Source organism: Zosterops lateralis (genome assembly GCF_965231275.1).
Source record: "Zosterops lateralis genome assembly, chromosome: 10".
Classification (NCBI taxonomy): domain Eukaryota; kingdom Metazoa; phylum Chordata; class Aves; order Passeriformes; family Zosteropidae; genus Zosterops; species Zosterops lateralis.
Genome location: NC_139770.1, coordinates 17,495,922 through 17,622,167, shown reverse-complemented (window position 1 = coordinate 17,622,167; position 126,246 = coordinate 17,495,922). Strand labels below are relative to the sequence as shown.

At 41.3% G+C, this 126,246-nt stretch overlaps 2 protein-coding genes across 3 annotated transcripts; both read left to right on the top strand.

Moving 5' to 3' along the window:
- The first annotated feature begins 11,899 nt into the window (after positions 1–11,899).
- ACSL3 (acyl-CoA synthetase long chain family member 3) lies at positions 11,900–63,822 on the top strand. Of its 2 annotated transcripts, none has more exons than XM_083868322.1 (16): positions 11,900–11,929; positions 27,553–27,656; positions 32,070–32,491; positions 38,926–39,103; positions 44,281–44,390; positions 45,611–45,749; positions 47,556–47,706; positions 48,261–48,384; positions 48,545–48,616; positions 49,120–49,259; positions 49,975–50,147; positions 50,990–51,064; positions 51,701–51,892; positions 52,679–52,793; positions 57,357–57,514; positions 59,728–63,822. In XM_083868322.1, exons 3-16 carry the CDS (start codon positions 32,141–32,143, stop codon positions 59,889–59,891), a joined length of 2,142 nt encoding a protein of 713 aa, XP_083724448.1. In that variant the 5' UTR covers positions 11,900–11,929; positions 27,553–27,656; positions 32,070–32,140; the 3' UTR covers positions 59,892–63,822. The 2 variants fall into 2 exon arrangements, with proteins under 2 accessions (XP_083724448.1, XP_083724447.1); XM_083868321.1 differs by lacking the exon at positions 11,900–11,929 and adding an exon at positions 11,956–12,001.
- A 20,206-nt stretch (positions 63,823–84,028) lies between these two features.
- On the top strand, positions 84,029–87,114 carry KCNE4 (potassium voltage-gated channel subfamily E regulatory subunit 4). Its single transcript, XM_083869080.1, has 2 exons — positions 84,029–84,187; positions 84,617–87,114. The coding sequence occupies exon 2, from the start codon at positions 84,643–84,645 to the stop codon at positions 85,132–85,134; it is 492 nt and encodes a 163-aa protein (XP_083725206.1). The 5' UTR covers positions 84,029–84,187; positions 84,617–84,642; the 3' UTR covers positions 85,135–87,114.
- The last annotated feature ends 39,132 nt before the right edge of the window (positions 87,115–126,246 follow it).

The window sequence follows — 126,246 nt, the reverse complement described above, 5'->3', positions numbered from 1 at the left end:
GCTCTACAGCCCAGAAATAGGTTTCCTAGGTCTGGAAAGTTATAAAGGTGCTGGGATTTGGTTGTTAATAAATATACTATGTATTTTTGTTTTGGTATGTAAATCTTTTTATTTACTGGGCAGTAATATTGCATAGGGACCTAGCAATGAATTAAAAAAAAACAACCTCATAAAACAGTTTCACAGAAAAAAACCCCATAGATGTCTTTAAGAGCATTTTTGTTTTGTTTTCCTTATTGCAAGCCTCTTTGTGTTTCTAAGACCTTGTCTGCAATGGACTTTTAGTCTCTGCTTGCATTCTAGCAGTGATGCAGACTGCTGGTGCAGATGTGCTGCCACCAGGTACACACACACAATGGCTGGAGCAGCAAACACCCACTGCAAATGCAGAGTATGGAGGGAAGAGGTGAAAAGAGCATGCATGGGTTAGGCTGTGAAATGTAGAGTCCAGTGGTAGTTTCTGGTGCTGTGTTGGTTTAATTTTGCTCAGGAGATGAGTAAGAGAGAGAAGGCAAACAACCACCACCAGAAAGCACAGGGGTGCCAGGCAGGTGGGACAAGAAATGGTGCAGTCACCTGCCCTCCCACAGGCAGGGATGTCAGGTACTGGCATGCAGGGAAGCGTCTGAAATGAGGCTGCTGTGCCTCTGCTGAAGCAAACAAGCACACAGGGCATGTCAGCCTCCCAGGTATTTACCCACATACCTCTCTGGCCAGCCTGTGAATTCTTCAGCAACAGCCAACACCCACTGAAGCCAAGAGCAGTCTGGCTCAAGTGAGAGGGATGTGATTTTGCCTTTCAGTTACCAAGTATTGCATCTAATTGAACCTGCAGGGGAGAAAGGCTGATCTTAAGCTGATAATTCCTTGTTTAGATGTGACTTAAAATAACTGGCTTTGGGGAGCAGCAGTGCCTCCACTGATCCCAATGAGAATTGTCATCCTGCCAACACTGGCAGCAGGTCCCAGAATTACCACGGCAAACGACATCAAAGGCACGCTGTCCTGTGTTCCTCATCACCCACTGAAGGACTGACTGAAAATCAAGAGCAAGAGCTGCTCAGGGCCACCAAGGCCTGAAGAAGCTGGCTCAGTTTTAACTCCCCTTCTTTTCTAATTTGAGCAGAAGCTGAAAGACACCTCCTGGCTACTCTAAGGAGCCTGGAATGCAGCTGGTGACAGGTGATCACCACTACACTGTTGTGTAATGAGGCAGTTACCACAAGTAGTGCTGACAGAACAGGATACACATGCACGAACTTCCCATTTTATATATATATATCTGGCTTTCTGTGAATAACTTGTCAGTTCAGGACATCTATAACTAGCTCGTACTGGCACATTTTGAAATTTTAGCTCATGATAGAAAAATGAAAGCATGTAGAGGGAGGTGTCACTTAAACCAAGTGATGAATCCTGGCACTGTCAGCATTTTGGATGATATGAACACATTACCATGCACTCAAGAGCCACAGATCCTTGTTACTCATTATCATGTATCTAACCATAACTATGTTTTCTGTTACATGGCAGCAGAAGTATGCATGTTGTTTTTCAAATATGAAAAGGCCTTTTCCTTGTGGCTGGAGTCCCACATGCTAATTTGCCAGCTGCTAGACTTTGATCCTAGTCTAGCACAACTGCTGTGGGATCAAGGGCTGTGTTCCATTTAGCACAGCAAGAACTGGGGATGATGGGGAGCAGGGGTTACAGCAGCTGAGTTGTGTGATGTTGTGAGTTACATGCTGGCAACAGCCTGCTCCAGAAAGAGTTGTACTTGATGTCTACAGCTCTTGCAGAAAGAGAAAAATCGGAACTTTCAGGGGACTCAAACATTTCATTCAACAGGAGGACTACCTGTGTTTTGGTCTGCCCTTCCCCAGTGCCAGTTTTGTTGAGCTTTTGCTGAAATACAATATCTTCTTAAAATACCAGTGGCAGTTCTCCTGTCTGCATTTCCAGCCGGCCACAGCCGGGCTGCCCTGCAGCTGGCACCTCAAACATGACTTTTTTGGGACTTAGGTTAGCCAATCCTCTATATATAGCTATAGCATATATGTATTTCCTAAACCCAGAACTGGGTTCTGTAGGCAATAAGTGCCTTTTGAAAGCCCCATTTCAACCCTCAATCTAAAACCAAAAACACAACAAACCACTACTTGCATTACAGAAAAATTTAGAAAATGTTAATGGCAAATCTAAGATGCATCCTTCCAGATTCAAATACTGTCATGATCTCAGACTTTGTTTATAGAAACACCAATGTCTTATTTGCTGGGATTTTTTTAGGTGAAGATTAGTTTTTCTTTTTTACTTGTCTCTGCCAAGTGAAACATTGGAAAACTGTTGGTTTCCCGAAGACTTGCTGTGAGGGCTAGAAGAGCTTTGGGAGTGGTGTTTTCAGAAGGCTGGGAGATCATTTGATTCCTTATAATTGAGAGTGACTGTTAAGTATTCCTCTAGGCAAAAGACATTACTAAATATAATATTAAACTATTAAATAAGGGTGATGGGGTGTAAATCTGTTCCACACTGCATGATTGTGTTTGCAGAATAGTACCAATGAATTTCTAAGATCAAACTGCAAGCTGGATTTTTTCTCACTTAAAAAATAACTGTTCCTTTCATGGTGTAATAACTGTGATGTTGATTGTTACCTTCAGTGCTGGGTACTGAGGACAGGATGGATGGAGTAATAAAGAAGTATAAAAGGCTTCATGAATTAGCGTTGCAACCTGTTAAGTATAGAAATAAAGGTGAAACAGTTAAACATCTTTTTTCCAGTTTTGTCCTTTGAGACAGAGTAAACTTAACATTGCTATAAAATCTGACTTGCACAAAGTCAAATAAGGAAGTAGTAAGGAGAGTTGAAAGCATTTTAAAGTAAGTTTCTTAATAAATACTAGTTAATGGTTTGTACCATGTTTTGTTTGTCTCAGACAGAACAAAGCAAATAACACCTAATGGCAGTTCTTCTGGTTGATCCTATCCTGAAAGTACCCAGATTTCTCACATTGATTTGTTATTCCACAATATACTTTCAGCAGCAATATTCATTATCCACCACTACCTTTATATCACAGTAATTACAGTGTCAGCTGAGTAGTCTACTTGTCTATTGCAGACTTAATATCTTGAAAAAATTGTGCTCTAATACAGTCTAAAAATACTGGACAAAACCCCAGCCCTATAGTTTGCAGACATTTCTAACACGTCCACATACTACAAAAGTATTGCTTTATTCTTTAAACATAATAGTTGAAATAGAGTTTTAAGTGTATAATGACTCAATATTTATCAGGCCTGAGATTTTACATCCATACATCTTTGCAAGTAATTAACAAGACTTTTATCTAGGTCTCCAGAAACATCATTCTGTTCTGCTTGTTTACATAAGAAGCAATTATTGCAAAACCATCCCCTGGTGAGCAGCAATACCTTACTTCAAGCAAAAACAATGATGTTGCTGTGTTAACATCCCATTCTGGAAGAAAAGGGAGCTGACTCAGTGCATGCAGTCGAGCTCTCAGAGCTGTCTTCCAGGAGCAAAACAGGTTATATGAGATTATGACCTTGGTGAGCTGTGCTAATGGCTGTGATTTAGAATTCCAGCCTTTTGTCTCAAGTAGAGAATTAGATGAGACAAAATGCCTTTAAAACAACCCAAATTGCATTAAGCAAAGCTCAGATACAGTTTTAAAAATTTACAGTGAGTAACTGGGTAATATCCAGCTAAAGTATGCTCAGTTTTTCCCAAAGTGGTATGTGTGGGAACTTTCTGCACTAAACCCTCAGTGTGTGTTTGCAGGAGGTCCCTTGAACACCTGTGCTGTGGTGGTGCTGGCTGACAGCACAGGAGCACAGTGCTCCCAGTCCATGCCCACTACAGAGCACACTGCCCCAGTAACTTAACTGGCTGGCAAAGACCAGCCCCAAGTGTATTTTGTGAGTGATTTGTAGTGTGTGAGGATAAATTCATGTTCATTGTCTTCCTGTCAGAGGTAACAGCTATTTAGATTGGGGTTAGAACTTGGTGTGGGCTGTCTCCAGAAAGGTCCAGCATCAGTATTCAGGAGCAAATGCTGCTTGTGCTCAAGCTGGATCACAATTCAGAATAAAAGACTTCTTTTAATTATGGTGTTCTTCTGTGAATGTAGCAGGGTCTCCTATGTGAGATTTAGGAGATATCCCTTAAAAAACATTCACAGCACATACAAAGCATTTGTTATTTCCAATTTTTACACATTTGCATATATTCTACTTTCATTTCTTGGAAATGTTAATGTCTTTGAAATATCAGAGGCATGAAGAGGTACAGAATGCAGTGTCTTGAGGAACACACATATGTTCCATTAGCTGAGAAGTGAACATTTTTGCAGCGATGCAGATCATGGTCTGTGTGTTGTTAAGAAAGCGTGGTTGTTGTCTTCCTCATGCTTAAACTGTCTCCCTTAATCTTAACCCTTCTAATCCTTAGACCTTTCCTGTGTCAGGTAAGGATGAATGCTCCATGTGCTCCCAGCTGTCACTGCCCTAGTTTCCCTCAACCCAGACCACCCTACATCTGAACTCAGTGTTGTATCACTTTAATCATCAAAGAGATCACACTGTCTTCACTTAATTTATGCCTTCATAGATTTACTTCAGAATAATGCCAAGGTGGAGGAGGATTATTAAATTATACTGTCATTATTGCACCTTCAGCTGTGAAATCCTGAATGAGACCTTACTCTTAAGTCCTCCTGCCTTTATCCTTTGCATTTTCTCTTTTGATTTTCTGTGTATTTTCTGACTATACTTGTTACTGCAAATTCTCAGTTCTATATGTTTCTAATGCTTTCTAATATGTTTTTAATATGTTTTCATGGTATAGAATGGAATGATAGTGTATGTAAGTATATTGGTATTTAATTTAGATCAGTGATCTCTTTCTCTAGTATTGCAGTGGGATAGCCTTAAAATATATTGAATTTTGCAAGTATTATTATTGAATTTCTGAATTTGCCTATGACTTTATTTAACATACAATTATTTTCTTAGGCAAACAAAACCTATCTGATAGGGAAGTTCTGTTTCATAGTCTGTTGCTTCATATATCCGATTTTGAATTGCTTAGGAATTACTGTGAAGCAAAGGAGTATGTCCATCAGCCAAAACTTAATGAGCCTCATTACTGAAGAGGGATTTGAAAAGTGAGGGTCCCTTAAGCAGTAGGTTGTGTGGACTGTCTGGTGCAATCAGTAAGGAACACTGTAAATGTAAAATGAAGCAGATCTGACATTCAGCTCAGCATTTCCCAGAAGAACCCATGGACATGTAAGCCCCTGAATAATCCCTGTTTTATCACATGTACAAATGTCATAAGTGAGGCTTTAAGGAAATAATTCACTTTTTTCTCCACTCAGTCAACCACGTGTCTGCTACTCCACTGGTGTGCAGCTGCAGTGTCTCCAAAGTGCTCTGCAGAAGGGTGATGGGCAAATGGCACTACACAGATCAAGCCCCAAGGCATTGCCTTGCAGGGGCCAAGCAGGAGACAGCCTGGCACTGGTCAGCTCAGGCTGCCAAATCAGACACCCTTGCTACAGCCCTGATTTTTTTGAAGAATTCCCTTTTTAAGCTTCCTGAAACTGAGATGGCTTTGGTTTCCTTTCCATATCTCTGCCAGAAGAAAGATGTTCCCTCCTTTATAAAACACACTGAAAGCCATTCTTTTGAAGTTTGACAATTTTACATTGCTGTACTGCACTACAAAGGAAATCCAAGTGTGTTCAATGAACTTAAGTTTTGCCGACTAAATTTCACGTGACTGATTTGTTATCCCAAAGTGAAATCAAATGCAACTGTCAGGATGCAAACAACCCCAAATTCAAAATCAGTTTTATGTATGAATCATAATGCAGTTTGAATAGTCATTCCCTGAGTGTACTGACTAACAGCACCTTGGAGTCTGTGAGTCACAAAACATTAACATTTGGTTTTTACACAACAGACTTGGAATTTATTGCAGTGTCTTTCTTTTTAAAGTGTATACTCTAGTTTTGGCTTTTACACACCCCAGCTGTGAGGGGAAGTTCCACCATGAATGTAGTTTGCACAGAAGACAGGATAAATGGAGGATGTTATCCCAGAACGTGTCATGGCTACATTTGGGCACCCACCTAAGCCATGGCATTTCTCAAGCTGCCAAAGATGTGGTAGTTTACCTCTATTTTCTCAAATAACCCCAAACACCTGCACAAAGATCCAAATTTAAGCTTCTGTTTTGGAAAGCCTTGGCCGCATTTGTTTTCTGGTTGAAACCTTAGACAGCAAAGTAGTTTTCTGAAAACATTGTACAGTAGTAAACAAAGCCCATTGAATAAAAGCAAACTATTGGAAGCCTTTGTAGCCTTCACCTGGTAGACCACGAAAGATCTTGGATTGTTTTGGCCACTCACTGTCATATTACAGAGTTTATAATGTGCCACCTCTATCTGTAACAGTACTTGTTACATGTTTATTTATTCAGAATTGCAGAAAAAAGCAGATCTGTCCTGAGAAGGGGCTTTTCTCCATCCTTCTCAAATACCAGGTGCACACAGGGTAATCCAGACAAACCTGGTGTGTCTTACTGGGGTGGTCTAAAAAGCAAAAGGGCTCTGTGCCAGTGCTGCTTGAATGAAGAAACTCTTAAACCTGTGCTGCACCAAGGTGGGAGGGATGATGGTGGACTGGGCTGCAGTATGTCCAGTGCATCCACGCCCAAGGAGCAACACCTGGGCACACAGCAAGTTGTGGGGGAGCCCAGTCTGGGCAGCTGCTGGGGTACAGTATGGAAGGCTCAGACAAGGACTTAGGCCTGGGCATGGATGTTTTTATGGTCTATTTGATGATTAAATTGTATCATGAGATTCTCAGGATACCATTGTCTTTGGAGCCCGTAGGGATGAATGTTTTTCTGCAGGCTTAAGACACCATTGGATGATTTGATTCCTCTTGGCTGCCTTTGACACCTCAGCTCCACTGTAACGTTTCACTGGCCTAGAAAACAACAGGCAGCTTTTGAGCAAGCAAGTTCAGGAGCAGAAATGAATTCTATTTTTAATCCTTCCCCTGATTTTCCGTGGGTGACGCAGTTTCTCATGCCGTGGCAGTTCCAGGGTGCAGCAGTGTTGCCGAGTGTGCCTTGCAGCTTGTTTTACAGATTTAACCTGTTTACATGCTTTCCCCTAATTAGAAATTTCAGGTTTGCAGGGTTGTCCTACTATTAATACCTGAATGACACTCTGATTTATCACAGTGGGTTGGCAACAGAGCTGTAGGATGATAAAATACAAGCTAGGAATTTAAAGAAGTACTTTAAGCATTAACAAAGCTGAGCCTGTGTCAAGTGGTGATAAATTTTCCACTATACCCTTGATCACCTTATTATTAATATCATCAATCTCTCTGTGAAAAATGGCTCTGGGCATGCCCATATGACCAAATGTTCTACTAAATAATTAATCATTGGGGCATGTTGCCAGAGTTTGCTGCTTTCCAATTTAATCTTAGCAACTTACTCATTTGTTTCTTTATTTGGAAACAAAAAGCTTCACTGATAAAAATGAGTCAAATGTACTGATATGTACGTGAGGACTTTTAGCACTGAAACCTCATGTTGCTTGGTCTAGAAATTTTTTTCCATCTTTTAAAGCAACACCCCAAAATTAACAGCTGTGAGAATGAGCACTTCAGGAACACAAGAAGTTTCTGCTGCCAAAACCTGCATCCCAGCTGGCTCTCCCTGCCCCTTCAGTAGTAACTCAGTTCTCTCTGTGCTTAAAAGGGCATTCAAAATGCCACACTAACAGGATATCTTTAGATATAAATTATTACAACATCAGTTTGAGTGTTTAATTAAAAATGATTGTGGATATATGAATCCTTTTGTTAAACAGGGTATTGTTTGTAACTAAAGCAAAATAAGGTCTAAGCAACCTGTTTTAAAATGTTACCTTTAGTTACAATTAATTCAATTTAGGCTAACTGTATTAACTTATAGCATTCAATTATTTAATGAGTCATGAAGACAGTTTCATAATTTGAGTCATTCATTTTTCACAGGTTTGAAGGCATACATTGAAATATATTCTATTGATACCATGAGCTTTGTCCCACTCAAACCCTTATTTAATGCTTTCTGTTATTTCACATAAGAAATCAGTTTGATTTTAGTTTAAACATATGTACTGTTCTTCTTAATTTTGTGTTCCTCCAAGGATTTTTAGTTTAAAGCTCCCACATCTGTTATATCTGTGACACTGTTGGGTTTTCCCCCTCTAACTTCTTCCCAAGAATCAGTGGGCAGCAGCCTGTTCATGAAAGATTTACGCCAACCTTCCACACATATTTACCCATTCATAGACTCTCCTCTTTCAGTGTGGCTCGTGGTTTTGTTTTTATTAATTCCCCCTGGATATTAGATAGAATTGGCCAAATACAACATTGGCTTGATATTCTTTTTCCTGATGAGTCAGTTGATTGCACTTCCAAATCAGTATTTTCATAAGATCACTTGCAATCTTCCCTGCTATTTACTGCTTGCTATTCATTCTCTGTTGTTGAACAAAACATATGGCACTGTTTTTGCCCCTTGACTGCATGCCTGAAACTTTTTAAAAGGGAAAGTGAGAATAGTTAATGAGCTGCTCCTTCTGGAAATCAAAAAGAACCAAGCCAAACAAGAATTTGTGAATACATGAATGTGGTTAGGAACAGCCATGCATGTTTTCCCAGATACTCCTTCCCTGCCTGAATGCTTTAGGGTGACACAACTACTTCTTTCCTGCCTTTAATTGTGCTGTTGTGCCTTTTTAATGAAAATATAAATAAGCTATTTCAGCTTCCTATCATTATGCATAACTTATGTAGGAAAGGCCACTGTCCCCTGCAGTCACTATTGTAGTGCCTTGTGCAGGTTAAATTTCCAATTATCCCTCATTTTATTGGTAACTCTTATGTGTACTATCTATCCCCACATTCTTTGGTTTCCCCATGGGATACTCAGCATAGACTTGTGCAAGGAAAGTACTAAACTAACACGACATCAGCATCTTCAAAAGCCCTGCTCTGTAAAATTTACATTTAACCAAATGGTGTGGTAATATCTCTGATACCATGAAAACCTTTACTTCTGCTTTATGTAAACATCAGGAATCTATGAAGAACCTCATGAAAATACTGCATACACGTAGGAATCTTTAAATCAGCATCTTGTTGTTTGTGTATATATGTATAATCTCTTAAGCCTTAGGTGTCTAAAGCTGAAGTTGCTTTACCACTGTAGGATGCAGTTGATGTTTCTCTTCTGATGCTGAGCTGAATTAGGAGCCATCAACTCCTCGTTTACCCTGAGGACTGTTAGGGATAGAGCCAATAGCTGTGTCTGTTTGGAATAAAAACAGCCAGTTACACAGTTACTGTTTGGATTTCAAATGACTGAAAAGTTCAGGCAAACTTAAATTGATGCACCCTGTTATAAAGGTGAGGTTGAAGCACGAACTTCACAACAAATCTGTATTTGAAGTTAAAAGTTTCTTTGAAATCTTCTTCTCATAAAACTTGATAGTATCATATCTAGCAGTTTAATAAGGATAACATTTAATTTCAAGTTACAGATTCCAAGCCTTTCTCAAAGTGAGGCTTTTGCCAAGGTGTTTTATGGCTCAGTTCCTGGTGATAACCCAGAAATAAATAAGAGCAGAAGGTTCAACATGAGATCTGATGCTGAGCAGATGAATTCCAGTGCTTAATCTCTCATTTTCCTTTACATCAAATTACTTTTGTAGTTTTATCCTGAACCTTCCTTGCCTTGAAAGAAATGTGAAAGATGGTGTAACACAAATCTAGGACTTTTCCCTGTGCTAATGTTCACAACATATTTATTAACTTTATCTCTACCAACATTAGTAAATCTTTTGGCAGACAACGCCTGAATTCCCTTCTGTTGCACAAATGTCTGCGTTTTCCATCTTTGAAAACTGAGTTTCTTCTCCTTCCACGTCTGCTTAGCCTTTTTCACTTTTTTCTGATGAGTGTGCAACTGTTGTTGTATGTCTCCACACTCCTACCCGTAATTCAGGTGGCATCCCTTTTGCTCAAGCAGCTCATGACCTTTACAGCTCAGGTAACTCCTGTGGACAATGTTTTCCTGCATTTAGAACAGTCAGCAGCCACCTCCTGTGTTCCAGCTATAAACACTTGGAAGCGTGTTTTCCAGTAACTGAGGTGACTGATTGAGTTGGTCTTTGTATTAGAAGTATATATCCTGTTAATCTGCTTTTGGCAAGAGTGAACACATTCTCTGCCACCCAAGTAACTCTGGAGATGCAAACAGTGCCTCTGCCTCTGAGCCGTGGTGTGTGTGAGGGGAAGGAGGGCCGGCTGCAGGTGGGGCACAGCCATGGGCGGTGGCAGCTGCAGAGTTTATAAATAAGTAACTCACAGTAACTCACTGCTGTTGGTCTGTAGGTACATCAGTGTCCGGGCTCACGCCCTCAGCTTTGCAATCCTGCTCTGCCCTTGCCCTGTGCTGTGCCCTCAGCCCTGCCATCCTGCCCTGTGCTGTGCCCTCAGCTCTGCCCTTGCCCTGTGCTGTGCCCTCAGCCCTGCCCTTGCCCTGTGCTGTGCCCTCAGCCCTGCAATCCTGCCCTGTGCTGTGCCCTCAGCCCTGCCATCCTGCCCTGTGCTGTGCCCTCAGACCCACAATCCTGCCCTGTGCTGTGCCCTCAGCCCTGCCATCCTGCCCTGTGCTGTGCCCTCAGCTCTGCCCTTGCCCTGTGCTGTGCCCTCAGACCCACAATCCTGCCCTGTGCTGTGCCCTCAGCCCTGCCATCCTGCCCTGTGCTGTGCCCTCAGCTCTGCCCTTGCCCTGTGCTGTGCCCTCAGCTCTGCCCTGTGCTGTGCCCTCAGCTCTGCCCTTGCCCTGTGCTGTGCCTTCAGATGCCTCGGCTGCTGCGCCAGGGGCCTGAACTGCACCAACCGAGCCAAACAAACCCCCCTGTGACAATGGTGGCTGTCACCGCCGCAGCCGCCACCCCGGCACCGGCAGTAACCAAAGCTTCCCCCTGGGCTTTGAAACCTTCTTCCCATTTGTTGTTTTTATTTCACTTCTCCTTGGCAGGTGCTCATTTGTTTTGTTTCAGTATCGTATCACACCGGTTAAATGAAAACCTTTGATTCCGAAGGAACATTTGCAGGGCCCGGATGAGTCAATATTGACAAAAGATCCTCAAGAACTGTTAAAGAGGAGCTCAGTCTCGAGCAGCACAGACCAAAACCCTTCCAGGTGCGGCCAGCCCTGCTCAGGGTGGGTGTGCAGTGAGCGCTCTCCGTTAGCGCTGCCAGCAGAGCCAGGAGCCCCCGCAGCAGTGCCACGCTCCTGCAAACCCCGAGACCCGCCAAGCCCGAAGAGCGGCCTCGGGCCCCGCAGCGGCCCCGGCTGTCACAGCGACCCGCGCGGGCGGCTCCGGGCCACGTCCCTCCCGCGGCCGCGGCCACTCGCTCTGACCGGGACACTCGGCAAAAAGCACGCTTTAACGCGCACGGCCCGCGCGGTACTGGGGCCGCGGGAAGGTCCGTGTGCCGAGGCCGCCCGCGGCGGGCCCGGGGCCCTCAGGAGGCTCCGTGCAGGAGGTACCGGCACCGGCCGGGTCAGCGCCAGGCGCGGGGGCCGCTCCCCAGGCGCGGGAGGCCCGGGGCGCGGAGGGACACGCTGCCGACGCGGCCCCGCCCCTCGCCGCCGATTGGCCGCCGGCGCCGGCCCCGCCCCCCGGCGGCGGTGACCTGTAGTAACCCCGTTCCGCGGGAGCCCGGCCCCGCGCGCCACCCGGCGCGGGCCAACCAGGAGGCGCCCTGGCGCATACGGAATGAGCGCGCGCGGCGGTGGCGGGCGGCCCGGCCGCGGGTGAGCGCGGGCGCGCACTCGGGCGGTGCGCGGAGCGGGCGGTGCCGCCGCGGCGTCCCTGGGCCGGGGCAGGTGAGTGCGGGGCCGCGGGCCGGAGCGGGCCGGAGCGGGCTGCGGCGCCCCGAGCCGCCAGGAGCGTGCCCGCCCGGCCGTGCGGTGCTGCGGGGCCTCCCGCCGCCTCCGCGGGGGCGAGTTTGGCGGCCATGCGGGCCGCGGGGTGCCGAGGGTCCGGCGGGGCCGCCTCGGGCCCGGCTGCCGGCGGGGCTGGCGGCTGCGCACCGGGGCCGCCCCCGCGGGAGCGGCGCTCCGGATAATTAGCGAGATAATAGTGGGTTACAGGCGCGTTTTCTCCTTGTGCTCCGCTTTGTGTTCGGGCTCCGGTGTCCGGGCGGGGGGCGGGGGCAGTGCCCGGGGCGGGCGGGGGGACGCGCCGTGTCCGCGGGGCGGGCTCGGCGGGCTCGGTGCGCGGCTCCTGGCCGCTGTGCGCGGGTGATGCCAGAGCGGCAGGGCCGGAGGAGGAGCGGGTCGGCATTTCCAGTCCCGTTCCAGCATTGCTGGTCTGTTTTCCAGGGGTTGATGCGGGATTTAACGCTGAGGTGCGTTCCCTGCCGGGACTCGCCCGAGGGAGGGGATGGCACCGGAACACCTTTCACTCGTAGGGAGAGCAGCGAGCCTTGAAATACTTCTGCAGATAGTTCCATAAATAGCGTGAAGTTTGGTGTTTGGGACTCATACAGAATCCCTGGGAAATAAGAAAACAGTAACCTCCAGAAAAAATTAGGGCAGTAGCAGAATAAAAACATTTGTAAGGCAGTTTGTGTCCACTACGTTTTTTCTTACCGTACTGAAGAAACAGGCCCCCCCCCCATTTAATTATTATGTCCAACAGCTGGTATGTAACCTTTTTACAGTGAGTATTGCATTTTGTTTAAGAGTATCAAGTTCTGTACTTTAGCGCTCTTTTTGGCCAGTGAAATGGGTTTGGTAACACCAGATATGAAATTCTTGTATTTGAGTAGCCTCAGTTTTTAAGTGTTGTTATCAGTACAGAATTGATGAAAAAGAGTAATACTAATGATAAAAGATTTTGATTACTTTAAAAAGTCTATTAAGGGTAAGGGCAGTCGTTTCTACTCAAAATACAAAAATTTTGAGTTCACATGAAGTTTATTTGCCCTTTTTTTGTCTCATTGTTTAAAGCATCATGTAAAGAAAAAGCATAAAATGAAATCAAAAGCCTTAATGTGATTTTAGACTGGTTACGTTCTGGTCTTGATACAGTCTTTCTCCAGAGTGGATTGCCATCTCATTGTGCAAAATTTCACTGTGGCTTATGACTTTCATATTTTAGAGCTGAGTCTAAAAAGCAGAAGCATGAAATAATAGATGTGTTACTTGGTCTTAACTGTATCCTAAGAGGAAGGTGGATCTGGGTGCATTCATAAGACTTTATATTCTTCTCATACTATTTGTTCTGTGTGCTTTGAAAAGTTAAGGACAGACATTTTTAATCTTGGTAATTCCTCCTTGACTTGTAGATTTATGCCTCAGGAATGGCTGAAACTAAGCATTGTGATTTACAGACCTATTTTTGTTTGTAGTTGTTCAGCGTGTTTGTTATTGTTAGTCCCTGGAAACAGGAGGTAGGTTCACGTTTAACATTTGTGTAGTCAGTGTTGGTGGCTGGCTGACAAACTTGAGTCAGTCTGATGGAGCTGCTGATCTGTGTGGTGAAAAATTTTGAAACTCATGCTGAAGTCAGTCTGTGGTGTGGATCTGGTCTCTTTTGGCTGGTCAGGAAAGCAGGCTGCTTCCTCAGGGGTACAGGGTCCCTTGCAGGTGTGCACTTACTGACTTAATTCTAGAGCAGTCTCTTTGACCTGCACTAAACTGGCACTTGGTTCTGAATGTTTGTGCTATCTTCAAGTGCCCTATATCACTCAAGTAAGGATGAAAGTAATAAATTTCAGCCTCAGTTTTATTTCTTTGTATTTCACAGAACTGGGATGTTTTGAGAGAGCTCTGGCTTACAGCAGTGGGCAATGGGTAGACTCTCCATATCTGTGCACCTGAGTGCTGTGGGCCTTTGACAAAAGCCTTATTAGTGCCCAAAAAAGAGGTGTGAGGACTGTGGTGTGTAGAATCTGGTTCCACTTTACAGAAGTGTTTATGGGTGGTTCTCATCTTCCCTGCTCCATCTCTCCTGCTTGGAGGATCCTGAGTATGTCAAAACACCGAGTAGGGTCTGTTGGGCTGACTATGCTGGTGTGAGTAACTTCTTGTTTATGACACTTCCAAAACCAAAATGCCTGAAATAACTCCTCAAATCACAAGATGTGGCTTAACTAGAAACTGCAGAAAAATCAGAACAATATTTATTGGAAAACTGTTAATCTCTGAAGAACTAGGGGAATTGTCTTCATGTTTGACTTAAAGCATGGTGTGCTTTTGCTGAACTGGTGAGCATTTAAGCCATTGATTTCCCCAGCCTCCATTCAATGCTGATTGTAGGGCTTTTATTCTTCCTTTCTGTAGACCAGTGAATGGTTTGAGCCATTGAGTCATACTAAAGACCCAATTTTTTTCAAAGGATTGTCAAGACTTCTGGAACAAACATTGCACATGGCTCAGGACAAAATTCAAAAGAACTATGGATAAAGCATTCTTGTTAAAGGAGATCCAGCTATGGACAAAATTTCCAGAAAGTAGCAGGAAGAGCTGAGTCCTGAATTGTTTAGCAGTCTACATTTTCTTTTAAAATACTTGTTCCAGTGGAAGAGTAACTAGACCTGTCTTGACAGCCAACTGCTACTTAACTGCATGGTGGCAAATCCAAAAAATAATGCAGTCTATGCTGCAGTGTTACTGGACCTTAAAAACTAGGTTCAGGTGGCCTGAATTCCACTGAAGCTCCTTTTCTCAGTCAATGGAGAATTCTAGGTGGCTCTGAAAAGCAATTCAGAGAATTTACATAAGACACTGAGTGGGGAGCTGCCTGAAAGCCAGCTAATAAGAAATAGGAGGCAGAAGGATTTATGTGGAATTTAGGCCATCTGAATATGGCCCTAAGAGGCGACTTAGTACTACTAAGTAAGGTGTATTAACACTAAGAAGACTTGGCTCCAATTTCTATCCGTTTCATCTGCTGCCGATTACTAAGCAAATTTACCATTTAAGCAGCTCCTTAGGGAGTGGGGGCTTCCTGGCCCTCTCCCTGTCAGGAGTGACCCCCTGCACCAGAACAGCCTGTTCTGGGGGGCAGCTCAGCTAGGAGGGCTCTGGGGGTCATGGTGGCCAGTGAGCTGGCCTGTATTAACAGGAGCACAGCCAGTAGGTCAGGTGAGGCAATTATCCCATTCCATTTGGCACTCGTTAGACCGCGTCCAGAATGCAGCATCCACTTGTGCTCCCCTCCCTGGGACAAAGGAAATGTCAGTAGACTGGAGTGAGTTCAGTGGACAGCTGCCAAGATTGGCTTGAGTTGTGAGCTTCTGCTTTGTGAGGAGAAGTTGAGAGACTGGACCTGTTACTGAGCCTGGAGAAGAAAAGGCTTGGGGGACCTTCAGCAGCTGTGCAAAGGTCTTCAAGAGAGTGAAGCCAAGTTCTTCACAGTGGTGCATGGTGGGAAGACAAGAGACAGCAGGTGTGAATTGGAGTCACAGAGGTCTGTTTATAACATGTTTTCCACCCTGAGGTGTGTAAAGTGGTGGGACTTGGTAGCCCAGAGAGCTTGTGTAGGCTCCTTCTGTGGAAGTTTTCAAAATCCAACTGAATAAAGCCCTGAGAAAGCAGGTGTGATTTCACAGCTGACTCTGCTTTGAGCTTGAGGTTGAACCAGAGTCCCCCGATGTCCCTTTCCACCTGAATTATCCCATGGCTCTATCTAGTTTCTGCTGCCAGAGCAGTTGCAGTGGAAGGTTGTGAGACAGCTTATTTAGGGCTGTGTGTGGTCTGGCAGTGCAGGTTTACACATCAGACTTGGAGCAGTATAGCAAGCACTCAAGCCAGTCCTAGGCAGCTCTCAAATGCCAGGACTTTATTTGTTTAATTATGCAGTTAGAGTTGGAAGAACCTGCTCTTCATCCTGAGGGCCTGGTCTACATCAGGGCTTGCCATGTAGTAAAGCCTGAAGGGCTCTCAAAAGATTCTGTATTCAGCTGCAAGATACAGTTTGGGATCTGATGATTTTGAGTCTGTTGAAGGCAATTGTGTGGACGAGGCCGTATCCTAAACACACTTCCCAAATGGCTGTTCCAAAATACACGGTGGCCAGGGGGGAAGTGCAGCTCTGAAGGAAACTCAGATCTTATTCTGTATTACCTTCTGAATCAATAAGAGAAAAGTTGTTCACAATTCAGAATGGTTTGAATCAACTTTTTTCAAAACTTGCAAAAGTCTTTTACTGATCCTTGGGAAGGAATCCTCACCCACGTGTCCTCTCCTTCCTTAAGTGAGCCTGCAGCTCATGGGAAGTCAAGGAGCTGGCTTAAGGTGTCTGTAATCCCAGAGGAGGAGGTGGCAATTTGTAACCACCTGTGCATTGGGAAGTAGTCTTTCCCTCAGTGTTCATGAGCCCTGTTAATTACAAAAATGTGCTAGTTAATTATGATATCTGAAATGGGACAAGCTGGCTTCTCAGTGCGATGAGTTTCCGAAAAGCAGGGAAAATGAGATTATTGAAGTTACTGGCTTACGGATTTTCACTGTTGTTAGTGAAAACAGCAAGAACAAACTGCAAACCTTCTCCCATTCCACTATAAAAGTGGAAATCTGGTGCTTTGCTTTTTAGAGCCATGTAAATATCCTTACCTTGAATGCTTGTATCTATTAGATGAAACCAGTATGAGACCCGGAAGGGAAAAATAAATAATGAATATTAGAAGTGACTTACTGGAGCTGAAGCAGCAGAATGGCACTAGTACAGTACTGCCAGGTTCAGTTCCCAGTCTGTTTGCTGTGTTACATTCCTGTCTGTAGAACATTCCTTCCTGTGATAACTTCATAAGGATGCTGCAAACTGAAAACTCAGTGAAAACACTTTTTCTTCATCTTTAGAGGCAAGACTTCTGCCTTTGCCTCCCTGCTGTCCAGGACAGGGTATGGAACAGGCCTCATTTTGTTCAGATTGGCTGCTCAGACATGTGAGAAATCTTGGCCATCCAGAGGAAGATTTTACATGGATGCTGTGCTCTTTGAGCAATTAGTACAGTGTCATACATCAGTGTGTTTGGTGACAAGGTCTCTTGGAGCAGATAGACAGAGAGATTTCTACAAACCAGAGTTTTAAGACAGTATGAAAAGATAGTCTGTGAAACAGCGGACTGTGGTTTGCAGTCATTTCACCAAACCATTATTAAAATCGATGTTTATGAGCTCATTCTGTGAGATCCTTTGAAAAACTGGAAAGTGGAGCATCTGTGGTTCACTTTTAAAATTTAGATGAGTTGGTAATTTGTGTTTGGTAAAGAGTTATCTACAGTTGGTTTTAAGTGTATGGGTGTGGAGAAAGGCAGAAGGAAACAGAAGAAGCAGGAGGTGATAGCTTGCGGGAGGATTTAAGTGGTTATGTAGAGAAATATCTGGGTTTTTGCATCTGCACATTCTGTCAGGATTTTTGTTGGTGAGTGCTGAAGTGAGGTAAAGGCAGCAGGCACACAGGGACAACTGTCCCAGGAGTGCTCAGGCAAGGAGCCTGGTGATCTGTGTGGCAAACTGGGTTTGGTCTGTTCCAGCAGCAAGTCCACAAGTGACTTGTAAAGCCCTGGTAACAGACCTTTCCAGGCATTTACATCTGCAGTTTAATTGTTCTGATGAAGTACTGTTGCACTGTATTGTTCTAGAGAAACTGTGAAGAGAGAAATGCTTTTCCTAATGGGTAACTTTGAGATGGATAGAAAACATTTTCCATTTCTGCAGCACTGAAAACTGTAGATTTTATTTCTTCACTTTTCTTGAGGGGGAAGATGCTTATGGAGATTCTTATCTGCATTTTTTTTACAGTGTGCACAAAAGGCTTAACCTGGTAACATCCAGTACTTTCAAGAACAAAGTACAAATCCACTTCCCAGCAGGTGTAACAGGGCTGTGCGCTCATCTGTGAATGTCCAAGGATGTTATGGCTGGTGTTGGAAGGTGGGGTGAGGGGTTTTTAATCAGGAAAGCTAGGTAAAACAGACAAATAAAAAAAAATTACATCTGTAATTTATTAATAAAATCAGTTATAGTTAAGAAAAAAAAAAACAATTTTCTGCCCAAATCCTGTGTTACTTAGTCACAAATGCAGATGTGGCCAAGTCCAGCTTGTGAAAGGACCGACACATCTGGTACCCTGACTTGTTTTTTGTGTATTCATCTAAGATAACAGATTCAAAGAGTACGGTGGTTGAAACTGCATATGTTTTAATTACATCACGAGCTTAATACTTCATGATTCTTTGGGGAATTTTTTTTTTTTTAAAGCAAGATGTGTTTCCCTTAGTGTTTGAAATGTTAGCAGCTCAGGAGACAATTAAAATACTCATATTCTTCTTCTAAAAATATTTAATAGTCTATTTGGAACTTCCAACTTGTCAAATTGTATTAATCTAATGATGACATCTGTATAAAAAAGACAAAATAATGTTGCCTGAGAATATTCACAAAACTTCTGCAAATGCTATTGATACAGTGGCACCTTTCCTTTTAAAAAAGGTCAGTGTTCCTGAAGCTTAATAGTGAAGGCTCTACCCAGCCACGTACCTCGATTTTGGTCATGTTTGCGTAATCAGAGTCTAAGGGTGTGTTTGATTTCCCTGAAGAGAAAAACAGGATTCTCTTCTACCAAAGCCTCCCTCTACCTACGCAATATTTGTGTACTGATTCTGAACTACAGACTTGAGTGATCTCCTGGGAGGATGTAGTTACTTCCTCACCTTCATCCCATTCTGAACAGATCTGTGGGCACTCAATATTGTCCTGATTGTCACCATCTGTGTTTGTAAGTTTTATTTTTAAGAGTGACACATAAGAACTTGGAGCTGAGAATTGCACTTGTGTAATGCTTTTTCTCAGAGAATAAAATGGCTTCTAATTTAATGAGACCTTGTTCTGTGTTTGCTTCGAGTTATGCAATTGTTGAGCATGTTCATGACTGATCCTGCCTTGCTTTGCTTACAAAAGGAAGAGTGATAAAAAGAGAGAAAAGGATATTTGTTCCAGTGTGATGGAGGAGAGAGGTTGTCCTGATATTCTGTTACTTCTAAAGCTAGAAAATAGAATGATGATTCAAATGAGCAGGATAGACCTCTTTATGCTGTGTTTAAATAAACTGTAGTGCTGAATTTTGAACAAAAGAGTAATTTTTCCCCAAGCAGTACAGATACAAAACCTAGATCAAGTAGCTCTTTAGGAGAATACTGAATCTGAAGTATTTTCTTTTTCCTTGGCTGTTTCTTTCTTTTGTAATACCGTATGCCCCACTGTCCCTAGAACTTTAGAGCAGCCAAGAGAAATAAAAACCATACAAAGCAGTTTGCAGGGAAACAGTCTACTTGTCTTTCTGTAGCTCAGCCTTTTGTGTAACTTCCCATCAGTCACTCCACAACTTGTTGAGTGCAAAGTGTGCTGTCTGTCCATAAATACATGGAGGAGTGAGGCTGAACCATTAACAGCCAAAATCTTCTCTGGTAGTCTTGCCCAGATTTCATCAAGAGCTTGATTGGTCAATGGTTTTGCCATGGTTTCCAGGCTTCCCAGTTCCTTTTAGCAATTTGGTATTTACAGTAATATGCTTGTATCCATAGGAAATATTTGTTGAAGTCCCATTTCTACTGATTGTGCATGCAGCATTTCTGATGTCTTATAAATTGGTTTGCTTTAGTTGGAGTTTTTTGAAATCTGGAGTTAAGTAAGGAAAGTAATTTTTTAGCATTAGGTCCTAAAAAATACTAAGAGGAGGACAGTTTCTGGCCAGGACAATTGCAGGACAGTAGTTGCATTTGGACATATACAACCAAATATTAAGCAAAGCATTTCTTTTAAACCAGTTTAAGAATCAAGCTCAATCATCTGTAAACCTGGGTGTTTAGGATGTGGGGTTTCACAGACACCACAGTAAGCAATCTGAGAAACAGATGACTCTGGTTTTGAGAATAGCTTCATAACGTCTGGCAGAGATCAAGTTACCAAAAGTGAAAATTACATATTCCCACAGAACTTAGGCAAATTTTATTCCTCTCTTTCTATTTGTGCTCAGGAACAGCTCCGCAGGTTATTCTCTGGATTTGCATTGCTGCTGGAGTGAAGCTCTGCTTTTGGGATGTCTTGCTTAGTCCTTACAGAGGGGTTCAGTCTACAAACTCTGGAACTCCAACGAGTCTTGTGCAAGTCTTGGCTTGAGGCAAGACTTGCTAGGGCTGTGATTTTTGTAAATTGCATTCCTGTTGTTTTTCTGCTGTGTGGCTTGAGGGGGATCTCTTCATTGTACCGGGAGTGAATGTTGGATAACACAATCTGAACCATGCACATGGCTCGGAAGCAGTAGTCTTTCCTTAATGAGGTAGTGATACTTTCTGAAGGACTTTTGACTTCCACTGCAGCCAGAGGTGAGGGGTTGTTCCTATTCTGGAGTTTGAGGCAGTGGAAAGCATGGGGTGTGAGAAAAGTAGATATTCTTGTGAGAAGTCCTTAATTACATTTATTTTGGTAGTAAATCGCTGTAGATGACTGGACACAATGATGGTGTTTAAGAAACAAACACCAAACCAAACCTAGCAAAACCCCAAGTAATTGGAACCTGAGAATGTATTGATCCTTCAAAAAAGAGAGTGTATTGAAAATGTCACCAGCTTAGCCTTTCAAATTAAATAGTGAAACATCCCACTTTATCACTTTGATAGCTTAGATCATGCTGTGGATATCCTTCTTGCTTTGAAATGTATTGGAAAATTCCTCTTATATGTATTGTTCATCTGGCTGATATTTTCCTTGTGAGAAATTTGTCTAAAGACTTGGAATTTTCACACTTTTTCTTGTGAAGTCTGTATCTTCATTTTGTTCTCTCAGATTTGTTTTGTTACCTGAGCTGCTGCTTGTTCTTCAGGAGCTTCTGGTGGAAGGTTATCAGGTCCCTCAAGATTTGAACCAAACACTGCAGTTGTTTTGGTGTTAATCAGTAGCTATAGGCAGGCACTTATGATTAAGCAATTGCATTGTGAAACCTGTAAGAGACTTGTAGGCTTGGCTAATCTTCTGTTTTAAGGGAAGGGGAACACAATCCCAAGATGAAAGAGCTGTCTGGACAAGAGCCACAGTAGTAAAGTCAGCAAGACTGAGCAGTAACTGGGGAAAGGTGATTCTGGCAGGGGATTTATGGCCACCAATCCATTGACCACCTACTCAAAACAGACCCCTGACTGCAGTGCAGAGAGGAGCTGTGCATGAGGACTAGTTAGGAGAAGTAGTGAGGGAGATAACTAATGAATAGGGTTTGAGTAATAGTTAGTGAAAAAGCCATGTAATTTGTTACCAAGGAATACTGATACCTTTAGGTAAAATGTGTAACTAATGTAAAGTTTTGCTGACTTGGTGGAGTTACACCTAGATCCCTACTTTGTGCAAACTAGAATAAAGAAATAAAATATCTCATCTTGGTGTGTGAATTGATACTGCACACCAGGTAATGAGCCAGCATCAGGCTCAACAGTTATCCCTAACAAAATCCCATCAAACAGAGAAGAAATGTTAAAGAAAGAAGGCAAAGACAACATAAGATAACAGGCTTTTTGAGACCTGGCTACCTGATATTTTTGGAAAAATTAATACAATATAATGGTTAATAATTTTTACTGTGGCACTACATAAGCTCAAATTCATCTAAAATTAAATAAGAACAATTCTCTGCATGCATGGCTTCTGCTGGGGGAAAAAATAAAATACTGAAGCACCTTTACAGTTAAAAATGGGTGGGATTTTTTTTTTTTTTTTTAATTTTATTGTATTTAATTTTTTTTTTTTGTTCTGATCTAAAGAATACATGACTAGGATACAGTACAAACCACACTGAATGTATGGCAGCAGACCATCTATTTTTGTTCTGTTTTCTAAGAAACAAACAAGGCAGAATTATTCATGCCTTAGCATTTCACATTTCCCAGAAATTGGAGAGCTGGTTTTAGGCTGTGTTTTGTAGTAGAAAACAGCTCATGGAACCGTTCTGGCGAGTGCCTTGGATTGGGATGGAAAGCAGAGTCTGCCTCCCAGTGGAAGTACCGAGGGCAATTGATTTAAACGGGCAGAAAATGACTGTAGGAATTTGGGGTGATAAACTGGCAGTGATAGCTCTTGGTCCACTTCTTCAGGAGGCAAAGGTCACTGGTGAAGCTTCTGGCTTATTTTTATGCAGACTTCTTTCATCCTGTATGTGCTGTGGTGTTGATGTTCTTGTTTAAATACTCTTCCATGTTTAATTTGTATCTGTGGTTTAAAAATCTAGCAGTGTGCTGGGGAAATTGGTGGTTTCCTCTCTCTCTAGCAGTGATTTGGCAGATAACAAAGTTCCTCTGGGGCCCTCTCCAGTAGCAAGGTGCTTTACCCATTAGTTTATTTTTTTCTCTGTCACAAACATGAAAACATTTAATTTAGTTTGGCACTAAATGCATTTCTTAAATGCTCTAATAAGTGCTTGTGAAAAGGAATGGAAGCAGTGCATTGGCAGTATCTGGTAAAGTGCCTGAAACAAGTTAAGACACTTGTTTGCCATGAAGTGTCATGTATGTAGTGGGAGGGGAAGGAGATGAAAGCTGGAGCAGCCCTGGATTGTGTTCTGGCATAGCTGTTACTTTGTAACATGATTTTAAATAAGTGTTTTTAGCTCACTGCCTTCTTTTTGGAAAGTGCTTTCAGGTTTACTGACAAAGTTGTCACCTTAGAGCTGTGTCTTATTGTTCTTATTAATAGAAGATGTATTTGTCAATCCATTAACTATCCAAACTGTCTTGGATAAGTTAAAAAAATCCCCGTTATTTAAGGAAAATATTTTTTAAAATGTTTTAAATAGAAAAAAATCTAGGATGCAGAGTTGCAATGAGGTTTGCATCTTTGGTTGATTTTATTGGAAGAGTGTTCATGTTGTGCGTGAAGGTAGCTTTGGGAGTTCCTGGAGCTCTTTAACTCATTGAACTCACTTTGATTTAGTCTTATTTTTCACCTGGAACGAAGGTTTAAACTTAAGTTTGTAGTCTGTGCAGTCGAGACTGTGTGTTGGAGTCCTGTAACTTTTTTGTGAGGGAAATAAATCTATTTGTCTGCCTTGTGATGTCGCTTGAGCTTTCAGCTTCTCCTAAATGTCACTCTTTGTTTCTTTAGGAAGCAGAGGAGAGATCTACCAACCTGGGCCCTTGCTGTCCTGCAGTGTGCAGTGATATTTCAGACTGTGGGGCTTGGGTGTACCTAAAAGAGGTTGATATCAAATAGAAGTTTTTATTACCTACCTAACATTACCTTTTTAGAACTGGATATACTAAGGATCTATTTTAGAGAAAGCACAATTCTGTGCCCTCAAGAAATGTCAGTTCCTTCTATCTACTTAGTTCTGTGCTACCATATTTGTCTCCCTGTTGTCTGCCAACACTAGGTGTGATTTTTTTTTCCACTTGATGTAAATGAACCTACTAAGAGGAAAAGGAATATTTTCTAGATCATAAAACTTTTTCCTTCGTATCAAATTTTAGTTAATACCGTAGAGAGTATCTCTCTAGGGTAAAAATATTTCTTTGGTTCATGTAATTCCTGCCTTTGTAGTATCTTGGTGTTTAACAAGGACGTAATAATTTATTTATCCTAATAACATGCCTTCTGGCTGCCTCCTAAGGAAATAGGAGTATCATTTTACAAACGTAGCACTGACATGTGAAGGACATGAATTTAACCCCTTTCTATTTATAGGGTGTGTATTAGCCTATACCCAAAGTTTAAAGGTATTTAAGCTTGTAGCACTTGAAACCCCCAAGGCTGAGCTCCTAAAAAAGTAAGCAGTGAGATCATTAGTAGGAGAGCAGCAGGTTAATCCCTGTCCCTCAGCTGTGCCCTGACTCCGCAGTGTGCTGTGACACCAGAGTCACAGGGCATCCTGCCACCGCTGTGCTGAGCCCTGGCCTTCCACGGCCCAGTGGGCTTTCATTGGGACACCAGAGTCACAGAGCATCCTGCCACCCCTGTGCTGAGCCCTGGTCTCCCACAGCCCAGTGGGCTTTCATTGGGACACCAGAGTCACAGGGTGTCCTGCCACTGCTGTGCTGAGCCCAGCTCCTCCACAGCCCAGTGGGCTTTCATTGGGACACCAGAGTCACAGAGCATCCTGCCACCGCTGTGCTGAGCCCGGCTCCTCCACAGCCCAGTGGGCTTTCATGTGCAGCTCCACTGCCAGGCTCCTTCCCTCTCCTCCTCGGGTTTTGCCTTGTCAGTAACTCCTCTCAATTCATGGTTGCTCAGTTTGAGGGAGCAGAAGAATAACATCTTTTGTAGTGCTAATTTTCTGTTGGTTTAGGTGGTTGCAGTGACTCATGGTAGGCTCAAATGAGTACCAAAATTGATACAAAGGAAAATCCACCGTTCTGCCCTGAGAAGGAGAGGGTTTAAACTGGATCAACAAACTAATCTGACTCATTCCTAGCCACACAGGCACTCCTGTGTTGGTACAATGGAGCGCAAGAGTGGAATTACCTTTTGGAGATGAACAGTCTGTTTTTATTAGCAGCCCAGTGTTAAATCCGCTTGAGCCAAGCTGAAATCACACCCTCGGGCTGTGTAGTTCATGAGCAACCTTTGCTGCCCCAGCGGTCTGTTGAGTTCCTACTTCAGAAGCAGGTTTGTTCCAGGTCATGATGCCTCTTCCCTGCCGTTGTGTGTGCCCTCCTGTGCCTTTCAGAAACAGCTCATGCAGACAAGTGCCTGAGGTTCCCTCGGGACTGGAGATGAGTTGTAGATTTGCTTATGCTGAAGCACTGAGTGGGTCGAGTTCTGGAGGCAGGAGTGGGAGTGCTCTGTTGGCTCTGGCCATCTGCCAGTGTTGTATTCCCAGAGCAGAGCAAGGGGAAGCATTTAAAGAGCCTTAGGATTCACCCAGGGTTGTGCTAGAGGTGGGTCACAGCTGGAGGCTACAGATGATCTGAATAAGGTACCTCAGGATTACCCTACGTGTTGCTTCAGAGAGTGTTTATTCTCTCAGTGTCCTGAAGATCTGTCTCCTTTTGAGAGCTGAGACATAATCAATAGCAGTTTTAGTCTCCCACCATCCCTCTTTTTGAGTAAGACCACAGCAGTTCACAGAATGTGGAGCAGCAGGGAGGGCAAAGTCCAGGGAGAGACAGGTTGTCTCTTGTTCAGGACTGGGAGTGAGACATCAGGAACTGCAGCTGATGTGGGAATTCATTTCATTCTTGTGTGCTTGCTTGGAAGAGTTTCAGAAGATCCTCTGGCTGAATGTGTGCCTGTGTTACAGCCATGCAATCCTCTTCTAGATGTTTCTGTAGCCAAGGCTGTTCAATACCTGTGAGAAGCCCTGTGTGGTCATGTGGAGCTGTTGAGGAACATCCTGCTGTGTTTGTCCCCTGTGGGTGGTGGTTCCTGGGAGCCACTGTGCTGAGCATTGCTTTTCCTCCCTGTTGAATGCAGATGTCCTTTGGGACAGAGCCATGGACCCATTCCCAGCTTGACTGCAGAGAGACACTCCTGTTTGTAGTAGGGTTCAGGGCTGCCTGGAGAAGGGCTTTGTGGATGTTTGAGAGGCTCATGGAAGGGTCTCCCTTGTGCTAGAAGTGATGATGAGACCCAGATAGCAGCCTGGAAAAGGTGACTTGCAGGGGTTGGGGGCTGGAAGAGGGACAAGGACAGTATGTGCACTTGTGTGGAAGCCACAGGGCTGTGAGAGAGGGGTCTGCCAGGATGGTGCTGGGCCATGGAGAGCGACACAGTTCCCACAGGCAGTGCCAGGGCAGCAGTGCTCAGGGAATGCAGGAGGTGGTGGGAGGAGAGACTTGTGGGAAGCAGTGAAGGGAGAGTTGGGAATGTGAGGTGTCCTTGCGCCCTCTCTTCCAATTTGAAGGATGTGCTGAGCACCAGCTCTTGTTCCAGGGACCCAAAGCGTCCATTTCCAGCATTCTGGAGGGCTTGCTGGGATTTCTGTCCTCTCTGTTTCAAGAAATATGTGAAAACACTTGTGCTGTACCTGTGAAGAACCTCTGTGTTCAAATATAACTGTCCCTCAACCCCATATTACAAAAGAGACCTTCCACTTGGATAGATGCATGTTTGGGATTCTCCTCTGCACCGTTCATCGCCTCAGGCCCTCCTTACTTCACAGTCCAGGGAGTTTGCTTGTGAAACATTAGGCTGTTGAGTCTGTGTACATTTGGTTTGCATTTTTATTTTTATATAGATGACTACGTGAGTATTTATAAATCAGTAATAGAGATTTCTTTCTTTTTGGTCTCTTTTTGTAAAAGAAAGGCCAACTTGCTGAGTGCTAGCAAATACTGACAGCTCTTGAGTGAATTCCAGATGTAGTAGAAACATGCTTCTTCAGGGTTGTTAATGTTACTTTTTAAGTCCAAATGTAAACTAATAGAGTCTAATTTTTGGTACAGTTAGACATCTGTATTATGGGCTTTGCTATATCATGTTTAGAAGTCTGGTTGTTATATTCTATAATGAAGAGATTGAGCAGTAGATTAAGATAGTCAGTTATTTTGTCCATTAAGGCCTAACCCAGTGAATAACCTTCTTATCCTTTCAGTGCATGTTAATAAATCAGGGTGGCTTTTTGCAAGATTCAGTGATAAGAGAAATTTGATGTGTATTTCTACAACTGTGAATTGTTGACCAAAACTGTTTTTTTGCAAGAGTGTTTTGGAGTCTCTGGCTTGGAGTTTGGTTAGTATGTGTGAAGTCATGGAAGCCAAAAAATGGGGCAGTGAGCACCCTGCATGCTCACCTCAACCAGCAAATAGTTAATCCACTGAAACTGGAAAAGATTATCTTTAAGAACTGAATAGCTGTGTAAATAGTAATGTTTACAGAAAAGTAATAGGTACAAAATGTTTGCATTTGCCTATTTTAAATATGATGTGCTGGCCCAGGTTTTCAAGATTTCTTTCTGCAGAAGGCAATAAATAAAACTTTTATGTAAAGTGAAGCAAAATCAATAAATACAATGATTACTATTTTATTAATCCTTTTTGTGAAGTGTTCAAGAATATTTTATTACTTGGGCTGAAATGTATTCTCTCTGTGGGTGGATACACAAAGATAGGTCTATTTTTTTTTCTACCCCAAATAGCAGAAGCAATGAACACTGAAAGGCACTGGAGGGTTAGAATTTGCCAGGGAAACGAGTCCCATGAGCTCCTGAGTTTACCCAAAGCTGTTGCAGCCACCTTGGCTGTAGGGGAGACTCAGGTCTGAGCAGTGGCTGTGCTCTGTGTGACATCTGGCTTTGTGTTCACTTGCATTCCGTGGGCCTAGACTCTCTGAGGTGGTACAGTGTGGTATCAGATGAGAAAAAGGTTTTATTTGTTACGAAATACCAGTAAAAAAATGTAGGATGTGTTTTATAATTGCCATATTTAATGGGAATTTTCTGTTTTTAGATTTCATGCGGTTGCCTGTGACAGCTCCTGTTGAGTAAACTGAGACTGGAACATCTCGTATCAGCTCTTGTACCTGTACCTGCCACCATGAGAAGTTGCATAAGGTTCCTTTTTTCTTGTTAATTCATGCTTTTATTGTAATGTAATTGTTATAAGCAGGTCAATTAGTAAACACATTCCTTTAAGGATTTCTTTCTTTCTCATCTAACAAAAGTTTTCATCTAAAACTAAAGGGTATAACAGTATTAGTGTAAGTAGTATATCAAGCCAAATCAGTGATTATGTATTAAGAAGGATCAGTCCTGAAAAGTCCAGACTCATGAATGAGTCTGCTGGTTGCTGCTTCTTTTTGCTGCTGAAAAAGTGTATCAGACTTGATTTGTGGTCTTGATCCTTCCCATTTGTTGGCTATCGGAGTAAACATGAATTACATGTAACTGAACAGCTCTAATGCATGTCCAGAACCTTTTGCTTGAGCAGATTTTCTGTAAGTTGTAGTCTTGTATAAATTAGCAATTCTTTCATCCAGGATTTCACCTCCCAACCTTTCCTGTATCACTAGTCAGGGTTTGAGCACTGATGATGTGAAACCAGGTTGCATGTTCTGTGAGAACCTGAGTGTTTACACCTAATCTGCAGACCAAAACAGTAACTTAGAATATAATTATTTGTCATGTGTTTTTGTAAGTGATTAGGCAGGAGCTACCTGAAAACAAAATTCCAGTGTTGAAAATACATTGAGCTTTCTCACTATGGCATAGTCTCACATTTGCAAAAATATGACCATGTCCTCTGCTTTCTGTTCCCTGCCCCAAAATGATGGGTTTGCTTACACTCTTTTTATGGTCAGAAGCAGCCATACACTTCCAAATTAATAAGTTGGCCACCTAGTATATACTTCAATGAAATTTTAAAACTCTATATAGTATTTCACTAAACCTTACAAAGTTTTGGTTTTGTTGGGTACTACTTTTTTTTTTTAGAGGTAGAATATTAAACAGCAAACACTGCTTCCCTTTTAGGCCTTCCAGATCTGATATAATCTTGAAAATTTCACTCAAACTTCTAATTTTTAGATTAATTCTTCAGATTTATTTTTAATAATGTATTTTCATTTCGAGTTTTTAAAATAACATACATTAAAGGTTTGAATAGTAATTGTTACAGAGAAGAGTGCATGAGCAAGCAGTGTATCCTAATGAAAACAGTTTTTTTATTTTATATTGTCGTTAAAAGTGGTTTTCTTAATGGAGGTTAAATGACCTTTTGCTTAAGAAGAAAAACAACAGAAAATGTACTGGCATGTTCAGCTGCATTGGTTTTGCTTGCTGTAAAACAGAATTGCCTTACAGTTGGCACTCCAGCCTAAAGTCAGGGTAGAGTTCTGCTTCTACATTGTCATCAAAATGATTTTTTATTGAATGTTTAGTGATCCATTTAGCTGACTTTGATGTTCTCCCGGGAATGACAGTGATAAATCTGTTAGGCACAAAGGCATTTTAAGCTGCATCTCCTTTGCTTACCTGGTATTTTCCTCTTCAACAACATAGCAAACAAATAAACAAAATGATGAGTTAAAATGCGACTTGTGTTCTTCAGTTAACCAAGGAACTTCCTTTGTGTCATGGCTCAGCTCTCCTTAGAACCATCACCCTACAAAGATGCTGGAGCTTTTTCTTCTAAAGAAACTACTGGAATGTGTTTTTTTCTCTTGTTCCAAAAGACATTGCACTTTTCCAATGTCCAATTACAATAGTAATTACAATTAGTTACAAGCATAGGTGCTCTTTAAATATCACAGTTTGAAATCCATTGCCAAATTCTTAAGACATTGGCACCATACTTCTCTCTCTCTTGCTTAAGTTTGCTGTCTTGTAATTTTAAGATTTTGAAGGAAAAAAATGGAGTCTTACTTGGCCTCTAAGACAAGAAACTTCATTTGCAAAAGATAGTTTTTAGTCTTGAAAACAGTTTATTTTAAAAATTAAGTTTGTTTTTTTATTTCACTCAAAATGTAATGTTATTAATAGATGACTTGTAATAGCTTCACTTTTGTGAAAGAGTAATTGAAGTAATTATCAATTTTCTTAGGGTAAGAGATGTACATCAGAGTGGGGATCTAGAGCAGGATGCTTGCTTTTCTGAGCAAGGGGTACAGTCCAAGACATTTCCCTTTAGTCTGTCCTGTTGCAGTGTTCCTTAGACCCTTTTATGAAATGGTGGGCAAAGCACAATTTATACTTGCAATTCAAAGCAAATATTTCCAGGTTTAGGGGTTATTATGCAAGGGAGAAGCCAGAAGAGAGAGGTTGACATGACACATTGCCATGGTTATCATAGAAATAGTGGAAAAGGTTCCTCTCTCCTGCTGAGGAAAGAATAAAGCTGTTGGGATAACTGACTGCAAAATAAAATGAGAAGCTGCTGTTCTGGAAAGGCTCAGTGCCTCTCTAACCAAAGAAAGTTATGAAACCTAGAGAGAATATTATTTGAACAGCTTTGACTGTTTGCCAGACACTGAATTTCTTTGGAGAACAGTTTTCCTAAAGGTATTAAATGAGTTGCTTTAAATTTCATATGTAGCAGTGTTTGGTTAAATTCTGTTTCTACTTCTTAGGCAGAGAGAAGTTCTCCAGCTTTATAAAGAGAAAAAAGCTGTTCCCCTCCTGGACTGGGCCAGGCAAAATAATAGTACAACACAGAACTTGTTAAAAAATGGTAAACTCTTGTTGTGTGGAGTCTGGATTCAGCTTTAAAACATCTTGTTCTGTGCTGCTATCAACAACAGTATAATTTTTCTGGCCTGCAGTAGCTGATTGGCTGGCTCATGATTATTTTCATTAAGTAACCTTCAGTGACAGCCTAAGAACATAAGTCTCTTCAAGCGATTACTGAATTTGCCCTTTAGCCTATTTAAGTTTGTTTTTTATTTGTCATTACTTTTTGCCTTTGGTCTGAAAATTAAAATATATGCACTTCCATTTATTTTTTTTTAATATTTAAATCTCTTTCCCCCATTGCTGCTTGTTGCAGTAAGTCCCTACTGTGAAGAGCTCCTATGGTTTATTTGAGTACGTGCCTCAGGGTGCTCTGCAGAACTGACTTTGATGTTGTTTGGTTCCTTCAAACTGCCTGAAATGGTGCAGTGTAAACAGTGAGATTACAGCAGCTTGTTAGGGAAAAAGAAGATCGTGAAATATTTTTGCTTGGAGTTTTAGGAAGTTTTATGTTTCAGGGAAAGATGGAATTAATCTCATCCTGGATTGATCCATTCCCAAAAGGAAATCAGATCTAGGATTAATGAAGCAAGGTTTCTTGCAAGGTTCTGAAGAATCATATATGATTTAAGCATTACTTTATTCAACTCAAATTTCTTTTCATTAGGGTTTTCAGAGAGTTAATAGAGAAAAAGTTGAAGAGTGTAAGACATCGGCACAGAATAATACATTTTATGAATAAAGATTTACTTAATTTAGAATTGTCAAAAGCTGTACATCTTGCATATACATCATTCTTAGTTGCTTTATGATACTGCTTTTAATAAGTTGTATCAATACATTTGAAAGGTTAACTGAGTGAAGTGCATTTGTAGTTTATTATGTATGAAACACTGATTTTTAGCAAGTAGCTCATTGACCATTGCAGAAATTAATCTTTAGCCATTATGGCAGCCATCCCTGATTTCCATAAGGATTTAAATTATTTTGTTGATTTATCTTTTTAATCTTTTAGACATTACATAATTTCTTGACTCAACAGTATAATACATTAGAAAGTTGCATCATCATTGTGGTCATTGAGTATGGTAAATCATGCTTTTAAAAAAGACACAGTGAATATCCTGGCATCATTAGGGGCTCTGAAAAAAGTTACACATCTCTTCATAATGCTGTTGTTGGGAATTTGGGGATATTTATAAGCTCTTTCCTGGTATTTACCCAGCATGACTTAACTCATGTTTATTGGTAGAACAAGTGGACCCACTGAATACTGGTTCTGAGACTGAAATCACAGGGCTGATGGGAAGTCTTTAGGAATAAATCAACAAAGTTCTATCATATACACAGCTTTCCTTCTCTTAGGTGGGTGTCCCAGTGTGTCCAATGCTTGGGAAACATTTCAACATCCTTAGTGGTTGGGGTTCCCATGTACAGAGTGGTGACATTGCCTGTGTTCCCAGGGCTTGTCTGGAGGCTGAGGATTCCCAATCATAGAGATTCCTAGGGAAGGTGCACACAAAGGTCCTCTGATGTTGAAGAGGATCTTTTAAATTTTATAATCACAAAACATTTTCAGATAAATTACCTGCATGCGCATGTCATTGTATTGCAGTCTGCTGAAGGGGAGTTGGAACAGTTCCACCTCATGTCTCAGAGTCTGGTTTCAATTATGTATGGGGTTCAGACTTGTAAGTTCTGCATAGAGACCTACTGGAATATGGATTGTGAATCATGTTTAAAAATACCCCCCCCACCAACAGTGATAGCTTATATTAACCTTTTCTTTTCTCTTTTCAGATCTTTCTGGATCCCTGTCTAGCTGATCCATGTTTCCAAACCCTCTCTTGTAACATTCTCAAGCAGCCAAGATGAAGTTGAAGCATAACATCAACCCTATTCTTCTACAGTTTATAAACTTCATAGTCCTGGTGTACTCCCTTGTAACTTACATTCCATGGTACATACTTTCAGGATCAAAGCAGGCTATAGCAAAAGCCAAGCAGGTTAAAGCCAGACCTGTGAATAACAAGCCTGGGGGTGCATACAGATCTGTAAACAGCCTGCATTGCTTAGCTTCAGTTTTATATCCTGGGTGTGATACACTCGACAAAGTTTTTAAATATGCTAAAACTAAATATAAGGACAAAAAACTCTTGGGAACACGTGAAATTCTGAAAGAGGAAGATGAAATCCAGCCATCAGGAAAAGTTTTTAAAAAGGTAAGTCTTTTCTGCCTGCAAGATTTTTTTTCCAAAACATGTTTACTTTCTTATGCAGCACTTCTAGTTCAGTAAAGCAAAGCTGGGGAAAAAATAAATTTCTCTGCTTAGATTCAGTAGCTGTGAAAAGGATTAAATTATCTAATTCCCAATCTTTCAATACTTGGTATTTAAACCAAATCTAAACCTTTTTGCACTCTTGAATAGATATCCTATCTATAGTTTCAGTGAAAGAAAAAACACAAGTATGTTTTAGGTATTTCTTTTTAATATGCAGCTGATGAGGTAAGTGGCTTTAAAGGTTTCTTTTTTAAGTGAATTTTAAAAAGTCTCCCTTTGTGTTATTCTGAACTGTAATCAGATAAATATACAACAGTTACTAGATGCCAGAACTCAGATGTGCTTTTCCAGCAGACTCAGTCGTGATTTAAGGATTTGCTGTTCCGTCCTGGGAATTCAGGACTTAAATGAATTTTATGTCTGGAAAAGGATTGCACAGATTTTATTAGAAGAGTCTTTTTTTCTTTGAGTCTCCTTTAAGGTGAACTACTCTACTAATCTGTAATCCTGGCGTGTGTGGGAGATGTGATTTCAGTAACTGACAACAGCTCCGTTGTTTCAAGGGACTGACTTTTTATAGTGTATAATGTTCAAGCCTGTGTTGTCATTTGCACCTTCATATTCGTTCAGACACATTGAAAAATGCACTTCTGTCTGAAGAGGCAAGACAGGTGCTGCAACAGAATATACATATTTGTGCATCTCTGTGTGTTAAAGGCCTGCACTTCTGTGTTAGAAGTTTTTAAGTTCGCAATAAAAGATTAATTTCTGTACAGGTGAAAAAAAATTTCTCTTCGTGCTGCTAATTTTAATTTTGATAGAGGAGTATGTTTAAAATACAATTTGGTTAATATCACAATATATGGCAAAGTTTAGTTCTGTTAAAATCTTTATACAGACTTCATTGTTAGTGAAACTTCCCCTTAGCTATGGAGTTAGTTTTGCAGTATGGAGGAAATGCTGGGAGGAATGGTTACATGCACATTTTGCTGTCTCATTAGCCTATAAAGAAACAGAAAGTTTGTGTTGTACAAAGAACAGCTTCTGAGCACAGATCAGAATTTTGGAATTTTGGCTGCCTGTGACATGTGCCCTGTTTTTTAATCATAATTGTGAATGTAAGACTTAAGAACTTAGGAGTTTTAGCCTTTTCCATTATGCAAGCAAAGCGTTGTGAATATTGGAAAGCTGAAGAATGTTTGTGTTGATCCACTTAAATGACTTGTTTGTGAGTATTTAGACTTAGCAATTACCCAAGTTAGGTAATTTTGTCTAAGCTTGACACAAAGGTTCATTATGGTCGATTGCCATACTTGCCCTTGTGTTACATCGTTCCAAGTTGTGGCATAAGCACACAAATCCACTTCTAATTTTTTGTTTTTGGTTAAAGAATATAGTGTTATTAAGACCTCATAGCATGTGCTAGCAAGTGAGGAAAATCAGAACATTTCACAAGATACCTTGTTGATTGTGAATGTCAGGGTTCTCTTCCTTTGGTTGCTGTCTTTCATTCCAGGCACCTTTTTATTGCCTGGCTCCCATTAGCAAAGCCAGCTTGCTGAGTTTTGGTGCAGTTCTTCAAAAAGGTGCACAGGTTTAATTCTTAGGTATAATGCATGTAATTTCTATACCTTACAGGACCTGCAATACATTTTTATATTTTTTATATATATATAATCTCAAAAAAAAAAAGTAAAATACTCAGCTTTTGATTATTGGGAAAACTAAGTGTCCTTTCACTTGTAGCTAAAATTATTTAGAGCTTTTTAACCTTTTAAAGGTCAGATACTCCATTAATTTGTGAGAACAATGATATCTCAGATAACCTGTAATTTCTTGAATTTCTATGATAGTGTATTGTTGCAAAAATATGTATGTATTTCTATGTAGATTCCAAAGCAGGAGAAATTCATGGCTGTGAATAAAATACAAATATTTGCTTATGCACACGTTGCATTTCATAGTAATTCACATATGGTTAGTTCTATTTCCTTCTATGGTGTACTTCTCCAGTTTCCTTCTCCAATATCATACATACCTAATATTAATTTTTTGAAACATGTATTTAAGTCAGGATAAAATAATGTTAAAAATACCTCTGAGATTAAGATGTAATTAATTGGAAAAGGGACTTAATTTAACTGCAGCTGAAATTTTATGATGCCCAAAAAATGAGCTTCATTTTTTTGTGTGGTCTTAGTTATAGGTTGTCATCAGGTGCTTGCTTTGTTCTCTGTTGGTATGTGGGTTTGGCTTTGTGTGTGTGTTCTTTCATTGGTTTGTTTGTCAAGGGAGATGTCTGTTTGTTTTGGGGGTTGTTTGTTTGTCTTGCTCAGCTTTAAAAAGGGCTGGTAACCAAGAACAGAATTACTGGGAACATAATAAATGAGACATAGTGGGGAGAAGAAAACATGGCTTTGTTGGGGAAGGTGATGCGTCTAAAGCCTGAGAGATTTGGGTGCAACAGCAAACTCATGAGCAAGCACTTGGGAATTCAGAACTTTAGTCATTATTGTTGATACTGAAACTGACCTAAACTTGTGAGGCTCAGGAAGATTCTTGCCATGCCAAGTCACTGAGCAGTGAGAGAGTCACTTATGTTAAAAAACCATAGATTGCTTTGTAAATGGTATTTTAGGGTGGGGGTTTTGAGATACATTCAGCTGCAATCCATGTGTTCATGTGAAAAAGGCCAAAAGTGGCATTTCAGATAACCTCCTTTGTATTATTTTTAATATTTTTTTTACAAGAAAATGTATTTAATTCATGATCACTGGTTTCCAAATCATAGTCAAGATTCTTTAAACCTTATGAGGTACTTTCAGGAAGACCTTAAAGGCAACTGAGATCAGGTAGTTAAATGACTCTACATGAGCCTGCAGCTTTATCAAGAACATTTTATTACGCCTCTGCACTAAAAAACTTAATGTCTCTAAAATCCAGGTGGAAGAAATGTTAGCTGTGTGTTTAGTCTCTGCTTTTCTGGGTTTCCAAATATGAGCAGAGTGTGGATACTTACTAGTATTCTGTGCTGCATGTCAGATAGGACTCAGGCTGCAGTTTGGGGCTGGAGCACGAGAGGGCAGCGTTTTCCTGTGGAATGCTGTGATTCCGGGGAAAACCCCGGATCTGCCATCCCTTCATAGGACTCTTCAATCTCTAACTCACTGCTTGGGCCCTTCTGCCGCCTCTGGGACAGTGACTTTCTTTCCATTAGTTATCAGGCAGAAGTAGCCTCTGAAAGTCAAGTTAACTGTGTGTGAATGTTTAAAGGATTGTGGTACCTAATGCCAGTCTTATCACCTGTTTGCAGCAGAAGCAGAATCACAGAATTGTTAGGGTTGGGAAGGGACCTCTGGAGATCATCCAGTCCTACCTGCTGCCCGGGCAGGGTCACCCAGAGCAGGTGACACAGGTGTCTAAGTGGGTTTGGGATGTCTCCAGAGAGGGAGACTCATCACCTTCCCTGGGCAGCTGTTCCAGCGCTCTCCACCCTCAATGTAAAGAAGTTCTTCCTCTTATGTTTTATTTCATGGCCATTGCTCCTCGTCCCAATATTGGGAACCTTTGAAAAGAGCCTGGCACCATCCTCGTGGAGTCCCTTTGAGATATTTGTATGCATTAATGAGATCTCCTCAGCCTTCTCTTCTCCAGGCTGGACCAGCTCCCACAGTCTCTTCTCATAAGAGGGATGCTCCAGACCCCTCATCATCTTTGTGGCACCCACTGGACTCTCTCCAGCAGCTCCTTGTCTTTCTTGCACTGTGCATTGGAAAATGGTGGCAAAAGCTACTGAGGGCAAGGCCAAGAAGGGAGATGGATTTGGAGACATACTCCAACATAAGCAGTATGAGAGAAACCATAATCTGCTCTGTGTCCTGCAGAGGAAACTGGTAGAGAAATGCAGGAGAAAGGGACTGAGAGGCAGTTTAGTAATACATATATGTGAATGTCTGTTATTTACTAATGTGTATGTAATATAAATGTCATAGGGATGGAATAGAGAAGAAGTGCTGGGCATGGACAAGGAACATTGGAATTTAAGTATATGGAAGACAGTTGGAAAGTAAAACTCAAAATTATTTAATTGAAAAAGATCTTACTTGTTCTTACCTGATCTCACCTGTTCTTCAGAAATGTATTTGTATTTAAATAGCTACAGTCAACAGTGCTATACATCCTTAAAAAGGATTTTTTCTTTTTAAGAGAACAAAGCACCAATTAGGTGGTCTTACCCTACATATTAAACTTCCTTAAGCAATGAGGATGAATCACGAGTATTATTTGGAGAGAATAATTTTTGGCCATTTAATGATTTATTTTCCCCAGTTCAGTGAGTTACAGAGTGGTGGAAATTACTAGAACCTGTTATTCATTGGCAGGGTTACCAGAAACAGTAACAAGAATCTGCTTGTATTTCTTGGCCTCATTATTTGTGAGCAGTTTTCCTGAGGCTGTGCTGTAGGCAGAGTATAATGGGGGAAAGGGTGTTGCCCAAGTCACTGCTATAAATTGTTTTCAACTGATGAGCTTGTCAAGAGCTTCCCCATCTGCCAAAAATACTGCCTTTGGGGAAAAAAATATCCCAAATTGGATTTTAAATTCCAAATTACCGAAATTTGGATGGACAGGAAGAGGTGCAATATTTTTTTTGGAAGCAGTGGGAGTTTTCCACACCAGAAATATCTTGGTGTGTTGAAAGAAAAAGGGACTCCCAGGTCCCCCCTCTTCCTCAGGGGGCTGTGGCAGTGAGCACCAGCCAGGGGTGAGCCCCTGCCCCACATGCTGCCATTTCAGCCTGACCTTTCTGCTCCAGAAAGGTTTTGGGGTTTGAAACAGCCTGTTTGCCATGAAACAGAGCTTCTGGAAATAAACCAGGAAAACCTGAGCAGATATTTGTTTGAGAAATCTGTGGTTTTTGGTGGAATTGCTGTATATTGCTGTTGTTGATAAGTGTCGTTTTTTGGGCTTGTTAAATGATATTTTCCCATAAAGACATTTGTGAAGTTTCCAAGCAGCTGCACATGTACCTGTTTGTCCTGGTAAACAAGTAGGTTAATGAGCAATATGCAGTGAATCCGTAGTAGGAACAACTCATTGTTACAACTAATTGTAACTTGAGCAGTTTGAAAGAGTGTCTTGACAAAGGGCATCTACTAGATTTTTTTTTTCTATTAGAGTTTAAGAGAGATTTTTAAATACGTTTTATTAAAGAAGTGGATGTGAAAATATAGACTCATTAGAAATGTAGTTACATGTCAAAAAATTGTTAGATTTGACAGCATAAAGTTTGAAATTTAGTTCATGTTGATGAATGAAATATGGAAAAAAATGAAGGAGCTTTTCTAGGTTTTTTTTTAGTGTTTGCTTACGTTTATTACTAATGTTTTATGAAAAACATATCTGAAATACTTGATTAAAAATTATTTTGCAAAATTGTCAGTGTGCTTATATAAATAGATGGGTAGGATATAATAACTTAAGAGTATAGATTTTCAGTATAAAACATCTTCATACTTACCTACATATGGAAATTTCTAGGCTGGTCTCAAAGAAATATCCTGTCACTCAGTAAGGAAGTAGTTCTGCATGATGCAAGTGCACACAGAAATCTGGGTGGTGACCTGTAAATTCAAATCCACTTTTACTGTGCACCAGCTTTCCCATATGGAAAAGTGAGATTGCATAATATATTCTACATGACTTCTCAGAACTGAGGTTTGCCAGTAATTTCCTATCCTGTTTTCTGTCCCACTTTTGTTTAACAGTAAAAGAAGGGCAAAATTATTACTACTCATCCCCTTGACATTTGTTCCAGAACAAAGGGAAAGGGATTTCACAATTTCTGACTGAGGGCCCAGGAATATACTGCTTTCTGGATTCTGCTTTCCCTTTTTTAATTTTTTTTTAAATGAACATCTGAGTGTCATATTTGTGTAGAATTGTAGCCCAAATATCCAAGAAAGCAAGTATAGAGAATGTACTGTGCTATCTAGTGCTTTTCATCCTTTTCATAAACCAAACTGTTTTAAAAGGTAGAGGTATGTGGGCCAGATAACCAAACACGGTCTGTCAGAGGGCATCTGAAGCTACAAAAGATGGTGGGAATCATGTGCTTTCCCTTCTGTGGAAATAGAAACTGAGGTGGTAACATGCATGGAGATACTGCATTGTGACATGGTATTTGTGTTGGAACTTCCACGGGCCCTGTAGCTTTTGGCAAGAAAAAGTGTCATCTTTATCTTGAGTAAACTGCTGTTACAATTCGAGCACATGTTACTCAAACATCTGTGGATTCTCCACATGGGTGAAGATGTAGTAGGACATGTGTTAAGGATTTTCATTTTCTAAATTGATTTTATTGTTCTCATTAGGTCATCCTTGGCAAGTACACCTGGCTTTCTTATGAAGATGTGTACATTAAAGCTGTTAATTTTGGAAATGGCTTAGCAGTCTTGGGTCAGCAGCCAAAGACTAACATTGCAATCTTCTGTGAGACCAGAGCTGAGTGGATGATTGCAGCCCAGGCCTGCTTTATGTGCAACTACCAGCGTGAGTACCTGTCTTCCCTGAAGTTTTTACGGCTTTTGATCTCACAATCTGAAAACAAAACTCTTTCTTGTGTCACTTTATGTACTAAGAAAACTTTATCTAGATTTTATTTAGAGCATTAAAGTTTTCAAATTAAAAAAATACTGCATAAGGTGGAAACCGTGCACATTGTAGCCTTTTGCTTTAGTGAATGGAGAAACCTGTATCTGTTGGCAGATGGGGAAAATGGTTTTGGTAAGTATAGTTTGCTCAATGAATTTGTGAGAGGTTTATTTTCTTTTCATCTCGAATCAGTACAGATTCCCAGGTTTCTGAAAACAAACAAGAATCACACATGAATTCATTGACTCAGATTCGGGAGTTGACGTCAAACCTTCATCTGTGCCTGCAAATTTTGTTTTATCTGGATATTTTGTCAGTTCTTCAAGTTTGATTTTGGTTAGGCCTATTTTTCTTGCTCAGGAATGTACTGAGTGCTAGTCTCAGTGTGCTATAGTTGTTTAAATGTCTGTTTCATCGTTACTCCTTAATATATCCTTCACCTAACCAAGCCCAGCCTGGCTGGATTCTGTGATGCTCTCAGGGGGACACATCTTGTTCCTCAGGGCATGCCAGAAACTGCTGTTCCTCACAGGCTTGGGCCTTTTCCCTCCTGTGCCACATTTACCCTCCTGCAGTAAGAGGTGGGCTGTAAAAGCCAGGTGTGCAGAAATTCCTGATTTCCTACCTAGATGCACTAAAGGTGTCTATCAATGATATTTTCTTCAGATTTTGGAAACAAGTCTAGGAAGGTTTATATTTAAATGGTACCTCTTTTATCTCTGAGCATGAGTCTGTTTCAGTTTGAGAAGCAATATGTTGATGAGTGTGTAGCAGTTCTCATTTACTTAAGTTTTTTACTCCTGTCTTTGGTTATTTTGCATGTACCTTTTGCTCTATTGATCCCTCAGTATTAAGGATGGAGTTGGTGACAAGGTGCCCTTGATGTTTCAAAGTCAGCCTGCTTGCCCTGTGTGACAGCTGGCTCTGTGGGCAAGGAGGGAGTGGATGTTGTGCACTGGGACTGTAGCAATGCCTTTGGCATGGCCTGCGATAGTACCTGTACAGCCAAACTGTTCAGACAAAGATGGGTAAGATGGACCACTGGATGCAAGGATTGTAAGCCATAGAACAGAGCTATTACATGCCAGCCTTCAGTGCTTGACAGTGACTCCAATACTGCTTAATTTCTTTATTGAAGGCCTGGATGATGGGACAGAGTGCAAACACAGGAGATTCCAGCTGATGGTATGTTGGGGGCAGCAGCCAGTACACTCGAGGGTGGGGCTGTTGTGCAGAGGAGCCTGTCAGCTGGAAAAGTGGCTTATCTGGGACCCTCATGGACTTCAGTAAAGGCACTTAAAGTTTCCTCTGTGCATGTTGGAATGCACCTTGTGCACCAGTATAGGCTGGGGCAGAGCTGGAGAGAGCAGCTTTGCAGGGAAGGACCTGAGGGTTCTGGTGGGCCATGAGTCACCCAGGATTTTGCAGCACTTTTGTGCAGTGGAGGGCAGCAGCATCCTGGATGGTGGTAGCATCAGTGTGTGGGTAGGTCCAGGGAAATCATCCCTCTCCTCACTTTGGACACTTCTAGAACGACATCTGGACTACTGTGTCTGCACTGGGCCTTCCTGTTAGGAAAAAAGATGCTGACATCCTGGAGCAAGTCCAGTGGAGGGCTGCCAAGGTGCTGGAGGGGTTGGAGAATGTGACATCTGAGGGGAGGCTGACAGAGAGGGGTCTGTTCAGCGTTAAGATGAGTGAGTTCAGCTCTTGCTGCTGTCTGGCACTACCTGGTGGGAGCATGCAGAGGAGAAGGAGCTAGGCTCTGCTCACAAAGGTGTGTTTTGACAGCACTGCAGACCACAGTAACAAGCTCAATGGCAGGAAAGTCTGATTAAATATTAGGGCAAAGGTCTTCATTGTGAGGGTGGTTCCATATCAGAACAGGAACAAAGAACAGTTGTGAAATCTTCGTCCTTAGAGATCCATGAAACCCAGAGTGGCCATGGCTCTGAGCACTCTGCTGCAGTGGATGGTGTGTGCAGGAGATCTTTCCAGGTGCCTTCCTGACTAAATTTGTGATGGTTTAGGTTGGTTCTTCAGTGCGTAAATGCTGCTGGCCTGCCTGGCTACCAGAGCAAAGAACTGCACAGACTATTCTCAGATAAGATGGCCTGTGCTGCTTTTAAACTACATGTCTCTGTGCCAGTTCCCTTTTATCACTTTTGGGATCTGTTAGATTCCTAGTGACTATCTTGGGAATAAAATGCAAAAGCTTGTATCAATTCTTTTCCTTTGGAACTAAAGCACATTCACAAATCCAAGGGAGATTTGTAATTTGAGGAGGGGGGGAAACCTGAGCTGGGGCTGGATGTTGTGAGCAGAATGGTATGTGTGTTTTGGGTTTGTTGGATTAGTGCTTTAAATCCCCTTTCTGCGACGTGCCTCGGCACACACTCTGACGTGGTGTTCAGCATCTAAGCTGTGTCATCTTCTGTGAACTTGGCTGACTTGTGCTGGCAGATGAAGAGACAGCCAAGCAGTGTTTACAGGCAGTTTGTAGGACAAGTTGGAAGATTCACATGATGTTGAAGCAGTAGTAGTGGCAAGACATTACTAAATGGCTTATGTTAGCATTTTTCAGTGTGCAGGTTTGATACCAGCTAACTGCTGTGGGGGTGTTGGGACATCCTTCCCAAATGTGAAATGTGTTCAGTCTGCTGGAGTGGGCCCAGAACTGATGTCAGCAGAGCAGGTTCATCTGCTTCATACGTAGTGTTGAAGAGAACGTCTCTTGCACTACAGAATTAAAATGAGGAAAGTGATGTTTGTTATAGGTTACTTGCACAAACAAGGGGATTTTATGGTTTGAAATACTGGCTTGATTTTGAATATGACTTTTTCTGAAGTTCTCTAGGTCTTGTATTTGCAGGAGGTAGAGTGGGATTGGTTTTCAGAAACAGAAGTAGTAGTACTAACATGAAAACAGATGTTCTTCCTAAGAACCTCCTCATGTGTGTGAACAGCTCTTCACCAGAGTAGGCAGATAAAACACAAGAGTGCATAGCCAAATGGTGGAGTAGGAGAGGCTGGGTTTCATTTTTCAATCATGCTTGAGCAGAAGTGGTTTTGTCAGAATTAAATTTGGCTGAAGCCTTTAAAGGTGCATTTTACTTTTTATTCTTGATGTACTGTGGATGCTGAAATACTCAGTTTAACATTCCAGTTACCTTGAAATAAATTGGAAAAGTTCTATTTGTTTCTTTAGATCAAGGTTTTGTCTTTTTATACAAGCTGGGAAGTTTAGTGGTGTTGGGGGTTTTCTTTTTGTCAAGCCTTTGGTCAGATAACAAAAAGTCTATTAAACTATTGCATGTATGAAGGTGAATACAAAATAATTGCTTCTCGGTATGTTTTCAAGAGAATGAGGAGAGAAAAAATTATCAAAACTTTCAGATTTGCCTGGAAAAGTTTTAGGTGCCAGTGTGGAGAAGGGAGAATTTCAGAGACAAGAGTCGTTGCTCAGTTTTGCTCTCTCCATGACATCAGTGCACCATCATACAAATGATCTCTGCTTCTCTTTGGCTCTGTCACACAGCTCTGAGTGTCTTAATGTCGTTATTTGCAGATGAGTAATTAAGTATCTTCGTGGTTATTCCCGAGATGATGCTCTGCCTTCTGGGCGGTGTTGTGGGCTGGGTTCTACTTGTTGGCTCGGGGCAGCTGAATTTCTGCTACATGTTTATGTAACAGGGGTCACTGCAGTAAGGAGAGAGAGCTCGTGGGAACGAGGAGAGGCACTCTTCTGGACTTTGCTCCCACCAAATTAAAGAAAACACAGTGCATGTGCATTTGCCCTGCAACAGTTCTGAACTATGATGGGCTGTTTTAACAAGAAAAAAATAAGTAGAGGTCAACTATTTACTTTTCTGTGTAAGAAGACGGCTTTTGAATTGTTGTGGGTTAACTCCTTGGATTTAAAATATTAAAATAAAAATCTTAGAATACAACAGAACTTTATTTAGTTTTAATTTTTGTTTGCTGCAGTGATTACAGTCCGAATGTACAATGGTCCTATTTACATAATTACGTTCTTTAAATATTCAGCTATATACAGACTAAAAAGCAGAAGATATTCAGATATTTCATGATACCTAACTCCCAGCAAGGATGTTGTAATTATTGATTGTGTTGATTAATCTCAGAGCTTTTTTGAGGTGTCCCTGTTCCCTGTTTAGCGTTCTACTTGAAAAACAGATGTTCATTTTTTTTTTTTTTTTTTTTTTTTGGAGACCAATACTCTTCAATTTTTAGCTGCACTTCTCTTCCCTAGTCTTTTCTGATCTCTTCTCATTCAGTTCTGTTGAAAATGGCAGGAAATTAAGTATTATTTTAAAGGCGTTAATACGAAATATGAAATCATTGTTCACTAACAAGCTGATCTTACAAACAGGAAACAATTTTTCATATAGTCAATTTTCTAAATATTTTCTTTCTTGCTATTCTGTATGATTCTCATGATGTCAGTTCAGGTCTAATAACTGTGATGATTAAACCTTTATTATTTTCAATAGACGTCAGAACAGTATAGCCACAGATTTTTTTCCTGAGTGTGGGAATTCTCTGCTGGTGACACATATTGCCATGCTGTAATAATTTGTTATTATCAGGCAATGGTAAAAGGTTAGTAACAGAGTATGTGACATCTGGAAAGAGAACTTACATGAATGAAAGCTCTTTGGTTCCTGTGTGCAAGAAGAATGTTACACAGTGATTAAACTGAGAAGGTTTGCCTACTTTTCAGGTGGTAAAAGCCATGAAAGTATGAGAGTAGATCCGGGAGAATTGCATAAGGTGATGTGGTTTTGGGACCTCTAATTAGACTTTGGAAAAGAGTAAACTGTCACATAGAGAATGGTGGTTCTTTATTCCTTCTGGGAGTAACTGAAAATCACACTCTATTTAAATTCTGATGTTAAGAGGCTTTTTAAATACAAAACTGTCCCATCTTTGAGTTGACAAATATTTTTACTGTGTTGCCTAAGCTGGCAGAGATTAATTTCAGTTCTTGTTTTGTAAACTCTACTTGAAGATGTAACCCAGAGACTGACCGTTTCCCCTGTTTTGTGTTTCAGTTGTTACTCTGTATGCCACACTGGGAGGCCCAGCAATAGTTCATGGGCTGAATGAAACAGAGGTGACCACCATCATTACTAGTAAAGAATTGATGCAAACAAAATTGAAGGTCAGAAACCTGTTCTTTGTCTCTTTCCAGTGTGTCTGTTCACTAGTGTTAAATGACCTGGTTCCATTGTACAGAACAATGATTTATTGCCTTTCCATAAGGCAGCCGCTTTTGGAAGAAGATTTATGTATCTGTTTTCATGTACAAAAAGTTGGTAGTTTGCTTTCAGTGGATTTTAGGCTGCTCAGTGACTGGAGAATGAACAATTTGCAGTATTGCAGAGCTGGAGTGCTGCCTGGAAAAACACCTTTACAAGAAGCTGTGGTTTCAGGATGGATTTAGTACCTATAAATGTAACAATGGGAAGAACAGAAAAGTGTATAAAGAGCTAACTGCGATCATGGCTCCTGGCTTATTATCAGATGTTTTCCCAGCAGAGAATGGTTTTTACATCTAAAGATGGGTCTTTAAAGAGTTAGAGCTGTTTTTCCATGCAGGGGGAGAAATAGCTCACTAAACATTAGAGCAGTCAAAGAACTTCTTTGACTTACTGACCCTGATGGAATACCCAAGTGGAACAACTAATCTGCATGAGTTTCATTATTGTGTGTTTTGGGGAAACTGGACCTTTCAGATAAGGCAATTGTTTTTATGAAAAACTGCTACTGTGGAAATTTGAATGAGAATTTCCCAAACTCTAAAAAGAAGTTACTACAGTGGCAGTATCTATGCCATGCACATTTATTTCATCTTGCAGAGAGAGAATGTATTTGCTCTGCTGTAGGTGATGGTCTTCTCTTCTTCCATGAGAGCACTGATAAATGTCTTAGAACTCATGTTTTGCTTGAAATGCTTAACTAGTAATTTTCAGTATTTTTGCTAGCTGTTGCTTATTTTAAATAGCATGATAACCAAGGAGCAATCCAAGAATTATTGTGAGCTCAGTATCACCAGTGTCTCTGTGTTCTATGGGAAGGGAAAGTCAATTATGTCTACAAATCTTTGCAGTCTTATTTATGGGGTCTTCATGAAATAAAATACAAATCAGTAAATGGCCAGAGAAGTTTTTGGACTTAAATTTGGAAAGCTTCAAGCTTTGCAGCTATTTGAGCTTAGCAGGTTTATCCTTTAAAACTCTGAGATGTTTTATGTTAGTGCTTTTTAAAAAGTATACAGCGCAGATAGCATGGAGGTTTTTGTTCTGGTTTTTTGGTTGTTTTGTTTTACTTCTTGGCATAAAACTGATTTTTAATTTCTGAACCCATTTTCCATTTCCACAGGAAATTGTTTCTCAAGTTCCACTGCTGCGACACATAATTACAGTGGACGGCAAACCCACGACGTGGTCAGAGTTCCCCAAGGGTGTCATTGTTCACACGATGGCATCTGTGCAAGCCATGGGGGCCAAGGCAGACATTGGTAGGTTCTTCCTGATCACACCATCTCTTTTGGTGTCCTAATTTGACCTCGTTGGGTAAACTTGAAGAAACTGCAGATTTCAAAGTTACGCAGATTTAACCTTTTCTTATCTCCTTTTCTTTTAAATAAAATCTGTGTGATTGTTTTGTTTTGGTTGTGGGTGGTTGGATTTTGGAGTGCAAGTTTGTATTGTTTTGTTTTTCAGTTTTTGACTCTACAATCAAGTGTCACAGGTTGAAGGATCCTTTCTAGGATAAGCAATTAATTCAGGATAGAAACTTAGCATTCTTATGCTCAGACATAATAAAACCAGGTTATTCAGGGCACAAAAGGAAAATAACTGTGTATTTTATAACAAAAGAAATCAGTGATTCATTACGATTAAATTTGGTACAATTCACAGATATCAAAATGTAAAATAGTTATTTGAATCTGGTAGAACTTGGTCTCTTATTACATTTCTGAAAGCATCAATCTCTAAATTCACTGAAATCTATTTCTGATCTATGTAACATTTTTAGAACTATAATTCAGAATTCTAGAAGTTATTTTAATTGTAATCTTAAGAAATTTTTATTCTTGGCTCTGAAGAGCTGCCCATCCTAGTATTTTAAGACTTCAATATATTCAGTAGTTACTTGCTTTTTTTCTTACCCTTTGTGTTTTCAGAATCTCCTAACTACTGCAGGCACAGGAATATTCAATTGTATTTGAGGAGTAGGGGGGTGATCAATCCATCTGATTTTGATGTTCAGGGGAATAGCAGATTTGCTTCAAACGTCATGACTTCTCAGTTTCTTTAGAACATGCTTTTCCCTGTTTGATATATGTACTACTAAAACAGTTTAATACAACACCAGCAGGAAAATCTTGGCCGTAATTCATTAGCTCCCTGAAATTTGTTAATCTATGTGCTATGTAAAAAGGTATTTAATCTTCAGTCTTTTAAATATCACACATTCTGCACTACAATAAAGGAACATTATCTTTGTCAAGCTAACCATTTATAAACTGTGAAATGCTATCATGAATTGTTTATGGTCAAGCATGTCCAATTAATATTAAGTAGATGAGCTATTGCTTATGGGTTTTTTTTCCTCTGTGTATTTCATTGTGCAGGATAGGCAGGATTCAGTGAGTGGAAAATGATTAAATGTTGCTTTCATGCTTCTCATTCAGTGTGTGCACTGTGCCACATGCACTGTGTGTGATGCAGTTTCCTCTCAGTAAGCACAGTAGGTTTTGTATTTTCTTGCACTCAGCACAAGTATTTAAAAAGCACTTTAATCCTATTAAAGCTGTTGAATTTCTTTTAAGTATTTATGGAGATTGTGCCTCAGGTTGGCTCAGCAGTGCTTTGCTGCAGGTGTTGCAAATGAGGCAGTGTGTTGTTCCCTGCCAGGGAGCACGGGAGGCAGCAGCTTGGCACAGAAGAATGGACCCTGTGGCAGTGTGGAACCAGTGCAGGGAACCTTCCCAAGGCAGGGATGCTCAGTGGTGCTTTGGATGAGCCAAAGCTCTGCCTGTTTCTCTCTCCACTGCAGGAGTAGGGGAAAAATAATAGGAAAACTGTTGTTGTGGTAGATATGGACGATCAGTCAAGCTATGGCTCCGCTAATGCAAAGCTCCTGCTCTTTGCGAAAGCACTTAAGCTTGACCACAATCTTTTTAAGCAAAAGCAGAATGTAATAGCAAGAATCATGTGGTGCTGTATTGCAGTGACTGCTGAAATGTGTCAGTGTGTCAGATCTGCCAGCCCAAGAGGCTCTCCACACATCTCACACCCTGTTTTATAACAACTTGCAGGAAACAAACAGCCATCCAGGCCTGTGCCCTCGGATATTGCAGTGATCATGTACACAAGTGGATCCACAGGAGTTCCCAAAGGAGTGATGATCTCTCATTGCAACATAATTGCTGGGATAACTGGAATGGCTGAGAGAATCCCAAATCTGGGGTATGTACCAACCATTACTTACCAGCAAATAAAGAAGTCATGTAGTTGCATTTAATTTTAGATTAATTACTGTGTAAAATATGAACTGTTTTATATTGGTATGGTTGTGACACATCATACTGTGCATGGACATCTGTGCATCTTCCAGCACTGCACTGGATGAAATGACTACTCATGTACTCTGTTCTCTCGTCTTTGGTATGTGGGCAAGACCAGGACACAAAAACCTGTGAGGCCACCTTGCACTAGAGTGGTTGAAAGCCTCGCTAAGCAGTGCTTCCCTTGGTTAATGTTTAAATTCTGTGGCTTGGCACAGTTTTTAATCTCATCTGCTGAGAGTAACCATCACCCTTTTTTCATGCCTTAAACCTACAGTACATAGTATACAACTCTTGGGATCAAAACCTACGTGATTTGAAATACGCTCTCAATCTCAAAGGCATTTTCTACTTTCTCCATTTCTGCAGTAAACTTCACATAGATTGTGCTTAATGGTGCATCTGAGGACTCCAGTAATACAGCGTATAAACCTATCTTTTAAAAATCCTTTGCAGGGAAAAAGACGTTTATATTGGGTACCTGCCCCTTGCCCATGTTCTGGAGCTGAGTGCTGAGCTTGTGTGTCTGTCTCACGGGTGCCGCATCGGTTACTCCTCCCCTCAGACACTGGCTGACCAGGTATGTTGTAGATGTAAAGTCCTTAGAGTAAAACAAGAAATTTTTAAAAAAATTTATTTTCATCAAATCTTTGTAATAGTTCTTTAAAAATAGTACAAATTTTGTTTCTGATGTTAAAGATCTTGAATGTGTCTGCTAGTAAACTTGTTCTTCATTTTAGTCTTCTAAAATAAAGAAAGGAAGCAAAGGAGATGTTACCACACTTAAGCCAACTCTAATGGCAGCTGTTCCGGTAAGTAACTAAAGGATGAATAATTTTTAAAACCTTTTTTAAAATGTAATTTATAATTCAATTTTTAGCAACAAAATTAATACCATAGAAAAATGAATAGAAAAGGTAGAATCTTTGATGTTAAGCTGCCTTAAAATAGTAATTTTGGTACTTATTTGTATGTTGGGGATAAACCATCATTATATGAGTATCGGACTTTTCCAAAGTTAAGATAGAGATTTGATTTCCATTTTAATTAGTCATTTCTTGTTTGTTCCAGTGAAAGAGTAGAATAAAGAGAGTTGGCAGCAGGCAGTGAGGGTTTAACTGCTGCTCCTGCCCAGATCTTGCTTTCCTGCTTTCCATGGACATCTTGCTGTCTCTTAGCAAGGGAAGAGGCAGGAACCTTGGAGTGGGTTGTCACCTGGAGCTCACTTGAATTTCTAGATTGTGTATTCTTATTGCTGCATTGAATTCAGGATTTCTGTTTCTTGGAGTTAAAATTCCTCTTCTTACATAACTAGGAAATTATGGATCGAATCTACAAAAACGTCATGAATAAAGTGAATGAAATGACCAGTTTCCAGCGGAATCTATTTATATTGGCCTACAACTACAAAATGGAACAGATTTCCAAAGGTTACACTACGCCACTCTGCGACAGGTAATGTTAACTTCATTTTTAATGGCACCAAAAAATCAAAGTCTTACCACAGGAACAGTATCTGGGTTTTTTGTGCTTTTCTTCATTTTTATTGTTGACACTTTGAACGCAAACAAATCTGTACTTAAATGTAAATTGAGACAACAAATCAGGAGTTTGCGTGATAAATTTAAACACTTACTCGTACAATTTAAGTGAATATTGTTTAGCTTGAAATTGATTGAAAATTTACATTTCTTGCATTTTCATCAGGAACTTAATAATGGATTTTATACAGTTTTTGTGTAAGATGAGAAGTTTATTCCTACAGAAAACTGTAGGCTCCAAATTTTCACAGAAGAGAGCAATAGTGTACCTCAAATTGGAAAGAACCCACAGGATCATTGAGTCTAACTCTGGGCTTCTGTGAGAGTAAAGGATAATGTATTTATAATATATATAATGCAAAATTTATACAACTTAAAGTATTTGTAGGAGAAAAGCATGCAACTTTACTGCCTCATTAAATCTGTGTTCTCAAACCATCTTCAAACTAGAACGTGGAAATAATCTTAGAAGTCTGCGCCACAAACTTCTATGTTCTCCTTCAAGGTTTTCCTTGGATGTCATAAAAGCATATTTGAAGACAGTGGAAACTTTCAGTTCAGATCCAAAACTAGGTGCTCTCCTGCTTCGTTTTCACACACCAAAATGTCCTTTCCCCTTTGTGTTTCAGCCTTATCTTCCGCAAGGTGCGTATGCTGCTGGGTGGGAAGATCCGCGTCCTGCTGTGTGGCGGTGCCCCACTGTCGGCGGCCACACAGCGCTTCATGAACATCTGCTTCTGCTGCCCCGTGGGGCAGGGCTACGGCCTCACCGAGTCTGCTGGGGCTGGCACCATCACTGAAGGTGGGTGGCAGGGCTAAGGAATCACTGAGTCTGTGGGGGCTGGCACCATCACTGAAGGTGCGTGGCAGGGCTACAGCCTCACTGAGTCTGCTGGGGCTGGCACCATCACTGAAAGTGGGTGTCAGGGCTAAGGAATCACTGAGTCTGCAGGGGCTGGCACCATCACTGAAGGTGGGTGGCAGGGCTAAGGAATCACTGAGTCTGCTGGGGCTGGCACCATCACTGAAGGTGGGTGGCACCATGTCCCCCTGGCACTGGCATCCATGCTCTGCCCTGTGGGTCTCAGCCCAGCCATTCCTTTGGTGGTGCCACCAAATGTTGTCAAGGAGTCCTGTAATCAAGTGTTCCAAAAAATGTCTTAAACAGTGGCAGTGCTGATCTGGATGTGCTAAAGCAGGTGACCTACGTGTAAAATGGATGTTCTCATTTGTGGTAGAGCAGCCCCATTCTAGCGTGAGCAGGATCTTGGCATTGTTGTACTTGCCATGTGAACTGAATAGGGTTTTTTTTTCAGATTTTGTTGAGTATGTTGAGATGTCAGGAATTAAAATCTTCCTGCACCGGATTTTAATTTCATATAACAGAACCTAGTGGTTTCAGTTGCCTTTTAGTAACTGAGGGTATCTGTTAATACAGCCATTCACTCTCTTTGTGGGATAAGAATTTTATCTGTGTTCTCTTGATAAATCCATTGGGTTTTCTTGGAACTTTGGTTCTGTGAATTAAAGTTCAGAAATAAATAGCAGTTACTTTTCACTGAGGATGCATGACAACAAAAGATTTTATTTTCCTAACAAGCTTTGGTTTTTGTTTTTCTGAAAATGCACTTGTTTAAATTCTAGTTTGGGACTACACTACAGGAAGAGTGGGAGCACCTTTGGTCTGTTGTGAAATCAAGTTATTGAACTGGGAAGAAGGTGAGAATTCCCGCTTATGATTAAATAGTAGTGTGTTTTCAAGAACTGTGTTTTTCTGTTGAGCTTTGCTCAGTAGCAGTAACTGGAAGACTATTTCTTGGCTGTTTGTATTTTAAATGCTACTTTTGCCTATAAAAGTTTGCTCTTGGGGAGAAGAAAGGTAAAATAAATTTTGCACTAGTTTCAAAACAGGGAAATATCCTGACAGAAGCTATCAATGCAAGTGGCATTTTGGCTAGGTAGAATGCATGATACCTTCAGTTGCCATTAAGAAATTATTGTAAAACAATCTTGATAATATTACTCCTAAAGTCATTAAAAATTGGCATGTAGAATAGAGGCTTAATGGATACTTTATAAAATACATAGAATAAATTTTGAAATGCATTTGGGTATTTCAGTGTAGGCTTTTATGCACTGTAGAGTAGAAATACATAATACTTAAGTGTGTTTTGGACTAATGAAAAACCTTATGGATTTTTTTTTTCTTTTCTAAACTATGAGACAAAATTATTTGGTTTTATTCGAAACTGTGAAATTGATAAAGCACATTACTTACTACTGCCAGAAGGACGGCACAATTTTTTACTTTGGAACATATTTTCATCAACTTAATAAAACTCCCCATCCTTTTAGGTGGATATTACAACACTGATAAACCATATCCTAGAGGTGAGATCCTTATTGGAGGGCAGAATGTGACTGTGGGCTACTACAAAAATGAAGCACGAACCAGAAAAGATTTCACTGTTGATGAGAATGGGCAGAGGTGGCTCCATACTGGAGACATTGGAGAGTTTCATCATGATGGATGTCTAAAAATTATTGGTGAGTTAATAAATTCAGGTAAACATGTATATGTATAGATATTCATATACACACACATTTTTCAGGGCTGTGAAATACAGTAATGACAAAAACCTCCCTACCTTGTCAAGCAATCTAAAGCCTTCCCATGTATCCCAGGGAAGTTCTGATATGTTAATGTAAACTTGTTTGGGTGTTTTAGAAGCTGATTTTTGGTTCATTTTGAAACGCTTTTAACATTGACTCCCTTAGTCAGTGAGACTGGGTAGTAATTAGAGAGTTAAATATAAGCTAATTGAGTACATAAGCTGCCTTATATTGTATAATGTTGTGTAGAATTACCTCAAGTAATTTGAGCATAATTTTTAGTTCCTATTGTTGTTTTTCAAGTGAAAGGCGAACAGTTGCTCTTTAAATATGGATTTAGCCTGTAATAAAATAATATAATGTCACCAAATGGTGTATATCCTGCCTTGTGGGTTTGGGCCAGACAGCACAAAATGTGAGCTCCTGGCTAACAGTGACTTTTGTATAGTCCTACTTATCTTCTATGCACATAATGGTGCTGTCATATAGGAAATGCTGTTCTGAAGGCAGAAAATGCATGGAATTGTAATGTCCCTCATTTTGTTGGGGACGACAGACTGATAAAGTGCAGTCTGGAACCCTGACATTAAAGATTTCTTGTACATTCACCAAACACGAGTCAGTTTGGATATTTAAATATGCATTTCAGAAAAATTTAAAATCAGTGTTTAAAAGTTTTCTATCCTGTAATTAACACTTAATTCCTTTCTTCCTCAATAGATCGCAAAAAGGACCTTGTAAAACTGCAGGCTGGAGAATATGTTTCTCTTGGCAAAGTAGAGGCAGCTCTGAAGAATCTCCCACTGGTGGATAATATTTGTGCATATGCAAGCAGGTAAGAGCAGCCAATACTTTGTTACTGCTCTGTTCTTTATCCTCTTGAAGCCATAAGCAAAATTTTTTGCCACTCAATGTGTTGAATTTCTTTAATCAGTTAAAAAAAGGATTTTACTTATAATACAATGGAATAACTCTCTATCAAAACAAAAAGATCTGAAATCCATTTTTATTTTTCCTTTCTCATTTGTTGGAGAATACTGACAATGAATCTTACATTCCCCCTTCCCCAGTCTGAAAAGTAGCTGAGCTGAGCTCTTTTGCATTAATTACAGGCATCACTCAAGCACTTTGGAGATTGTCACCTTTACAAGCCCTAGGACACCTTGTTCCTTGCTGTGTTTAGTTGTGATTTGTCCTTCCCAGGAAGTACTGTGATACTTCAGAGGAAGGTGGCGGGAAGAAACACCAAGGGACCAGTAGCTGGCTTGTGAATTATAGTTAATTTTCTTTACCTCTGCAGTACACCACCTTGAGGCTTGAGAAAAAACACTCTCTAAACTCTCTGCAAACACACAGTAAATGACAATCTAATGTCATTTCTATTTGCTTCATCTGTGTACTAATAAATGAAGTGATAAGGGTTCAAATATGTTAAGCTTCTATTTCCAGAGTTTCTTAGCTCTTACACAGATAAATATAATTCAGGTGGGTTTTTTTTCCTGTTGACATTTGACATTGATGTTTGGAAATAATTTTGGAGCTTCAGAATGATCAGAAATATTCAGATTCCCAGTATGGCCCAAAAAGCCCCACTTTACTTTGAAAGAATCCAGGATAAGCATACCACAGAATTGTTCAGTGGTAATAAATAAAACAATTACCAGAGAATTGCTCAGTGGTAATAAATGAAACAATTACCTTCTGGTTTGTTCACCTGGTTCTCTGTAATTTTGGGGGGATTTGTGTAGTCATTCTGTAACTGCAGTTTGGACAGTTTTGGATTAGTAGGCTGGCATGCACTGGGCCATCCACTGCTGAGAAAATTTCTGTTCTTTTAAGCTTTATTTGTGGTTTGGACTCACTGAGTGAGTCTCGTGTTTGCTGGCAGCTTGAAGTTGCAACTGTTCCAAGCACCCTCTGTAATCTACGGAGAAAGAGCTTCCTACATGTGATTTGTTCTCTTCCAGGATTGCAGTTCACTATTGGACTCATGCTACCAAATTTTTGTATTAATTTTGCCATGTCAACATAACATTGGAAGCTAAAATGCACTTGCCAGCTGGACACTTGATTCTGATAGGCCATGTCATGTCTATTACTTAAAACCAGGAAAACCTATGAGCAATTTTTAAAGGTAATTTACAAACAAGAGTCCACACCAAGGACGAGCAAGACTTTCCAGATTGTTTTTTCTGTTGCCACTGTCCTTTTTCTTAATACTGTTATGTGTCTAATGTGGCCTAAGCAGCCATGTAATAGTCCTTGAATGATTGTCCATATGCACATTTCATTGTGGGCATGTGCTCACCTCAGCAGTCTGAGCTCAGAGAGGTTTTGTAACAGTACCTGTGACCTTTCTTAGATCCTCTCACTCCTTATAGTTTGCCTGGGTGATCTCGTATGCAGGAGGAGTCCTTTATTTGTAGCTCTTCTGTCTCCCACATGCAAAAGGACAAGAGGGGCAGACTTTTACAAATGGATTTGATACGTGATGTGAGCTTAAATTTTAGGGTGCAAAATTCTTCTGAACATGGTAATATGGAATCAGAATTGTTTGCATGATATTGCTACTTCAAAAGCTGTATTGACTTCAGACAAATTAAGTGAGATAAGGAATAAAAACATTTGCTGAAAGAAATTACGATGAGAGCTCTGTTAGGGGAGAACCCTACTGCTTTATCAGCACTTCACCCATCCAAGACACATTGACTGGGTTTCAAGCATCACCTGAGGAAAACGAGTACCTCAGTTACCTGAGGAATGAGCAAACATAGCAAAAAACCTGAGGGAGTCCTCAGTAATCTCAAGGAGATAAGGACCAGACTTCAGAGAATAGAAACAGTGGTATCTATGTGTAGTGCCACTAAATATGTTTCTGACCATAGGTCTGAGAGCCATACATGGGTAGAATCATAAACACAGCAAGGGAGTGAGGCTGCCTAGTGTAGGACAGACATTTTGGCAAAATCTTTCGTCATGGAAGAGATGATTAAGGAGGTCTTGAGGACCAAAGTCTGAAAATTTCCACTGAAAATCACTTCCAAGACAAAGCTACCAAGATCGGCATAAGGAGCAGCAAGAGGGAAGTAACTGCTCAAGAGAGAAGATATAACTTCAGGATATCTCTCAAGACAAAACAGTGCTTTAGCATTTGAACTGCAACAAGTGAAGATTTAACTTAGTGGCACAGAATGAAAAGCTACATGTACCAGGAACTGTGAGCTGCAAGATATTCTTTCCAAGAAAAGAACAGTTGGGTGAACCTGTTTGTTCAGCACAAGTATACTTCTACTCAAGGGGCTGAATTTTAGATGAACAGAAAGTTTGATGCTTACCCAGCAAACTGATTACTTCAATATGCTGTTTATCCCTGGAGACACTGGTGATATTGCTGGACATGGTCTTGAGCCATGTCAAAAGACTACAGGAACCAGGGATGAAAGTGCCAGAGTCCTTTGTGTCCCAGGTGCCTTCACACACAATAGCTACACAGGAGGGAGCAAAGTTACAAGGATTCAGTGCAGAGTACAGCATGAGTGTGCTTGGGGGAAAATGGGACAGAGGCAAAGGCATGAGGTGAGATGCAAGCAGCAGTGATAGTGACGCTAACCTGAAATCATCTTGTAAGACATTTTCAGGAAGAGAAAAATGAGAATGATTTTGAGCTGGCAGGCAAAGCTTAGGATGGTGCTGCAGGGAAGTCTGTGTTTATAATGGACTCTGGTGCAGTCTTCTCAACTCCTGTCAGATGGCCATTATGATTCATGCCACTAACAAAGGAGAAAATTGCAGTGTGCAGTAACCAAAAGCATATTTAGAGGTAGTACCTTAAAATTATTGTGAAGACTTTAAAGGATACAGTTACAGTAATCTGCATGCTAGGGCTAAGTTTGCATATTTTATATTAATGATCTGTCTGCTGAGAGTTGAAAAGGTTTAATAAATCTATAGATAGTTAAGATGGGAGGGAACCAAAGCCACAGTGGAGAATAGGATGAGAATTCAGAGTAAGCTTGGCTAGATGGAGATTTGCTTGAAAATAGCAGTAAGTTCAAAGAGAGGAGTTGTTAATTATCCTTACAGCTAAATAAACTGCAAAAGTTAAGGGTGAGGACCACCAGCTGGTAGCAATTCTGTAGGAGCTGACATGAGTCCACAAGTGTCATGCTGTTATAAGAAGGTAAAGGGCATAATTAGATGTACTGCCTACAAAATGCACAATGATCTCTTTGCTCTAACAAGTATTAAAGAGTCTGAGTTCCACATGTAGCACATCTGAAGAGATGGACCTCATGGAAAGAGACCAGGAAAAAAATGGCAATGTCTGGGCAGAGACCTGTGATGGCATGAATTAGGAGGAAAGGGCACTGCTGATAGGTCTAAATAAACCTAAGAAAAGAAGCAAGACTAAAAAGGTGAACGGTGAATGAATAAATAGCTTCTGTGGAAAAGACGGGACATCTGACTATTCTGAGATAAACTGCAAAGAGGAAGAGTCAGGAGTTGCCATCAGCAGCAGCTTTTCCATGGTATGAGTGATGAAGTGTTGGCATTAGTGCTTGCTGATGTTTAAGCAAGATGTAGACAAACATCTGTTAGGTGTTTCTGACCCTGCTTCAGGGCAGGTGCATTGATCAGGAGCTCTTCTGACATTACTTTCAACTCTGGCTCTGATCTGCTTCATTAGAATGTGTCAAGCTGCTGTGTGAGGTTTCTGTGCACATTTTACCAAAACTTTACACCAGGTGAAAAACTTTGAATACCTGTTTCAGGGTGAATGGTGCTTTAGGGCCCAAAGACTTCGAGATCACAGCTTCCTGTGCTCTGGGCATGTCAGGAGCAGACAAAGAGTGCCAACAGTAGAGTGAGTGTATGGACAATCACTTGAAAGAAAAAGAGAAGTCACTTCCCTTACAGAAGCAGGCATCCTTTGAGATGTGTTGTGCATATGCTCATTCCACAACCTGCTCTCCAACCCCTCTTCACTGCAGTCCTCTACTCCTCTACAGTAACTGGATTCTGCAGTTGAGAGGAAACTGAGGTAGGGAAGCCGCACACCAGTCTCCATTCCGGGCTGCAGATCATGAGGAGAGGCAGGGCAGTGACAACGTGTGGGTACTGCTTCCCAAAGCTTTGGGCATGAGACACAGTGGAATATGCATATGGACAGCACACCTTGAAGCAATCCAGTTACTGTAAGGTAAGTAGCTTCTCTTTCAACTTATTTTTAAGCAGGCAGAGGTAACTTGTGTACTATTTCAGAAGGATTATCAGGTGAAAAGCCAGCTGTTAAGAGCAATATCTCTGTATGAAGTGTAGACCCCCCCAGGTTGAAATGTTATTTTTGAACAGTTGTTTACTTTGCAAAATTCATACTAAAGTACATTGTGCTTCTCAGTTTCCATTCTTATGTCATTGGATTTGTTGTGCCAAATCAAAAGGAGCTCGCAGAACTAGCCCGAAAAAAAGGATTTAAAGGAACCTGGGAAGAGATCTGTAACAGTCCTGAGATGGAAAAAGAGGTTCTGAAGGTGCTGGCTGAGGCTGCCATGGCAGGTGAGTGGCTGGGTAGATGGTATCAATCCTGTGGACTGTAATGACTGTGAAATAGATAAGCATAGACCCTAAAATATTTCCTTGTGTGTGTATTTCATTGAACCTGTATAAAGTGAGATTTTAATACAAAACCCCCAGCAACAAAACATGAGTTGGGTCAGTCCTTTTGTTTCATGCAGCTTCTTTTACTGTGGCAAATAGCTGAGGATAGAATATAAAAACAGGGAAGCTTTACAAGTACCATTTTCTGTATATATGTGTGCATGTGTGGTGTTCTTTAAGATGTCCTGTAGTAAATATCTTGTTAGCCTTGCTGCTGGTCCAAAAACAGTGTGGGCCAACTATCCAACTATTGATCCATAATCATAATATGCATTAGGTATCAGACAGTCTCACATGCTACATACCAGTGCAAAGTTGAAATAAATCCATGGTGACAGGGGCTCTCCTGGCTCCCCCTTGCATCTGAAGGATTTCCAAAACCAAAGCAGCATCTTTGTAGGTAGTGATTTTCTGAAAACCTTCCTTACATGAATTCTTCTAGCCACATTTTGAAAATTACTCATTCTGTATCAGTGTCCATAGTATCTCGTGGGGAGTTTGTAGCTTGGCCTGTTTTTGTGAAGAAATGCCTTGTTTGTACCAGGCCTTCCATCTGCCAGTTGAGGCTGACTCTGCTGAGCTCAGATCTGGCAGGGGCAGTGAACAGTGGTGGTTGTGGTTCTGTCAGTGTGGATTATTCTTCCCCCTCAGTATCTTTTTCATGCTAATTGGCCATAATCTGTCAGGCTGCTCTGGTGCAGAATGAAGCAGTGGCACAGGGATATTTTGTTTGTTCTTTGTAATAATTTTGGCCTTATTTTTGCTTTTGGCCATTTCTGAGCACTGAGCTTTCTTCGTAACACTTGTCAATTATGGCCACAGAATGATTTTTTTAAGATGATCATCAGGGGTGTAAAAATTTCCATACTCATCTTTTGACACTTTCCTGCTATGAATGTTTGCTGCTGTTTTGCAGTTGCTAGGTCTCACAATGTCCTTCTGTCCCTCTTTGTCCTTTGTCTTCATCCTTTCTGCTCTGGATAACTACACGCTTCCAGCAGTCTCTGCTTGTTAATATTCATCTCTTCTACATATTGCTCATGAATGTATCAAACTCTCATGAGATATTTGCCAGCTCCCATCCCAGGAGCACCCTCCTGCCATGAGTGCAGTCTCAACTATGCAGCTGCTCTTTCTTTGCCCCACCTCTCTAGTCTGGTTTTCTTCACTGTACAGAGCACACAGGCAAAGTCATTCTTAGAAGCTGCTGTGATGGAGAGCATGCACAAAGCTGCTTTCATTTTTTTGTCCAACTCTATTCTAAAAAGAATTAAATACTTCTTAAAAATTAATGAAAGGTAGTATTTGATTCAACTATCTTGATGTTATTTTATATTTTGGTTTGGTTTTCACTTTGGTGAAAGGCTTTACTTTTAAATACTATGGGTTTTAGTGATAAATTGCAAAAAAACCCCCAAAACCCAAACCCAGTAATCTAATGCCAAAGGGAGAAAAAGGGGCAGGAAAACCTAAAAATGGCAGGTTGCATGTGATAGGTATACGTTTGTGTATATTTTAAAAATTCAACTTGAAAGGAGAAGATTTTATTATTGCTATCTGTTGGCTACTTTTCTTAGTTATCTATTTTTCTTATATCTGCAACCACAGCAGAAATTGTTGCAAATGATAGTGTTATGTGCTGAAGGTGTAACATGGGGAGCACTACTCTCTTTTAGTACAGGGAAGAGCTCCCATATGAACTTAGTTCTAAATTGACCAAGGGAATTATCAGGAAAAAAACCCAAGTCCCCCATTTTTTCTCACCTAAGTAGTATAGACTTTAAGGCGTTGTGCTCTCCATGATGCTGGTAGAGCAGAGTCTGTTCTGAGGATCGCACTTCCATGCACTGAGGCTTTTTTTGAAGTTAGGGAGCTGCACAGATACTGAAATAAAGCCCAGCTGTTCAGGTATTTCTGTGGAAACTGGACAACGGGTACTAGCAGATTCTATCACTCCACTTGTGACCCCAGAGGTTGTCAAACCATGGAGAAGCACTTCTACATTTAGGTCATGTGCTTTTCTATGTGAGAATATGATTCCTCCTTTTGTGCTTAACTTTAAGAAAATGCTTATATTCAGGTTCTGCATTAAAAATTATTTCTGTTTACAGCAAACCTGGAGAAGTTTGAAATCCCAGTAAAGATCCGTTTGAGCCCTGACCCTTGGACCCCAGAGACTGGTCTGGTGACAGACGCATTCAAACTGAAACGCAAAGAGCTCACGGCGTTCTATCAGACGGACATCGACCGAATGTACGGGATAAACATCAAATAACCCTCCCCTGCACCACTTTGTACCCTGAGCTTGGATCAAATAGGAAATACTTGAATTGCCTGTCTCAACTCGACACTTGAGATCAACACACGAAACCACCATTCCTCATTTCCAGCTTAAACTGTTCTTTCTAATGACATCACCGTGATGACTGGCAAGTTTAGTAAAATGTTATGGCAGCAAACTTGTGTCTGTCTCCTTTTTTCCAGTTTTCTCTGCTACCTTGTCAGTCTGTGGATTTTCCTGGGTCTTTTTGGGAAACCATGATTCTGAAGCCTCAAGTTTTTAAACATTTATAAATCCTGTATAATGTTTTATTTGTATCTTTAAAATTTGGATGTATATAGAGAGAACTTGGCTATATAAGAAATGGTTATACTGGGGGCCTTTTTTTACCTAATTATTTAAAGATAAGAAGGTATTGATGTTGTGACATTATGTACATTGAAAATGCTTGTTACAAGGTAATTGTTGAACAGAGGACCAGGTTATTTGCTGCTGTGCTATTTTTCTGTGTAAATCTGAGGGAGAAAACGTTTGACATTCCAGCTTGTGTAATACACCTTCAATATGTGCCTAATGGTTACTTTTATTTTTATCTGAAAATGGAAGGATGGTCATGGCACAGCTCTGCCTCAAGGCAGGTACTCTTGCAGGTGTTAGTTAACACTCCTTTAATGTAGAAGATGCTATTAACACAGCAGAAGTTGAACTGAAGAATAATCTCTCAGATACAGAAACTCCTTTTTTAAATAGCTCGTGACCATTTCATCCAGAGCTGAATTGTGTAGAGCTAATATGAACTCTCATCATTAATATCACCTAACACTTCACGTGCTTGACTGTCCTTTTAGCAGAGGGACTGTAGCAACCTTTGTCTTTTCTCATTAGGTTTGGACATTACAGTGGGTTTGCTCTTCTGTTGTTTATGAAGGTTTGGCAAGACCCCTGCTCTGCCCTAGCTGTAACCCAAATCTTCCTGGGGGGGATTTTTAAAGTCATAATGACAGTTATGTTCTCAGCTCACACAGTGCCTAGCTGCCCTTTGTGCCATTAAAAATCTCCCTTTGATTCTCTGTTCTTTTCTGTAATAGTTTTTGCTTTAAAAACAGATATTTGAAGCATTTGTCAACCAGAGTTATTTATGTTGCTTGGTTTGTTACACCTAATTCTTACTTTGGGAAGGAGTCTCAATTTCTGTTTCACTAGAGATTCATGGATATTGTTTAAAAAAATATAGAGGCTCTTTTCATCTTAAGTGAAAGCATTCAGATTTGATTCAGATATGAATTTTATTTTCAAAATATTTCTGGAATGAATATTCAGGGTTACATGAGAATGTGAAAATGTGTACATCTGTCAACTTTGTGAGGAAGCAAGTACTAAAATGGCTTTAATTTGGGGATTACTCTTGTATGTATCATTTACTTGTAGTACTAAAACTCAAGGTCCTAATGCTCACTTAGTGCCCTGCTGTGGTAGCACATAGCAATGCTGAAGTTTAGTTTGGGAGAGGGAGTTCCTGCTGTTTGTCTTTGTGATAGGAGGTTTCAAGAGGTATTTGATGTGCAAATTCTCATTTTATAAACCTCTGAAATAATTTTTTCTAATTCATGCTCTCCACTGATTTTAGAAAGCAGATTCATAGGAGTTGAAGGTTATCGAGCAGGTTCCCTGATGAAATGATGAGGTGGTTTGTGCTAATTATGGGTTTCCCCTGCTGCTGTCCATGAAAAACTATTAACATTTGGTAAACTTTGGTGTAAGTAATCAAATAGAAATAGAAGCAACAAAAAGAAATTGGAACCAAATTTTTGAGATTATTGCTTTTAGATACCCAGATCATAAATGAAGACCTTGTGGCAAATAGAGATAAGATGAATGTTGAAAAAGGACTGAAGAATCTAAATGTGGAAAAATTGCCAAGGCTGTAGGAAAGTGTCACTTTATTAAATATTACAACCTCTTAAATTTGTATCTGTGCTCCATCAGCAGGTTTTTAAATAGAACTCAGCACAGACTGTACAATGTTAAAATATTTTTGTGATTTTTAGTGCAAATTAATAAATTGCTGAAGTACTATGTATATCACTTGGTGCATTGTGCAGCAGATTTAAAATAAATCTGCTTTTGGTTAAACAGATCTGAAGTTAGTATTTTGTTCTGCTAAGGGTTTAAATCCCCTTTTGAGAAATTGTATAAATGAAACTTTTAAAATGGTTTGGAAATAGTAGTTTTATTTTCTTTTTTCTAATCCAGTCACAAGATGGGGTTGCAGTCTAACTACATTTGATTTTACAGTTCAGGTTTTATGTTTAAAATGGATGTGATATATATAGTTCCTCTTTCATTAGGCATCAGGTTCATTGTGGAATTCATTCATTCATTTATTTCTTCTACTGAATGTGAAAACAAAGCAGTTCATTAAGTTTGGTCTCAGCGCTGGAGATAGACTTTTTAAAATCTTTATGATGAGTATGGGTTTTTTTCTTTTGATTTATTGCAAAAGACAGACTCCACTATGCTGGATTGTGAATACCTCCATGTCCCATTGAGGCCACCTGTGCTGGGTGTGCTGGGGGCTGTAAGGGGATGTTCAGTCAGGCTGCAGTTCAGCTCTGGGGCTGTTCCTATGGGCTGCCAGGTCCTTCTGGCTGCCACCCTGTGCTCCTGCATTGCTGAGCACAAGGACAGCTTTGGAGGGATTTGTTCCAACCCTGTAGAAATGCCCTGCTTGCCACCTGGGAATTCCCTTCCATATTCTTTTTTTAATTTTTATTTTGTTTTGTTTGGTGTGTCTTCCCATGGCCTGTGTAACAAGAAGAGAGGTACCTGCTGGAATGCACTGCCCTGTCCCAAGGGCTATGGGCAGATATATTGAGACGTGTGTGTTTGGGAGGAGTGGTCTCTGTCACATGGGGGATTCTGTAATGGAAAGAGCTGGAACTTTAAACAATCTGAGTTCAAACTAAGAGCAAGGGGCAAATACCTCACCTGAAGGGCCCCCAAAAGAGGGCAATTTTGAACAAAACTTCTGTAAATAAAAACTTACCCTGTCTCTGAATCATTGAAAATTGTAACTACTTACTCTCTTGTGAAAATCTATGCATTTAATTATTAAAATTGTTGACCAGGAAATTCCAGGGATGCTGTGAATATCCTCTAAGTTTCACAATTCTTAAAAAAAATTTCAGGACTTTAGGCTAGATTAATTCAATCTAGGTGTAAGTGTTCTTTACTGAGCATAGCATTTTTGGGGTAGATGAGAAATTCAAAAGTTGCATGTCGAAAGACAGTGTGAGTTTGCTGCTTGCAGGTCTCACAGAGGCAGAAACACTCCTCAGAGGGGAGCTGCAGCTGAGCAGGGAAATAATTCTGCTGAAATAGAAGTGGAAAGCAATGTGTGACTGGAGCTAAGAACATAACAGGTACCTACATCCCACTGCTTTACAGACAAGATGCAGAGAAGGGTATGGAATCAAAACCATACATTGAGAACACCCTGTAAAGCTCAGAAGTTTATGCAGAAATTGCTATAGGACATAAAACTCCTTTGCAATAACCTTCGTCCTGCTAAAATTCACAAACTTTTTATTCTCTACTAAAACTACATTTAGGTGATGCAATGCAGCATTTTTAATTTTTATTACTGTGGTGTATTAACTACTTTGGACTCGGTATAAAATAGTGTACATCTGTTTCTTTACTGGTAAGAGGAACAATTTTCAACTTGCCTACACCTTGGACCAGGCTGAAACATTAATTGAATGACCAACTGTATATTGTTGTAATGGGTTATTTAATGTAAACTCATTTTCAATGTGATCTTGGTTGTTACTATGAACTGCCTGAACATTGTATATCCTAATTGAGTTATATTGTATGAATTATTTATTTGTAATTGGATATCATGTTTCAAAAATAAAATTAATTTCACACAAATTGGGCCCTGTTCATCAGTTCTTTTGGTGGTACAGAGTTGATAATATGGAAATGTGTTCATTATTGTCAAGTGTTTCAAATATGTGTGACCTTTTTGGACTGAATGCAGGAGCAGGAATTACCAGGTTAGTCTGGCTTTCACTGCAGGAAAATTAATCATGTTTGATCAATTTTGATTTGCACATGATCTGCCACTTACCTGGTTTTAAAAGCAGAGGCTGTGGGTAATACCTGATGTAAAGCTGTAGGCTTATGACTCCTTTTTTTTTTTTTTTTTCTTCCCTATCCAATTGTGCTAGGACTTGTATTTAGTGTATAATTTTCCTTAAGTTGTGTGTTGAAGGGCTAGGTATTAGATGCTTGCAATTGAAATTCTTAAGAGATCTTAAGCAGTTAAATTTCAAGTTTTGATTACAAGCTCACAAACCATTGCTGATAGCAGTCCAGCCTGGAGGCATCTCAACAGAAGCCTCTTTTTCTTTTTTGTGTCTCTATCTACAGGTTCCCCAAATGCCCGGGTTCGTAGCGCTGACAATGTATAGCTTCCTTGCTGTATAGCTGATATTTTCATTTTTATCCCTTTACCAGCCATGAGAAGGCTCCAGCTTCCTCTAGAATCAGTTATATCCAAAGTAGTTGTTTCTTTTATTCTTTCAAAAATATTGGGGGGGGGTTTAAGACTGAAAACTTATTTAAAATAATTTAGGATAATATGATTCACTTTAACTAATTTTTTGGGTCTTTTTGTTAGATAGTTATAGGTAATAAAATGTTGGGGGGGTTTCTTTAGTAAAGAGAAATAAGTTTGGAACTATTACAATAGGTATTTATTGCAGCAACTAATTTCAGGAAGGATAAATGTAACCATATCAAAAAATATGTCAATGTAGCCATTATAGAGGTGTGGGGGTCCAAAATAGATACAATAAAATACAAATAAAAACATTGTAGACCTGAGTTGCTATTGTCTACAAAAAAATCCAGGGATGGCATCAGGGAAAGGGAGTACCCAAACTCCCTTTGAAAGGAGTTGAAAAGATGAGTAATTTTTTTTAACAGTTGTAACACTTGGGAATAATATTTTTAAAAACCTGTTGCTATTTCTGTGTGTGTAAAATTTCTCTCCTGGCATTAAAGGTTAAAGAAGTGCCAGACCTGTGCTGTGTTCAGAGCAGTACCTGTCCTTCCCTACTGTCCCAGGGAAGTGTTGGGAATGCCAGGCTGGTACCTGCCCTTCCTTTTCAATATTCTCCTGCAGGTCAAAGGGGAGTGGTGTGGAAAGGGAGCTCTGGCTTCCCCTAGAATTGATATAAAATGGATTTATCTGCCCTCAGAAAGGCAAGGAACTAATGACAGATGTGCCTTTTCTTTGTGCTGGGGAGCCAGTGGGAGGAAAGTTTCTGCTTTGGCATGAAAGGTGCTGGTGATGAATGTAGATTTAGGGAATGTTCCCAGGCGCAGGGCAGCTGAATGTCCTGCACATGGACAGCTGGAGCTGGACCTGAGGGCAGGGCTGGTGGCAGTGGGGCTGTGTCTGCCCGTGTCTGTCCAGCACAGATCCAGCTGTAGGGGCTGGAGGGATGGCAGGTGTGGATGGCTGAAAGTTCCAGACAGTGTTAGCAAGTATTTTCTCTAACTATGATTAAAATAGATACCTGTGGCTTTTAGCAATTAATGTCTCTATGATATGAATCCCAGATTTCATTATATAGGCTTCAGCATTTCATTCCTGCTTTATGTGCTTGGCTTTAGCTGCCTCCCTGCCCAGCACAGAGACCTTGCCCAGGGCTGGCCATTGGGGCACTCCCATCTGCAGGTGGTCCTGGATGGGCATCCCCAAACTGCTGCCTGGTCCCCAGGGCAAGGTGGTTGGTAGGAGAGCAAACACTGTTTCCCTCTTGGGAGTTGGATAGGTTCAGTTTCCTGGGAGCACACATACCCAAAAGGACAGTGCAGCCTGTCATGCATGAAATGTCAAAAAGATGTTTTATATAAGACTTCGGGGTACTCAGCATTGCCAAGTGCAGCAGCAGGAAAGGACATGTACCATATTTGAATCCCTAGCTCCTGAATTTTCATGTATTCCACTGTACCCTTTCCCACTTTATTACAAGTGTGTGTTTATTTCTTTCTCTGGAACTGCAGTGCCTTCTGTTGGTAGCAAGGTTGGGTAGGTTGTTTGGTTTTTGTTTTGGTAATTATTTGCAGATAATTGAAAGACAACTTTATGAATATGAGCTAAACTTTAATGGGAAAGTTTACATGGCTTCCCACTCATGTGCAATCACAGTAGTGTTTGGCAACAAGCCTGGTGTTGGTGACCTTTATTCTTCTGAAATGGTGAGATTTTGACGTAGATCCTTACATTGAGTAAGTTTCCTTACATAAAGTAAATTTCCATCTAGTTTCTACTACTTTAGGCTCCTAGAGAGGTTAAAGGAGAAAGAAGCATCATTTTGAAATATGAAATCATTAATAGTAAAAGAAACTGTCTATGAAATTCCCAAAATTCATTGTATCCCAACCTGGTAAAACATCCTGGTTCCTTAACTATTAGTAAAGGCTTTGAGTTAGAGCTTTATCTTAATAATGCTGGTCAAATACAGTTCAGGGGGTTTTTTGAAATAAGATTTCTATCAGGAATTTTTCAGCAAACTCTCTATTTTCGGTACATTTCGTAGTAACATATTTGTATAACTTGTTTTTAAATCTTAAGCATATAGCTTACAAGACTGAAGAATTATTTATAAAGTGTAGTTCCTGTTGTGCAGTGTAGTTGGAAGATAGGTTGTGGATGTTTAACAAGCTGTAAGGAAGCCATTTCCTGACACTCATTAAGCATTTTATGTTTCATCAGTTCTCTGGATCTCACACCCGTTTACTGGGTATTTCTGCCAGGTTTCTTGGAAATGAACTGATTTTGCTTAATTTTGCTGCAATTCAGGACTTGGTGTGTTCCAGCTAAAGCAGCATAACATAATTAGCAGGAAGGCTGAGAATGCCAATGAGCAATCTGGCCTGTTCAGCAGCACATTCACTTTCCTCCCCTTCTCGCCAAAGTTGTGTAAGAGCTGGAAAACAACAGGAGAATCAAAAAAAGGGAGACTTTTCAAGAGTAATTTCTCTTTCAAAATGGGTTGATAAGTTATTGATTGAGTGCAGCTCCAGTGGGATATTGCCTGTGCCTCTGCACTCCCACAGGCTGACAGGCACAGGCAAACATTGTGTAGGTGACCTGCAACTGGGCAGATTTAGGGCCAGAAGGTTTTGGGTTGTCCCTTCCTTGTGCAGACCACCATGGAGCTTCAGGGGGTGGTGGTTCCTGCTGAACTGTTTGATGTCTCTCCAAGGATGCTATAAGTTAAAATGTGCTAACATTTCTCTCAGAAATTTCTTTAATTTTTATTCGAAATCTTGATAAACTTCTGAAATATTTACTTCAAAGTTATTCCTCCATGTGCTTAGTAATGGATTATCTGAGGTTTTCCAGGACTGGCAGGTGCCAGGTTTGGTTGAGGGCAGTGTGTTGCTGTGCTCCCTTGTATTTTGCAGTAATTTTCCTAGTGTTTTCATAAATAGATGAGATTTGGGACTTTCCCCAGAATTTTTCTCAGTGCTACTAAGGGATACTTGTTTTTAAATCATTTTTCCATTTCCTTCCATCAGTTTTATTTTCTACCACTAACTTTTCATTATACCATGTGCTGATCAGACCTTTCTGGTGTGCTTTTTTTCCATAACTGATGTTTTGTCTTTTTAAATTGTTTTACAGAATTTACAGAAAGATGTAGATAAAATAGGTTACTTCCACAGGAGGCACGATGCTCTCTATAAGTCCTGACTGGCAGAGATTTCTAGACAGGATTTTTTTCTGAAAGGATGGAACAGTGAGGCTGTGACTGCCAAGTGTCACCTGCAGCAGCCTGTGCTCAGGGCACTGTGCAGGTGTGTAGCCACCCTGTCTTTGTGGTCCTTGTGGAAGGGTGAGCTAATTTGGTGGAGAGAAAGAATTCCATTTGAGAAATGCCTGCCATGAAAGCAAAGATTTGCTGTCTTCAGCCTCTGGCTTGAGGATTTGTGAATAGCCAGTGTTGCTGCTCTGTAGCAGCCCCAATTCAGTGGGAAATGGAAAACCTGATTATAAATAAAAAAGGAAAAGAAAAAAGATTTACATTATCCTGACACCTTCTTTTATTAGTTTAAATATTCCATAGTTAAAATTAAACAAGGTGCTGAATTGCCCTGTGATGTCTGACAGTTTAACTGGCCACAAGCTGCACTCCTGGGGCCAGGATGCTGCCCCCTCACCCCTTTGTCACGTCTGTGCTGGGGGCACTGGCTGCCTCTCTTCTTTGCTGACAGCAGCTAAACCAGCGTCCTGGCCCTTGTGTGCCACAGTAAATACCTGGTCAAACACCTGTACCTGGTACAAGTGGTACAAACACTTGTACCACTCCAAGGTGGGGGTGCCAGGGATGCCAGGCTGTCCCTCAGGGCTCCATGGATTGTGTGCTGGAGAGGCCCAGAGCCCAGGAACCTCCCACATGATCATGCCAGCAGTGAGTTCTTTTTATTTTTTTCTCTAGCTTTAGCTAGAAAAAGTTCGGATTAGGTTTTAGGGCCCAGACCAGTCTGGGATAGTTGAAATCTGCACTCCAACAATTCCAAGTATTCAAATTATAATTATTTCCATCTGTTTGTCTTTGTTTATTTACTTTTTCAAGAAAGCTCCAGTAGTACTCAGAACAGCTTTATTGTGATAGAAATTTCTAGCCCGTGGTGATTTGAAGAATCCTGTGCTGATTCAGTGCGGCAAAGCCTTAGAAAGTCTCTTTAGGAACACACGCTGACACCATTTCACATTTTCCTTCCCTCTTAGGGCTGAGATTACAGCCAGCTCCCTGGCTTCTCTCAACTATATGATTAAGTAAGACTTCTTTTAGGAATCCTTTGTTTCCTTCTCTTCCATGCTCTCTTTTCCCTGTACGTGTCTGAGTCTCCGGGTACTCCCTTGTGCGCCCGGAGCGGGAGCATTGGCAGTGCCGTGGGGACAGTGGCAGTGACCGAGCTGCTCCTGCTCCAGCCTTTTCCCGGGATGGGAACACTGGCAGTGGCCGGGCTCCTGCTCCAGCCTTTTCCCGGGATGGGGACAGTGGCGGTGGCTCCTGCTCCAGCCTTTTCCCGGAGCGTGGCCCGTGTGAGCCGAGCCGAGCTGTGCCTTCCCAGGGCAGCGCTGCAGCCCCGGCCCCGCTGCTCCCTGTGCTGGGCCAGCCGTGCACAAACCCAGCCGGGCAAAGGGAGCCTTTCCAGCCTCTCATCTGAGCTCATTCCTCGTAAACACTGGCTTTATACAGCGAAGGACACTGCTATGCTGGTTTTTTATTTCTTCAGTTAATGAACTGAAATGTTGGTATTGATAGTTTCAAAGCAAAAAACTTTAGCAGAAGCTCCACTTCTCACACCCAGGTATCATCACACCAACCTCAACAAAATGTGTTGGTTTGGGGTTCTTATCCCTCTTTTATTTGCCTGCAGTGTTTTTTTCATAGATGTAAGGATTTCTTTATAGCCAGCTTCCATGCTTCCATTGTCCTGCTTTGGTTTTCTTCCCAGCTTCCCTTAAGAAACAATTACTATATTTTTGCCCTTTTTTTTTTTTTAATGTTATGATTTTGCTGCCAAGACCTTTCTCATAGTTTTCAGAGAGAAATAGCTTTAAAGATTGAGGCGTCTCAAATGTTTGCATCATCTCCACATCTGGTATCTCACTCCTAATTTATAAATCATTTTTAAGATCAGAAGCACGTGTCAGCTGCAGCAAAAGGCTTTCTGTATTAACTGAGTTGACAGAAGTCTTGTCAGAATTTTTTCTAAAGTATATTGAAACTTTAATCTTCTTCATTATCCCTTCTCTTCATCTGTTTTATTCTGGAGTTTATGCCCCAAGCTGTCTCTGCCTCAAGGAGTTTTTTGGTGTGACCAGACATCACTTCTGGAGGTGTTTGCAGAGGTGGGAGCTGGAGCAGCCTGGCTCCCCTGCAAGTGCACAGGCCACCCACCTTAGTGATGGGGTCCCCAACCAGTGTGGGGTGCTGGGGACATCAGTGTCACAGAGCCCCTTGTCACTGCAGCCTCTCTGAGGGTGAATGCTTCTGCAGCACTGAGGGAATCAGTAACTCACACTGTGTGAGGTTGGATAATTTACTTGAACTTTTTTTATTTCTTCAGCTAATGAACTGAAATGTTGATATGATAGTTGCAAAGCAAAAAACCTCTGCTGGTGTTTCTCTGCTGGTCCGTGTGATAGTCTTAAAAGGCAGCTGAATGAATATCTTGGGGCTCAATCTCAGTGCATTCATTGCCTGAAACTGCAATGTAAGAAAACTCAGCTGACAGTAGCTGTGAAGGGCAGCAATAGACATTTATACTATTTAAATATCATTTAAGTAATATTTAAAATGTAACTCAGGATTTTTGTGCTGGAGTGGACTTGGTTTTTTTCTTTTCAGTCACTAGACACAAACAGCCCCACAACCTTACTGGGAGATTGTGGGAAATGTTTGTAGCTTGTCAATGACTCAGTTACGATTGCAGTTGCGTGCAGTAGATGACTTGGTGAGCAGCAGTGGCATTTGTTTTCCTGTGAATTTGGGAATCTCCCACAAGAGCAAAGACCCATGGGTCTGACCTGATTTCCTCACATTTTGGATCAAGAAAAAAGCAATACCTTTCATTTTTGTAAAGAATTATCTTCCCAGTCCTACTTTATTTATTTTGAAAGGATTTTGACTGTCTATTTCACAACAGCAAAGAAAAAAAAAATCTTTATCTCTTCTGAATCCATCCTTTGTAGTTTTCCTGCTGTAGGGGAGAGCCCCTGACCTCCTTGGAGGTCATCCTCCTGCCGGGCAGTGACCCAGTCATGTTTTCCTCTCAGTTCTGGAGCAAGTGATGTGTCCAGTGACAGAATGAAGGGTGCAAGTCAGAAAGCTCCACTTCTCACACCCAGGTATCATCACACCAACCTCAACTAAATGTGTTGGTTTGGGGTTCTTATCCCTCTTTTATTTGCCTGCAGTATTTTTTTCATAGATGTAAGGATTTCTTTATTTTACCTGTTCTGAAGGCTAATATCAAGTTCAGCTGAAATAAGATCTGACACAAACCTACCTGAGGGTGAGAATAGTCTGGTTGCTGCAGTAGAGGTTGGGCATTTATTGCTCTGTTGGCTTCCTGCAGCAGCCTTGGCATTCACCTCCCTGTGCCAGTGTTACCTTCCTGCCAAGGGCTAAAGACACAGGTTGAGTGTTAGCAGTGCAAACCTGGGACATAGAGCCCTGGAAACGTGCTGGTTACTGAATGTCTGGAGCTCCTGCTCAGATCTATGGGACTGATTTCCCCACTGTGGGTTTAGTGTTGCAGAAGCAGCAGCATTTCACAAGTGCTGTGATTGCATCCTAGGAGGAGAGTAGGGTCAAAGATAACAGTTTGTTTCAGTCAGAGCAAAATGATGGGGTGAGATGAGGCTGGCTGGAATTTTTCCATCTCCCTGACTTTGTCCATGCTGAGGAGCAGCCTCTGCAGCAGGGCTTTCCCCAGCTCCAGCCCTAGGATGCTGATCCCAAAAGCTTTGCTCAGGATGAAAGGTTTCTGTGCCCCTGCCTGAACCTCTGCTCAAATCCTCTGTGTTTTGAACAAAATGGGAAAGCAGCTGAGAAGAGGAGGGGCTGTGCTGTGGGCTTCCAGGGAAGGAGGAGGGACACAGTTATGGGTGTAAGCAAAGACAGAGAGAGCTTGTTAGCACTCAAGGGAGAAATGGGTGGAAGCAGGGGAACCTGCGGTCGTGTCTGCTTTTTAAAGTTTAATTGCTCCTGCCAACTCCTAGCAAGTTGTTATTCAAAATTCACAACTCAGATCCCTAAATGATTAAAGTAATGGATTTAGGGTTTTATTATTCTGGTTTCCTGGTTATCTGAGGCATGTAAAAGCCATGGGCTAAACCTAATTTGACTGCTTGCAAGAGCAAGCAGCTTTTTTCTCTTGCCCTGTTTTCTTACAGCACCCTTGGATCCTTCTGGAGTGCTTTGAAAGCTGAAGGCAGAAGATTATTAGCGGATGTTAATGGGGAGTCAGAAGTATGAATGGTGTCCTGGCAACAGCTCAGTGGTGTGAGATGAGTATCTCAGTGCTGTAGGGTATCTGATTAAATGGGGGGAGTTATTAAATGGGCGTGATAACACAGTCCTGCTAAAGAGTGCCTGTGAGTCACACAGACTGAGTTTTGAACACCCCCAGTGGTGGACAGATTTCCTGTATTAAAAATCCTGGTACAGAGGAGATTGCTGCTTGCTCAGTTTTCCTTGCACTGTATCTGCCTCCTAGGAAGGAAGCCTCCACCTTTTATCTTTAGACAGTACAATGGAGTCCATGTAGGTGTGATGGATCCTCATTTGGTTTTTCTTATGTTTAGTCCATATTAATTGCCCTCACTTTATTGCTACAACAATAGAAATCCAATATGTTTTGTCTGTGATTTATTTTGTTAACAAGCTCATGTGGTTTTGCCACTTGTTTTTAAAGCTGGATTAGGACGTCTCCTAAGTTTAGTCAGACAGAAATGCCCCCAGAAATCTGCATTACTTGTGTATAATTGGCTACATTACATTCCCTTATTAATTAAAATGGTGGCATCCAGAATGGGGAGTGTGTGCCCTGCCCCGGGCAGCCTCTCCTGCCTCGGTGCCATGGCAATCTCATCTCCTGAGCATCGCTGGTGGCCATGGCAACGGGCTGAGGGGAAGGCTGGGCGGGGGATGTGCAGCTCACTCCTGCTGGAGTCACTGCTCTAAAGGAGCTGCTGCAGTCCCTGGCACTGGCTTGGCACGTGGACTTTTCCATGTGATAATGAACCTGTGTGGTTGTAACTTGACCAGTTCTGAAATGAAAGGTTGAGTAAAATAAGAGAAATTAAATGGAAATGCTAATGAATTAAGGGGTGAAGCATAAGCTCACTTTACTCATAAGACTTTTAATATCTTTAATTTAGCAAAATGGCTGCTTTCCTGAGCTAAATTACAGCAAGGCATAGGACAATTTATTGGAAGTGTCTGAGCACTGGGTACCCAAATTAATGTCTGTGTTTTATTTTCTTTCCTTTTTGAGTTTTATCAGACCCTGAAACCAGTCATGGGAGACTGGATAAAAAGACACCAAAAAACCTAAAAAGACAACTTGGTGCTTTAGTGATGACCTAAACTTCCCCACACTGAGATTTCCATGATGAGACAGGATCTATCACAACTCCCACCCATAGGAAACCTGGTGTGGTTTAATACCAAAGAGAGTCCATGTGAGTCGTGTTTGAGAGGGAACTAATGGCAGAGACATACCAGAGACCAGCAAATATTAAACTGTGAGAGCTGGAGGTGGCTGCAAAGGGGCAGATTTGTAGTAACACAGATGTGGTGTTCTGGGGCACAGTGGAGAAGTGACCAACCCTTGTTGCTGTTGACATCAGTGGGATATGAGGTTATGAGGCAATTTACACAGCTGAGCTGGTGGGATTCTTTCTAGGAGAGGATTTAGGTATTAAACCCAAAGAGCAGAATATGATTCACCTTAGAGAAAAACAAACCAACCCAGCAACTTCAGTGGGGGATGGTCTGTGTGGGTTTGCTGTGTCCTGTGGAATTGAGCAGTTCCCAGGCTGTGACTGTGCTGGTTGGGTGCCTGTAATAAAAGAAAAGCTTTCTTTCCTTAAAATGAAGTGTAGTGGGTGTCTGTGAAGGAGCAGCCCTCTGGCTGCATGGGGGGCTGTGAGTGTCCTGCCAGGAACTTTTGGGATTCTGTGATGTCTGTCAGCTCAGCTCTTCCTCCTGAGAGAACTGCAGGAGCAGAGGCAGGGCAGAGCCTGCTGATCCTGGAGGTAAGGGGTGTGCTATCCTCAGGGATTTCTGATCTGTGCCTGTTTGACTCTGCAGCTGCTTTTCATCCTTCACATAACTGGAAGAGATTAATTTTGTCTTATTCACCCCCATATCATGAAGAAGTCCAAAACAAGATGGTTCTGCCCCTCTCATTTCAAACTTGCATCCTGGCACAGCTCGTCACTGCAATCTTGTGCTGTTTACATTTTAATTGTGTTCTGTAGTCTTCAGATCCTGATTAAAAAAAAAAAAAAAAAAGACTTTATAATAGACCAAAATATTTGTTGGAGGGTTTTTTTGTTTATCTTGTTAGTCCTTGGGTGTAGGAAAAAATAATGACAATATTTTGACTTGTTGGTTGGTTCAACAGCAAATCATAAAGCTTAATTGTCAAAACTCCTTAATTCCAAAGAACTATCTTTTTTAAATTTTTTGTGAGTTTTTTTTCTTGGTTCTTTTTTTGCTTATGCTTCTAGCTAATCCTAAAGCTGTTAAATTTGCATTCACTCTTTCATTTAAAACTATTATTTACAAATGCAAATGAATTCAGATTAATATTCTCTTGGTCTATGCTCCAATCCTAATAGGATATACCAGGTAATGAGGACCTGGGTAGGGAATCTCCCAGAATAGATGCACCCCTCTCTCCTTCCAAATGAGCGACTTTCTTTTATTATTATTTAAAATAATAAAAGAAAAATCTGACTAAAGCATGGGTGAACCTTCAGGAAAAGGAGGAGAGTCAGGAGCTGGAAGCACAGACACTGTGGCAGGAAGCATTCCTGGGATGTGCCTTGCACCAGCCCCAGTGCTGGTGGTGTGGGGGTCAAGGTGCTGGGCTGCACCCCCAAGGAAATCTGGCAAGGAGAGTTTATCTTTGGGGAGAAGGAAGGAGCTGGTTTGGGCAGCTCTTTCATGAAGGGAGGTACTGGAAAGCACTTGGAACCCTGCAGAGCTGTCCCATTTCTGAGAGTGCTTCACAAACCTATGGGGTGTGATTGCTATTTCAGAGCTCAAGAAAACGCAAGGTATTTTGCTCCAGAAAAACACAGTCCTGCCCCAGCACAAAAACCAGCAATTTGGATGGTGTGACACATTGTGTTCATAGCCAGTAGTGTCAGAGAAAAGACACAGAAGGTATGGATAAGTGTAAGGATGTGGTACTGAGTGCACATGAGTATTTCCTGTAGTATTTTTATGTTATTTAAAATCTTTTTTATATCTTACTTTCCACCCTACTACTGTAAGATAGTAGGTTGATTTTAGAGGGGTTTTAAGGGGCGGCTTTGGCGACCTGTTTTTGGAGGACTGATGGTGAAAATGAGATAATTTGGGAGAAATCAAAGGTGAGGGACAGGAGCCCCAGAGGGAGAAGGTGGCAAGTTGTTTAACTCAGAAGGTGGAAAGCCCAGAAATGGAGGCAAGGACCACTTGAGTCCCAGTATTCAAAGCTTGCAGGGGAAGGATTTCTTATGTGAGAGTATACTGTGTCCTCTTGCCTCTGTACTCCACAGAGTACAAAGCTGAGCCATGGGACACAGGGACCCAACCAAATCCTGTGAGGTGCCTGCAGGGAGCAAACCTCTCCTGGGCTTTGGCTGAGCTGGATTGAATGGCTGGTCAGGGTGGAGCTCAAAAACATACAGAGGGAGGGCTGGACTGATGGGGATAGGGATCTGTCCTGTGGGAGGGAGGTTTTGGCGTAGGGAAAGGGAGCAGGCAGCTGGAAAACTCCTGAGTTGGTGCTCTGTGTGTGTGCCCGGCCATGGTGGGAGCAATCAGGGCGTGCTGGGGCTGGGTGAGCAAACAGAGGTTCAGAAAACTAACACAAATGTTCCACAGCCCATATTGATGTGAAAATGGGTAGCAGCATGTTAAACACTCATCATTCTTTCAGGAGCCTTCCTGAAGAAAGCAGCTCCTTGCCTGCAGTGCAACAGCAAGGGGAGCACAGACCCTGCTGTGCTGAGCCTTGCTGTCTGCCAGAGCACTCTTTCTCTTCCCTAAGTGGATGATTTATGTGACCAACCACCACACATCAAAAATTATATTGCAAATAATGCAGTACTTATGTTGCTTTCAGGAACTCCTTTAACGCTTCAGTTTAAGGATTGATTGGTTCTCAGTGACGCTGGAGCATTGAAAGGCTCATGAAAGAGTCAGGAAATGTTGTAAATAAGGCTACACAAAATTCTTTAGTTATATGACTCAAAGGAATATTTATTCATTCTATGTGTTTAGATTTTTTTTTCTTTTTGCATTTCCTGCCTGCAACATGAATGATTTTTTTTTCTTCAAACACACTGCATTTCCAGAGCTTGTTGGGAAAGGACAAGGTCTCCTGTATCTGCACAGAACTCCCCACTTCCTGTCACTTCCTAGTTTCAAGTGAAATACCAACCTCATATGAAGAGAAAAAGACCACACAAGACCACATGTTGTTTACTTTGGGCTGATTATTCACATGTTACAAGCAGCCAAGAGAGGAAGAGAGTGTTTTCCCCTAAGTTCTAAAAGTACAATTCCATCAAAACAATAGTTATCTTTGCTTTAACAATTTTTTTTTCATGTCTGAGATATAAAGGATTGCATTTAAAAAATACATCCCCTCTGGTTTTATTTATCATTTGCAAGTAAACCATCCCTGCCTAGAGTAGGCATTTTTATGTTGCTAAATTATTTTCCTTTGGTATGATTTCTTAAGAAACCATTAAGGAATTTAATTTGGATTCCTTTGCTCAGCCTTGTTGTAGTGTTGATGTGTGCTCTCTCCCCTGTTTCTGTTCCCCACATGGCACAGGGGCAGTTTTCCATGGGTGGTGTGGGCACATTCCCAGCATGGAATGTTTCTCAGGGTGCTGCACACTGGGTTCAGTTTGATGCCACGTGCAAACCCCTGACCTGCAGGGTGGCCACTCACAGCAATGATGAGGGAGATGTCAGCAGGGCTTCTCCTTGGGCTTTTCCAGATCTCTTGGAACTCTTTCCAAATGTCTTTCATGCAGGAGGGTTCAGGGGGCTGTTGCATTAGCCAACGTCCTGGTAGTGGGAGGATTAGATTATTCAAACTCCATCAGTTGTCCACTCAAGGCTGGCTAAGGAGTATTTGTGTTAACTGAAGGAAATGAAGTTTTCCTAACAGTTAAGAAGAAAGAAATCCTGTCCTGTTAGAGCTGCATTGCTCTACAGGAACAACCCATTCTCTACACTGTGCATTTAGGGACCCTTTCCCTGCACACTCACAGCTGTGGCTATGAGGACTAATACCAAAATACTGAAACACAGGAACAAATCTTAGCCTCAGGTTTCAGAAATCACAGCTTACTGCTTTCCCTCCTCTGCCTTGCAGAATCCTTCCCTTTGGAGAGGATGCCTCCTCTGCCTCTTTTTTATTCTTTCTGTCCTCTTTGCTGTACACCTGGTGTTCACGCTATTGATGCTCTTACACCCCAGGTTGCTATTTAGTTCCTATTGTGTTTCCAAAGCAGACTTTTGGAATAGAAGTACAAATAGATGTTCTGAGTATTTTAAAAAGTGAATGCTCTGAAAAGTGAATACAGTCAACAGATGCCAAGATGTAATAGATCAAACTGAAGTGCTATCCTAGTTTCTTCAGCTTGAAAGGGGATTGCTGTAGAGAACAGCAGTGATGTAATCTAAGCTGTATTTGAAATCCCATGAAGATTCAGGTCAACAGGGTTGAGAGCTGAAATTAATGGATGTTTGCTGTAACAGCTCCAGTTAAATGTGGAGGCTTCACAACCAAAACTCAGAGGGAGTGCTGCAAACACACGTGTTGCAGAGTGACTGATGTTGTAGGAAAGTGAATATCAGAGGGAGAGGGCTCAGCATCTGGTATTCATGTGAAAATGAAAATCTCACATGCACTGAAGGTCACGGTGACCTGGGACGTTATCCTGACATGGCTGTGAAACAAGGATAGGCTGCTGCTTTCTTTGTGGACTGATTTTGTGGGATTGGAAGAAATAACAATGAAAAAAATGTGGGTTGTTCCTCTAAGGCCTTGCAAGTGCTTTTACTTTGGCTGGACTGGATATGTGCTACTGTGATAACACTTTCTGTTCCTTTCATCTCTGCCCTACTTATTTCTGGGAGAGGAGAGTGAATCCCCCCCTTGCACGTGTTTTCGGTCCTGGAGGATGGAAGATCACTGTGACACTCGGGTTGTAGTCTTTAATGTATGGTGTGAGTTCCAAAGGGGTAGGATTGTTTTTGTAGTAAATGCCATGATGATCTCCCTCTCTGTTTCCAATCTCTTTAGAATGCTGTGTTTTCAAGCGCACTGTTAGAACTTGGTATGAAATACCCCTTAGTACTGGCAAATACTTTCATTTTAAAGAAGAAAAATATACACAGACCATGCTGGAAGCCAGACTGGTACCCCTGCCTTGTATAAGCAGTTGTATTCCTAATACTCACTAAAATCCTGCTGGATTCTGTGGGAGCTCTGGGCATGTCTGAGGCAGAAGTTGCTTTGTTAAACCTTGGTGTCTTTACCATTTCTTGGTGTATGAAAGTTAAACCCACAATGCTGTGCTTTGGTAGGACAAAGCAAGAGCTGCCTCCTTGATTTCAGAGTCTGTGGTTTCCCTCATGATTAAATTTTTGTCTGTTTGTTTTTCTTCTCAAATTCTTTGGAATGTGACCAACTTTGAAAACAGTTACACCTCTGAACCAGGGCAAGTGAAGTCACTGCGTGTGTGAACCTTGCCAGTTCATTTCATGAGAGAGGATGCTGCTCACCTGTTCTCCTTGGCTTGCAAATATCATTTTTTCTAAAAAGCTCAAAGCAAAATGACCATGCCATTTTCTCCATAGCCCGCAGAACTGAGGAGGAGGAAGAGATTACCTGGGGTGAGACATGAACTTGTGTAAGTGCCAACAGGTAATGTGTAGCTGGTCCTACTCAGAAAGGCAGTGGGGTCCTGGCTGATGTGAATCCATTCTAATAAAATTCTAATAAAAAGCAAAGTAAGCTGTGAGTTAATTTACCTTTTTTAAAGGTAGTACATCCAACAGATAATTATATTTGGGGAAAGAAAAAGTAAAGGAAAAAGAAAAAGTATGTTCAAATCAAGCATCACTACATTCACAGTGTCACTTTAAAGGAAAAGGGTAAGGTAATACCTTACCTAAGTATAGATTTCATTTTGTTACATGGAAATTTATGTTAATAAAATAACTTTGCAACCTGTCTTAGCTACAGGAAACAGAATTGTGGCTGTAATGACTTTGAACTCAGATTCTCATATTAACCACTGAAAAGTTCTTATTTTTTTAATGTAATTTCTTATTATTGCTATCATGAGTTACCTGTTTCCACTCTGTTTCCAGTCACTCCTAGCTTTCTGAAATTCAGTTTAGAGGTTGAAATGGAATGCCTCTCCAAAATTCCAGGAGTCTCACAAAACATGTCTTACAGTAAATGCTAAATTTAGTCTGAACTGTTATTACAGATATCATTGAGGTTTTCTGATGCTTGTCTTCTCTCAGGATCTGAAGCCAATTTGTCTTTACAGATCTTTGTTGTGTGCTTGGAGAGCAATTGCACACTCCAGATGTGGCTTCTGGGAAATCTCGTGGCACTGCTAGAGCTGAGACAGAGTGCAGATGGTCACCTTGGCTGTGACATGCTGCTAAACTCTGTATTTGTTTCTATTGATTAATTTTTTTTTTGCTGCCCTGTTTGCAGAGAAGGCCTGAGAAATTTCAGGTTTCACAATTATGGATCTGCTACAAAGGTTAAATAAAATTTGAATTAAAGCAAACTAAACTCTGAAGTTGGAGAGAAGGCTGATGCATGCTTCTTCTGGAGTTATATTTGCATGTTTTCCCCAGTGAAGGGTGTAAGGTAACAAGGCAGAGCTGTAGCATTTTATTAAGATTTTTATAGTTAATAACAGATCAGCCCATTACTCCCATTTGGCATCCAGATGGCAACACAGTATATTATGGATGACACTGAGGAAATTGCCATCTTCCTCTAGAAATTGCTTGTGTCAAGTTTATGAAGGATGTCATCTATTTCTGCAGTATGAAAAATTAGGGAGAATGATGGAAAATGACACTGAACCTAGAGCCATGTGCAAGTGCCTCAAATACCAACCCAGCCCTTGTTGCTTATGGACACAGTGGTTGTTGTCTTTTTGGGTGATCTGCCAGTGTATTACCATGCTGTGCCTCCCAGCACAAGAAATTTGTACATATTATTAGATTATTTTCACTTAAGTGGCTGAACTGATGAGGCATAGGAGTGTTAAGAGCACGTAGTGAAGCTCAGAAATTTCAAACTGTTAATGCACTTAATAGTGAGGAGGCATATGGCTTGTGCTACTTCTGCCCCTCATTGCCTGCTCTGGGAATGAATGTATTGCTGCTTTTGAGCTAACTTTTATTCCAACACACTCACAGACTTCACTGAGTTGCACAGAACTTGAAAGGAGCAGGTGCTGATGTTTGTTTTACGAGAGGCACTGCCAGTAACTTTAGGGGGCTTTGGCTCAGGTCCTCAGGGAGGTGTGTGTTTTGCAGCAGGCTGAAAGTCAGTATGTGCCTCTCAGCATGGAGGACCACAAACATCTATTCTGTCATGTCTTTATGGTGTCAAAAGCAGCTCCAACTTTAATTGAAATAATATATGTGAGTGAAATCCATTGATCATCTTTTTGATCACCATTGGTTGGTTGTCCTTTGCCAGCTGTAGTGTCTGGAAGGTCTAAATCAAAAATAAGTTTATACTTGCATGGCAAAACTCTACCTCCCTTTTTCCCCTGGCAGTAAATTACCAAACATTACTTCCATTAAATGTGCATGTGCAGGAGGAAAAAACCCAACTCCTCTGTCCTTCCTGTTTCTCTTTGCTTTTTTTTCAGATGATAACTCTAAAAAAGCACATACTCAAGTACTCTTTAGAGTGATACTGTCATCAAACACTCATCAAACAGGCTCAGCTTCCCATAGGAGCTGGCCCTTTAACAATTGTTTGGTGTCTTTAGTCTTATTAACTCACTAACTGGGGCAAGAGAGATAAATGCAGCATCAGACCATGGATTATGCCCTTAATGAAGGGTTAGGCATATATTTTCCAAGGCAGCCTGCAGAGTCATCTGAGTCTCTAAGGAGGTTTCATGTTGTCTTCATAGTAGATTCTGTCTTTGTTCAGTTTTCTGACTGTCCTCACATTTTTATTTGGAGAAAGGGCTCACATTATATGATCCCTTAAGCCATGTTGTGAATTCCTGCCCCGTGGGATGCCTCAAGCCTCAACGTTTGCGTCCTTTGGTGACGGAGGTTGCTGCCACAAAAGGCTCTCTAGGAGACAGGGACCTTGAGAAAAAAAATCTGGCATCAACAACTATGTTGTGACCTTTTCATTGTTGGAGTGCCTAGCTGTTGCTCTGCTTTATTGGCCTGAATGTTTTCCAAAGGGGGAATATGGAAGGTGGTAGCAACAGCATGAGGATTATCCTTAAATGTTGTAGCCTGGTTTGGGATGGGTGCAAAGAAGGTGAAGAGGAACACATAAGAGGGAATTGCTGAAAGCATAAGAGATGTGTAAATGAAATTTCAGGAAGAATTCTCTGAAGTTTGGGGAAAAGAATTGATCTGAAAGGAGGAAAGAGAGACATCAAAAAAGAAGTAGCTAGTAAGCTTAACTTAAAAAAAAGTTATTTCAAATTAGGCAAGATTTTTCTGTGATCAATGGCTTTACAATATAATTTCCAGCAAATATAATTTTAAAACTCTGAGTTTTAATTTTCCAGGTCTTGTTTTTAGACAAAAATATAGTTTCTACAGAGTACAGCTTGAGAAAGCTGACTGATGGCATCAGTAAGCAAGTGGCATATGTTTTTCAGGTGGTTATTCCCCAATGTCTTTCTATCCCTCCTCTTCATGTCTATAGAAGGCTCAGAAATTCCTTGCAGGCCTTTTCAAAATTAAACTGTTTTTAAGAACCATGGGCTAACAGATGGAGGAGAGATGTCATCAGCTAGCCAAAGTAAACATAGTTGCAAGGAGTTTTCATCAATAACTCTGCAGAATTATGCAATCCAGTCATCTTTCAGTTAAACTTTAGGGGAATTGCATAAGTCTATGGATGTACCTAAACAGTCTTCTTGTGTTCCTGTTGGATGCTCCCAATTCTTCTGGGTGATTTTGTACAGGGCTTCACCTATGTGAAGAATACAAGGCTTTGGAGCAAATAAAGGATTCTATTTGCACATGCAGGTGCCTCCAGGAGAGGTGCTCTGCTGGCTTACTGCTGGGAGCTGTGGGATGCCTCTGGATGTGCCTCTGTGCCCAGGTGAGTGGTGGCACTGATGACAGCCTTTAGTTGGTCTTGTTCCCAGGATTGAGCAACATCAAAGAGGGTTTCATGGGCAGAGAGAAAGGATTTCTCATTGTGCTGAGCCAATTTTCATCCACCCAAAAATGCAAGGCACTTCTTCATGAGTCTGTGAAAGTCCTGCACAAGATGTTGTTAAAATCTGACATGTTGTCTTTAATTTTTCAACCCCCAAATTTCTAGAGCTGAAAGGGGAGGGCAGATATCACATGGAGCTGAGAAAGTTGTGAAGTAAATATTCCCTAAAGTTGACTAGAAAATTCAGAGACTTGGTCTGGGTTCTGCTTTAGCCTACAGTTGATATGCTCTTGTTGCCTGCTTGGTAATTTGTCGGGAACAGGGAAGAAGAATTCAGACTTGGCAAGCTGGTGCTGCAGACAGATTCTGTCAGATGAAATCCCAGTAGACGTTAGTCCAACATCAACAGCTCCTGAGCTATCACATGGGAATGAACAGGGAGATAAAACCAACATCCTAAAGGGAGGATCCTCTATTTTAAGGTGCAGAGAGGGCAATCTGGCTAATGTAATTTTTTCCTTTCTTTCTGTAGTCGTTCAGAGAAATGATGGAAAATGCTGGTTCCAAATACAGATACAATTCTGTCTTTTCTCGAATGCTCATCTACATCTGAAGTTGCTTAACTTCTCTCTCTTGCCTTTTCCTACATGTGAAGAGAAGTTAATCCTATCTGCCTTTACCTCAGAGGGATTGTAAGGGCAGTGTTTGGAAAAAAATTTGCTGTCTATGCAAAGAATCCACAAGTGACTGCAGGGAAAAAACCCCAGACCTACCGTTGGGAAACTCCAGCACCAGTCTCCTGCTTTCTGGAAGTGGAGTGTTCTGTTACATAAACATCCTTGAAGCTTTGCAGAAGGGGTGACATTCACATGTGGGCCTTGACTAATTGGGCTTTGTGTGTGAAGAACAGGGATGGAGAGGATAAGGAAATGAAATCCCTAAGGTGCAAGCTGGGCCTCCTTCTTCCCATGGCCTGGGCTGTTGCTTACGTGTTGGAAGGGGGTCTCAGAGGCTCCTGTACCACTGAGCTGATGACTGGGAACTCTGTGGGCTCTGCAACCCAGGCTGCATCCTAACTGCCCTGCCCAGTGGGCTGCGAGGTGTCCTGCCCAGCCCAGCAGCCCGCAGCAGTCTCTCAGAGCATCCCTCTGCCCAGGCTCTGGTAATGTCCCTTTGTACTTCAATCACCATTAACTCAGTGGCCCTGGCCTCTGTTTAGGCATAATATCATGCACAGAGCATTAACTCTTAGCTGCTCCTGTGGAGGCAGAAGGCAGCTGCAAACTTCAGGAGCTCCAAATTGCTCCCTGGAGGAGTCTACCCCCTTCCACTGACTATGTGGAGAACCTAGATCCCACAGTTGCTGCTTTGAGGCCCAGAGTTAGGCAGCACCAGCACATGCCCATCCAAAACTCACTCAAGACTCAGGGCCAGTTCTCCCCAGCCCCTCACCTTGTGGCAAAGTGGAGCTGCAGATTGAAAGTCACCATTTGTTTCTGCACTTTTCAAAGCTTTGTCACTAGTCCTGACCAAAGAAAAGAACTTGTTTCCTCCTCCATCTCTTTAAGGAAGACTATGTATAGCAGACATGTAAATAACTTGGTAGTGTCAAATAGAAAATGCACATCTATATTTTTCTATAAGTTATGACAAACACAGAATAACAATCTACAGGTTTTCCATTTCGTGTAGCAGCTCTCAGGGTAAGAGGTCAGATTTAGCAACTGGAATATTAAAGGAGCAGATTCACATGCTGAAAGAGCCAGTGTGGAACTGGTTAGGAAAGAGTAAAATCTGAATTCCCAACTCTTTTTCTTTTCACAGCTGTTAAGAGTTCAGTGGGTTGAACTGCAATCCTTCAAGTTCATCTGTTGACTCCAACACAAAACTATTATAAACTGTGCCTCTAAAACACGTGATGAAACATTTCTTGAGAGCTATTTATTCCAACTGCAGCAGAGGAAAGTTTTCAGAACACCCGGCATTTGGTAGAGGAAAGGTCTCTTGAGCTTTGCAAAAGGAGGAATTATTTGCATACCAGAGTAAGTTGCTTTTTGATTATTTTTTTTTTCCTGCATCACTGAACAAAATAATACTTCTAACTTTCCCCCACCATGGAAACATGATCAAGTAGCACAAGACTATGTTTAAGTGCCTGGCAGAGAATTTCTATATAGTTTTCTTTCTTTAATCATATGGATTGAGGGTTTTATAATTCAGCATTGAACCCAAGATAACTTAACATTATGTTTTTTCTTTCCTTTAATGTTTTCTGTATCTGAATAAGAGTTCATTCACTTACAATACTAATGCAGAGGTATAATAGACTGAGAGCTTCAATCAGGTGTGGGGTTTGCAAGCTTACAATTACAAGGAATAAGGAAGAATTTGGCGTAACATTTTTCCAGCTGTTTCTTTTATACCTTTGCTCTGAAGCTTGGTCTTACATATCCATTTACATTCTCCTCTAGGCTTTAGCTGTGGCAAAACACTTTCCATGCTGAAGATGGACCATGCAAATGTGACCCAAGCTATGCTTGATGCTGAATCCCCCAGCACAGAGAAGAACAACAGCAACGAGTATTTTTACATTCTGATTGTCATGTCTTTCTATGGGATCTTCCTGATCGGAATAATGCTTGGCTACATGAAATCCAAAAGAAAAGAGAAATCATCCAATTTGCTTCTGCTCTACAAAGATGAGGAGAGAGAATGGGGGGAAGCTGTAAAGCCTCTGCCAACGGTGGCAGGGCTGAAATCCGTGCAGATCCCCATGATGCTGAACATGCTGCAGGAGAGCATGGTGCCCTCCCTGTCCTGTGCCATCTGCTCCATGGAAGGCAGCAGCGTGAGCTCCGAGTCCTCCTCCCCAGATGTGCACTTCACCATCCAGGAGGAAGTGCTGGACACGGAACTCGGGGAGGTGTCAGAAACGCCCCTCAACGAGAGCGCCGAGGGCTCTGTGGAAAACATCCATAAGGACTCCTAGCACTTGCAGGGCTCCTCTGATCAGCTGCCAAAGCGTGAGTGGAGCTCCCTCTGAGAACTTGTGGCTCTACTTTTCTGCTCTCCAATGAACTCTGAACAGGTATCTGTGCTCCTGGGCCCAAGGTGTTCCCAAGAGCTGGCAGGACAAGGAAGCAGTGGTACCCAACTCCAAAGTGTAACTTGCACGTAATTGGGTTGCTTGATTTTAACTTTTTCATTATTATTTCTTACTATGAAAGCTAAGACCATGGTGAATATATACGTATTTTCTAACGAGGTAATTCTTACTGGCATGTCTCTGCATATTTCAGAATTCTGTAAATATCTGGGAAATGTTTGGGGAAGTTACCCTCATACAAGTGCCTGGTTCTTAAAGATGATGGGTAATGCTCATTCACACAAAGCTGTGATAGACTAGAAATACTCTTACTGTGTTTTTCTTATGGCAAACCACAGCCAACAGCACATTTGCTCAATGAGGCCTCAACAGCTGGAAATTTGTTGATGCTGTACTTGAAGGGAGATTGCAGCATGGCTGGAGACTGACTTTAGGTACAGAAAGAATGCAGAAGAAACAAGGCAGAAGATAAGAGGCACTGAGTTCCTGTGCAGTTTGTAAAGCCTGGCTCCAGACCCATGAGACTTACCTGTGTCTTTACTTAAGTTATACCTGTGCTGGCTGGGTCAGGTTTACCACCTGCTGCAACCCAGCCTGCGACTGAGCTATGAACAGTTCAGTTCTTTGCTTTTGTGTTTGTTAAATGTGTGTACATTTGGTCTGTAAAGGCAAAGGTCTGTGAGTTAAAGGAGATATTAAAAGATCTTTGTTACAGGCTGTAAAATGCAGAAAGGCTCAGATGCTGCTCTGTTACACCCCCTTGAAAAATAGGTGGAATTCTGAATGGAATTTAACCTAGCAAGGGTGAATTCCTGGCCCCAGTGAAATCATCAGCTGAGTCAGGGACAGGCACAAGATTTTGTGCTTCTCTGTTGGAGTTAAATTCTCTCTTTGAGGTCAGTAAAATTGTACCCATCTACATCATTAAAGAATCTAGACTTTTTGCTCTATTTAAGCCAGTGTAGGTAAGCATTGTGTTGCATCTTTTTTCAATCAGCTTGCATGTGACACATGCCTTTCTATAGAGCTGTTAGTAACTAGTTTTTGAAACCACCACAGATTTCCCCCTCCCCCAATTTAATGGTACTGTGACATTTTTCAAATGCTCATGAAATTTGTTGCTAAATTATTGCACTTTTAAAAGAAGTAAAAATTAATGCAAAGAAGATAATTAATATTTCAATCATACCTTATATTTTATAATAACTTATTACAGTGTTTTGATCAGTTTTGAAGCATGAGGGCTGAAGAGCCTGAATCTAAAGCGTTGCACAGCAAAATATTTGCAAAATGTCTCCACGTATTTCCTGCACTAAAATAGCTTTGTGATTTATCCACTGGCATTAGAGCTTGAGAGACAGCTCGGGAAACACGAATGCTGAGGAGCAGAAATGAGCTGAAGGCAGAATGTGCTGTGTGCTGCTGCTGGGCAGGGCCCAGAGGGTTAATGGGATGCAGGGATCAGGGATCAGGGATCACTGTCTCTCTCCAGGAGCAGCAGAACAAAGGCTCCATTGTGCTCGCAAAGGGCTCATCGGGGCACACTGAAGGCAGCTCGAGTTTTTCCATCGGCTTCACTGAACTTTGGATCAGACCATATAAAGCTTTTTGGTAGATTTACTCTAAAAGGGGCTGTTTTAAGTTTGAAAGGAGCCAAATTAAGTTTGGCACTTTGCCTGGAATCACTTGAATCCTGAAACTTTCCAAATGAGACTGACATGTGCAAGTTGTCACATTTTCCATTGCTTTCTCCTTCGTCCTTTACTTGTGGTATAAATGTATTTGTATCTGTAAAAAACTGATGTATATAATTCCTAACATTGAGTTGTATATAATTGTCTCATGTATTTAAAGTTTACTGTTTCTACTGGCACTAATTTTATTTAAATAAAGAAACACATTTCCTGGAAAAGTCTCCGTGTTCGTTCACTACGTCAAATAGATTTCCAGTAACAAAAAACTGGGCACAATTCCTGCAGGATCCTTTTCCTAGCCTCTATTTGAAATGATTTCTTGAGCTTTACAGTACTGCAGCATTGTGGGCTGACTGCAGGGCTGAGCCAGGTGCTCAAATCCACCTTTGGCCCCGTTGTCTGTTGGGCAGCACGCTCAGGTCGTGAGTGTGTGTAGCAGGGCCACAGGGACACCCTTCTGCAAAGACCTGGGGGTGCTGGGGAGGCCCTGGGGAGGCTGGCAAAACTGCTATGGAAACTTGGGTTGCTTACTCAGCCTCTGGACATGTTTGCATTTTGAGTTTCAGAGTCAGATTTGCGTTGCAGCTAATTGAGTGGGCTAGGCTTGAGGTTATGGACAAGTATCTGACACAGAGTCCCACTGGATTTCCACTGCTTGGCTGTGGCACACAGCTGGCTTTGTCACAAGCTGTGACCCTTGGTCTCACTGCTGCTCCGTCATTCCCAGTTCTACGTAAGAGAGGAGGTTTTCAGAATCTGCCCCCCTTAAGAAGGGGATAAATGTTTGGAGGTAACGTTGAACTTCCCTAAATCTTTTGAGTTACTTGTGCAGATTCACCAGCACTGGTTAAGACCTGCTTGCACGGGGTAATTTGAGGTTGTTTCAAAAATCAGATTGCCAAAAAGTTATATCTGCTCGCTTTCCCACAAAACAGGCTCCCCTGTGCTCTGGTCTCTTCACTCACTCCCTATGAAATAATTCTGGTGACAGGCTGCTGTGGCCCTGAAGCTCCCCATCAGAGGGCTGTGTTTCCCTGCAGCCGAGTTGTCTCCCGGGACAGCCGCGGTGTCCTGGAGTGGCGGGTCACTCCGAAACGCTGCATCTCCCACATTCACCCTGTGTTTCCATTGCCACAACAGTGAATCAACAAACTTCTGACAGCACTGGTGATAAGGAGGAAAAACAGAACAAAATGTAAATTGCAGCTCTGCTGCATGGATCAAAAAGGTAGCTTATTCCAGCAGTTTCTTGTTTTAAATTCAGCTGCTATAAAGGGAAACACGGCCTGCTTCAGGACCTATTTACACTGAAAATGGTTACTAAACACAGAAATGTGGCCATCTTCTTGCAGACTGTGATGGAGCTATCCTTGGGTTGTGGGGCTGGAGAAAGCATGTAGATAGTTTTGAATGTATTTGCCTTTGTCTTAAGGCTTTTGTCCAAATCAGTATTTTGATGACACTGGGAGAAAAAAAAAAGAAGCAAAAATCTATTTAGCTACAAAAGTTAGGTGCATGTGCAAGTGAATGCAATGATATCTTGAAGACAGCCCAATGACCCTAGACTGTCAGGTAGCTATTATTCCAAAATAAAAGAAGTGTTGCTAATCTTCAAAAACTACAGATAGAAAGAAAAAGTTGCTTCTATTAATCTTGTTTCAAAATCCTTTTAACTACTAAGGAGTAAAAGGTAATAATATTGTTTTTTCCAAAATGAATGACATTTCCAGAGTGCTTCAGTAACTGAGTTAAGTTAGATTCAGAGCTAAGAGGTCTTGGCTTGAGGGCCATGATGATTGACTGTAATTTGACTGAGTGGAGGTGATTTTTTTACAAATACATTCTTCTTTAAAAGAACATATTATTAGGCTCCTATTTCTTGGCAGTGCTATACCTCATACATTTGCTGCAGTAGTTAACACATACCCACTTTGAGAGAAATGAAGATGGCCACAGGTGGCTTGTGTACCTGGGCTGGCTCCAGGACCTACTGTAAATAGCAATACCAGATCTCAAGGTTGCCACACTGGGATCTGTGATAGGACCTGTCCTAAATCCTACCAGTGCATCCCAGTCAGACACACCTGTGAGGTTACTCATTCAAGGGCTAAACCTGCTGAATAAATGAAGGGGGAATGCAGAACCCATCTCTTCCCCAGGCACAGGATCTCCCAGGCTCTCCCAGCAAGGCTGTGCTCTAGCCCAGGGGAAAGTTAACCAGAGAAGGAAGGTGAACAAGGGAATCCACTTCCCCAAGGCCAGAGCACAGGTCACAGATGGTGCTAAGCCAGGAACCTCATGTGCTACAACTCATTGCAAACCTTCCCTCCTTAGCTTGGCCCTCTCACAGTGGGTTCTCTGGATCTGTCCCTTTCTCAGACAAGTGCCCACATTCACATGAATAATCAAATCTATGCTCAAAGAGTTGGAAAGGAAGGAAATGGGTAAATTCCAAGAGTAATTTCTGTTTCTAGGCCCTCAGTGCATGATGCTGGATGAAGGTATGTGTACTGCTTGAGGACAAGAAGTACACAGGTCCCCAGGGAAGACCATGCTTTTATCACATCCATTTCAAACAAGAGGTAACACCACCTGCCTTTAATTTTCATCTAAATATTTCAGATGGAAAAGAGTCCCTACCATATGAAAAATGAGCATTCTCAGAGATGCTCAAAGTGGGTGCAGCACAGAATAGCTGGATGTGGCAGGAGCCATTGTGGCAAAGTTGGGCCATGCTCTCCTGTGTTTGCTGACTTACCATGGTCATGTTATAATCTTTTTAGAACTTGTCCTAGTGGGAAGATGATTTCTTCCTGAGTTAACAGTTGGATCTAAGAGGCCTAAAAGTTAGTAAAATTGTTCAGGCTTTTGGTTTTCATGCACCGATCGTATTTTCCTCTGTGTATTTGGTTGAATTACTCTTGTATTTTTTCCATTTTCACACACCTCTACAGCCCCTACTGTGTATGGCCAAAAATAGCTGCACCTTCTTAGTTCATTGACACTTCTGTAACAGCTCAACTGGGCAAGAAAATGGAAAAGAATCAAAAAATCAACCAGTTTTTCAAAGTTGGTTTGTTCAGTTTGAGTAGGGTTCTAGTTTGTGTTAGACTGAGGTTAGACTGAGGGTTTTACCACACAAATAAGTGAATAAAAAAGGATAATAAAGGCAATTGGATGATGCATTACAGACTTTCCCAGCTCTGTCCCTCAGTAATCTGTTCAACTGGCCTGTGCTTCTCTTGATTACCATATGATGCTACTTATATTGGTGTCTGAAAATATGAGATGTTTCTGATAGATGTGAAATGCTTGTAAATTTTAGATTAAAGATTTCCTATAAACACATAACTCTTGCCCACTTAGGAACGGCAATTTTTCCCCCTCCTTAATACTACTAGATGCGACAGTAGTTACTGGCAACAAATGCCAATTTCTAGCACTTGGAATATTTCAGCTCTTCCCTCCTCAGGCCCACAGAAGTTGTGTAATGGGGTTTTTTGCTTTGTTGAGAGCTGGAGAACAGGGCAGTAGTTCTGGGATATGAGAGACTGTGGTACTCTGGAAAATTACTTGCTTTGGCTGAGACTCCCTTTTATAAACTTTAAAGAAGAGCACACCTTCCCTGCCTAAGGCTGATGTGAAGATAAGTATGCTGAGAATTCCAGTGCTGAGCTCTGATGGAAAGTGAGAAAAGGCATAAGAGTTGTTTGTCCGTGGAGAAGAAACCAATTAAAGAATTGAAGAATTTCCTCTGGTTTGAACTCCAGCTGTTTAGATGGAACTATTGTGTGATGCCTCCAGGCCCTGCAGCTTACCTATGAATGCTGGACCTGGAGCAGCCTGCTGTGGGGCTGGTCCCCAGCCTAGCTCTCCCTGGGACAGCTGTGTCTCATCCCAGCAATGAAAACATCAGCTAAACACTGCAGGAGAGAGGATGTGGGATATGCAAGTGGTTTTGAATTCCACCCTAGCCAATGCACAGAAGCCTGCTCTTTCCTTCTCCTCAGGAGGAAATATAAATTGTGCACCTCTAAGGATCCCCCTTCTCTTTCCTCAGAACAGGATAAATTGATTGAACAAGGTTTCCTGTAAGAGAAGAGAGAGGAAGAGCAAAACTGATGCTGCTACTATTTTTTAACAATAGGTATGGAGTGATACAGCAGCACACAGGCTTGAACATAACACAGGAGAGCCCCAGTGGTGGCTCTTTCAGGGCCTTAAGGGAAGACCCGTCCCATGGTTTTCCTTACAAATACCTGATGCTACAAAATGACCCATTGCAACTGCCAGTCCTGTCAGCAGCAGCAGCCCCTGAGTGTCAGTAATTGCTTTCCAGCCTGCAAAGCACTGTGCTGCCACTGGACTGGGAAACAGGGAACTTGTAGAAGCAGCGCTGGGGTTGCTGAAAGCCCAAACTTCACTGGGACATTTCTCAGATCTGACTTTCCTCCCTCATAACTGCATGAGAGCACTGTGGAAATTCAGGGGATGTGCACTGAGTGAGTATGGGTTAATTTTCATCAGCTGCACAGGATTTTACACCAAAGGATGCTGCTGACTTTGTTTACAAGGGTGAGTGTTAGCCAAGAAATGACATTGAGGCCAGGGGGTGATGTGATGGTAGCACCTACCCATGTTTACTGAGAAACAGTTCATTGTGCCTCCATTGGAGGAAACAGCAGCAAGAGCCCTGTCACATTCTGTTTCTCAGGGTCTATCTGCTCAGTGTTACACATAATTAACTTCAGTCATATCTAATTAGCTGCTCTTTGGCCAGGATGTGTATTTCAGATGGATGCTCACTGTAAAGGTTTTTTCCCCCTATATTCATCAAGACTTCAAGACCAGATTAAAATAATCATGCAGCTCACTTCTGCAGAGAGGCGCAAATGGCTGCTGAAAGGGCTGACCTTCATCATGCTGCAGTGGCAAGAAAAATGTTGCCTTAGAGGTGGCTGCTCAAGGCTTTTGTTGCTTCTGGTGATCTATAGGTACTTTACTTACTGTTTGTGTAGACATTTACACAGTGCATTATGAATTAATTTTGTAATAAAACTCATGAAGAACATTCAATCAATCCCAGGATTTCTTCTGTCAGTAAAAAGAATTTTTTCCACAACTTCTCTTCTATGACCTTTAGTTTGTCTTGTGAAATACTATCATCAGGAACAAGAACATTATATTCATGTGGAAAGAAGAGTACAAACCATTCATATAGAATAGACAGAGCTTGGGACTAAAAGTATCCTGTATAGGAATATTTCTGAGATACATGTGTGCCAGAGAAATATCAGAAATCTAGGAGTAGAGAGTAATAGTACTAGACTCTCTGAATCCTTGTTTTTATTTATTTATGATGTCTAGACAGACAGTGAATTTTCCCTCATTTTTTCTGTTGAGAGCTGTGTCAGTTTGAACTGGGAAAGTCCAATAATTGTGCTTATATCTGTATGTGTCTTCTTGATGTGCCTATTTTTTCTTCCTTTTCTATCATTTTTTTACAGGACCATGGCCCAGGGAAATTATTTTTTCAGGCCTATCCTTGCCTTCTTTTTCTTTACTGCATAAAAGACATAGCTTAAGGCACTTAAGTCAGGTTGAATCTGATTTTTTTTCTATTCCTTGGCACTCTTTAATGCTGACTGCTACCATCTCTTTTGAGCAGCGCAGTACGTGCTTTCTTACCAGCTACACACACTGACATATGGTTACCATCAATTTTATAGGGGCCTGGAAGCACAAGGGATTGTGCTCATTTATCCTGTTGTAAAGTGGGGCACAGAATTTGTAACTTCTACTCTGGGTCACCAGTTCAAATGCAAACCCAGGACAGGACTGATCAGCCTTGGTGTGGGGACTTGATGGCTTTTGTGCCCCTGGCTCTGTGAGACTGGTTCCCTCAGCACACCAAAGGGAGTCATTTGAAGATGAAGAGAAGATATTTTATGCTTCATTCTGCAAAAGCAGCAACAAGTCTGTAAGCTAGGTGACATGAAGTAGCTGCTAAAGTCACTGGCTGGTGGGGAATGGTGGAGCCCTCTCCTCACCAACTTCCAAGGCAGGCCTAGCAGGGACAGTGACGATCACTGACACTCCCCAGTCCACCAAAGCACAGTCCCAGCTGGCATCATTCACAAAAGGCTTCTGGGCCATGGAGATGGCAGGTACAGGGGTCACCAGCCCCTGTCTTATGCAGATAGTGATGCTGGCAGGTGGACCTTCTCACAAATGTTACACTCAAACTGGCTTCAGGGTGTGGTGAGGGGAGGAACATGTTCCAGGCAGGATTTGGGGAGATAACCCTACATGCCCCCCAACTCCTGCAAGTCAGGAGTTTGCCTATCAGAAACGGTGTCTCTCCCTTTCACTTTGTTTTTTTCCTTTTTGTTCCCTCTGGGCTCTGGAAACATGCATTTTATTGCTACACAGCAACTTCCCTGAACTCTATCTGGAAGATTAATGGTTTATTGAAGAACAGGCAGGATTTAGATTGTCATCAAGAGACCCATAAAAGTAAGCATGTAAAAAGTGTTATGGAAACAGAGCGTGGCCCCTTGGAGTTTTCAAGGGTGGAAGCTGGGCTGTACACATGCCCTGCATCCTGCTCCCTCACCCCTTGCTGGGAGCACACGTGGAAGGGCAGTGGGAGTCATTATTTGTGCTGGAACTGAATGAGTCCCCTGCAATGAAATTTACTGTAAGTGCACCTTTTCATATGAGCTGGGGTTTTTTCCAGGCTAACTTCTGCTTTGTTGGTGCGCGTGTGCATCTCGTACGTCACTGGGAACACATTAATGAGCATCAGGAACATTTCTTTTGGAATCCTCGTAGATATCCCTAGTGATCCAATTTGAAGCACTGCCTGGAAAATGATTAACTCCTCTCTTTGGTCTATAAGGGATTACACGAATCTGCTCGGCCGCTTCGGGCCACAGCCAGCTCATTCCTGTAGACATCCTCACACTCCTCTCCAGGGACCTGCGCTTTTAGGGAGTCCTGCACGTAAGCTATTGTTGCATCTGAAGGCCAAACTGTTCCATTTAAGCATGGGCCCATAAAAGTGACTGTGCTATCAAGCCCTAGGGAAAGACTGGGCTGCAAGATACCAGCTGAGACGTGACACAGTGAAAACAGCACCCTGCTCTAACGTCAGCTACAACCCTCAGCCTTTTTTACCCCTAATCTTTTTCACAAGATTCATCAGTGGTGATATATTCTGTGTGTGGAAATAATGGCTTCATAAGTATGCCAAGCACTGTGAGGTTAGCAGTACACAGACAGTTATTGCAACCATTCCCCTGATCACTGAAAATTGGCTGAAGCTGCCTCTGTCCCCATGCTACCATGGGATCTGCGTGTTAAAGCTCAGAGCTGAATGGGGAATGCTAGGCTGTAAAAACACAGCTGGCTTAGAGAATGGGTTTCTTTGGTGAAAGTTTAAAAAAGAAGCCCTGAAGATTTGTTAGGACAGCTCATCTTCACATATATTCTCATTTGCTCCATTAGCTTTGATCCAGCAACTTCCACCAGTACTTTTGTTTCCGTGGGCTCCCCTGCCCTCCTCAGCAATATGGCTCACTTTCTGTACATCATAGTAGAAGTAAAACTGAAGTATTAAAATAAATCCTATTTCTTTGGCTTTCCATATTCCTTCTCAATCCAGTAAAGGGGTTCCTCACTCCAGTGGGGTTCCCCTATAAATGGCCCCAAAAGAACTCCAGTGGCCATGGATCCTCTAGGTTTTCAGGCATGTCAATGGGGTCACCTCATTCTGAATCTGTTGGGGTTTTGGTCCAATTCACACCAGATTTCTCACCTTCAGTCACAGATATCCCTGAGGGCAGGTTAACCTGCAGCCTGCTTTTAACCTGCCATTCATGGATGTTTGTTTTGCATTTTTCTCCCCACTGTGCCCTGGATCATCTGCACAGGAAACAGGCTGCCCTAATACAGAGCTCTGACCCACATGGGGCAAGCTGGGACCTGAGGTGCCCCAACTCCTCCTTCCACCTGCTGTGGGTGTTGAGTCTGTCAGGGGTGAAGGAAACTGCAGCAGAGATGGGGCAGACATGAGCTATGGCCACACAATTGTCTTCACACAATGTTTCTGTGCAGCCCTCGGGCTGTTAATTTATGTGCATGAAGCAACTAGAAGTTATTGAAAAAATCTCTTAATTACACTGATTGACTCTGAGAATAAACTGTCAGGTGATAAAAGCCTTGAAATGAGGAGAATTCCTGCCCCCAAGCAAGGGCAGCAAGTGGTGTGCAGCTCAGCAAGGAGCTGTGAGTGCTGCAGAGGGCTCTGTCTGAGAGGTCTCTGTGGGGCACAGCCCAAGCCAGTGCTTTTGCAGTTCCATAGCAGCCCCCACAGGGGATCTCTGAAAGAATTCTGTGAGTTGCACCCCAAGCTTGTGCTCTTTGAAGCCCCGTGCCTCCCCTGGGGCCATTTGCCACGTGGGAACAGTGGGGGCTCAAGGTGATGGCAAAGGGCAGGGGCAGAGACCTCCCTGCAGGGCTGAGGCTGACCAGAGCAATAACAAACCCTGTGATTTCCCCCTTAATCACACCTCTCAGGTGCTGCTGCTCACAACTTTATGCTCTTTCATCCCCCAAGGCCTGTGATTAGTCCCCAGCAGCCGTGTCAGGATACACTTTATGGTTTAATTACACATCCCAGCCTGAGTAATGTCTCTGGTTGCTCAGCCTGTCAGGCCCCATTAGCTGAGAGCATCCACGTCCCAGCGCTGAGCAGGCTGCTGAGAATGTGCCAGGCTTACCCAATGAGTGCTTTATCTTTGCTGCATCTTTAATACAAACTGCTCTGACATCTCATCCTTTGCAGAGTTCTCTTGTGAAGGTACAAAATGATTGTGAAGAGATTTAGCAAACGCCTGTTCCTGGGACTGTGCCCATAGAGGGGCCAGAGGGACATGGTCAGTCCTTTGTGGTGGTGACCACAGCTGTGGTCACAATCACAGGGTAATCAGAAAGCATTTCCTCCCCACAGGCTAAGGTCTGCTCTAGCTTTTCCTTGTTGATATTTGTGAAACCTCTAATTAGCTGCCCTTTCATTTTGCTTTGTATCTGAGGCTGATACCGTGTCATCCGCTTTTCTCTGGAGTTTTAATGTTTCCAGTGACTTATGAAAAGGGCAATTCTGTCAGGCATTTTGTAACCTTTAACTTGGGAGAATGTCATTCTTGAGGGTGACTGTGGCCATTTTGTCTGCTATGTTACTCACAGTGATAATTTTGTGAGGATGGTCACTCTAGAAAACCAGACTGCAGATTTTAAGTGTGGACTAAGGAATCCCATAGTGAATTCCCTTCTATCCAAGCTGTATACAAAGAAAATCTTGTTTGTTGTCTAAGGTCTATAGTGAGAGACCTCAAATGAGCCTACTGGCCTGCAAAGTCAGAAGGAAAAAAATCTGGTGAATAGTAAGTTTGTTGGGAAGATGGTATTTACGTCATCCCAAAACTATTTATCAATTCAGGTCAAATTTTCTGAGTAGTTCCTCCTGGGATTTCTTTTTTTTTTTTTTTCCCTGGGAGAGGATTAATTTTTCCCTTTTACTAAACTCAGGAGTTAATGCATTTGCCAAGAAACTGGGAATCCCTCGTACAGTCTCTGTCCATGCTTGGGTGGAGCTGGATAATCCATTCCCACTGAATTGCCAGCACTTTTGGGTATGTTACGAAGAAAGGGCAGTACACGCACAGTATGTCCCACTGGACCTGTGTCTCTAAAGAATAAAATATATATTTCCTGAGCCAGAGAGAAGGAAATTACAAATACTCCCTAGTATGGTGGTTAGTGAATACACAGAGGCAAAAATATATAGAATTTCTGCTATATAGTCCACTCTGACTATAACTAATATAAAATTGTACAAGAACATCAAGACAGTGTGAGATGTATTTATCCTGTAGCCTGGCAGCCATTATGCTCCCGTAAGAGATGTGGATTCTCTCAGGGGACAGGTATTGCTTCTTGGATTTAATCAGGGAATTAAATATCCTATCATTTCTTTGCTATTTAAGAAGCAAATGCTTTGTTGAAACAATGGTGTTGAGGAGAATGTTGATTTAGTTTTTGATGAGAAAACATCAACGTACTCAAATTTGTAAACCATCTTTTTGACTAAAAGCAGTTATTGACATGAATCTGTCAAAGTGGGGCCTCATTTGCCAGCTGCTGAAGGAGGGGGCGCAAAACAAGAACTCAATTCACCAGAGCTTGCAGGCTGGAAGAGGAGATGTGGTAAACAGAGAGCTGAGACAAAGTAATCTGGGATGTGCTTTGGGTGTCATGAGTCAGGCAGGCAATGGATAATAGGTAGGTCTTTGGCAACTGTGTTAATATTTAAAAACAACCTGAAAGCAATAATTGGATCTCACTAACTGCTTCAGTGTGCTTGTTAAAGCTGCTGCTAGCTACAACGGACTTTTATGGTGCAAGCATAAGGGAGATACTCAGCTCATGAGACAAAAAGGACCGTGTGACCTCTTTTCTCCTCAGTCTTTCCTGAGCATAGAAGAAAAAGTGAAGCTAAGCTGACATTTATTTTTCTGAGAAGAAACCAGCCTGTCTTTAAATTGTTCTTTGGGTTTTTCCATCTGATTTTATAAATGACATGTTATTTTACTGCACCCTTAACTGGAAACAGATCTTAGATTTTGATGAGAATACGTTCTGTCTCTTTCTCAGTAGCTGCTAGTGCTGGAGAAGGTGCAGTGGGCAGAATGTCAGGGGTAAAATCCTACAAAACACAAGCCCGTAAGCGCATGCTTTTGGATCAGTTCAGGACAGCTCACAACACTCTCTGCTCATTTCCTTCTACATCTGTTTTCAGTGGGAAAAATAAAATTCCTTCCAGAGTCAGGAAGGATGAAAATACTGGGCATAACTATAAGAAAGCTTGAATTTCAGCTGCATCTCTACAGCTTTTTCCAGTTAGCTTGTGGGGCAGCTAATAGTGATGTAGTAACATCTCAGAGTGTTGGTACCTTTCTCCCCCATCCAATCTGATTCATGCAGCAAACAGCTGGAAAGTCACCCCATGGCAGGTATTGCAGAGACTGAATGGAACCTTCACAAGCATATTTGAAGAGGACTGTTGCTTTCCTGTGGGGTCTGGCTGCACAATATCACACTGGGGAGAGGAAAATGACCCAGAGTGTGGTGGTAGAGCAAAGAGGACGCTGTATGGTGGGTCATGTAATAGCTTTGTACCTGACACAAAAACTTCACTGAGATACTGAGATGGGCTCATCAGTTTGGATATTTTGCATATGACTGTCTTTGAGGAAAGTACCACACAGTTTTAGCCTTAGTGGAAGTAGCATGTGCCTAATCATTCCCTGTGTGCCTGAATTTTGTGCAATTGGTATTTGTTGTTTGCTACCTCAGATTTTTTGCAGGTTAATGCCCAGCCATTGAGCTCTAACTCCTGTGTATGTTAGGATGTGCTGATATTTGAAGGGAAATGTAATATTCTCATTTTGCATCTGTAAATGAATGCACAGTTTTCCTCGGTTGGTGGTTGACAGAGAGTGCAGGAGCCAGTGTAATCTGCAGTTCCAGGATTTTATCTCTAAACAAATACCAACAAGAGAAAAGCAGCAGTGCAGCAGCTTGCACTGGATATAATTCTCATCAATTCAGTGAGTAAGGACACAGGATTTGCCTTATGAGCTGTCAGACCATGGACAGTCTCCAATCCTATGGCACTGCAGAGGTATCAAAGTTCACTAAATGCATTTACCTGCAAGCACTCTGAGGCCAATATTCCTGTCTTAATAAAGGACAGACCCTGTTGGACAAGCCATTTACAGCTGCATCACAAAGCCTGCACAAAATTTATTTATTCTTTTTTAATTCAAGAGAAGCCTAGAATAACAAGACAGCCAAAGGGGAATTTTAATGAGATTGATCTCAGCAGAAGAGTTTAACTGAAGCAGATGGTTCAGAGACAGTATCAAAAGGTGACATCCTTCACTTTTTTACTCTAGAGGCCACCACTGCTTTTCTCCTTCCAGGACCCTGAGACCACCCAGTGCAGCCCTGGCTGGGACCACCAGTCCTTGTGCAGCTCTGGGGTGGGCTGTGGGCGCTGGACTCAGGTCCTGGGACAGCCCAGACCAACTGGGGGCCTTGTCCTTGCAGTGTGCTCTGGGGCAGATGTGCCAAATCTAGGCTGCAAAGGAGATCCTGGGCCATGGAGACAGGTGGGGGTGAGGCCAGTCAGGGTAATAAAACTTATCAGTGCCCTCAGGACTTGGAGCTCCTTTCCTACAGCTCTCCTCTCTGCTCTCAGAAGTGGAAAGAAGGCAGATGTTACTTCAAGTACTGCTTCTGTGATAGGAAGTTGTATTTTTGATTCTTTCCTCTAGCTCACACTTGTGATTTTTAAAGTAATTTTATTTTATGTGATCTTGAATATTTTTTGCAGTAAGAAAGCTGTCAGGCTCTTCTGGTGGAGGAATTTGTAAGTATGGTGAGACCTATTGTGATACCTTAGCACGTAATAGACTGATGTCTGTGGAACAAGAGCTTTTCCAATTCTCAGTCCTGCTCAGTTTTAGGGAGGTTTGACTGTAGGTGCCTGTGACACATCAGGAAAATGTGCCCTCTGTCTTGTGAGCTGCTCAGAAGGGATGAAAGGGGCCACCCTGGTGGCTGCTTAAAGGTGGGTCAAGTCTAGGAGACCACCAGTTCTGCTGGTTAGCCTGGGGTGGCTGGGAAGTTTCTGGTGCTCTGCATAGCAATGAGTTCCTTTCACTGCAGAGCCAGGGTTTGAAAGCTGACATGAGTCACCACATTCGAATGCCGGTTCAGTCCTTAGTCCCACGTACTCTCTGAGTGACCCAGGACCAGTGTGTGGGTGGGTTCTGTGCTGTGTATCCCCAGCTGTGCCCGGTTCACAGAGGATGTGTGCGCACGGGATGCACTGCACTGGGGGCCTGGTGTTTCTGCAGCAACAGCTCGTGCTTTTGAGTTTTGTGGCTCACTGCTCCAGTCCTTGGTTTGGCTAAAACCTCCCGTGGTGGTGGGCTCACATCTCTGAGGTTTGCTCCAGCTGAGTGATACGTGTATTGAAAGAGAGAGCAGGAGGCAAACTCACAGATGACACAGCACAGGCACAGCTGCACTAGGCTAGGTCCAACTTTCAGAAACTGAAGACAAACCTTAATGTGGAGGAATTTTTTTTTTTTTTTTTTTCCTGCAAAGCCAGGAAGGTGTGCAAACTCTTTGATAAGAGTTCCCTTTCACTGACAATCCCTGCTATCATTACTAAACGTGGGCAGATGTTTTGTGGATAAATATTTCAAAACTCTTTAAAGGCAATAAACTGCTCTAAGCAGAAGAGTCAGTGAAAGATGCTACAGTTAGATTTCAGATATATCCTTTGTATACCCATGAGTTCACTCCTCTGTGTGGGTGCGGTCCTGTGCTGCAAGACCAAAACTTCTGGCAGCAGGGAAGGTTACACCAAAGAGTGGACAGGGTGATCTGAGAACCAGGGTGGCAATTTCAGCAGGCTGCTTTGTTCTGAGGTTTCACGTGGAACATCAACACCTGTGAGAACAGTGAGAACACTGGCTCTGTCCCAGTGTGCCCTATTGCACACTGGCTTTGGGAGGTGTTAGAGGCAAAAGTCTTCTGGAGCACAAAGAGCAGAGAACCCCAAGACATGGCAAACTGAAGGTGGAAAGAAATGCCAAAGTGTTTTTATTTTTAAGTATCTGCTCCTTGGAAGCTACAGAGTATACTAATGAGTCCTTCCTGTTGTCTTTTTTCCCAAGCTTTTGTGTGACTTTCTGTCTCATGGCAGCAGCTGCCACCTGAAACTTGAGGGAAAAATTCCAAAGAACAGTTATCACCAGTGGATTGGGCTTCGGGCACTGTTTTTATAAAAGGTATGGGAAAAGTTGCCTGGAAAAAAAACCTGCCAAAGCATAATTATTACCTGAGGAGCTGCCTGTGAAAAGTGATGTGAAGGCAAGCTCAAATCTCATAACCTAATAAATTACTGACAGAAGAGGCTCAAAAAAAGTGCGAGAATTTGCAAAAAACTCTCAAAGCCATTTTAATCAGAAGTTATGAAAATGGCAAATTCTGCTCAAAGTTCATATTATCTTGCTTTTCATTCGTTGTTCATGTTGCCATAGCACCAGAGCAGTCTGTGGAGGTAAAAGGAATACTCTGTCCTGCCCTCGACTCTGAGAGAGAGCACAGTGCCACCCCCTCGAGTCCCTGCAGGCAGGGCAGCTGCTGTTTCATGCAGGTGTAAGCTGGCATCAAGGTGTGATAGACATGATTCTGTAAATTGTCTGCTGCTGTTGTCACCTCCCTGTTCCCTGTACTTTTCTGTGTAATGGCAGCACTGCCCTGGCTGGCATGTTTTCTCTCTCTGAAGTGGGATCTGCCATCAGGACTTTGCAGTCTGGGAATTACTCATCCTATGCAGGCCTTGGAGCTCCACCTGACTTATATTCATAGTTTTCTCGCATTTTCAGGTGCTGCCTTGATAAAAATGAAATTTAAAATGTTTATCCTGTAATGTAACAGTGAAAAGCCACCTCCGTGGCGCCTTACCCCTTAGACCACCTTAAAAACAAAAAGAACCCGTTCTCGTCAAAGACGCCCGGCATGGCGCCCCCCCACCCCAAGTTGGAGACGGGGCGAGGGAGCCGCAGCAGAGCCGCCTGCCTCAACGCGGCTCCAGCCGCAAAGCAGTCGTCCGTCTGGCACGGGGAAATCCCGACCCCTGTAGCCGCCGCCGCCAGAGTGGAAAAGAGAGGAGCCGGCCGCTTCCCCCCCAGGCTCAGCACAAAGAGTTCCAGCCGCGGAGCGCCCGCCCCGACGCGGCTCCAGCCCGCGGAGCGGCCCGCCCGCGGTCAGCCGCCGCCGGTTCAGCGCGGAGAAACCCTGGCCGCCCCCCCCGGTTCGCCGTGGAGAAGCCTCTCCCCAGCCCCCAGCCGTTCCCCATGCCGGAGCCGAAAAGAGCCCCGGCCGCCCCAGCCCGCGGAGCGGCCCGCCCGCGGTCAGCCACCGCGGCCAGATGGCGCGTCCCCGAGCCGGCTGGACCGTCGCCCCGTTTCAAAAGAAAGAAACCCATGCCCGCCACGTTCCACCTCCCACCTCACAAGAAACCGGCCCAAACCCCCGCAACGTTGCCGCCGCTGTGAAGCAGCGCAAGACCCTGAAACGCCATGACTGTGACAGAACTGCCACGCGGCCGCAAAGAGCCTCCAACCGCCCGCCCTGGCTGATCCCGCATGCAAATAAAGGACTCCAAGAGCATCTCGGGATGAAGTTTAACACCAAAAAACCCTTATCAAATAAAAACCAAGTAAAATTAAAACGGATAAGAACTAATGCTAAGCCGTGTAGACCCTAATGAATCAGAAGAGCTAATTTCTCCGGTTTTGCTTACTAGCCGTAAGTTAAAAAGACCAAACCAGAGATGAGACCACAGGAGAAAACAAAGAACTGTCAGGACTCTGGGGTTGCTCCCCAGCGAGGGTCAGTCCTCCAGCTCTGTTGAATTGCCTGCAGCAGAGCTGATAAAGCCCTCCTCCTCTACAGCGACCACGGGCAGCCAAAAACCCCTTGGGCAAATATTGAAAGAGCTGATCAATAAAGGCGTTTATGGAGATTAATATTTTCTCCGCCCATTTTTATTCATAACAGCCTCATTCTTGGGTCCAATCCCACTTTTCTAGAGGAACATTCCCAGTTTTTATTCTTGTAATCACAGCTTTATTAGGGTTTGAAATTATCAAACTGAGCACTGTGGTCTCTTGATGAAAAAGGTGCTAACATATGTCAGGATGCTGAGAGACTATTCTGTGCAAGCATTATCCTGTGCTCCCTTGCTTTTATTCCCTTCTGTATGTTTCCATTCTAGGGTATTCTTGGAGATACTATGCTAGATGGCTTTTCTGGTTTATCAGGTAACAGCCATTATTATCTTCCTAAGCTTTACACACATACCTTACCTAGGGGAAAAATAACTACTTACACAGAAAAATCTTATTAAAATATTTTTAAAAATTTAACAAGATATTGCATTACTGATGCTGTAAGCTGCTCAAATTTCTTGGATAATCATAGTGTGATAATCACACTTTAAAGGGATTATTCTTTGTTAATGCAGTTTGCATCCTTTTATTCTGCAAAAGTCGAAAGAGACATTTATTCTTCCTGTTGTACAGCTAAAATGAGCAGAACTTGGTAGCTGAAAGCCTTGAGCTGATATGCATGGAAACACAGAATGATAACATTTTGAGTCACTCTCAGAGAGGCTGCAGGTTCAGCAGATGTGAGGCACTAAAATTGTATCTCCATGAGAAAAACGTAGTTTATGCAAACACTGCTCAGATCAGCCAGTGGCTTGCAAGCTGTTACTGGCTTTGCAAATGAATAATTATGTGAGTAAACCATGACTTCCAAACAGTTTGGCCTTTCACAGGTATATAGAAAGGCAGGTGCAACCAAACACAGGTCATAGGGAGAAAAGAATCTTGTAGCCAAAGCAGTTTGTGACACCGCTGGAATTTAGCCCACTGGTAGGTCTGTGAATAAGGGGGTTTTAGACAGAGATTCTTAGAGGTGGGAGGAACATTGTTCAAATTAAGAACTGATTTTTAGCTTGCCAATATTATGAAGATTACCTAAACTGTTAAGTTCCTTTCTAGCCACTTGCTTCCAAAAAAGTGTTGTGGTTGCCTGTGATGTGCCACTTTTGGAAAGGGGTCAGTTCCAAGAGATGAGAGGAATAAGGGGTAGCTGAAACTTATTGCCCTCAATGTGACTGAAATAATTGTTTAAAAGTGAAGAGGGATTGTTTGGATTTGTGTGTCACTTGTGCAGGTAAATAAAAGGCTTGGGTATCTGTCTTTGCTATAAAGGAAATTTATATCACTGCAGTGAAACATTCAGGTCTGCTTAAGGAAAGAATTTAAAGAATTTTGACTACACAAAGGCTCTGAAATTGCTGTTCGGGTTATTTTTAGAACGTTTTGGTTTTCTCATACTACCATAGCAATAAGTGCTGCTAAAGTCTGCCCTTGAGCACAACTTTCATGTGTCTGAGTCTGTTTGCAAGTGCTTGGCATCACTGCAAACCATGACATGCTGAGGCAGGCTCTGAGTCAGCCTCTGAAAAGGCTCTCAGCTGAGCAGTGGTCTGCATTTTGGTGCCCATGACCTCTCCCAACTCTGGATAACTCTAACAGTTCATTGTTCTGTGGGTGTAAATGGTACCAAACAAGCAGAATGCACTGACTGTGCCTTGTGTAAGCACAAGGCAGAACTGGGGAGGGGCTCCTCAAAGTGGTGTGTTTACTAATAGTAACCTAAGGCTTATGCTGTAGGTCCCTGGTGAACTGGTTTAATACTTCCAAACTTGCCCCAAAGCCAGTGTATGTGAAATTGCTGTGCTCATGTGCAGCAGTGCTGAAGAATTCCATTTGCTGGGGCTGGTGAGAGTGGCTCCAATGGTTACATGCTCTGACAAAGACCAAATCTGCTGAGATCTTTGGGGTGGGCTCGCTGTGCATGAGGAGCAAAGCAGGCACTTCAGACATCCAGTGCTTCCTGGAGCACATCAGGCTGCTGCACACACGTTGAAAGGACCTTGCTGACTTGTCAGGGATGTTGCTGTGGATGCCCTATAGGTTCTTAAGAAGTCTCTAGTGTTCTCTATAAATAAGTGGCATTGAGAGACCAGACCTGTTAAATGTAATGATAATGCTGAGAGAGCGACTCTCCTCTTGTTGCCTGGTGCTTTGCTTTCTCCAGTGCCAGAGAACACAAACGTGCCTTTTTCTTCAGTCCTATCAGATCTTATAAATGGATTTCTAATCTTAAAACTCCAGTTTAATCCTAAAGCAGTCTAAATTTGGTTTCCATTCTGTTAAACCTATCTAAAGCTTCTACCATTTCTTCTTCTCTGACTGTGCAAAATTCTTCGGTTCATTTTATTCCTTATAATGACCCACATGGCCTCATCATGCAGCCCCAGAGTAGACTATGAATATATATAGACTCTACATCCTTCCAGCCTGTGTGGTGCAATTTGTGTGTCCTGAGACAAAGCTGCACCTGCTGTATTTTATGGCTAGAATTTAAAGATTTTCGTGGCTCATACCTATCTGACTTTCTTACCTGAGCAGAAAGTCTGAGCAAAAATAACTCAAAACCCCCGCTAGCTTTATCTTTCAGAGTGGATAAGAACAAAGGGTTAAATGTGGGCAGAGGCAATGCTATCTTACTGGCATGAATGCTACTTTTAGGATTATTAATCCCTGCTGTCTTTTATCATTGAGATGTCTCTGCAAATGTGTTTTCCTTTGTTTATTCTATTGTGTTATGACTCAGAGACTTGTTTAAATATCTAAAGAAAACATATAGACCACCTAATTCAATCAAGATTGGATTGTAGATATTTAATTGCCTTATTTGTAAAGAATTCAACAGGAATTGAGCACACTAATATATTTGAAGATCTGAGTATTAGTGCTAATGAAAAGAGCTGAGTGATATGGGTTTATTGATTTTAGTTATTTTGTTTGTTTGGGGTTTTTTATGTTGTTTGTTTGTTTGTTAATCTACAGATAGGAATGGAAAGGTATTTTAAGTTTTTCTTCTGTTGCTCAGTTCCTGCCTTGACCACTAATTTCCCAAGGAAGGAACAGGGATGACCATTGTAAATGTTATGGGAATTCACATCACTGAAATAACAATCTGATCACCCATTCAGTGCCAGCTGGTCCCTGCAGAGCTATAAGGTGGCAGCTCTTCATGTTGTAATGCTCAGAGTCAAATTTGAGCCTCAGAGTCAAAACTGAGGCCTGGGATGTGAAAAGGACCCAGCCTGGTTGGGTTGTTGCACTCTGTGCTCCCCATTGTTGTCTTTTACAGCCCTGCTGATGGAGGAGAGGGATTTGGGATGTTGGCTAGTGCTGAGTTGCTGTAGGTTTAGCTCTGGGTTTTGTGAAACATCCCATTAAGAAATTTATTTGGCACCCTAGGTTTTACAAACCCACTGGGAAAGAGAGTGGGAGTGTATACATTAAGATAGGAATGGTGCTCTTTCAGCAGAAGCAGTGTAGATAGAAACTGCATCAGGCTGAGGATGCTAAGCAATTTTAGCACATGCACATGACTGATAGGATGGCATATTCAGTGATATTCATGTTCAAAAGATCTTATTTCTTCCCATGAGCTGTCTGGTTTCCTTTCCCTAGGAGCTCTTGGTGTTCACTGTCTGAACTGATGATGTGGGTAAGATCAAATTCAACCTGACAAAATAAGTCAGAGGATGTGAAATCCTGCTTTTTTTCCAGTCCCCCCTGTGAGCAAACAAATGTCATTTCACCCAAATAAAAAGTTGTTCTCAGCAGAGTTCAACTTTTAGATTTAGTGAAATTATGGGGGTTTCTATATATGGAGACAGTTTTGGGGTTTGTTGATGTGGGGATTTACATTTTGCTTTTCTGCTTGTGGTCCTTAAGGTGAAATATTAAGAAGGGATTATTCAGTGCTGGCAACTCATTCTTTCCTCTCCTTCCTGCCACCTTCCTCTAAAGCACGAGGCATCACAGGTCATGGGGTCAGGCAGAGGGGCAGTGCTTGAAAAGGGTTTTGCTTTGTGTAAGGGAACCTATGATGTCAGGAGAACAAGTGTGTAGATTAAGGGATGCATCCCATTTGTCTTTTTGGCTTCCAGATAATTGTGTGGTCTGTTGGCAAGGCTGTTCTTATTGTTTTTGTCATAGTCTTGTACAAAGACAGAGCTAAGGGCCATGCCTGTCCACCAGAGGTATGATAGCTGCCAGAATAACTGACTAAGGCATCAGTTTTAGTGAGTGTTTAAAACATCAGCTAAATGGCAACAACACCACCAAGATGGAGTGTGAGACTGGAGGATCTTTTGGGAAAACATGAGCTGTAATGGGAACACTTCATTAATTAAGACTCTGCAATAAGCATAATTGTTATTCTGTTTGGGCTGGCTCTTTCTAACCAAAACTTATGACTAAGCTAAAGAATCATCTTGAGATGTGATTATAAGCAGAAGGAACTTCAATGTGAAGTAGGGGAAGTGGAAAAAATGAGGCCAAGGAAAAGAAGGGTGCCTGTGGGAACAGCTCAATTTATTATTTTTTTCCTTTTTCTCAAATAACCTTCATTATATAACCTCAAGAAACTTTGCTTTCATGTTATAAGACTTATATACATAAGCCTAAACCTGAAAACATGTGAGTTTTGGCTTTTCTAGCAATCTTTTACAAAACAAAAAGGGCCCTGAGGACAAAGCACTTTGTTGTTTGCTTATCTTTGGAAGGTATTCATTCAGTCTTGACGTTCTGTACTCTCCCTAGCCTCAAGTAATGTGATCCTAGGAGGTATTGCTTACAGCTAAATGCAATGTTTAGTCTTCAGACTTTTATAGCACACAGAACTGGCAAAAAGTTTTGCCAGTCAGCTTGGAAATTTCCTGTGGCCAGTTATAAATGATGCCAACATTAATGTTGATGTGGATGAAGGTAAAGGTCTCTGACTCTTTCCAAATTTGACATTTACACTTCTAAGGTAAATGTTGTGTTCTAATTGCATAATGCATCACTGTGGGACCCAGCCCTTTCTGAGGACTCTTTTCTGTGGGGCAATCTCCACTCTTCCATGTGTGTGTGCTGCTGTGACTTGGTCTAACTGACCTGGGCTATTTCTCAGACAGGTATTATGATGTCAGAAGAAGTTTTTGGAACAAATCCATAAAAATGAGTAGTAACAAATTGTCAAGGCTGAACAGTGAAGCCTGGGTGTTTTTAAGGTAGTCAAACAGAAATTACTGAGCTGCTAACTGTGGTGCATAATGTATGAGTTAAATTAGCTTTTATGCCAAAGTAATAACAGATGGTAAATTGATGCAAATTCTTAAGGGAAGCTGGCACGATTAAGTTGGGCAAGGATGACTTTCTACAGGAGAAATCTATTAAGCAATTATAACAAACAATAGAATTAGTAGTCATACGGATGTGCTGAAGAGGAGAGTCACACAGAGAAGCTATGCCACACATCCATGATGTTTTTGTAAGGTCTCAATAATTGAGGAGCTAATTCTCCATCTGGCTTATGTCAGAGTACGAGAAGTTCTTAAAAACCCTAACCAAACAATACCATAAACCCAAAACAGGCAAAAAACCCCAAAACACACACTCAAAATACCTCACAGAGGTTGAGTTAGGAGTAAAGCATTAGTTTTCCACAGTGATTGGCAATAATAAAAAAGGCAGAAAAATAAAATTAGGAAAATAAAAGAGAAAACATCTTCATAGTTTGCTCTTGTCTCACTTAGTCTGTGCAGTTTTAGACTTACAGTGTTCAGAAGTTTCTGTGGAGATGTAGGAAATGGTGACAGTCCTTAAACTTGGAAGATATGACGTGAGGTAGAGGGTGGGAAAGGCAGACCATGGCAGTTTATAAACTCAGAGATATGGAAAAGGTGACTGCTGAAGGCATATTCAATATTTCTCATGACATGGGGGTCTATAAGTACATAATGAAATAACCAGCTGACAAGTTTAAGACAAACAAAACCCCCTTTACTTTTTTTTTCCATAGAAACATAATTAAATGATGGCATGCCTCGCCACAGGATGTTTTAAAGGCCAAATGTTTCAAACCATTATTACACAAATCAATGGAAGAAAAATTCCACAAAAGGCTCCTGAACAGTAGATACAGTCTCTGGTTGAGGAAGTTCAGAGCTGGGAGGATACACTTGGGAAATATTATTGTATACTTGTGCTACTTTCTCTAGGCATCCCAGCTGCTGCGGGGGAAAGGAGCAGATTAGAGGGATCTTTGACCTGACCCTGTACGTGTAGTGTTCCTGGGGAATCTCCCTGGTATATTCCAAGGGAGCATCTGTCCTCCTCCAGCTTTCTGCCCTGTGAAAGTCTGCCTCCTGTAGATGTGCAGAAAGCCAAGCCAACAAAAGCCATTTTCAGTGTTCTCTGCCAGGCTCCTCACATATCAGGACAAAAGAAGGCAGCTCATCTCACCTCTTGGTTTCTTAATACATTGAATAAACTAACCTTGGTGGGATTTCTGTTAGTCCAGTGGCTCCATAGACAACCTGTTTCCTTCCCAGCTTGCTCCATTTTCATATCCCCAAACAGCAGATTCTCTGAGACATATATCCTACGTGTGAAGCCCAGCACAACAAACTTGCCAAAAGTTTACCATAAAACTAAACTAATAACTGAAGAGTATGCGAGATATTTCAGTTGTTGGTGCTGCTGCTGTTTTATCCACTGTCATTTAAAAGGGGAGATTTTTGTGTGTGTTTGAGGGTGGATTCGTTTTGTTTTGGTGGGGGGAGGAGGCTGTTTGTTTGGTGGTTGTTATTGGGGTTTTTTTAAAACAGGATTTTAACTCTCATATTTCTGAAACAGCTGGAAGAAGTTTTCTTAGACTTTTAAGAAAAAAATCCACCTTGATATCCAAAAATGGAAAATTTAGAAAAAAAAATTGTTTGAACAGACTTAAGCATGAGTGCACACAGGGATTTTGTAATCTCCATATGTTAGTGGTGTTTTTATATATTTGATAGCAGCAGGCAGCACAGAGGGGATTTCTGAGGGTCCATTACTTTTCCTGTTTTCATGCACATTACTGATGATTAACTATGCAGATTCATTGAAGCAGGTGACTATTAGACTGTTTTTTATCCTGACTTTTGAGGAAATTAGATATTATTTCATGTGTGCTATTCCTAAAAAGACCTAAAAATATTCAAATATTCCAGCTTCCAACTAAAAGAATCCAAGCCACATAATTGGATACCATATGGAAAACGTTTAAGTTGGTAGCTTAACATTCATCTGTGCTCTGGTTAGACACTTAGTGAACAGCTGTGGAAGTAAAAAACAGAAGAGTAATTGGATGTGCTATCTTTGGAACCAGAATTCAATACATGGTTTTAATTTTCTATACATTTTGAATGCTCAGCATGATGCTGATGGGAACACAGCAAAGCAACGAGCAGGTTTAATGAGTGAGCTGCTTGTGCCACCTTTCCAGGCTGGTGGCAGCTCTCCCAGGAGCCCTTTGATACATTCATTGGAACTGGGTTGAGGAAATCTCTAGTACTGCTGTCCTTTATGAAGTTCCCCTGGGCAAATACCCCATATTCCTGTTGTGTAATATTCTTTGGAAAAGGAACATCCCTTTGTCTGTGTGGACTAGATTGGTTTGTCACTGTGCCTTTGGACTGCAGCTTTCAGAGGCAGCTGATCTTCCTGCAAAAGGAGCCTGGCTGCACCACCAGCACAGAAATTACCTGACTTAGCAGTGAAAGGCTCTGCCTGCTGCGTTCTGACTGAAATTACAAATATCTCCATTTTCTTCTGCAAACAAAATAAACTCTTAAAGTTTCTACTTTGTATAGTTCTTGCTTATACAGCATCTCTAAGAGATTTCCTCTCTAATTATTTGATAGGGTTTTATAAAGAATGATGCTTATTTAAAAGAATATCTAAATTGCAGGTTGTTTCCCTTAGCAAGGTGAAACTTATCAAGGCATGAAACTTCTGTACCCTGAGACAGAGTTTGCATTCAAAGTGTGCTTTGAGGGCAAAATGGACAGCTTCTCCTTCCTCCTGTCCATCTTCCCACTGCATGTTGAAGGTAAAGGGAAAAGAGTTTTGTCCTTTGTTTGTCAGCCATTTCGATTTTATATTTGTCTCAAATTCAAGAGCTGCAGCTCCTGGTGTATTGTTGCTGCTGCTTCATGGGGTTTTTTCCCCCAGCTTTTGGCTGAGTGAAAGGCACAGCAAGCACCTTCTGCCAAGGATGTGAGTGGTGACTGATGTGTAATCCCACTTTTCCAGTAGTGAGCACGGTGGTGAAGGACAGCTGGCATAATCAGGTTTGGACAGAAGATAAACCTGTGCTGATGAGCTGGCAAAAGGCCTCTGTTATGTTGGTATTTACAGATGAGGTCAAAATGCAACCTAACAAAAGGATTCACTTGAGAAGCTCTGGTGCATTTTGACTTGCTCTATTTGTGGTGTGGAAAAGTGGTGCTTTACAGAAACTTATTTGAAGAGGGACTGTCTGTCACTCAGGTATTTGCTGTACCTGTTTGGACTTGGATGAGATGAGGGTTTGATGAGAGACTTGAGAGAAGAAAGGAGTTGGCTGCAAGCACCTGAGATTTTGCTCAAATTTCTGAGCACTGAGCTCATGTATGAGAGAGCTCACAGGGTGGGAATAAACCAGTAATAGTCTCTGAAGACCAAAATAAACCTGATTTTTCTCAGCTAAGTTTGGTGGTGATCAAATGGCTGCTTGGGGCTGGGAAAAAAATGCATGGATTGGTGGTACTCTGAGTGAGATTTGGTGAGGCTGGGCTGTGATGTGGCTCGGGGCAGTTCCTTGTGGACAGCTAGAAAGCCTGCTGCCAAGTTATTTGAGGAAAGTGCAAGCTCTCTTTCCCCTACTTAGTATTTTCTTGTTTGTTTCTTGTCCAAAGATGCTTATAAATTAGAAATACTGAGCTCTTTCAGGAAACTAGAGCTTTTGTGGGCTGTGCTCTTGTGAGTTCTAAGATTTTTGATGTGGGGGGAGTTATGTTTATTTGTTTTGGTTTTGTTTTAGTTTGAGTTTGGTCTTGTTTTGTTTTGTTTTTGTTTTGCCTGGTATCATGCACTGCTTTGTTTATTTACATCAAAATGTTCCAGGAGTTGGATTGTTTGGAGATGGTGGTAACTGCTCCTACAGAAATGGTGCTAACTGCTCTTGGCACTGTGTTCTCTGAGGTGCAATTTGTGCATAAAAGATGGAGACCTCTGATGAAATGTACTGATTTTGATATTGCTGAGAACCTCTCAGAGAGTCTTTTTTTAATATGCATAAAGACATCCATTCGCTTACCTCCCTCATTAAAAAAATGAAATCTCTGAGTCCTGGTGAAGTCAACGGTGCAGTGACCACAGATAGATGTTAAGAGATGTTTTCACAAGTCCACAGATTCTGGCTCTCTGCTCTAGCCATAAGTAGCTGGTACAAATTTATCTATTTTTTTTTTTTTTTTTTAATAATCAAACTCCTGCATTATGTGAAAGAGCAATAAGTACCTACTTAAATGCAATGCCACTGGAGTCTATTAATCTCTTAGTAGGTGAGACATATTTATTTGTTTGAAAGTGCATTGAGTCAGAGAGAGGCCTTATACTGAGACTTGTATTTTGGTTTTCCTCAGCCACCCTTAACACCATTAACAATCTGATAAATAACAAAACTGCTTTAACAAAAGTGAAATGGAGGAATTCCTTTCTTCACATCTCCCAGCTCCCCCTGGAAGAGTATTTGGCCAAGCCCAGGACTGTGGACCAGGCCACACCTGTGTGCACAATCCAGAAAACTGAAAGTGTGGCTTAAGAACTGCCACAACTACTTTCCCTTGCCTGATATCCTCAGATGACTGGCAGGAAGGAATGTCTATGAAAGCAAAAAACCCACCAAAACAACACCAAAAAAATTTTTTTCAAAAACCAAAATAACAACACATCCCACCCCCCATCATTTATTAAATGATACTTTCCTCAAAATGCTTTTCAATTCCTTTTCTAATTCTTCTTTTATCTTTTTGAGATGGAGAGCAGTAAAGGAAAATATTTAATTAAGTATATTGTGTAACATGTGAACAATGGGTTTTGACTAGAACACATTTTCTTACCTCTTCATGTCAAAATAATTCCTATCCCTAGACTGGGTATTTTTAGCTACTTTCTGACAATTTTTGTGCTATTATAGTTGTTATGTGCAGCAAAATTTGGATAATAGATGTGAATGCTAAAGGCAAAACCAAATCATCACCACACAGGAGCAGATAAGGCTGCTTTTCCCCATGTGCATTACTCGCTTTATACTGACAATAAATTCTATTTTCATTTAATGAGCTAATTATCAAATACTGGGAAGCTTCTGATCCTTCATAGTTCAGCTTAAGTTTTGACTGTCCAGAATGGGGATTTCATTTTGGTTTTTTCCCCCCTCCCTGTTTTTATGATTGGCAAACTATATTGCTCTGTTTCTGTCCCTGTTTTACCTTTTCAGATTAAGAGAATGTTGAGTATCACAGGTCCCAGTGTAGGTTTTTGGAGTACCCCTATTCAAATGTATTTCAATCTGAAAATTAAACCCTTGTTTCTGTCATTTGAAGACACTGCTTTATCCTAGAGAAAAGTCAGAGAGTCCACAGAAGAGTAGTGTCTGTCAAGGCAATTCAGAAATCTGTGTCAGTATCTTTGGGAGGAAATCCTAGTACACTGAGTAACTTTATTAATACACTGATCAATACTCAAAGATTCCTGATAGCTTTCTTTGGCACCACTGTGCTTGAAAGGTTCATTGACTCTTCCTCATTAAATCATATTTACCCAAATATCTATTGATTCTGACATAGAGTAAATGTTTTACTGGCTTACAGGAGCAGCAGTTAAATTCTTTGGTCTGTTGCTTGGAAGAACATCCTTGATCCATTTTGCAGATCTGGGAGGTGTTTGTCCACTACAACCCTCTGCAAGTGAGGAAGATTTACATGACAAGCTGTGCACTGTAATAGCCTGGCAAAATTTTATTCTGGGGTCCTTTTGGGCTCCTGGGTGAACACACCCTGTTCTTGGCAGGTTAAGCAGCTCATGTTGCAGAGCTGGGAGAAAGCTGCCTCTTTAACACTTTGGCTGGAGGCAGCTCCTCAGACTGATTTCTTGGGCAGACTGGCTTAGTGGGTGAACCTGCCTGACCTCCCTGTGCTGCACACAAATGGAAAGAATTCAGTAGTGTTTTTGAAACGGGCTTATCTGCTTAAGTGTTTATGTCTTTATGATCTGTTGGTTTCAGAAACTTTCTGGCAGGCTCCTGGCTTCCAGTACTTTTGAAAAAGTTTTTTTATTAGTAGTCTTTATACCTATAGTGAGTTGTACTTTATGCCAACGATGAAAATATTTTTAATGTGCTTTTTTTACCTTTAACTTAACAGAATTAATTCCTTTCCCTGTGTTCTCCATCTAGCGATATCTATATATCTATATATCTATATATTATATATCTTCTTATAGCTGTCCTTGCTCAGAAGTTTACCCACACTGCTGTTCTTATTGCTTCTTTTGGGGCCTTTTTCCCTCAGATTGCTGTGAACTGAGAGTCTTTATGTAATGTTTTGAATCCCCTCCCTGCTGCATGCAATTGCCCTGCTCTTGTAGCTGCTGTTTTAAATTTTCTTTGAACTAAGATGAACCATTTTTCTGTAATTTCCTTTAGAAAATTTAATATTCTTGTGGTGGAATTCTGACATGTTTTCTCTCTTTTAATGTAATTAGAATTGACAATAACGTGGTCATCAAAGAGCAATTTTTCAGTGATCCAGCTTGAGCTATATCCCGTCCTTGAGAATCACATTTCATGTGTTTTCTGAGCTTATTTCTAAGCTTATTTAAAGTTCTGCATTATGCCATCCTATAAGTACAGAGGTAGCCAAAGTGTCTTGATCATGTTAGCCTTTGTGGCCTCTCTAATCCTCAGCACCATTTTGTGGTCACTTTAATCATCGTGGCTGGGCTTGACCTCTACTTTAGGTGGGTGCTATAAAGGAATAGTGCTTCAAACAAGAGAGACCATGTAGCATGGGTGGAAGCATCTATTCTCTGTGATTTCTGTAACTGTTTAAAATACACTGACCTCCACCACCAGAAAGATTTGTTTTCATCCTTAGAAAACATGTCCCTTAACATTCTAGATGCTTCAGTAATATAATGCCAGGCTTGAAATGTGGTAAATATTGCATATCAAGTTTGAAGTTTTGAAGCCAACTTTAATGTCTGCAAAGGAAAAAACCCAAAACAAATTGCAAAACACCTGAGCTTTTGAGAAAGCTCAGATCACTGCATTGAAGCTCAGCCCACCTCCACAGGGACAGTTCTGCTAGTGTTTGTCAGCTAAATAAAGCAGAAATGCTACTTCTGTAGTGGGGAATATGAAAGGCATTTCAGAAAGCCACAATTAGCTGCTCATCTTATGATCTCTGGCAAATGGTTCCTGCTTGAGAGGCTATTGTGAGCAAGGCCAATTTGTTCACTGACTTTCAAGTGTAGAATAACTAATTTACATTTCTCAACAGAGCTGAAAGCAGCTGATGTTATTAGGAAGAAGAAATAAACAATTGTTTTTGGGAAATGAATGGAGCAGTGTATTTCGCCAGGGATAACTAGACCGAGCTTCCACACTTAGAATTACAGTGATAGTAATGAAAATTGCATAATAAACTAAAGTGCTGTGCAGAACAACGTGTCTAGCTGTTATGGTAGACATTGTGCAGCTCAATTGCTCATTGTTAGGTAGCTGAATTCTCTGCAGGCTTGGAAAGGAACATGAATAATTTTGTGTTTCACAAACTGTTGGAAGCAGAGATCAGGAGTAGGCTCTGCTGGTATTGCTTTTCATTATTTCATGGTTGGAACTTGTGTAAAGATCTGTAAAACAGGTTGATAATATGCTGTTTTCATTATACTCCCAATGGTCATCTCATATCCAGCAGTTCAATGCAGAAGCCTCTGTGAGGAACGTAGCTCTTGAGACAGTGTATAATAGCAGTGAGCAACAGCTTAAGAAAACAGCTAGTGAAGAAATCCCATCTACAGGAAACAATAAAGTGAGAACCTTCATTTCATATCAAAGACCTACCCAGCCCAGTATCTGCTCTGATGGTGGCTGAAAATGGGTGCCTGTCTAGGTGAGAATGTGGGAGCAGAATTAATGAGCACAATTTCCCTGTGAATTCTCTCACAGGCTCCCATTTCCAGTTTGGAGATTTCCTGAACCAACAGAGCTCCTATATATTTGGTAACATTAAATACATCTCCCTTTCATGAACACATGCAGTTATCCCTTAAACATGTGTAAACTTTTAGCATTCATGATATCCCACATTGGAGTTCCTCAGCTTAACTCTTCTTCATGTGAGGAGCAGCTTCTTTTTGCTTAATCTATGGAGGAAAACCCTGAGATGTATTTTCCAAAACCATAACCAGCAGTATGGCCAGATCCATGTTTAGAATGACCGAAGTCATTCACATACTCTGGGACGCTGGAATTGGAAACAAGCTGAAGATTTTCTGTGCACTGCAGAAAGTGTCAGGGAACTTTGGTTACTGCAAGACTCCACTGTCACTCAGGAGAATTGTGAGTAGTCAGTGCATTTGTGGTGACTGACCCAGCACTGTCTTGGGTGGTCCTTTGGAGTTGGAATCTCTTCCAGGTTTAGACTTGGTCTGGCAGGCCAGCAATACATTTGGGTTGTAAATTGTGGTGAGCACAAGCCTCATACACCTGGGACTGGGAGAGGTGGGAGTGGGATGAACTAGTCAGCCGCTCTGCAGGAAAGCAGAATTATTTTTATGTTACCTTGAATTAGACTAGTCATCAAATTTTGTACGGCAGAAAATCAATATAATCTATAGACTTGGAATCCAGTTGTTCTGCACATATTTTCCCTTCTGTTTTCCAATCTAATGACTGCCTGAGGGTGTTTTTTCCAAACTGTTTGGTTACTGCTCTGTGCTTGATTCTCTGGACCCTGCTGTTGGATCTTGACTTGCTTGTTGATTTGGAAATCTTTGGATAAGTTTATTTTTTCAGTGGTAGCTAACCCACTTGGAGTCATGGTCTATGGCTAGACTCCAAACTTAATTAGTAATAAAATAAAAAATAACATAAAAAAAACCAAACAAACCAAGCCAACCAAACCAAAACAAAACAACAAACCACACCCCCCCCCCCCCAAAAAAAAAAAAAAAAAAAGAAAAACAAACAAACAAAAAACCCACCCCCAAAAACCAAAAAACCAAAAACTGGCTTACAGTGAATTAATTTATGTATTCTTTGCTGGCTTGGAGTCTGAGTGAAAAGATATATCTATGTTACACAGGGGAAGAAGTCTTTGCTAAACTAACAGAGGACATAATTGCCCATGTTAAAAATCTGCTTCTCTTACCTTGAATTTAATCCACTAAATCATGTCCTTTGTCCTAACTAATATTTACCATGAATGATTTGACTTACTGTATATTCAGAAGAGCTAACTGGGACGATAAAACCTTTTCCAATTTTTTTTCCTCTATAATAGCGATAATATCAAAAATAATTAAGGAGAAAATAGCAGAACTTCATGGCTCAAACAGTTAAGAAAACTTTATCTTCATTAAGAAATTACCCCATCTGAATTCTGAATATTTTCTTTGGCAACACAGCATGAGTTTGGGTGTGTGAAAGAGAGTTTAACTGAGGGGAATGGTTGCATGGGGTAGCCCTATGGAAACTTGTTATTTATTCACATTATCAGCTTTCAGGCTTAGGTAAAACTGTTATTAAATAAAGCTGGGACAAGAACACAGCAGTATTGCCTTGCTGTGAATTAATAGCTAGGTTTGACTTCTATGCTTCTGATCAAGTGCATATATATATGCATATTCACTATTTTTTAATTGTTTAAGACAGAAGTGAGCAAAGACTTTCACATAAGGTCTACTGGTGTCTGATTGTCAGCAAATTTCTTCAAATACCTCCTTGCAATTACCCAAGAAGTGTTTCTTCTTAAAAAGAAATTAAGAAAAGAAGTGCTTGAAGGAACAACAGATCTAAGTAGCTGGCAGGAAAAAAAGAGAAATTAATAAAAATAACAAATGGTGCTAGGCTATCCTAGTAACTATTTATGTCTTATTTATCTTAGGCTCCACTTCTTATTTAGCGTGCTAACATATTTTAAAGTAGAATTAAATAAGTAGCTAGTGCCTTTGTTTTCAGTGAAAATATGTAAAATTGACAAGACTGTCAGCATGATTTAACACTTGTTTTCCTGGCTGCAGGTTTTTTCTTTTGGTTAGCTCTTGCATGAAATGTTTTCACTGAGCAGGAGATTGACAAATGGTATTTACTATGCTTAAATTTTGAAGCCTTTCTCTCTGTTTAGGAGAACCTTTGAATTGTAATTTGTTACACACAACTCTTTAATAAAAGGTGAAGAGTAGGTTGCTTTGTCATAAACTTACCTATCTCAGCCAGGAAAATGTTTCCTGCTGCCATACATGCCTTATCCCACCTGTGTGGAAGCCAATGGAAGCACTTAGTGCAAGCAGGCTGCAGAACTGCCCTGCTGAAGGGTGTCATGCCAAAACTTGAGAGGTGTATGACATTTTAGAGAAAACAAGAATCTTGAACCTATTCATCCTTCAACACTGGATTTGGATGCATACCAAATTTTATTTATTTTTTTCCCACTAATGTACTGAATTTGACATTGCATCAGGCTTTATGTCTGGACTTAAAAATTCTCAACCTGACTGGAAAGAGTCAAGACTGCTCAAATACTGATCTTGGAAAACATCAGCATTGACCATCCAGGCCAGGCAAAGAGAGGAACAAACACAGGTTTCTATTAAAGTGAGAGGAAATTAATCTTTTCCTCGTGGTGAATAACTGCTGAGGGTTAAGAAAAGCTTGTTTAATGTTCACCAGTAGCAGGACAAACTCAGAAGGTAAAGAGCATTCTGGTTTGTGCTAACAGTCTTTGAAGTTCAACAGCTAGAAAGATTTCTTATACAGATGAAATTAGATTTAAAATGTATTGCTTTTTATTTGCCAAAGTTAAAATTTAAATGTTTACTTTTCAACCAGAGGTGTCAAATGAAAACACCTCTGAACTAAGGAGTAAATTAAGATAATTGTTCCCCCTTGATGGTTGTGGAGATGTAAATGGAGCTGCTATTCCCTTTTTAATCCAAACCATTAGTTTGGTCCACAATTCTGACTTGAGTTCAAACCATACATTGCACCTCTTAATCACTCAGCTCTTTGCTTTTCTAAGTAAGTTATGTAAAGTTACATGGCTCTTAGGGGAAGGGCTGAGGGAGCTGTGGAATACTTTAAAATGTTCAGGAAAGCTTTGGATTTCAGACCTCCTCTGTCTGCTGAGAAGTTAAACATGGTCCCTTATAAGGTGGTGGAATGGTCTAGTTAATCCTTGGAACTCCCAGCCACCACCAATATGGAAAAAGCAGCTTTAGCACCCCATCTTCTCCAAAAATTTTTCTGGTCAAAACTGTTCTGCAAGTAAGTGACCTAAATATAAAGCAGCATTTTCTATCTGATAAAAGTGATTCTATAGCAACAGTTGTACCTTGTAACTGCAATTATACCTGGAAAAAAGGTCTACTTTTGAGGATTTAGTTTATCAGGAGTTGAGATACTGCTTGACTGTTTCCAGATGCCTATATCTATGCAATAAAGGTAGAAAGTTTATTTCCCAGATCAGTAGCCTGCCCTTAAAAAAAAAAAAAAAACACAAACAAAACAACAAAAAAAAAAAACAAAAACCGTTTAGCACCAAAGAAAGAAGTATGTGTGTCCAGAACTCTGTGTTTCACTCATAAAATAAGAGAAAATTTTATTCCCTGGGAAGAGAAAAAAAATGCATATTACAGCTTTTAATGAGTCATTTAATCTCTTTCCTTACAAGCTGTTCTTCTCTAAGATCAAGTAGTATTGACTGTACAGTAAACACATCTCTTCCGTTGGTAAACAATTTGGTTGAATTACTTCTAAATACATGTTTTGTATTAGAAATGCTCCTCCCATCCACAAGTCACTCATCCCTGAGCAGACAAGGTCACATTGTCTGAAACAATCATCTACGTGGAATTTAAAACCACAAGTTAATTTTAAACTTATTTTGAGGTGTTTTACATTTGGTAAAATAATGGGTAAAAATGACTATTTGGCAATGAGTTAGTGAGTAAGCTGTAGCTTTGTGGTCTGTGTACAGCAGGTGGTCAGTGATTAGGGTCTGATGTCATCAGGCAGACTCTGCACTGTCTTGAGTTCAGTAGCCTCAGACTATGCTTGAATAGCTGGAAAAGATCCACACCAGGCAAACAACAGCTACGGGGAATTTGCCAATTCAGTGGGCAAGAAATGAGAGCTACCACTCAAAGTCAGTTCTCCAGGACTGATGTGTTCTGGTTTGTTAGTTGTGAAGAGCACATGGGACTACACCAGATCTGGGGAAGGAAAAATGAGTGATCTTGGATGAAAGTAACAGTGTCTGCCTCTTTCATTTCACATGGTAGGAACTCTTCCCTTCAAAGCTTCTCCTACCATATGTAGGAATATCTCAGTGTCTTCCAGTGGAATGTTAAATAATACATCTATCATCTGGCACGTGACAGTGGGCCTGTCATCCTCTCCCTAAAGGGAAACGTCTGTGATGTGAAGTGTCATGGCTGTGTTTGTGCTTGTTAAACACACATTGCTACGCAACTGTGTTAAAAAAGGAATAATGAGAAAAGTGGTCAAAATAAGAGGGAAGGAGCCTTGTGATGATCCTGCATTCCTGGGGGAATTTTCTAGATGGTCTCTGACTGTTTCTGACAGATGTCTGACTCCAGAGAAGACAAACTCTAGCCTTTACTGTAGAGAGCTCCACTGTGCCAGAGGAATGAATATGTTGACCGCAGCCATCATTACACAAGGGAAACAGCCTTTTACATTCTGGGTATACACTGTGGACAGTCTGAAGGCAAGCATGGAGCCTCTAAGACCTTCAGTGTCCATTTCTGAGTTAAACACCCAGTGTTTACATAGTGTGTATGTTCATGAACGTGCAGAAATGGCAGTGTACTGTTGAGATACCACGGGTTTTTGAACTGTCATTGCTCACTAATTGCCAATGTACCTCAGTGATTCATAATTTGTGCACAACAAACTACATTCTGCTGTCATGAGAAAATTATTTAGGTGTTTAGAAATTGGTGGAATTCATGTTGAAGCTGGGAGGATCAAATTCACTCAAAAACCAGTCATTGAGGGAGGGGGAAAAAATAGTAAAGTTTTGTATCATGTGCAGTATTTGTATGATCAGGTAGTATATTATAGGTTCTTTTATTCAGGTTATTTTATTCATCAAAACCACTTGTGTGATACAACATGTAATCAAAACCAGGTTGCTAAAAATTTTTCAGTCAAGCTAAGATTGCCATGATGTGAAGTAACTTTAGAGCTGAGAGCTGCTTGCGCTCAGTGCTGCTGCAGAATTATTTCTTAAATACAATATACCATGTTGGGATACTTTTCCCCAAACATTTAAAAGTAGGTTTCTATGCCCAATTTTGTTCCTTATATAAGCTGGGGGTTCCTTATATAAACTGAGGGGTTTTGTAATGAGACAAGGTATTGATGTGAGGCAGCAGTTATAAGAGATAGCTGTAACTAGAGAGTCAAAGCAAGATATATCACTTAGCAAGTTCCTTTATGCTGCAGGACGTTCACAGTGCAGATGGTGCAGGAGCCATGCTTTTGTGTCCCCAGATTGAACTCTGAGACACTTTCCTATATGATGCAATAAGGCAATATTTCTTTATGCTATACTAGTAATGCAGCATTCTCCCTCTTTCAACATACTGTACTTCTCACCATTCATGTTTTTATCAAGTTGCTCAATCTCTTTTCTCTGTAAATAAAAATGAAGATTTTTAAAAATGAGAGTACCATGTGAGAATTTGTATGTGGTCCTTTGATGTGAACAAAAGCTGCTTTCCCATGCCTAGTCATCTGTCTCCTATGTAAATAGTTCTGATTGCCAAAATGTTGCTGTTGAATTTTATAAGCCATTTGTGAGCAGAGGAGAATGCATGCTTATTGCAGAATGTTTTCCCATCGTATTCATTTGACATGACTTTTAAAGGCAATATTAAAGAGTATGCTTTAAAGCAATCAATGTAAAAATAGTAACAATGCAATTAAAATATATTGTACAGTTTTTTATATTAGTATGTTGCATATTAAACTGAGAGGGGAAAATCCTGCTGGAGCTAAGACTTTTTTGGCTCATTGCGATTAATTTGGTTGGATTCTGGTGCAGCTTTCAGAGAATATTGGGTTAGATGGACTGAATAATTTGGTCGGTTTCAAGTTCTGTCCAGGATTCTTTATTTGAGTAAAATTTCCTTGGAGGATGGCTGGGCTCCTGCAGATTTTCCAAATGGAACATCTATGTCCTCTTCCACAGGTTATCAGGACAGCAATACATCTACTCACAGCTTTGATTTTCCCTGCTTTTTCACAAGTGGATACTGCAAACTGTTGATCAAATTACTCCAAATGAGCACCCTCATCTCAGCATCAACAAAGCCAATCTGATTGCTCAACTATCAGCTTTTTCATGAATGGATGACAAATATCACTGAGACTCCTCAGACTTTTTTCCTATGCAAAAACCACTCTCTGCAGGCACTGAGAGCAATACAGTGTTTGTTGTACTGTTTTAATACATTTCTTCAATATTTGAAAATGCTACTTCTCTTTGAGCCTGGTTTTGCTTCTTGTTAACAAACTAGACTGTTTCTGGGTCACCTTTCTTCTCTGATATTTCTTTCCATAATGAATTATGTCAAAAGGACTTATTTATTCTTCATAGATAAGGACTAACTGCAGTAACAGGAAATTTTAGCTTTGTTCTGCTTTCTATCCAGTTTTATATCTAAATTAACTAAGGCATACAGAAATCAGATTAAGTGACTTCCTTCAAGTCACGCAGTGAGCAGCTCATTTTGGATAGAATCCCAAGAGGATACTTGTGGTTCCCAGCCCTCCTCTGTAACCTCCAGACCACATTGTCTCCCCAATGCACAGTGCAATGAATTCAGTCTGAACATTAAATTACAGCTTTGGCAATAAAGTAAGAGCTCCCATATTTGCTGTAACTTGAAATTTCCAGAAGAGTTCCTCATTGCGGTTTCTACAGCCTTCCCTTTTGACCATGCCCATGGCCGTGGGGCCCAGTGTGTCTACAGAGGGTTTTGAAGGGCCACTGCAACTCGGCTGCCAGTTCTCATGTTAGCTACATAGCAGAGTAAAATTAGCAGTTCTTTGTCACTAAAAGAGGATGGCAAGTCATCAAAGTGATTTATTTCAATTTTCCTGGCTTTTTCAGTTAGCAAAGTCACTCAGCATAGGCAAGTTGATGGTGGATTCCCATCCTCAGAACAAATGTTTACTAGTGGGGAACTCTGTGATCTTGCTGCGGAGAAGGAGATAATGAGAGGGGAACTTAACATCAGATAAATGTCTGTCTTGAGGAAGGGTTTGCAAATAAATGCAAAATGCCTGTGGTTGTTTCTGTAGCCACGTAAGCCTTCCCAGTAGTTATAACAAATATTATGTGGGAAGATGCCTCTTTAGATTACCTGAAGTCAATATCCTTTTATATCCCTGCAGGACTCTGAGAAAGGCTTCCTTTGATGCATCACACTCTTGTGATCTGGTAAGGCTGACAAAGCCATCCACTTGAATGTTCTCTTTACTGCCAAATTTTAAAAACTCACTTTCAGAACCAGAAAAAAAAAAGACTGCAATTCAGATTTTCAACCGTTCTTTGAGTTTTTGTAACTCAAAGACCACAAGAAGTGCTCTCCTAGCTTGTATGTGATAAGAATTACATTTAGAACATATGTGAAAAATCAAGCTGTCCCCTTTCAAAACAGAATGATGTACCAAAGGTGTTTTGCCTATGTGAAAGTCTTAAGGGCTGTTAGTCACTTCTGAAACAGAATAGCATAAAGCTAATCATCCAAATAGCAAAACCAATCAGGACAGGTTCTGCTATCCACTGTACTGGAGAAAACCTCTTGCCATTTCTGATTCCTTACAGAAATCTATGGAATAGAATAGGAATGGTCACTATTTGAAAAAACTTCTCCTTTCCTCAGTAAAAATGTCAAGTGGGTTCAATTTTAGCCTAGAAGATTAATAGATTTGACTTTGAGTTATTTTAGTTGGTGATTTATTTATTTATTCATCTTATACAGCAAATTGTAAATAATTTTCACATCTGAATAAAATGTAATTGTCTTTCCCTCTTTTGTTATGCCTAAAAAATGATGTCCATCTGCCCCAGAATAGCCACCTAAGCTGTAGTTCAGATCTTTTATGAGAACTGGGAGAAAATTAGCTTCACATTAAATGGCAGTAACTTATTCCACTAGATAAAGAAAAATAATTTTCCTGATATAGCAACATTTTGTACACATAGTCTAATATATATCTAGTTCCTTCTTCTTGTTCTGCTTTCCCTTTGTATCACCAAATAGAAATTGTAAAGATACATCACAGTTTTTTATAAACAAAGAAACCAAGTCCCTTAAAACTGCAGATAGTATTATACCCAAAATGCTTCTAATGAGTAACCTGGGAGTCAGAGCTAATTCTTTATGTGAAGTCAAGTTCCCACACTGGTTGTTGTGTCCTTTCAGCACCTCTGATGTCACACCACAAGCATCTCTTCTTTTTGTGGACTCTATATAATTAACACATTCCTTTAGTCACTGTCATCTTCCTTCTTCTCCCCCTGCTGCCTCATCCATCAGCTCAGGGTTGGCAGTGAGGCAGAATGGGCTTTGCCAGCTCATCTGGCTCCTGTGGTCTTACATTGGCCATAATCTCACCTGCTTCCCTTGTGCACAGGGTGCTCAGGAGTTTAGGAGTCTCAAATATTAAACTCCTAAAATCTGGCAAGGTTAGAGAATCCCCTCTAATGTGGATGAGTTCATTTCTAGCTTAACAAACACAAACCTATCTTTATTAAACCATATTAAACCATCGTTTACAGTGCTATGGCTATATAGAGTGCCATAAATTGTAATTTAAGAAAATCAGAAAACTTCTGATGTTGAAGTTTATTGAAATGACCCTGTTTATCAAATATGGCTTTACCAAGAGCAAGACATTTTGGTTTAAACAGCATAGTTCCTTGAAGGTCTTTTTTAGTTCCACTCAAGACTATTAGTGTGGATAGGAAGGAGATAGAAACCATACCATTTAGTCACAACAAGGACAGTGTGAGCGTGTTTGTTCACTAGCTGCCAGAATGGGAGGGACTTGCCTCTCCTTTTCTCCTTGTTCATTTACCTTAAATAGTTTAACTTCTTTAAATGTTGGCAGGCAGGAGCAGAATCTGTTGGTTTATAAACTATTTGACAGTAAAATAATGGAAAGTAAAAAGAATCTCCCGCCTCCACATTTCCCACTCTTCCCTACAGCTAACCTGAAGGAGAGATAAATCTATACTAATGGAAAAGTTCTTGTTTTCAAGGCTGAGCAGCCTAAACCATGGCACAGAAATGGATTCTGTCAAGCTGGGAGCAGACAGTTTTGGAGGTAGAAGAAAAACATTGCGGTAACCCTGGCAATTGTTTATGTACATAATAAGAGGCATGATCTTCAAAGAACACGTGCATCTGGCCACAGTTTTAGCTCAGTCCCATCTCTAGCTTGAGATGCCAAGTAGAGCATTACTGTGACTGGAACCATGATTTCCTGGAGGATGCAGGTTTCACACACTGCCCTGCTGTGGCCAGGAATGCAGGAGGTTTGTGGCACCGCAGAGATTGCACTGTTATATAAGTGATATCCTAAGGAAAGGCCATGGCAACAGCACATCCCTCCCAGGGAAGGTGGCTGACTGTGACCTAGAAAAAATGGTGAGAGGAGGAGTTGTTTATAACAAGTCTTCATTGAATTAGGAATCTGAACACTGGTGAAGTTTTACAAGAGAACCAGATCCAAAAGAATCCAGCAGAGGTGGATCCCTTGGCCGGCAGCAATGGTACAAAAAATTCTTAGATAAAAACCACCCTCCAGCTCTTATGCTGAGGCAAAGGTTTGATCTGTGTGTTTGAGGGTTCACATGAAATCAAAAGAGACAGAGCTCTGCCTGGGAGATCAATATAAGTTATTATTATTCAGCAACTGGATAAAACATTGTAGCAGAGCACAACTGTAACAAAACTAGTCTGAGAAAGAGTGGAAAAATATGTGCACAGCTTATCAAATACTTCTTAACTAATGGATAAGTTTCTCACTAAATTCTGAGAATTTGAAAAAGTTCAGGCTATTCTAGTAAGCCTGAATCAAGACTTCAGTTTGGAATTTAATTGTGCTCCAGGCCCCTTCCACTGAAGTATTAATTGTTCCGTAAGTTTGGAAACACTGGTGCATCAAGCTTTCAGTAACTATGCTGTGACATGGTGCAGTACAGAGGGTTTTTTTAAAATCTGGATTTTCACTGGGGATTGGGTAACATCAGGAATTGAGGATTTCATTTATTCAGTACCTGTATTGCTTTCCCTGACCCTCACAGGGCCCTGTTCATTAAGAGTTTTCT

Coding starts and splice junctions, on each gene's coding strand:
- ACSL3 (XM_083868322.1), top strand. CDS start 32,141: ATGAAGTTGAAGCATAACATCAACCCTATTCTTCTACAGTTTATAAAC. Junction 47,707..48,260: donor GAGAGAATCCCAAATCTGGG/GTATGTACCAAC, acceptor AATCCTTTGCAG/GGAAAAAGACGTTTATATTG. Junction 51,065..51,700: donor GTTATTGAACTGGGAAGAAG/GTGAGAATTCCC, acceptor CCATCCTTTTAG/GTGGATATTACAACACTGAT.
- KCNE4 (XM_083869080.1), top strand. CDS start 84,643: ATGCTGAAGATGGACCATGCAAATGTGACCCAAGCTATGCTTGATGCT.